The sequence below is a fragment of the Cinclus cinclus genome, chromosome 2 (genome assembly GCF_963662255.1).
Source record: "Cinclus cinclus chromosome 2, bCinCin1.1, whole genome shotgun sequence".
In the NCBI taxonomy this organism is placed as follows: Eukaryota; Metazoa; Chordata; class Aves; order Passeriformes; family Cinclidae; genus Cinclus; species Cinclus cinclus.
Window position 1 is genome coordinate 63199285 of NC_085047.1, and position 144179 is coordinate 63343463.

Consider the following 144179-nt stretch of genomic DNA (forward strand, 5'->3'; position numbering starts at 1 on the left):
AAGTAATTAGACATTAAATTGACAGATCTAAAGCCCATGAAATTACTGAGTTCTTTCATGTACTTTGGATCGAACTTTTAACTATATCTTGCCTTTTCTGCCTTAGTTTTTCCTTTTCTATTCATATACAATGTAGGAGGTCCGATCTAAGTGACATTGTATTGCAGAAATAAATCAAAAAGTTAAACTGTGAGAGTACTGTGAAGACTTATGTTAAGTATTCAGTTGCTTATTAACCAAATTTCCTTTGAATGGAGAAATAAAGAGTAGGATAAAAGGCAGAAGCATCTTAGCAGGTGGCAAACATTTATACTTCTAACACATCATTTGTTCTGATTTTAGAAAACAGCACTATGCAGTTTTCTAGTAAAAAATCAAAACTTTCAACTGGATCTGCTTATGCTAAGCTGACTACATAGCAGTGGTAAATAGATTTTAGCTAGCAAGGTTTTAGAACCATCTTATTTCACCTTCCAAGAGAATATCTCATATACCCAGATGCTGTTGTAGCCACAGGAATACTCAGATGGCAGAAAAAACTTCGGGTTTTGTCTCTCTCCTTATCCATTTGTATGTCCTAAAAAACATAAACTCCTGATAGAATCTCTCTTGGAAACACAGAGAACAGTTGCTGACTAAGTCAGGGTTCCAAACAAATATTTGCTTTCATTTTACGCAAGAAATAGTAATATTACTATTTGACCCATAGTTTAGCACCCTAGTGTTGTTTATGCTAATCTGACCACTTAACTATCCCCAGAAAACATACCTGCATAATCTGCTGTGTATGAGTTGCATGCCTACAGCCAGCTGACTTTTAAGCTTTTCATTTACAAACATTGTTATGCCTAAATTATTCTTTTTGGATTTTTGTGTTAGTTCCTACTTCTCAAAAAACCTGCTCCCTGACCAGTGAGAGCTGCTCTCAGGACATTTTAAAATTTCCGGGGTTTATTTTTATTTTTGATGGAGATAAATAAATGTTTTTGCCCATATCCATCTCGGAGCACAAAAGGTGTTAGGTGGTCCCACCTTCAAATTTCACCGAATTCATCCCACAGAAAGAAACCTGGTGTTGCTGACCAGTGGCAAGTTGAACGTGAGTCATCAGTGCCCTGGCAGCCAGGAGGGACAGCCCTGTCCTGGGGGGCATCAGGCACAACATCACAGCCGGGCAAGGGAGGGGATTGTCCTGCTCTGCTCTGAGCTGGGGCAGCCTCACCTCCAGTGCTGGGGGCACTTTGGGGTGCCACAATGTAAGAGAGACATTAAAGTGTTAGAGAGTGTCCAGAGGAGGGCAGTGAGGATGGTGAAGGGCTTTGAGGGGAAGCTGTAGGAGGAGCAGCTGAGGTCCCTTGGTCCGGAGAAGACTGAGGGGAGCCCTCATTGTAGTCTGTAATTTGAGGGGAAGAGGAGGTAAAGGCATTGATGTCTTTGTGGTAATCAGTGACAGGACCTGAGGAAATGGCGTGAAGCTATGTAGGGGAGGTTTAGTCTGAATTTTAAAAAATGATTCTTCACTCAGAGGGTGGTCAAGAACTGGAACAGGCTACCCATGGGAGTGGTCACAGCACCAACTCTGATGGAACTGAAGAGGTGTTTGGACAGTGTTCTCAAACACATGGTGTGATTCTTAGGGATGGTGCTGTGCAGGGACACAAACTGGGATTGATGATCTTTATGAGTTCCTTCCAAGTCATGATATTTTATGATGCTATGAAGGAAACATCCAATGTATTTACTTTTTGTTTTGGGTTTTTTGGTTTCTCTTTGGATTTTTGTTTTTGTTTTTTTTTTTTTTTTTAAAGAAGGAGCAGAGAAGAACTATATTTCAAGCTTCAAGATGTCTTTATAAGTAAGCACAAAGTAATGCACCACAAAAAAATAATTCCATATTTTTTGATTTTTACTCAATCTTTGTCACTCTTTCAATTGAATTCCAAATTATAAGAATACTTTCATAAAACTGTTTTTTTCTTCTTTTCCTGTTTAACAGTTCTCAATGATGGTATATCAGTTGAAGTAATAACCTGTATTGTGCCATTAAAGCCATTTACTTCTCTTGCAATTTGTACTGTTGTAAGTAGGTGATTATGACTAGCTGGGGATATAATATTTCAAGCAGGAAATCTCTTTAGAAATGAACTCTGTTTTCTCAAATATCTGTTGTACAAAAAGCCAATGATAGAAATAAATAGTCAAAATTGATTCTAAATATAATTCTTATCAAAGTCTTTTGTGGACCTGTAAGTAGTCTCTAGCAAGATTGTATACTGTGCTTTATGCATAGTTCTCCCATTGTATTATTTTGGAAGTTAGGAGTTTTAAAAATATAAACATGTTATTTCTATTGACATTTTCAAAGGAAAACAAAACAAAACAAACAAACAAAGAACTTCTTATTAAAAAAGGGGTGGGGCAAGCAACCTCCTTCTAAGAAATACAAAACAAATGTGAACAGTAACTACTGTATTTCAAAATTTCTACATCGTCCCTAAACACATGATAGTTTCTAGAAATCTTTTAAGGAAACTTAAATTAAATAGTAGGTCTTATTTCTTTAAGGGTTATTTTTGACAGTGTTAGATGCAAAAAAAAAAAAAAAGAAAGCATTTTTTGTGTTTACAGTAGTTTCCTTCATTTAATTTTCAATCAGTGTATTTTATCTATGATGCCAAGAAATTGAAACATTTAAGTGAACATGGTATTTTAGTTCCCTGTAAGAATAATATGCAGATTACAAGTGGCTGATGGTGATGATGGGTGATTTAAGTGAATGATATCTTGGAAACCCTGAATCACACTGGTGTAGAAAGAATTATGTAATGTATTAGTATTTCCACAATGTATAACTCTGTGTCCAGGAATATGGCAAAGAATGAAAATGGGAACCTTTGTCAAACAGGAATATATTTTTGGAACTCTAAACTATTTCCCAGGAAAATGTATAAGTATTTGTGAAAACCAAATAAAAAATAAACCCCAGTCCAAAAAAAAAAAAAAAACACCACCAAAAAAATCCAAAAACAAAGACAAAAACAAAACATCCATTTGTACACTTATTTTGCCAGGCTGCATATGGTTCACAAACCTTGGACTAAACAAATGCATTAAATATTTATGTAGCTATATATTTACTAATGTTCTATATTAGAGGGGGGAACCAAACCAGAAAACTTACTTCAATCACATTTTCAGTAATTTAGGTTTTTTTGATGCTTAAAAATGTATATTTCCAAAAAGTTTTGCAGAGGTACTAGTATCGGACATCAGTAACTATCATGGCAACAGATAGATAAAACAATTTTTATATGAGTACTGAATTGTTAAAACTGTGAGCAATAAATAACAAATCTTGTTAATTACTTTAATTCTACACTTCTAATTTCTTTTTTGTCCAGTTCTCATTTTTATTTCTACTTTTAAAATAATAAAAATTCATAGAAATTTTATTTTATGAAAGGGAAAAATAAGAAGCAAGTTTGTTTCAATTTTCCTCACTACTGAAAAAGACATAAGAAAGTGATTAAATAAAGGAAATTAAATCCTGTTTTCAGTCAGAAAAAAATGAATTTATCAAGGCTTGTACTTTGAATTTAAAGTTTAAATAGTTTGGTGTAAAACTGCACTTGAAAAATATTATAACTTCAATACAGTAAATATTGTTTTCCTTGACTGAAATCCTTTTAATTTACAATAAAAGAATGCATATAATTTCCAGTTACATTTTTTAAATGTAGACAAACTAATAGCTTAATTTAAACATATACAATAATGTTTAAAAATAATTAACTCACTGCTCTATGCAAAGAATAGGGGAAAAAAAAAACCCACCAATTTTACATTAAGAAGAGGTATTATTTGTTCCAGTCTAATTGACAGTACTGACATGTGTAAAATTTAATGATCACAAAAAAATATCTCTCTAACTAGCAAGGTACCGTCTCAAGACCTAATATTTTGACTTTGCTACAAAAACTGGAGTGTTCTATGCAATGCAATGTCTAATAAGAGGAAAACGGGGTTACCATATGCCAGGCTCAATCTTGTCATCCACATTTTGAGGGCCACTGGTTATTTATTTAATAATCAGGGTTCTAAAGAGTCCTAACTGTGCTTGACCAGTGTGTTGAGATACTTGAGTATGTTGTCTGGTATCCCTTTTTTTTGGTCTGGATCTCCTCTGTATCCCCAGTGTCACCTCAGCTGTCTCATTTTACGAGGCAGTTAAAATGTAAGTCAGTAACTCGCATTTGGGTAACACATCAGGTATTTACACAACAAGCTTATAATTCACTGTGTTCTAATGACAAGCACCACAACATTTCACTTTTATCTGCTCTTAGCAAGCAATATTATCTCAGTCAGTAATGAAAGCAATAGATGAATTAGCAGCTGTACATGCAATTCTTGGAAGAAACACTAATGTTATGTATAAAGATTCTTGGAAAAAGACACACATAAGTCAACAGGATTTCTATAATTACAGCAGAGAGTTTGAAAAAGAGCACTCTGAGAAAATAATAGTCTTTTTTCATCATTTTTATTCTTGGCCATGTTTTACAAGATATATGAAATGAAAATTCAGTTCTAGAGTTGTGAGTGTTCCGAATTTCAGTTCTGATACGACTCAAAGATCTGACAGAACCATTTATTGAAAGTAAAAGGGTGTCTATGAATTTTCATCTCTTCAGTCAGAGTAAAGGAAGTTCTGGCTAGAGTTACTCTAATTAAGGTGGTCAATATTGACACTGAGTAACAAGTTTCTAAAAAGGCAATAGGTCAACTTCCTTCTCTGCAATTTAAGCTTGCCTTATAACAAGAGTAAGAAAGATTTATTCTTTCTCTAAATGCAAACTCTTAATGTTTTCAGAACACAGTTTTCATTTAAGAATTTGAGAAGTACAGTAAGGAAAAGTTAATTCACAATGTAACTGAGAATCTGAATGTTAATAACCATCTTTACATAAGGTGAAAACTCCCTATAAAAGGATTATGCTGTATGGCCAAAAAGACAGTGCGCTTCCCATGTGGTAAAATCAAACTAAATTAAGCAAAAGATGGACTCCAATTCTGACACTGAAATTCCAGCACCAGGAATTAGAAATACTGTCCCATGTTTTTTCTATTCTCAATTGCCTTAGATCGCTTTCAAATATTAGCCCAAAGAGATTTTTTTTTTTTTTTGGTAATTGTTCTGATGGGATATCAGCCCTTTGAACTGAAAATATTTAACACGTGTTATGTTTATGTTTTATTTTCATTTTTGAAGGGGAATACCATCAGAATGAAATAGATAAAAGCACAAATGTCTCAAATTGAATAACCAGTGGTTACATTTCTTTTTTTTATGGAATTTATGTTGACCTTCAGGAACAATAGAACAATTTAATGGAGTCATATTTTTTCTTAAGGGATGCATCAACTGCAGAAGCTTTGATTTGGTGTCAACACTTGGAGATATAATGAAGACTAATGCTGACTGAATGTCAAACAGAAAACATTTAGAAAAATGGAAAATGATCAAAAAAAAAAGGGTCTTCCATTGCTCTTTGACATACTTGAGAGTTTTACAGGTTCTCTTGAGGATCTTTAGTGCTGAGCAGATTGCTCGTACTGGATATGACAAGTTCTGCTCTGAAACGCACACATGGATCTCTCAAATACCATAGACTACCTTAAATAACAACAAATAGATATGGTTAGGCTGCTGAATTGAACAGCTATTAGGTAAACTTTCAGAGCACAAGCACTTAGTATATATGATGGTACCTGCATTTGGACACTCATATTTTGTTGTTTGCTTTTTAGGTTTAAATATGACATATAAGACTTCATCAGATGTATTTTTATTCTTACTGTCTTATTAATTTCCAGTTATACTGGAAAAAAAATTACTTAGTAATTTTTGTTGGCCAATTCCTTTCTTAGAATAAATACTCAATTGCCTCTCTTTTCTATTTGTCTTAAGGCTTCTAAACCAAATTTTAAAATGCAATTTTAAAAAAAAATCCCCTGAAACTTAGATATATCAGGGAAGGTTATAGAATCATAGAACCACAAAATGTAATCATAAAATGGTTTAGGTTTGGAGGCACCTTTAAGATCATCTAGTTGCAACTCCCCTGCCAAGGTTAGGGACACCTTCCACTGGCACTGGTTTCCGAGAGCCTCAACAAACTTGACTTTGAAATCTTCTAATAATGGGACATCCACAGCTTTGCTGGGAGAGCTGTTTCAGTGTCTAACCAGCCTCAGAATAAAGAATTTCTTCCTTGGGCCCAGGGCAAATCTACACTTTCTCAATTTAAAACTGTTACCCCTTGTTCTCTCACTACAAGATCTGGAAAAGAAATATCCCTTTCCAGCCTTCTGATCAATTTGGTGGCCCTTTTCTGGATTCACTCCAACAGGTCCATGTTCTTATGTTGGGGCTTCATAGAACTGGACACAGCACTCCAGGTGACTTCTCATGAGAGCACAATAGAGAGGCAGAATCACCTTCCCCAGCCTGCTGGCCACACTTCTTTTGATGCAGCCAAGGGTTTGGCTGGCTCCAAGCACATATTACCAGCTCATGCCAAATTTTCACCTACTGGTTTTCCCAAGCCCTTCTAAGAAGATTCTTCTCAATCCATTCATCCAACAGCTTGTGTTGATTCTGGGGCTTGTCCCAGCACTGGTACAATACCTTGTACATCACCTTGTTGAACTTTAAGAGGTTCACCTGGGCATTAATGTGATATACAAACTAGAAGCTGCTCTTAAGAAGCCCTACCAGATTTTCAGTCTGCTAATAAACTTAAACATCTTTTCAGTGTCTGGACTTTGGCCAAATGAGAATGTATAAAAGCACAGCTGTGAGTGGGAAAGGTGCTCAGGAAGAACTGCTACTGCTCACTGACCATTATTTCAAAGTGACATTCCAAAAATTGTAAAAACATATTCTCACCACCATCATCTCTCATGGTTAGTGAATTCTAAGCTATTTGGGTAATTTTCTTAAATAAGACACCAATGATTTTTAGATGGATTTCTTTCAAGCTTTTAAAACATTTTCTGTGAGCTCTTACAAGTTGCATAAAGAACTTAGTGACTTCAATTTTCATTATGTTCTGTGTGCCTCCAGATTTTGCCATTGTTATACATCAGATTCTCTCTTTGCCCAATAAGAAATGCCTTGAGTAGGACCAGGTAACTCTTAGGTGGCATTTTCTTTACTAAATCTAGCATTTTATTTAACTTCCCAGGTAAAATTTGAACTCTAAATTGCTTCCTTTTGCTGTATGTTTAATCTATGCTTCATTCTATGTTTCCATAGCTCCCTGGTGATATCATTTTATTTAAAATGTAATCTGCCAGTACATACAATAGTATTGTCCCCAGAGACAGTCTGTCCTTTTCTCATTCTTTGAGTCTTCCTGGATCTCAGAGGAAATCCTCTCCAATGGTCTGGCTTCAGAAAGAAGAGAATTTTTTTCTTTTCCTATTCAGAGGAAATTGTTTTCAGATTTACAAGGTCAATTCAATTGTTTTGAACTTTCAGTTAATGTAATACATTAAAAAATCAGTAGAAAGATTGGTTCCTCATATCAAGATATAGAATCATTCCATCACTTTAAACAGCTGAAGAAACATGTCATTATCACCCACCATCGGATGTGCCAGTGATGATAGATATATCTGTCATATTTGTGTTGATTTCCTATAATCTTTTTGAGATAGATAAAGAAAGGAACAGAAAGATTTTTTTTTTTATCAAATCTGACTGTAAAAATCAGATTTTAAAAAAAACCTCCAACCCTCATCACTCAAAAACAGAAAGAGACAGAAAACCCCAAAAATCTAAATGGCAGGACTGTAAAAATTAGAAAATTATCATTAATATAATCTAGGTAGATATGGCTAATCTATTCAGCTCAAAGGTAAAACAAGGGATACTTACATGATTTCAGACTTAGGCGCTCTAAGCAGTCATTAAACATTCATTATTTTCATCATGAAAAAATAAAACAAACAAACAAACAAAAAAAACCCAGTCATAGCAAAGAGCAAACATCCATAGCTTTAACAGCTGACTGAAACACAAGTGACTACTTTTCTCTCAGTGTGTCTAACATCCACCTGAGACTTTGCAGTAATTGTTCCCATCTCCTTGTCATCCATTTTAGCCTTCTGTTTATTCTGTGCTGTAGGCAAGTTTAATAAAACAAGAATTTAGAGATTTTAATTAATTATATTATAAATACTTAAATATTTGGTTGCATATTAGGTCCATTTAGAATTCCCTACTGTTGCATTAGGAGTGCTCTAGTGTATTTCATTAAAATTAAAAATATAAAACAGCAACAAAACACACACACACAAAACTAAACAAAACATTACAAAAACACACCACCCAAACACAAAACAAACAAACAAACAAACAAATAAACAAACAAACAAACAAAAAAACCCCCTAAACCCCATCTTTCTTTTTGATTTCTTGCAAAGACTCAAACAATCCAACATGGATTAGAGGACTGTCTTAGTTAAGAAAAAAAATGCATAGTCTTTTTGCCAATGTCACCTCAATTATATAGTCATCAGTGTTTTCACAGTAGAACACAAAAGCTGGTGATAGGTTTGCTTTCCCTAAGGTCCATGTTTCATCTACAGGGTTGACATGGATACATCTAAAGTGATTGGACTAAGATGCCAGTTTCCTTTTGGGACGAGAATAAAAAAAATTACTGCTAACAAGTTATATACTCTCAGTCATAAAAAAGATCTTTCTTATGCAGTACAGAGAACCAAACTTTTTAAGTACATGCTTTACTTATCATGTGCATTTAAAAATATTCCAAACTGAAAATTCCATTTCACCATGATTTTCTGCAGTATATGTTGTTGTCACCACATATTTTCTAAATTATCCTGAGATAAACAACACTTGCAATGTGGATGTGGACGGGAAAGTGGCATTTAATTTCTTCCAAGTCTCAAGAACAGAACTAATTTCCTTCTCATTGTCCTCTGAGTTGAATGTATTCAGTATACAGGATATATGGGTCTTCTGGAAAAGAAGAGGAAACAATAATACCCTACCATAATCAACAGTCCAATCTGTTAAAAACACTAAAATACTTTCCTATGTTTCTAAGGTTATCTATGTGCAACACTAGCTTTGAAAAATCATAGAAAATAACTCGAATCCTTCAGGTCCCAAAATGTAACTTCTGGAAAATGTCTGCAGAGAAACTTAGTATGTAGACAAGACTAAATTCTGTTACCTAAACAGAGAAAATTTTATATGTAATCTTGTCTATGATATAGTAGAATACATCAAATATGTATTATCCCTTGGAAAACATAATACTGAACCCGTAGCTGATTTACATCCTTTCGACCTAAAACTGGAAGTTAAACAGAATGAATAAATACTGAGACATTTTATCAAATCAGAGAATGATTTGAGTTGGAAAGAACCTTAGAACATCATCTAGTCAATCCCTTTACCTCGAGGAGGAACATTGTCCAATTAAGTTAGGTAACTCAAAGCCCTGTCCAGCATTACTTTGAAGACTGCAATGATGAAGCACTCACAACTTCTCCGGGAAACCTGATTCAGGGGCTCATCATCCTTACTGTGAAAATTGTCTTCCTTGTGCACAATCCAAAACACTTCTAAGAGCATAAGAGAAGGAGAAACTTACCCATCTTTTGATGCATTCCAGAATATGGATTGGCTTTCTGGGCTCCATACGCACACTGCTAGCTCATGTTCAATTTTTGTCTGTCCATATTCCCAAATCCTTCTCCCTAGGGCTGCTTTCAATCCAACAGTCCCCAAGTTTATATTGATACTTGGAATTGCCTAAACCCAGGTGCATGACCTTACAGTGGATCTTGCTGAACTTCATGAGGTTCACAAGGATCACTCCTCTAGACAGTCAAGGTTCCCTTGGATGGCATCCCAGTCCTCTAGTCTGGCCACTGCACCACTCAGCTTGGTGTTATCTACAGACTTGCTGAGAGTGCACTCAATCCCACCTTATGCTGCCATTGATGATGATACTGAACACTGGACCAGCTTTGGACCCTTGAGAAGCACCATTTTTTTTCTGCTTTCTACCTAGTCATTGAGCAATTGACTGCAACTCTGCGTGTGACCATCCAACCACTTCCTTATCCATCTAACAGTCCATCCTTCAAATCCATGACTAATTCAGTTGCAAGAACGTTGTGTGGGATCATGTTGAAAGCCTTACTGTAGTCCAGCTATATTGCTGGTCAATATTTCTCATTGCAAATGGCATGAGAGTTTTCTATGTTTCAGGCAATTAAATCCTGCTGAGAGCCTTTATGTTTGTTCAACTAGTCTCAATTAATTTCCACTTACATCGAAAAATATTTCACTGTTTTTTCAAATATTTGGCCTGCCATTGTAACAAGAAAAAAGCTAGTGGACTTATAATTGATTTTTATCTTAAATGTTAAGAAGTTAGTAAGCTGAAACTCAAATAAAAGAAGTTTTGTTAGAACCCCAAGTAAACCCCCAAAGAACAGTAATGGATTTTTTAACGTGCTTTTATACTCTAAGGATATGCTAGAGCTCCAGATTATATATAGTATTTTATTTTTCCCTCTATTTCACTTTACATTTTAGAGTCATTCTAATATGCAGCTCTCTTTATTCTGCTTTATTTAATAACTAGAAAAAGAAGTAATAATGAGATTGGGGTTTTTTAATCCAAAGAATTAGAATAATTAATGTTAAAAAATGAAGGAATTCAAGTTCATTGGAACTTGTAGCAATTTCACAAACTTCAGCATGTTTTCTAGTGAAACTATTATTATTTAATGTATTTATTTAACTAATTTATTTTTCAGCTGTTTCATTGGAGGGTCCACAGGGCTACATTCAACCCTTCATGATCTATCTCATTACAATTTTTATTTCAAAATTTTCAAGGAACTTTGTTTTTTTGTTTTTTTTTTTTAAATCAGAAAGGACTACAAACCAATAACATAAGATAAATTACTGCATATTAGCTTTCTATCACTGTTCTTCTTCACATTACTCTGACCTTGAGCTTTACAAGCTGAAGAGATGAGCTAAATGTGACTTGGGGCTGTGGGGAAAAAAAAAGAATAAATTGTCAGAAAATAGATAACTTGCTAAGTTATCCATTTCACTTAATCTTCCAAGTATATTCAATGTCACATTGCTTGAATGGGTAAAAACCAGAAATATAGTAATGACAAATGCTTTATAGAGAGAAAAGGAACCAAGAATGATCTACTAATTTTGGAAGAAGCTGTAAGTAGCAAAAAAGAAAATTTAAAATTAATTATTACTTTAGAAGTCCAACCTCTTTCAAGATAAAGAGATAAAATGTGATCTTTATGCAGTCAGACAACCCATAGGGTATTTAGAACTATGTGCTAAATACCCAACCTATTAAAATATAAACAATTATGGAGAAGGCAAACAGTCCAAACACAGAAGTGCACGGATATCAGTTTAAAGTGAACACAGCTACTAGAGTTGATGATCTGAACCTTTTAAAAATTTATGAAGGAATTATATATTCACAAGCTTAATAAAACAGGTTGCCTTCTCCTTCAACCTGTCTAAGCAAAACCACACTGGCTTTCCAGCCTTATGTGATTAAATATATTTATCTTCTTTCCAACAAAGTTTAAAGGAAATTTTTACTATGCTGTTATTCATCTTCCCTCAAAGGTCCGTCCAGTAAGGAGGAAAAATTAAAGAAATAATTTCTCAGAGACACAAAGCAAATATAGATGCCTTGCAAAGGATAAAAATGTTTTATGGCTTCACCCTTTAGTAACAAACCACCTCAGGTTAATATGGGATACCTATGTAGCAGTTCTTCTCATAGTCTGGGTTTTATTCTTCCAGCAAAGGATTCTCCATATCTGTAGAGAAGACCAGGTGTAGTCTTTGATGCTTAAAATGTACTGGAATGGTTTATTGCAATCATTTATGCAGGTTTAGAAGGTTGTGGAATTGTCTGGGTGACTTTGATATGTTTGTATGTTGTAATGCATTAAGTGTACTCCGCAGAGAAACTACCCCCTCCTACTGAAACTTCAGAAGCGGAGAAACCACAAACAAGTAAATAAATAAATAAAAATAACTAAAGCAAATTTAAAAAAAAAATTAAAATATGGAATCAATTTGTTAAAAAACATGGTTATGGATTTTTTTTCTAAATTTTCTCTTGCTGCCTAGCCATCATTTTTCACATGGCTTTTATAGTAATGACACTGTCCTACTTTTCCCCCCCAAAATTTTCTTTTTTTGTAGGTTTTGAGTCATATCCATATGATTAATGGCATGTCTATTTATAAGGTTAAACTAAAATGAAAGAGAACCCTTAAAAATGGGTAAAATTAATCAGGAGTTGGTAAACTGTAAAATCTCTCTCAAGGCAATAGCTAAATGAGGAACGCTTAAAATTAAGAGCTGAATTCCTAGACATTCCATGAAGCTGAGGATTCTTTTTATAAAAAATGTTAGTAAATGATGGCTCAAAAATACTCTTGTACTTACTAGTACTCTTCTAAAACTCATGATTTGAATTATAGTTACAGTAAAAAATTTGCCTACAAATATATATACACATGGAAGGGTGAAATTAAGGGTGGGGGTGGCCCAGCCATGCTGCTTCCAGCCGTCTTCAGCTCACACACTTTGGGCACTTCTGTACCCTGGACTCCAAAGAGTGACACCTCAAGAAAGTGTATTTAAGAGTGGGAATAACACTGCACAAACAGTGAAGGGTAAGGAAAAAAGTGTGGGAAAAGGAACAGCTCTGCAGACACCAAGGTGAGAGATGATCAATGGGGAGGAGACGCTCCAGGTGTGATAGCAGAGGTTCCCCTGCAGCCTGTGGCGAAGTAGGTTGTCCCATGTCTGTGCAAGTCCAAGAGGGAGCAGACATCCATCTGCAGCCCATGTAGCATCCCACAGTGCAGTAAGTGGCTGTGCCCTGGAGGAGACTGTGAGCTCATGGAAAGCCTTCACTGCAGCAGACACTTGTCAGGAACTGTGACTCAAACAGAGGAGTCCAAGTAGGAGAAGGTTTTTTTGAATGCAATCATCACCTGATGACTTGATGCTCTTGGTGGATTAGATGGGTTTCTTTACCCTTTTCTTACAGTTATTTTGTAAATTTTGTGGCCAATTTATGAATTTCTCCCTTATTTCATCTTGAAACCATATAATAAAAAACCTACGAAGAATATATGAATGACAAGTAGATCCCTGACACTCACATTTTTTCCCATTATTTTTCAAATAGGAGAACAAAATTGTATGAAATATTAGTGCATAAAATACTCATCCATAACATCTCTAAAATACGGTTCTCCAAGAAACAGTTTCTAGTCCAGACAATAAATAAGGAGAAATAAGAAAAAAAATGAAAAAATCTTTAAATGTTGAAGGAAATAAGTATATAATCACCAAGCAGATAAAACAAATCTGTATACCTTAACAAGAAAAAGAAAAAGAAAAAGAAAAAGAAAAAGAAAAAGAAAAAGAAAAAGAAAAAGAAAAAGAAAAAGAAAAAGAAAAAGAGACAGGAGAAATAAAATTGGGTGAAAGAGGAATATTTTATCTGATTTAATGTCCTGGTCTTAATGTTTGTTCCACCAAAACCTGTATTAAAATACAAAATGAAAGCCTGTGAGTCGTATACACTCAGAATACTATAGAATAATACAGCTTCTTGTATGAGCTGAGATAATAGCATTCTTGCCTTGCCCTATGAAATCTGAATGTCATGAATTCCTGGTTTGAAACATAATTTAATAAAGGTCACTTACCAAGGTAGAAAACAGGGGAGATAAGGAAAAACCCTGCACAGCACATCTGTTTAGAATGAACTGATCTGACACAGTTATTAATTATCACAGATGCCTTAGGGTAGGAACAAAGCTGTCAACTCAGAAGCAAAATGTTTTCCCAAAGTCAGAGTCTCAAAAAGAAAAAAAAAAAAAAAGGCAATAAACCCAGAAATGTTCAATCTACTATGTCAAATATCTTTTCAGAAGCAGTGGTAATACTACGGTGAAAGACTAAAATGTGTTAGCAAGGTCTTAATCAAATGGAAGGATTTTGATCTGAGATAAAATGTGTTTGATTCAGATGGAATAGCATTGTATTAGATTTATGAAGGCAATGAAATGAAATATTTTAGCACACATTAAAGAAATCAGTTAATATAGGACTAGGGGCTTCAGCAGCTTTAGCACACACAGTGATTCAGCAAAGTTATACCTGTAGTATTTGCTCAAATATTATCACTCCTCATTTCAAATGATATGGACTGTTGTTATGACATCAAGATAAAATATTTGACAGGAACAGGCCATACTGCTTAGTTAGTTGTAAGGCTTAGCTTACAGTTTATTATTATTATTATTATTATTATTATTATTATTATTATTATTGACCATATAGATTTAGAAAATATATTAATGTAGTTGTTTTTACGTAGTAATAAAAAGCATTTAACATGTAGGCATCTTGTTGATTCTTAATGAAAAAGACATAGGTTAACAAAGTTGCCCTTACATTGATTCAGTTCTGTTTTTTTTGTTGTTGTTTTGGTTTTTTTTTAATGTATATCTTAGAATTTTACCTAAAAATATATTTAGACCTTATATGTCCACTTTTGGCCATGGACATTCTTAAACCCTGAGACCAAACTTTGCATCGTAGCTTACGTTTAAGTACATGAACTCTGTTTACCCCTAAAACAGGCAGGTCACACCCAGCTTTTGGAATGGTCCTCAATGTATATCATTCTTCAGACAATTTATCTGAAATAAACAGTGTCAGCTGATATAAGCCGTGGATATGCGTGGGCTCAAGCTAACAGTGAAGTGATATGGGCCAGTGCTTCGGTTAATGATCTGGCACTTTGTGGGGGACACAGGTCGGTGTCGTCTGTTTTTTGATTGGATAAGTGTGCAATAGCTAAAACTTACTGCATGCAATAGGAGTTACTTGGCTCAGATCAGGCAGCTTTTAAAAACTATGGTGCTGCAGTTGTGTTCAGTGCACGTTTAGAAAGCATGAGCTGTATAGCTTCATAGCAGAATGCCACCAGAAGGATGTATTGCTTCACACAACTGCTTGTCAAAAACAAACTGTTGATAACAAAACTGTTGGAGGTTCACAAAGGAACAAAGCAAACCCACGGAAGAAAAAACAAATCACAAAAAGCTTTACCATCTATTGTGAAAAAAGTGCCTAAACTACATACTAATGGGAATTATCCTGTTGCATTTTCCTGTTCTCTTACTCTGTGCTACTAATTAATGCTGGAGAAAAGTTACCAGGCTAAAGAGGTATTTTGTTGACCTCATATTTCCATTCTGGCTTTAATATTCACCTCCCAACTTTTGAAACTATGCATTTAAAATTTTCACTTACATCCAATCCTAAAGTATTCTGCTGCCTGAAAATTAACACTGTAACTATTATTTTGTGTGACTTTCTTTACATTTAAGACCTTAGAACAAAGAAGCATTTTGGATTAACAGAAGTATAAATTATGAAATTAAATGTGATCAACTTTGCAAAGATAAAACGCAAAAAACGTTACTGTGGACCATTATTGCAGACATAATTTAAAACACCAATTACATTAACAGAACAAAAGCATGTTCTGGTCTTTCAAGCAAATAAATAACTAAGAAGATATTCAATATTATAGGTGCTGCTGATTTGGTTGTTATTGTTATAATTCTTAGAGGAGTTTAATAGGTTTGTTTACCAAATGTTAAAGCCACTCTAAAATTAAAGGAGTGGTCACCATATGTGATAGGATGTATTTGTAAAGGTAATTTAATCATCTTGTCAACATTTTTGAGGCAGTTCTTTTTTTCATCAAGACCAGCTCACTAATTCAAACACAAAGGTATTTAATCAATATGATTTTAGTTGTGGTGTTATAAGTAATTCCATTAAAATTGCATTTATCACCTCAACAGGCTGTGAAAAGATAGTCTTCTTGTCTTTTGTGATCAAACTAGAGAAGATAATTCAAAGCATTTTTAGAAATACTGACAGCATGGGAATCTTCTGCCTGCTTTTATGCATATTAAAACTTCTGCCAAAAACTCCAAACTACATAAATGTGCATTTCCATGTCATGATAGAATATTAAAACTTCCTGCCTTTTCGTTTTGATTTGTTATTTGGTTTCTCTTTTGAATTTAGATGTCATGAAATCATATGAAAGGACATAAATAAAGGCAGAAGATGAAGAATACTTATTTTGAAATTCAGTTATGGCATTCTAAAAATAAATTTATAATGCTATTTTGAAAAACTGAGTTATTATCAATAGAAATATTTCTCACTCTTCATTCTTTTTGTTGCTGTGGGGTTTTTTTTGTTGGTTTTTTTTTTTTTTGGTCTGTTTTGTTTTGTTTTAAGAAAAAGATTCTGTCTCAATTACCTGTTAAGAGGCTCCAGCAGAATCTGAGGCAGGACATCTCCAAAAGAATGGACACAGTTTACTCTCAATGCAAGTGGGAACATGTTTCATTACACTGTAAGTAGAAGTGGAAAACTGCTTATGCTTCCTCTTCTTTAACTCATTCAAAACACTCAGCCTGGAGGTTACATCTGGAAAGCAATTTTTTTCCCAAAAGTCCTTTGTTGATGACAGTTAGATTCACAATTCTGGCATAAGGGCGCTTCTGCTTGATGAAGAGAAGTCATGCACAAGACAAAAGCATATGTCCATAGTTTCAACATTTGAACAGAAAGACAGCAGTTTTAAATTCCTTTGTTATTTATTCTTAAACATTATTACCCACATTCCACGTGCTAAACTGCAAAACTTAACTTTTTTTGATGGCACAGACTCATCACTAAAAGTGGAGAAGTCTGTGAAGTGACAATAGTGAGATTTAAGTTCTTTTGATCCAACAAACTTCAGGCATAAAGTAAAACACCACTGAAGTGCTCCAGCTGCAATGGTGGTGCTTTCAAAGCTTTTTCCATTCCTCCTGGGGCACACTGCCAATTCTTTTCTCCTTTTTGCAAGCTGTTGGAAAGTCATACAAGCATACAGTGTTTTATATTTACTACAAGGTAACATTTAAGCAGTTGAAACTCTTTGAACAGCATGTTCCATTGTTATTTATCACAATTAATTAAAGGGAAAGAACAGAGGGGAAACGTGTAACCTTCATCTGGTTCAAGTGAAGTACGGTGATGTTTTAAAGATTTTCTTGCTGTTCTGAAACCCAGATCACAGATAATTCAGAGAGAATTAAGGCTCTTAATAACAAATGAGAGATTTTGAAGCTGTCTTTCAGCTACCTGTCAAACCCCTGTTCCCCTCCCCAACCTTTTTCCTCGTAATGCTTAACACTTTTCATCTTCAAAGTACCTCAAAACACATTAATTAATTAATCCTTTGAGCATCCCTAAGAGATTAGTAGAAAACGATGTGATCTCTGACAACTATGCAAGAGCCTTGAGCAAGGCAATGAACACTGCATCCAATAAGGATTATTGTCAAGGTCTCCTGAATTCCAAAGCACCCTGAATACATATTCTGTTGAAAACTTTGAGAAAATGTAGAAGTATTTAATGAGCAAAGAGAAACATTTTAAAAGGGTAGGTGGAATTGAAGGACAATGTTCAAATCTAGGAAAAAAAAAAGGTATTAGTCCTTGAGTAGTATTTCTTAATCATTATAAAAAAATCCATATACTCATACAGTAATGTCTTTAAATATTTGTAACTATCTTGCTTGAAAAATATAACAGTTCTAACTTCTGTATAAGCCATGCTCTTTACATTTGCAATAGCAAATTAAACAGGACAAGACCACAGGATTCAGCACTGGCATATATTCTCTAACTGCTAAAATCTTGTGCAATGTTTGCTGGCACTTTTTCCTCAGGCCAAATTAAATTCTCACCAAAAAAACCCAAAACCATCTTTGTTAACAGTAATTCCATTTGAATACAATCATTATATTCTGAGAGGTAAGAAAATATAACTTTGTAGGAAAAAAGCATTTCTATGCTGCCAATACTATAGAATGAGCCCTGGTACAATTTAGTTATTAAGATGGATGTAGCCATAAGTTGCAAAAGCATAACATTGCCATAGAAATGGAAAAGATTTTGAATGTCTGATGCTTAGAATATTCTCAATGTACTTCAAGAGAGTTGCTTCATAAGAGGCTGTCATAGCTGAAGGAGTGGCAATTCACCTTATAATAGCCTGACCACTTGGTTTTGTGATAATGATTATCCCTACAAGATGTTATTTTACAGAAACTTCAATAGGAGGAAAGGACATCAGCAATTTCCCAGAATAATCAATAAACTCAGAATCTCTGTGTCTCTGTTCACAGAGCACTTGTAAAGTACATGAGCTTCAAACAAATCCAGGTTACAATTCCCAGATCTCTCATGAGTGTCCTGCCTTTAAAATATCATCCTTTCCTTTTTTTGGAATAATTTTGGCAATAATGAGCCTTGAACATGTCTTGCAGAACAAATTTGTTGAATTTTGTTCTGCAAGGGTTGCTTTTCAAAAGTGAATTGAGGAAGGAAAAACTAAACTTTTCTTGAAGTGTCATTTTTGGGGTGGTTCAAAGTTCTCAGAGAATGGCAGTAACTCAGACTTCCCTGTGTCCACAGTATTTCCTGTAGGTTTCCCCTAAAAGCCTCTCACAGTTAGCTCACCCCTCTGAAATTCCTAGCTCCTCTCTTGGGTGTTGAGCTCAGTGCAAAGGCTAAGATCTAAAATGTAAAATTGTGTAGCCTGATGTCTGTTGCTTGGCCCTCACACAGCTTCCCATGTGTGCAGCTGGACTAATGCTAATGCTTATTGTTCTTCAGATTGTTCAAGATACCAGAAACTGCTAATCAGGATGCTCCCTCACACTGCCATAGCTGTGATTTTAAGTTGAAGGAATACAAGTTCAGACCGCATTATATCCCAGTATTTGCTTTTATGTTTACACATGTATTTTTCGCATTATTTTCACTTTTCTTCCTGTCAAGTTATTGTGCTTATTTATTGGGTATAAACTATCATTCACTAAATGGTTTTACATTAACATCATTACCTTAATTCCTAACAAAAAAACCCCCATTTATACCGTCCTATCATAACTCATCATAATTTTTTTATGGTGGTAGTGGTCAGACACTGGAACAAGTTGTCTGCAGAGGGTGCAGAATTTCCACCATAAGGGATATTCAAATCCCAACTGAACACCACTCTGGCCAACCTGCTCCACCTGACCTACTTTATGTAGGACTACAATATTTCCTGAGATGTTTTTCAACATCAGCTGTTCTGTAATTCTCTTTAAAATTTAGAATTCAAACTGGATACTTTCTGAAGAAAAGGAGAGCCCAGGTCTGTAGCATATTTTGTCAAAAATTTTGGTTCTAAAGTTTGGAGCTGTTGTGTGGTTTGGTTTTTTGGGGGGGTTTTGTTTTTTCGGTTATTTTTAAAATAATGTACTCATTTTTGGTCAAGTATGTCTCCTTTCAAAACAGAAAAATTCTATTGACTGCAAATTTAATTCTTCACTGAGTATAATAAAAATTTAGACAAGAAGCACACACATAGAAATCTAAATTGATATCAGAAAACCTGGATACATAATCTGGAGCAGGGTTTCATATAAAATGTTGAATTAACCTTCTTTTCTGGAACCACAATAACTACTTCTACTGCATGAGACCATAAACATTACTTTTAGGGACAACAGGTTTTTATTTCAATTATTTTTGTTGTGCATCTAGGTTAATGAAGCTGTACCCTACTAGTTCAAATAAATGTAAGCTACATTTCAAAATTCCATTTCTGAGTTTCCACTGCTAATCTACACAATTTTGCAGCACAAGAGGGCAAAAAAATAATGGTTCAACTGATTACCAAAGATTTTTACTGAAGATTTCTCAAATGTAAAAAAAATAACCAATAATTTTACCTGTCCCTATGGTAGACTTCTTGAATTAAACAGAGTTACAAGTGAAAAGTTTGTCAACTTTGTTAACATTTATAGTCCTATACAGACTACAGTGTTGGAACAAGATTACTAGATTATATTGTCTTCATAATTCCACATAATATTTCTGTGTTATTTTTAATAAGGCTCTTTCACTTTTTTTCCCCCTCCTCATTCTTCTTCTGTTTGTTTTTTAAAAGGTATTATGTTATTGATTGCTAGGAAAATCCTGTTCCATTTCAAATTTAGATAATATTTTAAGGTTTGTTAATTTTTTAATGGAATAATTGTCCAGATCAGTCTCCAAAAGTTTTATACCAAAACGGAACAAAAGCCAGAAATACAGCTCAAACTAATGTGTGGTGTAAATTTTAGCTGTAACACTTTATCTTTTGTTAAAACTAGATTTAGGGTAATAAAACATTTGAAAGAAGATCATATGTACTTTTGAAATTCTTTTTTAATATCTTTTATTAATCAATTGGTGTTTTGAAACACTTTATTTGCCACATAAATTTAACAGGTAGATGTCCATCAGTTCAAACACTGAGTTAGAATCCAAGATACTCAGCTGCTAAATAATAAGATTACAGAAGTATAAGAGCTTCTAGATAAGTCTGAAAATTCCCCTCATCCTCTTGATGCAAATCTAATGGTTCTGACATGAAAGATGGTATTTCTAATCTTTACAGAAAGTTCATTCACTAGGGGAAGGTGAGTGACAGTAAACTGCCAGTGGTCATGACTTCTTACTTGGGCCTACCATTTAACATCTTGCTTTATTTCTTAATAAAAATAAAACTTCTTCTCAGTTTGTGATGGTTTTCCCTCCAAGGAAACATATTTAGCTTTTGTCTGTTTAATAAGGAAAATACAAAAATGAGCATAAAGTATGCTCCTCTTCTACTAACTTAATATAATTAATTTCTAGACCATCATTTATATTTATTCCTACTCTGATTTTTTTTTTTACTATGGTACTTTATCTTTCTCATGCTCATTCTGTGCACTTGTTGTCATGTACACATGGGTGTGTTTTAAAAACATCCATATATCACAGATTTCTGGGCATATCAAAATGGATTTGGAAGTAGGACAACCAAGAATAATAAAGACTAATTGGGAAATCTTATTTTATTCCCATCCATGAGAGCAGACATGAAATATTCGAGAATACTGGAAAGACTCATGGTTTGTGAAATATTCCATTGACCGTAAATCTGAAAAAAAAAAAAAAAAGAAAAAAAAAAGTCTGACATCTGCAAAAGATAAAAAAATATGAAATATGGTTCTTTTCAGACAGAGAGAGAGACCAGAAAACTGTAGATTGGTAAGTTATGGGTCAGTGTCTGAAAAGATAATGGCCATTTTTTAGAACCTATTGGAAAACACCTAAAGGAAATGTGCATATGAAAATCAATCCAGTCTCTAAGGTAGTCCCTGTTCAGCCAGGAAGTAAAACTGGATGATGTCCTCCAGACAAAATTTCTGTCACTGTATGACTTCAGGTTTACTTCTCTTCCACTAATAAATAAGTTTATTAACTAAAGCAGGCTAAGACAACTCATCCTAAAATAAAGAACATTAGGTGATCACTGTACTGGGTTAGAAACCTTGATTTCAACATATATTTCTATAGTGTTCATGAAAGCATAAATGTATTGATAAATGCATTCTCAGAACTTATGCCAAAATAAAAAAAATCCTGGCCTGCAATAATTATGTATCTAGATCTGCCTCTAAATATATAGATCTAGATCTAGATCCAGATTTAATCAGAGATAGAGACATCTTTTCCAGGTGAATATATTTTAAAAGACCATTTACTCCAGTGTTTCTTCTAATATTTTTCTTTTCTTTGCAACTGAAAACTCTGTTATGCCAGATAACTCACAGTGTACTGTGGTTCTTGTTTGGCTGGGCCTGTATGAGAATACAGCACGGGGACTGCATTCAGATGACTACAGGAGCAGAGATTGAGCTGTGTCTTTAGAAATTCAAGTATAGCAACACTCAGCTATTAGGTATGCATGATATTATGGAATTTTAGATAGAATGCTCGACTTCTAGCTTTATTGCAGGTTTAATGTTCCTTTTCTAATATCTTTGGCAGGACATAATGTCTTTGTTGTCTAGAAAGACTACACATTTTCAACTGCATTTTCTTTAACTTCACTGTAATAACAGAAACAACAAGCACAATGTTTTGATATTTTAAAGACCACTGGTTCAGGCCAGTGGGACTTGAGAATGATCTTAAGTCAGATGTCTGGGGTGGTGAATGCTAATGCCATCTTCTTATCCAGGCAGCCAGTAGAATTGTTGAACCCAGTTGACCACAGGAGTCATTAGTACAGAGATCTCTTATGAAGGGTGCTAACTTCTGCTAAATCTGTGAATGAGATCAGAAATTAGATTTATTCCTCTTTTCAGGCACTTCAAATATGTAATATTGAATAATTAAATGCCTTTTGTATTAATTTAAGAAAAGTTTAGTCACAGAACTTACTACCTAGAAAGCTGAGAAATGGTCAGAATAAGGAATTTAAACCTTGAGTGCTTAAAATTCAAAAACAGATTGATCTCTGAAATATTCTAAACCCACTGCTTATGAAAGCATCCTGTGGGATTTGCACTCAGCAGGTATAGACTAGTCATCTGCAGTAGTTACTATGAATTACACCAGCTATGAATTTTTCTCTATATTTTCAATTTGTGTACAAGCCAGCTAAACACACATCTGCTGGAACAGTAAGCTTTTAAATATCCCTGTACTCAAACAGACTGAGCAGGCCTTCCCAAGGCAAGTGTAAGACTCATACAGCTGATCAATGCCTTTCACTTTCCTACATATCCAGCTCATACAGACCAGCTGAGGGATTCTTTCTGCTTTCTGAATTTTTGCACCAGACAGCCTGTAAGGAAGTTTATATCTGACCAAAAACCAGGAAACCTAGAAATAGAGGAGCTGGGGCAGTCTACTTTGGCAAGGGGGTCCTGAACAGAAATAACAATCCCTCCTCCTCCCACCCTATTATTTTGTTCTATGCATCTCCTACTGCTCAGTCCCATTCTCTCAGAACTGATATCACCAGGTGTGCTTGCCATCACGGCGTCAGCGTGCCACTCAGGAAGCAGTCATCTGAAAAACTTCATTAAAACACTAAAAAAGTATAGCAACTAGATTAAAAAAAACTCTTACCTCACTTTTAAATGCTTATCTCTGAAGACTGAAATGTGAGTTCTAGTTATGCCTTCAATCCCTTTCCACACATAATGCTGAGGGCTTAGTGTATTGAGCATTTTTAAATTCCAAGTCTAGTTAAAGAAAAAAAATTTCATATGTGAGCCTGAGGGTCCTGCTCAAGGATATACAATAACTAGTACTCTGGAGATTATAAATTCACATAAGAGGCACTTGGGCAACTAGCTCCAGTTATCTACAGTCATAATTTTTAAAGTTAAACAAGTGTAACAATCAGCCAATTTCACAAAGTTGTGTCAGTTTGCAGTAGAGGAGACATCTAAAAGATTCAATCGTAACAAACAATCACTTGCAAACTGCACTGGTGTTAGAGGCTGGAACTTTCCTCTGATGTTTTATCTCTGGAACAGAAAGATTGATCGCAAAATTATAAGATCAGAAGCTCATCTTAGTGGAAAAAAAATCTTCTGAGATAATTCCAGCTATTATAGCTCTGGCTTAGGGAACTGGACCTCAAACTATCTAATAAAAAATTCTGGTTTGGGAGTTTTTGGTTTGGTTTGGTATTTTGTTTTTTTTTTTGTTTTTTTTTTTTTTTTTTTTTTTGTTTTTTTTTTTTTTTTGTTGATTGGTTGTTTTCTTGTTGTTGGTGATGGTGGTTTGGTTAATTTGGATTTTTTTGATTTTGTACTGTTCTGGGTTGTTTTCTGTTTTTTTAATTTTTTTTTTTATATTTTTTTTTTGTTAACAGCAGGAAGAAGATGAAGTTGCAGAAACCAAACTTGATAGTGGAAATTTTACTCTCTCTGCATATTTATCTTCACATAGAAGAACAGACAAAATTCTAAATAAAATTCAAAGCCTTTGTGAGTACAGGACAAGGGATAAGCAAACAGTGCAAACATTTTATTCCCTTGCTTTCTACCACTCACATCTTCCTTAGAAAACACAGAATTTTAAATTAATTATCAAGTAATGTAAAATTAATTTCTGATGATCTATTCATACCTTGCAGAAAATCAAAGTCTTCCTTTGGGGGAAACCTGACTGTTTTGTATGTTCCTTGGACAAGGAATAATACAACATATAGCCTATTTCTGTAACCCTTACTTGAACATGGCTTACACAAAGTGACTTAATGACAAATCTGATGCAACCATATAGGAACGTCTTTGGAAGTTCAAAGGAATAGGAACAGCAATCCTTAAGATGTAGTATATTAAGCCAGATAAATCATCTAAATTCCCAGTGCCTTATTAAAACTGACGATATTGTTACTCAGCTAGGCAAATTTTCACTTCAATAATCCTTATTTCCCTTATCAAAGCATTCTAAACTTGCAAAGCAGCAACACAACATCTGGTCTTACGCTGAATTTGTTATCTATCTACATTATTTTAATTAACTAATATTCATTTTCTTAGTTTTTAAATCTAAAAATTGATTATTATTTTTATTCACTATTTTATTTTATTTCACTACCTAGCTTGAACTCTTAGTAGCTACCAGTGCAATTGAAGTACATGAAAATGTCAAAAATATTATCTTACCAATACAAAATGAAATATATATCATGCTTTTAATGGCCATATATTTGAATTGTCCCTGTAGCTCAAAGGTAAAATACTGTGTTTGATTCTGAAGATTTCATTTCTCTTTCAGATGTATTATTATGTTTAGTCAGGATTTTTAAAGGAAAGTAGATATCATTTAAGAAGGTGCAGAGTACAATACATGTCAAAAATTACATTCCAGTTTGAATGAAAAGCTCAGCAAAAACTATAAAAAATTAACATTTTTAGCATCATTCTATCAGACTCCCCATTTTGCTCGATAAATTATTTCACAACTTAATTCTTTTCAATAAAGAATTATACCTTTAAAATATAGACATACGAAATGAGATTTCTTGTGACTAACATTAGCACATTGAAAGAATAAGGCACTAATATTCTAATAAAACCCACAGACATTTATTGGTGTATTCTCATCTGTTTTGTAGCCAGACTTTCCAAGAGGTATTTCACTGTGGTGGATATGTTACTATTTATTAAGGAATAAAACCTTGAAATTATAATATTCCAGATGCACAGAAATGTAAAATCAATGGATAAAATAACATCTAGAGATTTTTTTAGGGTTATTAATTTTATATATTTGTTAATTGTCACCTAGGGTCAAAAGACACTGGAAAGGGTTAGAGAACTCGAAAGACAGAGACAGATTTTCTCTCAGCCTGGACAACCTGGTGAATGTGGACAGTTACATTTGCAAATGTTAAAGGACATTTTTGAAGTGAAAAAATAATTGACAGCTTCTGATAGCATCAAAAATATCTAATAATCTAGTTGTTAGAAAGTTCCCTTGATACCTTTGGTGCTTGTAAAGAATTCCCTATTCTGCTTATCTCTGGGACTTATATCTATTCTTTCCATACTTTAAATCAATGCCTTGGGGTAGGTGTCCTTTGAAGCTGTTCCAGTTTGCTAAAGCAATTAAAATTTAGTGAAGTATAAAATATCATCATGCTTTAATAACATAAATTATTGGGAAACCTTGATAAAAGATGTGACTAGACTCACAACACCTAGGTGTGACTTCACTCACACTGAAGGCACAGCGTGCTTTCTTCACACGCTTGTGGTGTAGTCCGTTCTCTGGTTTCCTTGGAACACTCAAGCTGGAAACCAGTTCAGGCCACAGACCTCCCAGGTCAGAGTTTGACTCCATTGCCTTGAGTGTCTGAGACAGCAGAGGCAAGCACACAGGTCTAGCAGGTACAGCACAGGAGCTACAGAAAGCCTGTATGGAGACACAGCTGCTTGTCAGTGAAACCCTTTCATTATTTGAAAATTAAATCTGTTCCAGGTAATTGGCACAGTTACAGCAATTGCATTGAACCCCTTTTTTTTTTAACAAATACCTGTATTAGATATTTCCAAAGTTAAGCATCTGCAATTTTGAGAAGAACATTAAATGTTGTGTGCATGCTGCGCAGAAAATATTGTCTTAAGAGGATGGGTGGCAAAATACTTAATGCAAAGGCAGAATCATATGACATTATCATTTATAGTTATTTTTTAAAATTATTCTTCTTTTCACCAGTATGCAGCAGGAAGTACATACTAGAATATCTGTAGAAACTTAAAAAAATAAAGCAGCAAAATTCCTTTCAGTCAGGAATCAGAGGTACAAAAATGCAGGGTACCTTATGCAAGATTAAAAAGTAATTACAGATAGCTGCAAAAAAACCTCAGAAATTAATTCAGAAGTAACTTCTGAAAAAGTAAATAAAAAAATTATCATGCTTTTCAAAAATGATAAAAAGTGTTGCCAAACATGAGCTTCAGAAAACAGTATCAATTTGAATGCAAGGGGAAAGGATAAGGTGGTGGACTCAGGGTTTCAAGCTTCTACTAATTTGTATAAGTCCTCAACAAGTCATAATGTAAGATAAATAGAAAAATGTGCTTAACAGTCCCTTGAGATTTCAGAATTTTGTATTCATGGATATCCTATTAATTTCTTAAAATGGGATTTTAGAGAGTCTCAGAAACATTTTTCCAGTAATTGAAAAAAAGGAAAATAGTGACACAATGGATGAAAAAAACAATTATCAATGCAGGCAATACTTTTCCAATTTTCTACTTAGTTTTGGGGTCAGAGTTCTTCCTGGACCAATATCCTCTAGAAAAAGACATTTTAGGAGAAAAACAAATATCATTCTTTCTCTTAAACTATGTTTCTAGTTGACATTATATTAGCTACTACACCACAGATTATTTAAATCAAGAAATTCTTCAATAATAGATGCTGAAAATTTCAGGCATTAGCTAACCAGTCCAGAGACAAAAGAAGAAAATTATAGCTCTTTCTATTCCTTATTAAAAATTAATTTTAGCTCTTCTGAAAGCAAAATATGTTTCCTGTTATAGTCAGTCTCTGATATAGACAGAAAAAGTCTAGTCAAAAACCAGTACTATTTTCATAAAAATTCAGCCAAGTCCAGGTGCATTAAGCTCAGAAGCATCTTTAACATTGTATTTCAATGTGTTTGTGTCTGCGTATTTCTGTACCAAGAGTCATATGAAAAAATCCAGTGAGGTTCTGATTAATAACAGCCATCTAAAATAAGCTTGCTTGAGAAAATGTTTTTGTATCTGACTTGCCTTCATTTTTAAAAAGATGCTAAAAGCCTTTATACACCAAATATATTGAGCTGACAGAGCAACAGCAGCATGCAAAACATTTAGAAATACATAATTTCCCTTGTAATTTTCTCAGATTTCTTGGGGGTTTTGTTGGCCTTTATTTTTTTTTTTCTGCTGTAGTCCAATACATCAAACAATTTCCCAATGAAATTTTAAATTCAGTGTTATTATAAATACATTATTGCTTGCTGTTGCCTACACAGTGCAAACAAGGTCCTTCTATTGAAGCAAACACATTTTCTACACATAATTGGTACAACATCACAGTGCAATGGATATTTACATTGAAGAAAAGTATTCATCCTCTACCTTCAGAAAACAGTGAAGTAGAATGCTGTCTGGTTTTGCTGAGGTTATATTACATATCCTTAACCCAGTAAAGAAAAGTGGTTTTGTTCAATCAATATATATTTCTAAAATAATTAGGTTGAGGATCCCATTTTGATCTGAGTTTCGTAAGGAAAACACAATATCCATACCTTGTTTTCATAGTTTTAATGTCTGGTGGAGTGAAACAATATGGAAATTGCAGAGTCACCTGATCCATAACACAGGGGTGTATCAAGGACACTGTGGTATCTCCCATACTTGCAAGTATATCTGTCATCCACTGATGTAGCAAGCAGTTGAGATGTGACAGCTGTGGCACTTTGTTAGAGTAATCCATCAATTTCTCTGTGTTAGTAGGCCCTTCTTTCTTCTTACCTGGAACTAAGGAAGTTAAAGAAGAAAAAATGCTACATTGTGTTGTCATACACTTCCAAAGAAGAAAACATTCCTTTATTTTGGTCTTCATTAAAAACAAATAAATAAATTAAAGTTTCATTACCATAGGATATTTGAACACAGCTCTTCAGTAACTTCAAACAGCAAACAGGATTCAAGCTACATTGAAAATAATTTTTTATGTGGTTTTTTTTTCTTTTTTTTTTCAATTTCTAGCATTATCTTTTCTTGAAGGTATTGGTCTTGGACCCTGGAAAACTGCAATTTCATCAGGATCTATTAACCTATACAAGCAATGCTCAATGAGGCTGTGTAAGAATCATTATATTCTCAAGGCTCCAGCAGTTTCATGGAATTAAGAAAGTGGTAATGCATTGGATAGGAATCTTCTACTCATGATGGAATGTATCTTTACATTATTTACATTTTATTTACTCTTACATAGTTATATATTTGAAAGTCAAGATGAATCAATGTATTAGACAGATAAATGTCAGACTATAATTGGCAAATGTTTCATAACAAAATAGATATAAGTTCTTAATTTTCAATTACACTGAGTATTCCACAAGAACCGTCTTCCACATTAGAATCCTGCACCGTCCTGTATCAGTACACTATTAATATTTGCCAATAATTCACTAAAACTATCCCCAAAGTACTTTTCCTCTATAAAATACCCTGCACAAAGAATAGCATTTTGAATTTATAAAACTATAGGATGCCATAAGCATCTGAGATAATAAAATACAGATTTTCAGTGGGAAGAATGACAGGTCCATATGTGATTTTCTTGTTTGGTACTGTAACAAGAACAGAAAAAAAATATATCATAGGAAAGAATGCGACAAAACTAGAATATAGCTTTAGATAGTACTGAACTATCATGATTTTGTTTTTCAACACTGGACAAATTTCAGGGAGACCTTCCTTCTAGGATCTGCAAATAGACAGTGAATATTTATTTAATGAGTTACTTGAGTTCAGGGTGAAAGTGGTGTTAATGATGCCATATCTATAGATAGATTCTATCTTTTCCAAAACATACTTTCCCAAATATAAAGTGCTTCTTCTAGTATTTCACCCTATTTTTCAATTTTAAGTTCTATTGACATAAGCATATGTTTAATTTTCTGAGTTCAATGTAATTTCCTACCCTTGTTATACAGTAGCAGTATTAATGCAATCTGGTTTGTGCAAGCATCCTTACTTCTTGGTATGCTGTCTCCACAGATTTTTCCCAACCTCTTGATTATTAAAAAAAAATGAATTTATGTTAAACTCACAGACTGTCTCTCAGCTCCAGAAGATAGTTTAATGGGAGAGTGCTTGCTTTTCTTTATTGCTGACAACCTGTCTCAAAAACTGGAAAAATAATGCTTTGGATATTCTTTTTCCTCTGTTACCAGGGTTTTTCTAAAATTACATAAAGAGAGAGATAAAAACCCCCAAAACAATAAGGATAAGGGCTTAGGAGAACAGGAAAGTGACATTGTTTTCATTATGAGGTTCTGTACTTGCACACCAAAAAATTCTGGATGTGTTTTTAGCTCCATGTTTCTGATACTAATTTCAGGTTTGAGCTACTTAATTTTTATTAAATCCTGATTACATTTTTACTGCATGACTGGTAGCAGCTGAAGTACAACTAAGTTATACTTTTCTTGTGTTAATAATCTCTAGATACTTACTAGAGTATCTTCCTTGAAAGGAAACCTCATCTTCAACATTTATAGTATTAGTTGGCATGGAAAGATGACTGGGGGTGAAATTAGAAACAAAGAAGTTATAGTCACATCCTAACAGAAGTTATACTGGTACAGAAATTATAGGGTAAAATGCAGCTGCTACTCCCTGGATGGAATGCAGTCATCATGCTTAAAACTTATTCCACCAAGATTCCCCACAGACAATCAGCAACCATAAGCAGCTGCTGAGGGAGTTGGAGTGGAGGGTGGAGCAGAGTGGAAACCTGTGGGCAAGGCTCTGTTGAAACCCTTGCAGGGGAGGGACCCTGATGGTACTTTACAGCTGATAAACCCCATAGCAGCTGTCACTCAGGGGAGATAGGAGAAGGTGTCTTGCTGCCAATCCAGCAACTCCGCAGAAATCGCTTTCTTCGGATTAACTTGGTTCATTACAGCCTAATTATAATACAACCCACACCTCCACCCCAAGGTTACCTGTCCCTGAGGTATGACCACTCCTCACTGAGCAAGTGTCTACATTTTATTGGCTATACCTTTAAGAGCAAAGCGAGAGAATTTTGCACCAGAAAGTAACAAAGTTGTGTACTAATTTAGTAATTTATGCTCCTCCTAAACATAAAGAAATACTAAAAAGGCAAGTTGGGAATGGAGGGGAATTTAGGAAATTCCATTGTAACTTCATGAAACAATCATAGGGCTGAACCTGTCTTCTCCCCTGCAGGTACGCCTATTGGGTTAGAACACTTTTATTGGGGATTAGAGTTTGTCTGTGCATTACTTTGAATGTATTTTTGAAGTCAAATACCATCATAGGCAATCCTTGAACCTTAACCTGACATAATTTTATATCAACAAAGAGTGTTATTCTGAAAACTGTTGGTGAGAATCCTTAAGGGGTGCTGGCAATCACTGGCAGAGGGGAAATACTGGAATAGAGTGGAAGACTGAAGAGTCTCCGTTACAGTGTCCATGTGTGTCCCTGAAAAAGTCAGTCAAACCACCCTCCAGTCCTGCAGGATTGCTCAATGAAGGGTCCCCATAACAGGACGATGACAAAATGGATTGGCACAATGGTCTTGGTTTTCCTGGAGCACTGACAGACAAATCAAACACTAAGGGTCAAGGAAATCTCCCTTTCTCACATGATAATTGGTCACTGAAATAATATTATATGAAAAAGTCACTAATGACTTTCTTATCTCACTCTCCCTGCACTGATACTTTTGTTGAACTTCATTATAACGTAAATAGGAATTTCTGTGTGTGATCCAGGTTATAGAGAAAAATACAGCTCTGTTACAATAATTACCCCTAGAGAAAAAAACCCTAACACACTTTCTTTGGCGTTGTGGTCATTTCGAAGACAAACACAAGGCACTTTGTGACAGTACTGATTAAGTCAGTCTTAATTGTTGACTTGTGGTGACTTGGAAGGACAAAAAAAGGGTAGGGGCTTTTTTTTCTTCCTGGACATATTTAGTCCAAAATTTAGTGCCATTTCAAACGCAATAGGCTATACAAGTCATCTATACAGATCTGAGATGTTTGTGTGTATTTACATAAGTAGTTGTTAGATCAATGCTAACTGCATAATAAGTCAGTATTTCACTTGATATTCTGGCCTCTGGTAGGAACCAATTCTTCAGTATAATAGAAAAACATGAAGGTCCAATGTCTTTCCTATGCTTGTCCATTAGCACATAATTTTTAGAATGAACAGTAAAGCATGATTTAGAAAATATTTTTGAACACTCTTTTATTTCTGATTAGCAAAAACTCTCAATATTTGTTTATACTGAAGTGTCTGAGGGTCAGTATGTCTGCTTCAAACTCTATGCTTATGTGCAAAAGAGAAAAAAATTGAGTTTTTTCCATGTGCATAAAAGTTTATTGTAAAAAAAAATAATTTATTGAATTACACACAGAAAATATATAAGCCTTGAAATCCATCTTTAGAATACATTTTGAAATTATAAAAGTCACCTCTAGCATCGTTCCACACTTGAAATGCAATCAAAGCAAGCTTTACTTAATAAGATATTTCTACTACAGTACACAGTCAGTTTAATGGGTGGTAATTTGAAGTAACTTTGATAAGGTTAGGTCATAGTTTGAGTGGGTTAATCTAAGTTCAATGATAAATGAACATGCTGTGTTAACTGGTAGGAGCATGGGAGAGTCAGAGCTTATAGACATTATTTTAACAAATTGCCGTTTTAAATCGCCTTCCTCAGGGTCTTTAAGCAGGATTTCATCAATTACGTGTTTACAGCTAACATTAGTGATACACATTAAAAAATTTCCCACATGAATAATTTAGAAAAAAAATTGACTATCAAACCCCTGTGTGAGTTAGCTCTTGTCTATTTAAGCAAAGTTTTACTTAAGTGATGCATGACGTGCAATATTTCAAAAATGTTCCTTCTGATATCTTGAAGACAAGATACAGAGGAAAAAAGCTGTTCTTGCAATTGTTCTATATTCTCTCATGTGCCTTTTAGCTTTTCTGATGTGTGACATCTTTGCTGGCTCTGTTATTTACTTTTCAGGACTGACTCACTTTAAAAAACTTACTCTTAAGTTGTATTTCTTTTCTTTGATATTTTCTGCTAAGAGATAGGAGACACGATTTATCTATTAAATCAATTTCATAAGAATATTAAGTGATAATTTCTTTTGACAAATAATTTGCAACAGACAAAGTGTCCTTTTTAAAAGCCCCACACTTGTCTTCCCTTTAATAGCAGCAAATTTCAAAAGCTAGCTGAAAGAGGGTGTAGAATACATTTGACACCACGAGAAGACATTTTTGTCTGTTTCTCTTCAGAAATAAAAGTTGTGGGTTTTTTTCACAATTTTACTTGGGGGGAAAAAGGGGGGGGGGGGGGGTAACTACTGGGTTTGGTTGGGATATAGGGTTTATATTACTGTTTACACACCATAGCTGGTGTGGAGCCATGTTTTGTATTTCTGCTGGAAACGGTGTTGATTACAAAGGTTACCAGAAAGGCAAAAATAATGTCACCTGAACTAAAAGAAGGGACAGATGCTGACAAGAAAAGCCATTCTGCAGGAGTAACATGATGAGAGAATACAAAGTTCCATGGGATATTTGCACAATCTGCAATAAATTAGAAGTTCGAATTTCATCATGTTTTATTTTAAGCACTTAGCTTAGTTATTACTGTAAGGGGAATCACGCCTTTAGCTAGGTTATGTGATAAAAGGGAATCTTGATGCAAGGAAAAGGAGTACAGAGGAACAATGGCAGGCGGGGTAGCTGAATAATGCCCTCATCTGGCTGCTATGAAACCCACAACAGGAGCAGCCCTGTGCATTAAGTCATCAACCCATAAAAGTCACACCTCCATGCACAAGAAAAAAGGGCCTTACTCATCCTCCTTGAACTTCATGTAGTTTTCATGGGAGAGGGTGAATTTAGAAAGATGGGGTAGGGAGTGGGGGGGTTAGGGAGGAAGAGAGGGAGGGGGCAGTGGAACTGCAGCTGTTGGGGGGGATCTTATGCCCAGTTGTCAAAAAGTGGGAAGATGGGGAGAAGGCAGACTACTAAGCATACTGAAGATTCTGAGCTGGAGAAACCCACACCTTTCGCATGCACACGTATACCTATGTGTATGTTTATATATTTCCCAGTAATACAGCTACATCCTGCTCAGCTAGAGAGAGGAGCATGATGTGGCCACTGATGTAATTTTGTTTGTGCAAGTGACAAGTGTGTCTGTGCAGCTGGCCATCTATTTGTACCTACAAACAGGCATGGGGATGCACCAACCTCATTTCCCTCATGCTTCTGAATTTCGTAGTCCACAAACACTTTCCTTTCTAATTGTAAAAGACTGGGCTCTGGAACTACTCCTAACTTAGACACATCCATTCATCACCTAAAATTGCATTTGATGAATTTTAGCATAAAACTCATTTGACAAGATGATGTATGTAAAATCAAAATCCAATTTATTGTATATGATGTTAAGAGAAGACATTTAAAGCAGCAGGAATGGATATTCCCTGACACTGTGAAGCAAAATTCTTGAACCTCTTTTAGTACTCTTATATATATTGCATTAATATCATTAGTTATTGACTCTTCAGTCCTTAAATGGCTTTTTATTCATCAAACTAAGGAAGTGATACTTATCCTCTTTTTTGAATGTAGTGAGGTATAATTGATTTTCTATAGCATCCACTTTGCTAGTATAACAAATTATATTAGTGGAAACCATTACTATTAAATTAAAATTAATTTGTCATTGCTTTTATGTGTCTAAATCAAATGTGCAGTATTATTAGAGTTTAGTGTTTTATGCATTACACTAAAAGTGTTCAGATCAGATTCTCTTAAGTTTTAAAAATTATCTAACATATCATAGAAACACAGAATTGTAGAACAGTTTGATCCAGAAGGGACCTTTAAAGGTCATCTAGTATGTGTCTGTAGCAGATAACTGATGCTCTAGGGGAAGTAGGTATTTGCACCTTGATTGCAGTGTGTCACCTTTCTGCTTCAGTGAATTGCATAGCTTTAAATCTTTTAGATTGCATCATCTTGTGTAATGTCAACTCACATTGTCTTGTCTGCATGACACAATGCAACGTGATGGGAGGTGACGCAGAAAATGTAATGCAGTATGACATATCAGAAATGCAAAGAGTGCTGCAATTGGGTAGTTGGTGTCAATTTGGATAGGAGACTTCAAATCCAAAATTAATCTGGCAGACACTAATGGAGTGAATGTTACAGTAACTACTGTATATGTGAAACTGTGAATTCTGCAGTTCATAGTGTATTGAAGAGGTTCAGAAGTAAAGTCTGAAATATTTGGAAGAATAAGTATTTTTTAGTTGACTGAGGCCTACAGGTTAGAAGTATGAAAAAAAATTATATATTGCAATTTTTTAAAAAAAAAATCAGTTGTCATTACTTGTATATTTTAATTCCTTTTCTAAGGTATGGACTCTCAAACCCAAAATTATTTAAAAAGTACATGTACTTGTTTTGTAACATTATGCCAAATTTAATTAGTATCAGATAGTCACATCCAACAAGTATGGATATAAAACTAGCACCCAATTATCCAAAAAACAGTTTTAAATACTGAAATCCTTCTGAGTTAATTTTTTGAACATTCCAATGGACTTTCCACCAGATAAATCTGCTGCACAAGTCAGATGTTCAAAGATTTTTTTCAAAAGAGAATCTGTGCCCTTTAGACTGGGGTCTAATTTTGCATAAACAATATGTAATAGTAATATATTAGCTCAGATAATTTTTAGAATTTAAAATCTTAGGTCCAAATAACAAAAGGACAGAGTAAACAGAAGACTACAAAATAGTAGTTGCATATATCAGATGACTGTGAAGTGGAATGAGAATTTTCTAAAAGACTGGTTTGTTTTGTTTCCCAGGGAAAATGTGGATGGTCTATCCCGGAAATATTCATGGCCCAGTTTAATTAACCTGGTCTACTTGAATAAATCTCTGCCAATGGTAGTTGTTTGGAACTAGAGAGTCTCTAAGGCTTCTTCTATCATTCCATGATTCTGTGATTCCTGCCTTGTCAAATCATTTATACATGTGAGACTCATTGTCTCTTCATTGTCTAATTTCCCCCTTGGAAGTTCACTTTCTTTTTCTGGTTGTTTTTTTTTTTTTGTTGGTTTTTTTTTCGTTTGTTTGTTTGCTTTTTTTTTTTTTTGGTCTGGTTTTACTTTACTTCTTTTAATGTGCTGTGCAGTCAGCGCCAGAGGAAAGCCATGGAGACACAGCCTTGGCACCCATTTCTCCTCTGCATGGACTCTGCAGTTTTTGTCCTGCCCCTCCAGCGTGGCCTGGGCACCCTGAGATCCTGACACAGCTCCAGCATGGCCTGGCACAGCCCCTGCAACTTCTGGGTGAGATCTTAACTTTTTTACCAATGCTCAGATAAGACTTACAGACTCTCCATCCTTCCTAGGCTGAGAGGGAGAAGAACAGAAAGGATACACCAAAGTCAATAAAGCAAAAGCTAAGTTTCTAGATGGAGGGAGAATGAGGAGATGCCATGAAGGTTGGCTGAAAAATCTTTCTGTAAGTTATAGGGCTGGACTGTACTTCACGAAAAATTCCTTTAAATCATGGAAGAAAAAAAGACATGGGGGGAGGAGCAAGGTGTAAAGTGTTTGAAGAATCCTTTGCCCCGAGGAAAAGAGGGGGATCTCTGCTCCTGAGAATGAAGTATGAAGAGAGATAAGTGAGTTGAAGAGAACTTTTGCCTTTGAGCATCTCATCCTTAAAAGTAATACCCCATGACTTTTTAACATGGCCCAACAACTCAGTTCTGAGAAGACTGTGAAGTGGGAGGAAATTCATGATAGCAGATCCCAGGCAGCTGTTAATCATGAAAAAGTGGAGTCAAGAGAGAACTGGTGATTTCCTCTCTTGGTAAAAGATCCTTGTAGCTAAACAAAAAGAAACTCCTCTCCCTAAAGTGAACTGAAAAAGATTATTTAAGTAAGGAATTGACTGAAGTGTCCCTGTATGTTGTTAAGATGTAACAAAGGGGGAAAGAGGAACTGGTCTGAAAATCTGTTCTGAATTTATTATCATTATTCTTTGTGTTGCTAATAAAGTTTTCTTTTTTTTCTTTATTCCCTTTTTAAGTTTTAGGCCTGCTTTACTTTTACTCCTAATCCTATTTCACAACAAAAGGTAAATATATTACAATTGGCAAACCTTAAACCATTACATTTTTGGTGCATTGGCTGGAAAATCAAACCCACTAAACCATTACATGTGCCAACATGATTTCTACCATGTGCTAGCATTCCTATCATTCTGTTCTTTTACAGGGGAGAAAGTCATTAATTATCCTTAAATATGGAAACTATTTTAATCTTTTATAGAATTCTCATTTCTTCTCATAACTGTGCTCTAGGAGAACATTTATAAATGTCTATACATATTAATTTTCTTCACTGAAAGAAAAATCATCTATTTTTAGATTGTATAAAAAGACTAAGTCGGAAATGGAATGTTTTTAAAAATCTGAAGTATGGAAGAGGAAAGGTTGGCATGTGGGACAGGAATTCTTGAGGACCATACATATTATTTGAAATTAGATAAACACCCATAGACTCAGCAAGTCTCTTGTGCAGGACAGCAGCTCATGGGATATCACAATATCTACTTTTATGTTAGGAAAATGGGAAGGAAAAAAGGAAAAAACCCAAAAAAGTGCTGTGCTGCAGAATGGAGCTAAAAAGCAGGGTGCAACAGACAGGGGTGATGCACTGTAGCTGATAAGGCACAGAGAACTTTAATTTCTTTTTTTTACTATGTCGTTTTAGCCCTTCAGCAAAAGATCTTTTTAGTGATAACTGCCACCCTCCTCTTATGATTCTCTCTTTGCTGAGACACAATTTTTTTTGGTGCTTTTGCCCAGCAGTGGAGCAGGATAACGTAAAGAGGCTTTTTTTTTTATTTTTTCCTTTTAGCTGTTAAAGTTTTTTGACAATATTTCAGTGGCAAAGAGAAGTGCATCAATATTTGGGAGGAAGAAGAAAATCAACTTTACTGCCAGATTCACCAGCAGTGATTTATTCCCCTGTGCAGTTTTTGCAGTTCCCATTGTTTCCCATTAAGTTAGAGTAACATGTAATTTTTGCAAAATCACGTGCAATGTTTCCTGGCGAATGCTATTTGCCATCATCATTTTGACAGAATCAATACAATGAGTTTTTATAGATGAGATCAAACAAAATGTGAAAGATAAATTGTAGGGCACAATCTCACTCAGCAGCAGACTCTCTGGAGATGGTGATGGTCAGTCAACAGTTTAACATCACTCACCCGAAGAACGACATTAACAAGCTCATGGTTCCCTGCAAGTGCTGCTTCTGGCGTGCCATCAGCTTATTGCCTAAGGCTCTATATTGAATATTTTTGATTCATAACTGCATTAGAGGCCCAATTCTTTCTTCTGCAAAGTAGTGACTCAGCAATCACGTCTTACCTATTTGTAGAATCAAGTTGAAAGAGAGAAGGTGGTTGTGTGATTTCATGTGCACCTCAGGTAGTATCTTACCCTAAGGGCATTGATTATCTAAGACATTACCCACAATTATCTATTAAATTTCTTCTGTAGTGGCAATTGGCTATTCTTTACAGTAGGTAGGATAAGAAGATGATTCCGTAATCTTTTAGCTGTTCTTACATGCTGACTTTTTAAACTTGTTAGTTTATTAACTTAGGTCTCAGTTCTGTAAGTGTTTATTCATACATTGCATAATTTTGCTTTTTTGGCTGTGCTACAGTTCTTTGTAACCATTTAAGCACAAAATCAAACATGATGTTCTGCACACTGTGGCCACATTTTATGACGTTTTTGTGGGACTTTTTTCTCTATTTGTATATTATCTATTCTTGTGGTTTCTGGCTGTGAAACTTAGACTTGATCTGCCTTTCATGTCCAGCTATTATGTCCATTCATCTCTTTCAAACAGTATTTCTGACTATGGAAACTGGTTTAGCAGAGTAGAGCAAAGTACAAGATCCCTTTGTTAGTGTTTCTAGCCAATTTCCCAATTCAGATAGCTTTTGTTACAAGAAAGACTGATTTAAACACATCAGGCTCCTAGTAAAAGGGGAAGAAGTTATTTTAGGAAACAAGGAAAAATTGCCATCCACAGTGTGGTTTTTGATATCCATAGCATAATGTGCCTATTCTCCAATATCTGTAAACTTTCCAAGCAGTGGGGTCAAAGAGTGTCAGTATGTGATTTGGCACTTCAGGAGCCATAGCACTGTGGGACTTCATTTCTGTCTAAACTTGTTATTTACATGCAAAAGTCCCACATCTTAAAATAAACTCTACTTTTGTTAAGATGAAAGAAAATTATCTTGAACCCAGCATTAAAAAAATCATGATTTGTTGCCTTTACAAATTCTTTACTCCTGCAACAGAAATTCCTTTCTGTAAGGTGCAAGGATCTTGGACCAGTGACTGTTGTTTGATTGCCCAAGCTTTGTGGTCAATGTTTTTGATATTTTAGCTCCTCCCACCCAGCATTTCTCTCTTCAAAGCACTTTTGTCTTTTCAGACTCTAATTCACCTATTATATATCTGTGCTCTGATATCACTCAAATATCCTATTTCCTGTGAGAGTACTATGCCTCTGCCTCTGAAAGTCATTTGAAGGTAGATTTTGGTTATTGGCATACTTTTGGCATTGTGTTCCCTAATACCAACTCAGTATTTCCTAAGAATTCTGTAGCCTAAACTTTTTTATTCCAAAAGCCCATGAAATAGAGGTGAAAAAGTATGATAGATGAGCTTATTTGGATGCAACTGTTCCTCTTAGCAGCTCATGTAAAAGATTCACTATTAAAAATAATTACCATTAAAAATTATTTATTTCAGGAAAAAGAAAGACAGAGTTGGGTTATATTAATCATGTAGCAAATACAGTAAAATTACTACATTTTCCATTAAGTGATCCTTCTGTACCATTATCAGCATAGTTTTCCTTGGAACCAAAGTAAGAAAGAGGTAAAATAGAATCATATGTATCACATTAAAGCTATTAAACCAGATATCTTCACATGGATCTGCATACAGAACTAATCATTGAAGAACAAATCTCCATCTCTTCTATGCCAAGATTGAGAGATGATAAGATGGAGAACTATATCAGCTGGAGTATTATTTCTTTCACTTCCAAACTTTCAGTGGACACTCTCCAAGGTCATGGACCTGTTGCATGAGATGGCAAAAGTCAGCTGTCCACCAGTACAATTGACAAAAAAAAAAAAGTTTATATTTTATAAATCTGTATTTTTTTGCAATGGCTCTCATTTCAGATAATTATGACAACTGAGTCAATGAACAACAAATACTTATTGTAAGAAAATGTTGATCATAGCAATGGACAATGTTGTCTTTTAAATAAGGAATAACTGTAATGTGACTAAGACTAGGTGTTCCACTTGAAAAATGAAAGATATTTTAAGGGTCAAGAAGAATCATAATTAATCTCATCAGTATTCCTTCCACTCTTAAACATTTGAAGAATTATAAGATATTTTCTTTAGTATATTTTGCTAAAAGCAATCATACTGAAAAATAAAAGAAATTTCTTATTTAATTAGATTGCGTATATTTAACATAGGCTGAAATCTGCATGAAAATTTCAGCATTCTTATGAAATGAAATAAAGGTCACAGAAAGCCATTTCAATTAATGTACAATTCTTGGCAAATTAGCGTTTTCTTTCATTCATGTATTTTCACGTTGATAGAAACTTCAAAACAGAAAGCAATTTGAAAGTACTGTTTTGGAAATCATATATATAATGTTATGCAAATGACTGGTCTGGTAGATTTATCTTCATTTTTTGAGCCTGCTTTTGAGAGCCACACCTTTCAATCTAAAATCTCAATCTGCTATGTCTGAGATGATTTGACATCAGTAATGAATTACCAGTGCTAATTAGAAAGACAAAGACTATTATGAATAGAGTCTATTTAATTCCCAGAAGATTGTCTCTGCACAACCTGCCTATAAAATAAAATGAGTGTGTTTTTCTTTCTCTAGAATTTGGTGTGGACATAGCCTTAGGTTTGGCACAGCCACTGGAGATTTCATATAACCCAATCTATGAAAGGTAACAAATTTATTTCTGGTTCTCTTACTTCCAGTGGAATTTCATGTTGAGAATATAATTTAATTCTTCCTTTGCAACCTTAGAAAAGGTAAAAATGCTGATCGACTAAAGAAGTCTGAGCGTCATAGTTTTATTCTAGTATTCTTCATAGGTTTATTTTAGTGAAAGTAGCAACATTACCACTATCCCACATTTGAAATGAAAAAAATTCTAAAAAATGAAAATACATTATAAAATCTTTCCTACAAGAATATAATTCTATTCCCAGTAGTTAAAATATAATTATCAAATAAAGCTTGGATTGTTGTTACATTTGGGAATGATATTTGCTGTATTTTTATTACCTCTATAATTTTCAAAATGTCAATGTATGCATACAGTTGCAGAGGAAATTTATTAAGTTAATTATCTTTCCAGCTATTTTCCTGCAAAATTTGCATTTTACTTTTTTGGTTGGATTTTTCAGTGGTATTTAATTATTCCCTCGGTAGATGTGACCTTGTTCCTTAGCACAGAGGGGACTATACATTTATTCACAGAAAAAGGCTTATATCCTAAATTAGATAATAAAAGTCTTGTTGCATTCTGACAGTATGCACTACTACATTTCATCTTAGAGAAGTGGCATTATCTCGGTAATATCATGCAAATGCCAAACAAATTAAATAGTGCTGTAAAGCAGGAGAAAAAATGGAAGAACCCCAGGATAATGTGAAAGAATTTCAGACCCTACATTGTTCAGCGACTGTTTGATAAATTGTCTCAAAGAAACTAGATGCAAATACCATTTCAAAAGCTGGCAGTGCAGCATAATAGTAATATTGCTATTTTCAATATATAAACTGTTTTAACTCAAGCATCCACAAAAAGTTGTGTTTGGCTAATGCCTGCTTTTGTAATTTCGTTCTTTAACAATTAGTGAAGACATTCTAACTGAGTTTTTCTTTTCTTACATATGAGTGATGAAATTGTGAAAGTATGTTTAGACTGTATGTGATGACAGCTAAACTAGTTTTAAAATAAATAAGTAGTATTGCAGATGTAAAAAAAAATGGAATCATCATTGTTTAAATGCATTACTGAGCTATAATTAGTACATTAATTGGGAATAGTTTCAGATTACTTCAATTTTTTTGTCACAGGATAATTGTTACACAAAAGTAGCTTTATCTGTCATTAAGAACTCAGAAAAGAGAAACACAGAATGATGTAGATTGGAAAAAGCTTCTAAGATCATCAAGTCCAAACTTTGAACATCACTTTGTCAGCTAAACTATAGCACCATGTCCAGCTGTATCTTCAGTGCTTCCAGGGATGGTGACTCCACCACCTCTCTGGGCAGCCCGTTCCAATGCCTGACCGCCCTTTTAGTGAAAAATTCTTGCTGATGTCTAACCTGAACCTTCCCTGGTGCAGCTTGGAGTAGCAGTCTATGTCCTCATGACCTGTCATTGCTTGCTTGGGACAAGAGGCCAACACCACCTGGCTACAGCCTCCTTTTAGGTAGAGAGTGGTACAGTCCCCCCGGCCCCCCACAGCCTCCTGTTCTCCAGACTAAACAGCCCCAGCTTCTTCAGCCACTCCTCATAGGCCCTTACTCCCAAGACTCTTCACCAGCTTCATTGACTTTCTCTGCAAACTCTTCATCATTTCACGTGATGCTTTTTTTTGAAGTGATGGGACCGGAACTGGACACAGGACTCAAGGTGCAGCCTCACCAGTGCAAATAACAAACAATGAAAGCACGAAAGCCTAATAATAAATAAATAAATAAATAAATAAATAAATAAATAAATAAATAAAAAAACAGGCATCAGCCACTTTTTACAAACCGTATATCGACCATTCTCTGGTTTTGGTCCATCGGTCTCTCCAGTCTTTCCATAAGAGAAGTCTGACTTCTTATGAGCATTTTCTACTCTGAAAACTCTAACCTCTCTTACACATTGCCAGGAACCAGAACCATTTACCTCACTGTATTAATTGACATGTAAAGAGATTATCTACATATGGAAACAATGGATTATGTACGGATGCACTATCAGCAATTTGCTAAACTCCCCCATATCTTCCAAAATAAACTTCATTCAAATTGTTTTTAATTTTGTTCAGCCTTTCTTTTATTCTGCAAAAAACTATGCTTGTTGGATAGATAAGGTAGCAGTGGAAAAATACTCCATGACAACTAGGAGAGATTAAAAGCACTGGAAAGATGGCAGAGACAGATAGGCTTCTAGAAGCAACCCACTAGGGTTCTATATATTCAAATAAGTTTGTTCCCTGTCAGTTCACAAATTCTGCTGCTTAGTTTCCATGTTTATCACATTTCCAAGTATTATTCTGAAATAAACCTTCCAGTTTCCTTTGAAACAAAATTCAAGTGAAGTCCTAAATATTATTTACCCCAAATAGTTCTTTTCAGCAGTAAGGAGTCTGTACCAGTTTTTCTGTGGTGAACCAAAATGGTTCTCTACAAAATCTCAGCTATAAATGTATCTCAAATCTCTCTTTGGGTTAAGAACATGTGCTGTCATACAGATTCCAAAAAATATATATTCTTAAGGTCTGCACCAAAATATGTCTCTGAAAGTTGAGTCTTTCTCTCATTTTTAGAAACTATGAAGTTTGAAAATAATAAACAGTATAGCATGAGTCAAGGCAATTTCAAATTTGGTTCTTGGTTTGACTTCTTCACAAACTCACAGAAGAAGTTATCTCATCTATGCCTGATCACATTTTCCAGTACAAACTAAACAAAACAGGTGGAAACTCCTAAGAACTGAAGTACAGGTGCTGCAATTTATAGTGATGACAGGTAGACACCCTGAAAAAGGGAAAAAACACAGCTTTACCACTGTGGAAGAATAATACCATCAAGAGGATATCCAAACGAAACATAAATGTTTCTAATTTTAATAAACTAGTTTGTTCTGTTCTCAGGTCCTTCAGGATCAGTTGTTATAGTCCTTCACATGGAAATAAATATTTTGGGGAAATTAGCAAAATGACAGTGCAAAAATTTGTACTTTATGTACTTTTTAATTCTAAAGGACTGCACTTGATTTCTCTCTCTCTCTCTCTTTTTTTTTTTTTGGTTAAATTTACATATCAAAAAGTGGTTTTGAAAGAAAAAAATTATTCCAGGGAAAAGAAGTAACTTATCTGAGATTGTGAAAATAGCATGCCAGTTATTGTGATGTTAACTGACAGGTAAAAACATCTTTAATCAGGATTCAAGAGAAATTGTCAACTTATTCCCATTTTACATCCTTTTGAAGTTAATTTTAAAACATAATCTATTTTATTATATAAGATAGATTTGGTATTTATATGTGTTTTAGATTTTATTGGACATAAAATGAGAGCTTTTCATATTATTTGACTTCATCATGAACTACACCTATAGCTGAGGCCAGTGTCTATTTTAGACATTTGTTCTACCATAAAATGAATTGTACCTAGCAATTATGTTTCGATACAATATAAAGTTATGTATTCATCAATAAATATACTTAATTTAGCATTCAAGAATCTTACCCAGAAAGTCTAAACTTCTAAAAGAGTGTGTTTTAGATAGTCAGGATTCTACTTCCAATTAGGAGTTTATTGTTGTGGACAAGACTGGGACTACAAGTTCTGTTCATAGGGAAAGGAAGAAAAAGAAAAGGAAAAATAAGGAAAGAGCAAATAAAAGAGCAAGAAGAAGAAAAAGATAAAGAAATAAAAGAGAAAGAAGAAAGAGAAAGGAGGAGAAGGAAGGAAGGAGGGAAAAAGAAAAGAAAGAAAAGAAAAAAGAAAAGAGGAAAAAAAGGAAAAGAAAAAAGCTGTGAAGTGCTGTCTTATGTCTCTCTTAAAGTTTTAAAATGTCACAAAAATATAAAAGCTTTTGATGGTCCTACATAGGGTATCAGCTCATCCTCAAAAATATCAGCATATCTTCTTAAGGGCCATTAGGAAAATTAAAACAAAAATTCATTTACAGTTTGATCATAAATACTTATTACATAAAATAATTGCTATATGCAATAGTATTATTAAATTTTCATTTCATGAAATGACTTACAAACATATTAAGAGCCTTTAAGGGAATGGTTATATGAAGCACTGTGCTAAAGCAATATACATGTTTTCTTAAAAGAGTGTGTGCCTGCTAGACTTAATATATGACTTTAAGTTACGATGTGTACTATAGAGTGCTATGTAATTTGATAAATATAAAGAATTATGTACACAAAACTGCACACACAGTATAAGTAATTTCCCTGAGGATACTTGTGACATAATGATAAACTTCAAGAACTCTGCTCAAATGATTTGTTAATGTCACAAGTAGTCCCAAATAGAATTACAGTTTCTAATGTACATACAAGTGCATGCAATTTTTATAAAATAAAGTAAAAGAAATCATTCTTTCTGATCAACACTACTAGTTTAAAATTAAATGTGAGCAATATTTTCTCCTTACCATTCCCTCACACTGCACTCCTTTCTCCCATTCTCCAGTCAACTTTTGTGACTTTCTCATTTCACTGTTTCTTCTGCTTTTTGTTCTCTTATTCTCTATCCATGCTTCTCAATCCTCTTCAGCAAATAAATATTTTCAATCAAGTCCACTTATTGCCATGAATTTCCCTAGGGGAGGATATGAATCAGTATCAGATTAATCTTATTCAAAATGTTCAATGCACTAGTAATAAAACTATTTAATTCTCACGAAAGGGAGATAATTCTTTGCAGAAGGAAGCACATTTAACAATATTTTCTAGAGACCTACCTGGATAACTCCCACCCAATACAAAAAATTGAGTGAATCTCTCTGGCATTGCTTTCCTTTTCATCAATTATTTCTTTTATAAGGCCTTATATATGAGAACAGGTATCTTCTCTCTATCTCCCAGAACCTGCAGTTTAATATTTTCTTTCCTAACAGAACACCAGCCACTACTTTTGATTTTTAAGGGAATAAGCTCAGAATTCACTTTATACAGGTTATTTTCCTCTCTTATGATCTATAATATGATGAAGCACCATACCTGAAATGAGTGTTCAATATTTGATTATTTGCTCTAGATTAGAAAGCAAATACACTGCACAGTGTTTGCAATGAGATGCTATTTGCTACCGGAAAAGTTTTAATGTGTACAATTTTTTTCTTTAAATCTCAATCATCTGTCGTAATCAGAAAGCAATTTAGAACACTACCCATGATATATACATTCGTCTTTGTGATGCCTTTGCATGGCCTGTTTTTTTTTGGCAGCAGGGGAGCCACAAAGACAGCTTCTGTGAGAAGTTGCTGGAAGCTTCCACCATGTCCAGCAGAGCCAATCCTTGATGGCTCTGAAGATGGATGTGCCATTGGCCAAGGATGGGTCAATTAAAGATTATGGTGATTCCTCTGTGATAACATATTTAAGAAAAAAATCCAAAGTGCGCACAGTTTTTCCTAGTCAGAGAAGAAAGGGAGGTGAGAACATGAGGGGAACAGCACACAGACACCAAGGTCAGTGCAGAAGGAGGGACAGGAGGTGCTCCAGGCACCAGAGCTGAGATTCCTCTGCAGGCTGTGGTGAAATTGTGGTGAAGCATCTGTAGCCCATGGGATGTGTGGGGGATGCAGAGATCCACCCACAGCCCTTGGGGATCCATGGGGGATTCAGAGATCCAACCACAGGGAATGCAGAGATCTTCAGTCCTTCATGGAGGTGCCCACGCTGGAGCAGCTAGATGCCTGGAGGAGGAGGCTGTGATTCAGTGGGAGACCCCATGGGGAGAGGAGCCCTGCTTCCAGGCTAGAGCAGCCTGTCCTTGGAGGACTGCACCATATGGAAGAGTGACCCGTGCCACAGCAGTTTTGGCAGGACTGCAGCTCATGAGATTTGGAGACACACAGGAGGAGTTCACAGAGAACTGTCTCCTGTGGAAGGGACCCCATGGCCTCCCAGGGGAATGACTCCTCTCTAATGAGCAGTGAAAGAAAATCTTAGTGAAGAAGTGACCAAAACCTCCATGCCTTGTCTCCTTGTGCTGTTGGTGGGAGGAAGGGAGGGGTTGGGGGAACAAAAAGTGTTTTTAAGGCCTTATTTTATTTCTGATTTTCCTCCTCTAATTTGGTTAGTAATAAATTCACTTTGTATCTCTAAAATGAGCCCATTTTGCCATTTGAGTGTTTTCCCATTGTCCTTATCTCAAGTCCTGAGTCCTTCATTATTTTTTTTTTTCTCTCTTCTGCCCAGCTGTGGCAGGAGAGGTTAGGTTGAACAAGTGGCTTTCATGGATACCTGATGTTTGGCCAGTGTCACACCATGACAGTCTTCTAAAAGGGTAAAATATCCTGATGCAACAAACCTAAACTCTTACTTTGCTAATCATGTAATAAAAAAAATATGATGGGTAGGTTCTACTTACAGTTCTTTTCCCTTAAATCTTACACATTTTTTTGGATCTTGGGTAAATTGTTTTGACTTTTTTCAAAGATGAAACCTAGAACTTATGTTTCATATATGTCCTGTCCTGCTTAGCTGAACTAGTCTTATACTGGAGATGGGTTGTTGAAGACAAAATATTAGAAAACCATATAATGAAAAGCTCTAACTGAGCTCTGACTGAGAATTATTTTTTGTTTCAATCACATACCTTAACTTATCTGGAAATGCTGCATATCTTTAGTTATTTGGAAGGCAGTTCATCTTGGACAGTTGTATTTTCTGAAATCTCTGACAATTGCTTTTTACTAAAACAAGATACATCTTTGGAATTAAAAGTTTGAGTTGCAATTACTATTGTCCCAAAATAGTTTTAAGGTATAGAAAATGGGATTCTATAGTGAGGACTGCTAACCAAATATTTTTTCATGCAACGCCAGATTCTTTAAAAGATTTGTGAATACTGTAAAGAGTCTTAAAGGCTTTTATTACAGGCTTTTCACCATAAGCAAAACTTTATTTAACAAAACTGAAATAATAAGATTGTCTCACAATATATTAAAAATAAGGAATTTTGAATTAATACCATTAAGACAAATGAAACATATATATGAATATTCAAAAAATTTAAAGAACTGCAGGTAGATGTTAAAGACAAAAAAGTAAAATCATGCAGGAGAAGTAATTGTGATCTAGGATTGAAAATGAAGATCTGAACTAGATCCTCTTTAATGAATTCCAAGAACTTCACCTTATTCTACATCAGATAGACAGAAAGTGAAATAATCACTTACTTCAGATAATAAAAAACTTAATTGTTCCAGAAATATACATACTTTCCTAGTATAGAAGTTATAAAGAATTTGTATTTTACACAATATTCATGATTAGCTAAAATATAAATTCAAAATTGTAATAAATTATAATCAAATTTACTTGTAAGCACACACCAAATTTTGTATCATATTTAAAACAAAAACAAAGCAAATTTGGTACATAAATATAATATGAAGATTTTCTATTCTTTTAATATTAGATATTAGATATTAGAAGGTTGTATTTTGTCAGAAAATTAACCCCATGGGCAAGATGTTTTTCTTTAACTATTTTTTTTGTTCCTGTCTTCAAAATAATAGAGTCCTTTATTTACCAATATTTTCAGTAGCCATATGAAGCCAAACATCAAAGTTTTTCCCACCCAATATATTATTTATTTTTGAAGGGATTATTGCGAGTGGTCTCCCTGGTATTTTAATTTATGTTGTTGTCCTGATGGAGGCCTGCTTTCTAAGAAGACCAAGAACTAGATTAAAAAAAAAAAAAAGTTGCATATTGAAAAATAAAGTTAATGGTAATATATCTTGCAAAATATTCCATGCCATCTTGTGTAGTAGACAAATTACTGTCAATTTGAACATTTTTTTAAACAGTTGAGTTTCTTTGTTTGTTTATATTTTTCTTCCAAATCATAATAAAATGGCAGGAAAACATGGATATATTTTAATTTTTTCTTTCTGATTTGTAGTAATTTAATTTCTCTGAATAAACCTTCAGGAAAAAATGCTTACACCAAAACAAACTCCGATTAATTAATTCATTAATGAGCAGAATCACATTTTTATGTTTTGTTTTATTATACTCTTCTAGATTACAGGGTTGCAAACTCCCATCAACTATCTACATTTATGTGAGAAATTAGTATTCTTTTAACTTTTAAACAAATGTAGCTCTTTCAAATTACCTATTAGCCCAATGAAATCTCATAAAACTCATAATTTTATAGTGTTTTCCTCATGGGTTGTTGATACTTAGATATTCTTTCTGGATCTAAGAATAGAAGCACAGCGCATCTACATGCTTCTTTATTTTTGCTTCTTCTCATTCAGTTGTTTAGAGTATGCAAAGTAATTTTCCATCTTCTACTTGCTCTATTCATGCAGCTAATACACATGGGAGGGACTCATTCAATTTCACATAAACATCTGTTCTGACAAAACTGGCTAAATGAAAATATTAGTCATTCTGTGATTTGAAGGCACAAATTAGTGAGCCAGCAGTAGACAAATCACACACAAAAAACTTTTGAAAGAAAAGACATTTTGAAACTTTTAGAAACTGAAATTAATAAAAAAAAAAAGGAGAAGGAAAAAAAAAAACAAAGCTTAGTCTTATGTTTGTTTTTTTCATGCTAGATACCTTCAGACTGGGAGTACTGAGGAAGCAGAATAATTTAAATTGCTCTGGAGGCAAATGCATGAGTATTAAAAATCCACCAGGGAATATCCTCTTCAAAATACAATTCATCTTCTTGAGTGTTATTGTTTGCTTTGGGAGCTCTACATTATTGGATTGCATGATATATGTTTGGAGCTATATATTTCCCCATCTCCCTAGCGTATTCATATCTGAAGAGTCCGTGCATGAGCTATTGTACCTAAAGGCACATAGAACATTTCCCTCAACTGATCTTTTAAATAGAGTAGAGGAATCTGATTCAGGGATGCACAGAACTAAGAACACTTTTTCTTATTACCTCCTAGCCATTTTGACAGAGCTGAATGGGAACATTTTAAATTAAAAAAAAAAAAAGCCCTATCTTTAGACAATGAAAATAAAAATTTGACTACTTGAATCCTGACCAAGGAGGTATAAGGTCATACATAAAGAACTAAGTTTAATTGAGCTATCAAGTTTCTTTATTTAACTCCTTTGGGAAAGATGTGCAACTATTTTGTATAATACAGGTAATTATTTTGTCTAAAATTATTTGGTGATAAGTCTAAATAGCCCGATCCACTGATGAATAAATTTTATTCTTTGTTATAAATATTTTTGTATATAAATTTATATGGACAAATTTTACAAAATCCACAGAATGATAAAATTAAGCAGTGATATGTAATCATTGAGAAAATGCTATCTTTCTATTCATGCAACATGGGGAGGGTCAAGCTCATATTCTGCAAATCTGAGGATGCAGGTCATTTAATTTCAGCTGTTTGCAATTTGATCATATTTTCCTTGTCTGGTCACCCTATAAGGTTTTCCATTCCTTGTACAAGACTGGTAACTTCTGCTTATTGCTCTTGAATGACTCAGTGTGAAATAGGACAGTATTTTACAGCAATGGTTTCTGTCAGTTTGTTGGTTAATTTTACTATTTTTTTAAACAAAAAAGAATATATTTATCTGGATGAAGTGAGAATCTTTATTGTATTAAAATAACATGAAAGTTAATATTGTCATCAAATTAGGTAACATCTTCTGAAAATATTCTTAGTTAATTTGTTTATATTTTATTACATGGAAATTCAGATAGATTTCAATCCAATTATTTTGGTTTTGGGGTTTTTGTTTTTAGTTTGGTTTTGGTTTGTTTGTTGTTTGTTTCTTTGCAATAATATGTAGCAGGCATTCAATTAATGTTTTTTTGGTTTTTTTTTTTTAGTTTGAAGTAATTTCCAAAATTCTTTTCATTTGTAGAAATGTGTTTATACATTAGAGTCAAGAATAGATTAATCTATGCAATGAATTAAGTTGTGTGAACTTAGAAACTCCTGACCTACTCAGCACAGATAGGGAAGGTGAAAGAAATCACTATGCCTAAAGCACTCTGAGAAGTGAATCAATCTTCTGAAATCCCCAAGCAGACTAGCAGAGTCACTATGTCTAACCAGAAAATTGATCTTATGAGAAGATGAAATGAGTGTCTGATTGACAGGAAAGGGTTTATACAGCTTCACAAATGTCCTCAGGAAAAAAGGGCTAATGTGCAGATCTTTTTTCAAGGCTGCCTTTCCGAAATGCTAGCAGGGGAAGAAAATTGCATAAAAGCACCAATATGCTCAGTACAATTCTAAACATTCATAACTTCATCTGTTATAGAAGCCTCAATGCCAGATACTGTTTTATTATGGAGGAGCACTAGCTTTATCTAGTATGTATTTTAATTTGAAAAACCTGTTCTAAGTTCCTCTCTGCAGCTGACTTTTGCAAGACTCATCACAGACTAAGTTCATAATGAGCAATAGTAAAAAAAGAGAATATTAGCATCAGAGATTTTTGTGCCTAAATATGATTCAATTTTATAACCATTTGGACCCTCAACCAATTTTGAATATGAAAAATGAATATATTAATATCAGTTGTGGTTGGCAACTTTCAGAGAGAATACTAGAACTTTATAAATTAATATCTATTTTTTATGAGACTGTCCAGCTTCCATGTGATTCTTCAACTGTGTCAAGATTTCTTCCATATGATTTCTTGTGTTGAGAATAGAACATTTGAGTTATTTTTGTGACATTCTTCTCTCAGTACTTAGGTCTGAAGACCGTAATCAAAACCAGACATTTTAGACTCTAGCCTGAAGTATTCTCAGGTAAATGAATGTGCCTGTCTGTGATGTTTGGACCAAAGTGTATATTTCACTTTCCCATGACTAAAACAACACCTGATCTATGCAGTACAGAACAATTCTCTATCTGGAATTAAAAACAATGTATCCAGAAAAAATGGCATGCTTTCTATCACCATTAAAGAGGTTAAAACTGCATCTTCCTTCTGTAGTAACAGATGTTTTGTACATATTGAGCTGCAGTAATCCCATGATATTTGAATAATTACATTGAACAATTTTTTCATTGTAGCAGACATAATAATGGGGCCTATAACCAGAAATACTATGAAGATTTTCCACTTGCTAACTTAAAAATTTAAAACTTAAAAATCGCATAAACACAGATGTTGTCTCTTTAGGTCAGTGTTACAGTATGAACAGTAACAGAAACTAAATATGTTCTTCAAGTCGTTTAATGAGTCAGGACAGAATTTAAGCCTATCTTGTGCTAGACTGGAGCCAGTTTTCTCCATGATGAATTGGAAGATGCAAGATGTATCACTGAAAATGTCTGAAATGCATTTTTTAATGTTTAAATTAATTAGTCTATCTGGATAAATTTGCCATGGTTATTAGTTACCGTTATTTTGCATGCAGTATTAGTACCCATGAGATCTGAAGATACTGGCCAGTCTTTTTCTGTTGTTAGAATGTTAATGTTAGAAGTACTATCTTATACAAGCCCTGGTGGTATGGCTAGAAAGTAGCTTAGACATCAGAAAATCTTCTTCAGGATCTTTTAAATGAACTATGTTTGTAAGGCCTTCAAAAATATATTAACGTTTATGTACAGACTTGCTTTTACATAGTCTAGCAGGCAGCAGTTTTCAGCTATATTTTTAGTCTGCAGTCCAGTAACAACCATTCTGTTTCTTGAGTCACGAAATGTCCCATACAGACTGTGCTTTCATTTATTTCTCATAAAAGAATATATTGTACACAATCTTCTTCCTACTGGTGGCTTTGTTGTATTAGCTAGGGTTCTTCACTGCCTATATCTCTCAATGGCCTAAGGAATGCAACTTCCTGGGGTTTCGGCTTGGTTTCTTTTTAATTGGTTAAGAGTTAGGTCAAGAAGCTTATCTCATCCATAGTTAAAAAAAATTAAATGCTGTGGAATTCTGTCCTTCAAGTAAGAATTTATAACTACGTTATTTATATATGGCCCTGAACTTCTGTATTTTGAAATATAGAAAACATTATCATTATTTTAAAAAAATTAAAGCACTTTACCAAGTTAAATTACTATTTAGATTTTTAAAAATTAATTATAAGCATAGGCCTGCTTAGAGTCTTGGTTTGGGTTTCCTTTTCCTTGTTTGACTATTCCTATGTGGTGGTGGGGTTCTTTTGTTTTGGTTTGGTTTAGTTTTTTGTAGGTTTTTTTAGTTGTTTTTGTGGGGTTTTTTTTGCTGTTGTGTTTTTTTTTGTTGTTGTTGTTGTTGCTTCATGGGTGTGTTTGTTTGTTTTACTTTTTATTTCATTTTTTCTGTATGTGTTTTGACTGCTTTGGTATTCTCAGCACAATATTCCAAAGACATATTTGAGTTCAGTGGCTATTGCTGAAACTCCTACAGACAAATCCAGATTTGAATGCAGCTCTCTGGGCACTGAAGGCATAATTTAGAAATCATATTTTATATTTGCTGTAGCATGACCTTGACATCTGTGTGTATAGAGTTTGTTATATTTTGCACATATTTTAATATCTAGCAGTAGATACTTATGAATTAATGTAATTCTGAAATCTATGTAAACCTGTATTATTTGATCATAAGTGTATTAAAAATGATTCACTAGAGCACTTTTTTATGGTCAAAAAATTAGATGTCTGTCTAACATAGATTTTTTTCATCTCAGTAGAATTTGTTTCTGTTTATTATCACTTTTTCTCTTACTCAGGTATGCTTTCTATAAGGTTTTCTTTTAAAATGGAGGGAGTATGTGCAGGTTAAACATCTGTGTGTAGCTTCTTTTTCTTTTATATTTCTCCTTTCACCTGAAGAACTTGCCACAAGATGCACATGACTTTAGGATGACAGTGTGCAGTTTGTCCTAAGATAGGCTAAAACCCAAGATTCACAAGAAGTGAGGACAGAACAGAGACCAAGGTCTTAATCTACAAAGGAGAAATACAGCTCACTTGACATGCAGTATCCTAGTCAGATGTCAACAGATGGTTTCAAACTGTAGCAAAGGTTGATTTACTTTGGCATTTGAAATACAGTGGTCTTTAACATCTGCTGTCCCCTGATGTGTGCTTGACAGCTCAGTTCAGCAGGGGATACATAACATCATATTGGTATTTTTTTACAGCTTGTACAGCTGGACATAACCTGGCCCGCAAAGGATGACACCTTTTAAAGGATTGTGATACACCATTACATTTTCTATATTTTTTCCATCTGTTTCAGCAACTTCTAATATTTTAAATTAGAGGTCTACTCTGACATAGAAAGCAGCTTGTTTACTCAATAACATGTTAATTTCCATTGCTCCAAAATAGTTAGACTAAATACTGATTTTCTTGTATAAATGTCAATCATTATATAGAAAAGTGCTTCATCAGTAATATTGATGGAAGTAAATAATTCTGTTAGGAAATATTGTTAATATACCATTTGATGAACCTTACACTTAATTCTGTTCTACTGTTGCAGTAAATGTACACTTTTTTTCTTATTTTCAAAGAAGTGACAATCCAAGTTAAAAGGTTTCCCAAAGGAGAGGCTAGGTTGTTGAAAGAATCATTATCAAAGGTATTGGCAAAAAAGCAGGTTTTAAAATGAATTTGTGAAAATGAAACTTTAACAGAGTTTGATGGCTAAAATCACTCTATTACTTACTATGTAGGTGAAGAATAATAGGAAAATTGTATAAGAATCAATTTGGAATGTTAAGAGACTGAGGCTGCAAAATAGCAAGACACCAAAGGTTATTGATTCTAAAATATAAAGAGTTTAGCAGCACTTAATCATTGAATAATTTAACATTTGTAAGGTGGTAAATGTTGCAGCATCATAAAATTCCTTTCATTAGCTTTCCTGTTCTGAAAAATAACTGTTTTTCACTTTGGCTAAATTTACTGGGTTTTATGACTACTTTTATTTATACTTTCAGGAATCCTTCCCTAAAGTAATCTGTGACTTTTTAAAGAAGAAGCTGTACAAAGACAATTGACATAGAAACCCTTAACAAATGATGACAAATTTCTGGATTTTTAGATATAAAATAAAAAAGCATCACTTCTTTAAAAATAGGTATAGTCTCTTTGTTCAGCTCAAGAATTAACACCTAGTGCATTAAAATTATCTGTTTCAAGGCAAATTCATTGAAGAATTTTCATAAGAAATTGGCCATGGCAGAAAACATGTCCCCTGTAGGTCTTTTGTCCTACCTCTGACTCCTGTATCATTTGTCTTAGTCACCCTGGGTCATTTCCCATGGCACTAAACATTAGTGTAAGTCAATTAAGCCAAAGGAACAACAAAAGGAGGATAAAAGTTAAAGAATCCTTCTGATAAGTGATTAAATTCACCTATCAAATCTAAGGGATATCTAGTAACACAAGATGCATGAACAACCTTCCATCTTTAACCATTACTTAATTTTTCAAAACACACCAGTAACTGCTGTATTAAAATATACTGTGCCCTGAAATGTGCAACCTTACAACTCTGAATTCTGCTGCTGGTAAAGTTCCCCAGGTCTGCTTGATTTATTAGAGACACAGCTCAAAGGACCCATATGTTCAATCTGTAAAATTTTGTCTTAATGTATGTGTACAGACTAACTGCATTAGGTACACTACATGAAATCTCTTCTGTATCTATTGCTTCTTGATGGTGGATACCCATTCACTGCCAAGAGTTGCCAGTCACTGCCATGGGCAGTGCAGGCCCATGCATTAAGATAAAACTGCTATTCATGTTCACTATCATGCATGAGCATTTTGTTAGTGCATGAAATTAGAAAAGAAATCTGATCTCAGAAAGTCTTTTTCGTAAGAGAAACTTTTGCTTTTGCCTGTGTGTGTGATAAAAAACGTCATTCAAACAATGTCATCTTCAATCCATGACTTTTTACTGGCTGCTATTGAACACACTGAATAGTTATCTAGCTCCTATGCAGATACCTTGGAAAATATAAAATATCAGCTCTTACATTCCCTCAGAAAGATTTTTGGAAGTTAAATCAAGACACTTATTTAGTCATATCAGGCTTGTTTATCTTTATGACTATCACATGTAATCTTCAGGCATGCAATAAATCCGTTGTGCTGTCTTTGAGCTCATTTCATCTGCATCAGAGTTTCTACCCTCAGGCTTTGAGTCCTAGTTTATGTTCTTTACAGGGATGAAAAAGGTTCATGAACTGATGTACAGTGTGTACCTCAATTTTCAAAAAATTCCTTTTCTAGAAATTGTGTTTATAATGGTCAGGGGTTTAAAATGTGGACATCACAGAACTGTAAGTAAAAGTTTGAGTCCAATTTATTAATTCCTAATTGATTCAGCACAATACACCTTCAAATTGCAGCAACATTTGCTTTAGATGGTAAGTGCCTTAGAAAGAAGAAACAGCACCCAAGTTAATAAAATATTTAAATGATGAGGCAGGACTACTTATTTCATATAAAGTATTTTAAAGGGGTTTTTTTTTCTGTAAAGAGATAGAAAACAAGTGATTAACTACAAGATCAACTTAAAGAATGTAAAACCCCCTAAAACCTATATATCAAAGAACTTAAGACCGTTGAATGCAAAATGAAACTACTGGTTTGGAAACATATATATTTTGCGTACATCATCTGTTTCTGCTGAAGAGCTGAAGACCAGTGTATTTTACATATATATATATATGTATGTGTATCATAATAGGGAAATATTTATATGTGGATCAACTGTTCATGCCTCAGCTCTCTTCCTTGTTAAATCACCTCACATCATTGAGCATATTCAGGGAATAAATGTCTAATCTGCAAAATTAAAAAAAAAATAAATTCCAATGTCTCTTTAGTAAAGAACTACTTCAACCGCACACTGCTTTCTGAGCATCTGTGAGGCTAAACTTTCTCCTTAATGCAATCCTTTCCACTCTAGTGTCAGAGTACTAGAATGCTCCTTTATTTTAAGAAGAATGTGGTCAATTCATAGTAAATGTCACTTCATCAAAATAGTGTGCTGTCTGACTCATGCAATTTATTGAAGAGACAGGAACCTTTAATATTTCCAAATGTGATTTTAAAAATGCCATCATTATAGGTACCAGGGACTTAATACAATGAGTCACATCACACATCTGGTAGATACACTTAGAGTTTGAAATTGCCAAATGATTTTGATCACAGACTTAATAGCTCTCTCCTGTGACAGGACTTTAGACAATTTAAATTTATATGTCTTGCCATTATCTCCGAGTACCTAACACTTGAATGTGAGAATAGGGATGAAGGAAATTCTTCTAATGCACATTTGTAACATTACAGGATGTGATTTCTCTGACATATATATGTCTTTATCCAAGTAGATTTCTCAGAAATGGTGACATGACTTAATGAATTATTCTACTTAAGTATTTTCTGAATTATTATATTTTATGGAGTATTTTATTATCAAAACAAATTTCCTGTTTGCTCTTGTGTTTTTTAACTTAAAAAATAAAAGTAGCTTTTTTCTTTTTACACTTGATTTCCTGAACAACTTTTTAGGTTTTCTTAGATGCTATGAATTAAAAGTTTTGAATGTCATCTTCCTACTCTGTAGATTACCATTTATATGGAAGTAATAACTCTTCTCTGTCAACATAAAATTTCTTTATATCTGAAAAGAAAAATTACCCGTAAGAACTTCTTTTCCTTAAAAAGAAAGGGGGAAATTATACTCCACTAAATCAGCCTGGACTATACTAATTACAGTAAAAACTACCCTCTATCTCTAATAAGTAAATGATGGACAAAAATACCTGAGCTCAAAAATAGGCACAAAACTAAAATAAAAACAGAAATTAATCTGACTGTATGTTAGTTGTTCAGGAAGAGCTCATCTGTATTGCACACAGGATGGATGAGTAACATTGGTCTAATGGACTGTGCAGTCTAAGATCAGATAAAGTTTGGCTACCTGAAGTTAGGTGATGTGGTCTTTTCTTAGTGTACAGACTGCTAGTTTTGTGTTGTAGTTTGCTCATCAAGTTAGTTATGATGGAAGAAACAAAGTATCTGCAATAACTAATGCCAAGCCCTGTAGAACAAAAAACTTTTAAATTAAAATCTGACCAGGACTGAAGTGCAAGTATTAAAGAAAAGAAACATCAAAGACAAAGCAGACAGAACCAAAAATACCTCTGATACGTAACTGACAAAAACATATTCTGCATGTAATAAATTGTCCTTTTCCACTTTTATTATTTATATTTACAACTTCAAGGAATGAATTAGACAAGACAGAATAAAACTTGAGGACCAAAAATGGTAACATTGGCTGGAACTCCACTGCAGCTGTTATTCTCAATCATTGACCTATATTCCAGCTTCTTTTTCACTGCTCAAGCCCTGCACAGTAGTCACTGAAACAAAGTTGAAGCATCCATGACACTACAGCCAGTAGCTCTAGTGGTATCACTGGGTCCTTCCACAGAATTTTGAACTGCTCTTTAGATATAGATTGACTGCAGGAGTTACTAAAAGGTTACATTTTTACTGCCAAAATGGAGTACATCTGTAGATGAGGCATTTGGCAGCCACTGGTCTTCTGTTATCTTGTGAGGGAGGGTAGTGTTTAGAACTACCACATCAGACAGCTAGCATGTCAGTACTATCTTAAATTTCCAGAATAACAAAAATGAAATTGTTACAGGAATTAGTTTTAAAAAACTGTAAATATAACTAATATATATTTAACATATCTAAAATATGGCTTAGAAATGTACTCCTGTAGTGTTAAGTAGCTTAAATCTATTTGATTATCTCCATGATGTTTTTTATATAAAAATAAATTATTATGTTTTTTGTTTTTCTCTCTGATTCCATGACAGAATTGAAGCAACATTAAAATTCTGAGTAAAAGAAATGAAGGTTTGGCATCTCAAGTTTATCCAAACATAGCACAACAAAAATTACATTATCTGACTCTATAATTAGCCAACAGCATGAATTCCACTTAAGATTGAAGGCAAACTTTAGACAAAGTTGCAAAATTATTTAGCATGCAAGAGTTTAAGTTTGTCTGTTGAAACTCATTCTACCTCACTCTGTTATCTTTTTCTTACTGGGGAATTCTGAGAGTTGTACAAGTTAGACAAGTGAAAATTACAGAAATGCAATGTGATTTAATATTTACTGGAATTTGAGCCTGCATTTGGAAATGTAAAATGAGATTGCATTTGATAAGGTTTGAAGATACAAGACAAGGCTGTGAAACATTTTTGTTCTCTGAAATGTAATTTCAGATAATTTCTACTTTTTTCATTTTCAGTAAAGACTAATTTTGTTTTGTTTTGTTTTGTTTTGTTTGTGACATGCTAATCTAGAAGTGAATTTATGAAAAATACAAACATTTCCCCAACAGAGTGTGTTTCCGAAGCCAGTAGTGAAGGCACAAGCACTTCCTCCTTCAGCCCTCTTCCTCTTCTGCTGGAATGATCTCTCAGGGAGAAGTAAACTTTGAGGAAATTACTCCACAGTGGTTTTAATCACAAAGAGAAAAAGTTCCAAGGGTAGATTGTTCAGGGATATAATAACTCTAGTTTAAGTCATTGCATTTAGTTATTCTTCATGAAAAACTCTTCCAAATATCTCCAGCAAAGAATGACCTCTAGCTACCTCAGCAGGACTTCAATTCAGCAATGAAAAAATATGCTACAGGATTTTTTTATATCATTCAGATATTTCATAAAGCAATGTGAGGTGGTGGATTTAAAAAAAAAAATAAAGTGCAATAAGCAGCACGTATTCCCTTCAGTTTATTTTACTATTCTGGTGATGTGCCTTTCAGCACAGATACTGGTTTCATAGTTCACTTTTCACTTCTATTTTATGTAGTCTTCTCCTCAGCTTAGAGTATTTTCATTTGAGTTTTGACCTGACCTGACCCTTTTGAACTTGTATGATCTCACTACCAGAGCATAAGAAAAAAATAATTTGAAACTCTAATAAGGAATACAGTTTCATTTATGCACTATAGATTTTTTGTTTAGCTTCCATTTCCTTTTCTGCTCCTTGCTTGAATGCCACATAGTGATAAAAATGCAGCCATAAGTCAAAATCAGACCTTAAAAAATGCACTTGAAAGTCAAAACCAGGCCATAAGCTCCTAGAGCATTAGAAGATTATGTATTATGAAAACTTTATGCTGTTTATGTCAGTAGAGAAAGTAGGACTATCATAATTCATACATATTGTACGTTCCATCTGTTTGTTATTTAGTATTGTTTAATTGATGAGTCTAAGGGGTTAACTCAAGCAGAAGCTGACAACGTATTCTGGGAGACAATGAGTTGACAGCAGCTGTTCCAGCAAATACCTGAGACAATGCAGAAAGTTAAATGCTTTGAAGTCTATCCCTACCCTCCTGCTGAGCTGTCAAACTTTTTTGATCAAGCTCCAGTCACAGGTGCAAACAGAAAGATTTTCATTAACTTTGTAAAGGGACACACTTCCTAAAGCTGGACTTAAACCTCAACTGAAAACAAACTTCCACACCTGAAATCTTCAGATAATGTTGACCTGTGTAAGTGTTCAAGTAAGACGGACATGCAATAAATCTTTTATTGCTTTCCCTTTTATTATATTGGCACTTCATTTTTAGTTATTATTTCCACTTTAAATTCAAACTATATTTTATTTGGCAAAGGCTGTTTCATATCATTGTATTAACCGAGTCATTACTGCATTTCTCATTACTGAGAAAGATTATAGGCCTGAAATCCATTTAGATCTATTCATTAATCACACAAAGTTCAGTAAAATGATTGCAGATAAAAGATAAAAGTACAGATATATATAAAAGAGTAACATGCAGTACTCCTGTCATGCAGATCTTAATTCAGAGGTCAAAACTACAAGTAGATCTGATGTCCTAACGAGGATGACCTACATGTGAATAATGAGACAGGGAATTATGGCAGTGAATAGAGGAATATTGTTCTAGCTAGTGTGTAAAGTCAGAACAGAGATACTTGCATATCAAGTGCACATTCAGAGAAAGAAAATTTCAAGCACTAGGCAGCCCCTACTATTAAGATTTCTCACCATATCAAAACATAGTTAAAATGTTATGAGTAGTTTTATTCTAGAATATAAAAATCTCTGCTGTTGAAGAGTTTTTAAAATATGCCTGTAGTTCTCAGAGAGCTGCTTGCTTAACAATTTTTAGTGTTTAATAGTGTAACTAAGAGCTTGCCAATATGTGGTTTTGGTGTGGTTTTCTTCCCTCATTTAACCTTGAGAGGGCTACAAGGGCAGCATCTACTTGGTGACAGTGGGATTCATCTAATCAAAACCAGACATCTAAAGTTTATGTCTGAAGTAGTCATTCCAGACTCCTTTTATAGTTAATAGTGAAAAAAAAAAACAGAAAAAAAGATCCCGCTTGTACAGAGGGATTTATACTTGTATTATGTATGTAGGGTATATTTTATTTTATTCTTACATAGGTATGTAAAATAGGAGCTTCCAGTTACTGTGGAGTTTAATGACACTTAGAAAAACAGTTAACATGTTAAAGTCAAGAGAGCTGCAGACCACCAAAATCTGTGAAATAGATTTTAAATGCATTTTAAGGTCCTGAAAGGCTCTGTCTGTGAAGGGAAGTTATAAAACCACTATGTACCAGCCTACTGCAGTCAGAGACCTGGGATCTCCATCAGATCTCTCAAATACCATCATTCTTCAGACTGATTCAAAGCAATTCCTGGACCCAGGGCACCCTTAATTAGTCACATCTTCAGTCTTACCAGAAACAAGCTTTCCTCCTACTTGTTTGCTAGCCCAACTTGAAATTTGCTACTGACACACATTTGCACATACATTGGGTTAAAAAGAGTAGGGGCAAAATATATGCTCTAATCCCTCCGGTAGCTAGCCCATAAACTTTGCAGCTCTCACAAAAGAGATAAATTACACAGAAAGATATTTAAGAAAAAGGATTTAAGGAGAATTTAGAATAGATCACAGTTATCAGGTCCAAGGCTCAGTCATGCAAGCATGCTGACTGGTGTTTGCTCACTTTTGATTTTATGCTTACATCCTTCCTTCTCCCACGCTTTCTCCCTGGATCTGCCCTTATTCACCCTTTTACCCAGCTCTGGTCCTCCCAGTAATAGGTTTTGCACAGACTCTTTTGGCTGCTGTTTTTGAAATGGAAAACAAAGATGGACAAGGAGTAAGTTCTGTCATAAACTTCTGCATATTTACCTCTTTCAGACCTCGTATTCTGGTTTTGGTTCATTCTCAGACATCATGCCCACATGCAATTTAGAACTGTGACAAAGTCCACACAATCAGCAAGCAGCACATAGGTCAGGTAAGCAGTCTGGTGCTGGCAGGCAGCCCAAGGGGGATCACTGTAAAAGAGGTGTCATCAACAAGAAAACAAGCTGTAATTGGAATGGAATTATTGTTTCTAAAATAAAATCAGCTTTTGCTATTACTCTTGAAGTGGCTGGACACATCTTTTGGATGTTGCATCCATTATTTTTTTTAGTAACCTTAGCCAAATAATTTCTAGAAAACTGCTTCTTTTGTTTGAACTCCTATTTTATTCAGTTGGGCATTGTATTTAGATGATCTTACATGTTAGAGGGGTTTTTTGAGTTCATGACAAAATAATGAGTTATTTAGAAGGTAAGTGGAAGGAATTTGTGTGCCATCATTTAAAAAACACAGTTCTTACATTTTCTCATTCTTACTAGCCAGTCTGGACCAGAATGCTTAATTCAGACTTTGTTTTCAGATTGCTTCAGCTTGCTAGTAACCTTTGGGTTTGGGGCAAAATTTGATTGAGTTCTAAAGGCCTATTTGATGAGAATCTTGATTTTGGACTAAAGCAATATGAACATAAGACTGAATGACAGAAACACAGTCACAGAAAAGTATAGGTTGAAAGGAAGCAGATGATTCCACAAAAAGGAGAGAAGAAAAGAAAGCATCTCATGAAAACTAGGAAAATTTCTGGAGAGTTTGTCCTGTTATTCTCACTACTGCTGACAAAGTAAATTAGATTGATAACATAAAATTCTTCGCACCCTTGAAGTATTCTGTATTTATCTAAACTTCTGATTTGATGACAATATCAGAAAACCAATCTGTTTCCATAAATCTGTCACATGTTTTATTTTTGCAGGAAACATAAAAGGCTGTTGCCTCAAGCAACTCCTATTTTAGTGACACAAAATATTCTTTCTTGTCCTTTTCTTAAATCTACCTTTCCACAATGATGTCCACAATACATTCCTGTACCCACGGACTATGTGCTCAGATAAGAATTAAAGTATTTGCAGAATGAAATGTCTCTCTGTCTTGTACTAGCATACAAGTTATCTCAGCAATTTTCTTTGCTATCTAGAAGTTCACAGTCTACATTCCAGTTAATCTTAGAAAAATGTTGGAAATTTGGGGTTGGAGAAGAAAGTCTTGATTTTTGAGCAACTGGTACAGAACTCCTTAATAATTAGCTGATTTTCTAAGCTAAGGTTAACATAAATTAAGAAAAAATATCACCAGAAATCTATTAGAGGGCTTTCCAGGAACCACACTAATAGAGTTCAGAAAACATTCAAATTACAGGGCCCAAAATTATTCACAGTTAATTTATGATCATTCCTTCTGAATAAACATTACATTTAAATAAATCTGGATTCCCCCACTTCATTTTTTATTTTTTCCCTTTTAATATATGAAAACAATTAATATTCCCTTTTTTATGTGTTTTGTTCTTTTAGGTCAGTACAGGCCTATGACATGTTCTTCATTCTTTTTCATAAAATATCCCTTACCTCCATTATTCTCAAAAACTTTCTCTACCTCTGCCACCCTCGTAGCCTCTTGCATCTGTGTGCTGCTCACTCGCCATATAGAAATCTCATATTGGTTACTGAGACAACTACATTAAAACTTCCTTGTCTGTATCAGGAATGCATTACTTTAAGAACATATTTTCATACTAAAAATTAGCTACATCTTATTTATGGTTCATAAAATTAATAAAAATATGCATAACTAATGTCTTCTGTTCTTGTCACTGCTGATGGATCCATGTTTAATGTCTTGTTGTTCTTTGCATTTATTTTCACCCCATAAACCCCTAATATATAATTGTTGGCATCTCTACAGCCATTATCTTGCCTGCTTCGAGTGCAAGTTGCAAATCCAATAAGTTATGAGGAATAAGGATGGAAGACAAGGCTTCATATATGCCGGGTTTGAAAAGACCAAAGGGTCATGTGGATTCTCTGAATTTGTTCATCCACAGGAGAAGGGTTTTCCCAACTACCTGTCGCTTTTCTTGCCAAAAATGTAAAAAATCTTGAGGAAAGAAATGAAATAAAGAAGTACTTTATGACATGCAAACTGACTTTGTCTATAAAAACTGTGTGACACATCACACTGTAGTGTTAAAGAGCTGTGTTGGTTACCAAGAGTTTTGCTCACATGACATTGTATGTTCAGTATCTGAATCAGGGCACACTAAAGTAGAAAATTAAATCAAGCCTTCCCTGATGTTTCATATTCAAAAGTCCTTTAATTATTTTTTTTTTTTTTTGAGAAAATATCACAGTCCAATAAAATTTGTGTTGCCCAAGAGCACAGGTTCACAATTTTGCATATGAAATATTGTACATGGTTTCATTTGCAAGCCAAATAAATTACATTCTTTCTTCACTTAAAATCTTCTACTAAAGAACCAGAAAAGATGCAGTAAGTAAAAGCAAACTTCCTATGCTTGGTCAGGATACTGATATACTTATTTTTTTCTTTTTCAGTCATATGGTATGTACCTGCTGGGGAAAAAAAAAAAAATCAGACATTTTGCTGTTAAAGGATACAAAATTAATATTGGTAATTCTAGAAATTATATTTCAAATCTGTTGGTGCAGTAGAATATCAAAATATTGTTCGTCAAGATCAAGCAATATACAAGGAGATTGATATACAAACAGTGAAACTGGAATTGCTATATTAGCAATATAATCAACTATATATTATGAGAGATTCTCCCATCATATGTTCATAGATTTAAGAAGGAGTCAGGCAGAAAATAATTTCTGAATTATAGAGGATGTTAATTAATTTTAAAGTATTTTTTTATTAAGCAGGATGGGAATAAAATCACTAAGCATACTGGATAGCTTTTCATTTTTGTCTCAAAAACTTATTTTCTTAACCAGGACCTACTAAGGTATATAAGAAATGAGCACCTAAGTTTTAAAACTAAGTTATATTAAGGAAACCCTTACAAAAGAAATCTAAATGCATTATTTTTTTACAGAAATAATGTGGTTTAGTTTAGTCTTTTTCACTCTTAGATTTAAAATTACTATTAAAATAATTCTTTAAAATCATAAAGAATATTGCAAGTATTTTTCATCTGTAAAATGAACTCAATAAACAATAATTTGGAAATAATCAAATCACCTCGTAACAAAATAAAAATACAAAAAATTAAAGGAGATGGTAGTTGGTGGGAGGCCCGTAGATGCTCATTTAAATAAAGATTAAATAGTGTCTAATATAGTATTTCAAACATTATTTTCATGCTTTTGCATATCTTTTCAAATGACAAAATAATTTTTCTCAAGAGTTTTCATTACAATATCAAATATAATTCCTAACACTTATATTCCACAAAATAAAATATAGCTAGTAACTCACTTTGCAAGCAAAAATGTCTAATATATGGCCAGAAACTAATTAGGAATATGACATTTCTTCCAGTAGTAGCTTTCCATTGTAGTGATTCAGCTTCCTTTTTATTCTGTGTGCTAAATTAAGAAGCCTTTAAAATATTTCATAGTGAGGTGCCACTACATAGTTTATGTTAATGTAAAAATAAAAATGATTTGCAAGGAAATGGTTTCAAAAGCTTAATAACCTGTATTTAAATGGATAGTCATTTTTATTGCTTACATCAATTTTGGAGTTAAGGCACCTACTGCAATTATTTCTATGGTGCATATCAGTGATACTTCAAATACTGTCACCCAGGTCCCTAAAACATTAAAAAATATTTTGTTTGTACAGTCAGGATCAAGAGTTTTATAGTCCTAGTACTCTAAGGCAAATGGATAAAGAAATACCCTACTTATATCTCCTTCAAACAGGAAATGACCAAGTGATGAATAATTCCTTACGAAGCCGTTCTGACACAAAATAAAACCAACTTTGGGTGCCAGAGCACAGATACCCCTGCAGCCCCTGATGAAGACCATGGTGAGACATTCTGTGCCCCTGGAGCCTGTGGAGGTCCACGGGAGAGCAGAGATCTACCTGAACCCATGGAGGACCCCACACCAGAGCAGGTGGATATTCAGGGGAGGTGCTGAGCCCTTGAGGAGCCTCTCAGTAGCAGGCTCCTGGCAGGACCTGTGAACCCATGGGGAGAAGAGCCCATGCTGAAGCAGGCTTGCTAGCAGGACTTATAAGCACATGTTGGAGCAGCCTGTTCCTGAAGGACTGTACCCCATGGAAGGTATCCACACTGGAGCAGTTTGTGAAGAACTACTTACTCTGTATGGGAATAATGTGCTGGAGAAGTTCATGGAGCACTGTCTCCTATGGGAAGGACCCCACACTGGAGTGGGGAGTAGGCAAAGTGTGAGGAGACGTGAGGAGGGAGTGGCAGAGACAAGGTATGATGAACAGACCACAGACCCCACTCCATGTTCCCATGAGCAGCTGGAGGGTAAAACACACAGAAAAAAGGGACTTAAGCTGAGCACAGGAAGGTGGTGGTGTTCTCAAGACTTGTTTCATTTCTTATTATCAGGCTCTAATTTTATTGGTAATAAATAAAACTTTTTTTTTCCACAAGCCTTTTTGCTTGTGATGGTAATGAGTGAGTGATCTCCCCTTCTCTTTATCTCAACCGGTGAGCTTTTTTGTTATATTTCTCACTGCATGTTTTGCTGAGGAGGGAAAAGATAGAGTAACTTGGTGGTTACCTGGGTCCCAGACAGGGTCAACTCACCACAGACTTCATGGAACTGCTCATATTCAGCTTGAAAGATGTAAAGGCATCTCCACAGTTTACACCAAACGTTCCTTCTGTAAAATGTGTGGCTATTTAAAAAAATTGGAGAAAAGCATTAAATGCTGACTTTGTTGCCTTCATCTGATATAAACTGCCCATGTTGCATTTTATGACAATTTCTGTATCCATGTCCTTAATAAGTTGTAAAAAGGGAACGAATCATGCTTTTTTTCTGTACCAAAAATCACTGTGCATTGCATCATTACCTCTTATGATTACCTTTCTTGACTTACAGTTCCTGATCAATTTCAGCACACTGCCAACTGAGTTTTCCATGATCATGGTATACCTTCATAAACAGAATACAGATACCCTATATCCCAACTAAGCATTAGAAGTCCTTCAGCATCTCTATTCAAATATTTAGCAGCAGAAAGTTTGTGCTAAGTCAAAGTGTATCTAAAGACCTCTGTCTCACTGTTTCTACCTTGGCTATTTCTTGCCTAATGGAATTCAGCATATTAGAAATATGCAAGTTAACTAATTTTTTCCCCCAGTTCCCAAATTTTCAACTCAATTACTTGATTTTTGATTAGAATTCTCACAAGAAAACCAAACAAATTAACAAACAAAACCCATGAGAAACCATACAACCCAACTTACAAAAAAGTAAAGGGAAACTGCAGAATATCTAGCCTTTTAGGCCTTGGGATGCATTTTGGGAAGAAAAATATAACATTTCAGAACTCCTAAGAACAGGTTTGAATGTAGAGACATAGAGCAGGCAATAACAATGAAATGCACATTTCTTTTCGTAGATATAAAGGATAATATCTTTGAAATTACCAGAAATAATAAAAATCTCATTGCTTTTGTCTTCGCATTCTCTCATCTTGGCATGTTCTTCCCTTAAATGGTTTGTACCTTTCAGAGTAGCTTTCAAGTAAATCTATGATAGATATCTTTGTCAGAAAAAGCAGCTTGATTTCATGTTCCAGTTATACAGGTCAGCATCTATGGTCCCTGGATGCCTGGGACCATAAGGGCTCTCTCAGCAGTCCCAGGGAACAGATTGGTTATATAAACAGCACCAAAGCAGCACATGCAGAAAAAAAGAAGCCCCGCTGCTTCATTATTTTTCCTGCAGCTGTATGGGCTGTCTTGTGTCTCGCTTATAGTTTTGCAGGGAGTAATCATATTGAGAACACCTGGGGTGACATGTAATTACAGCATGATTGTGTGGAAAAATGTGGGTCTATTCAAATTTCTCAGGGGCTATAGACAGCTGGTTCCTTTTAATTCTTACAACAGCATGTGCTCTGTAACAGCTGGAGATGCGTTTTTCTATTCAGCCTCACTTGATGGATTGATCATGAGGCAGGTGATCAGCAATTTCTAAACTGTAATCCAAACTCTGCCACTAACTTGCTGTTAGCCTTGGGCAAACCACTTAGTGTCAGATCCAGATGAACTATTTAAACACTTAAAGAATAACCTGGGTAGAATATGGACATTTTTTGTCCAGAACAGCAGTTTTGAAATCCAAGTTAATCCTGAGCAGCTTCAGAAGCATCCCTGTACAGAAACTACAAGGGATTTCAGTTTTGTTATAATACTGTCTTAAAGTACAAGAGATAGTTATTCTTAGTTTATCTGCAATCTTCAATTCATTCCTCATATTGAGGGATGACAAAAAAAAATTGCTGCACTTGCTGAGATATCAATCTCATTGAACTCACATATTCTTACACTCCAAGAGAAAAAAATTGCTTGAACAATGCAATGATAAAATTGGTGACTTTTGAAATATTACTACAGGAGAAAACTATTTGGAACCATTTTTATCCTCGGTCGTCTGTCTTTTTTTTTTGCCTGGGGGAACAGAGTTGCATATCTTCCTTTCCCTTGCCTTCCTTTCCCTCCCATGTCCAGTAAAGCAAAGTCATGCCCTATCCATCAGATTATAGGCTTACTGAAGGTAATTCTAGATTTTCCAACCCACAGAGCAAGAAGAATTGAATATGATTAGAATTTAATAGTTTTTTTCTTTTAAATGACAACCCCATATTCTCTTCTTTGACATCAAAAATTGCATATTTATCTCATTCAATGACTATTTAATATCAAAAGCCTGAATACAGTCCTCAAAACCCAATATCTCTTCTTCCTGGTGCATGCTTGAATCACTTCAGCTACTAAATCACATCTTAGGTCTAATAAAATATTGATTTGTTTCTAATTTTTGTATGGTGAACAGATTTTTATAGAAAGGGAAAATATTGTCTTCCTGCTCTTCTTCCATTAGGGAAAATGGGAGCTTGAACTTTTATTGGATAAAGAAGAAAATGATTGGATATTTTTCACCAGGTATTGTAAAGTCCAGGAACTGATCAACACAGCACATAGCTGCTGGTTTATAAGCCTAGCAATACAATCCAGACACCTGTTCCACAGGCATAAATTTGCATATTGTATTCTTTATTTGCTAAAGAGCAAAGTCATTATTCCATATAAACATGCAAAGTGCCATTTAGTTTGCACTTACATGCACAGTGAAAAAAAAAAAAAAAAGAAAAGAAAAAGGGTTCAGAAAATAGTTTAGAAAATGAAGGGGGAAAAAAATGAACAAAAGAAAACAGTTTCTGCAAAGAGCAGATTCCTTCCAAAGGTCTAAAGTTTTCAGAGAATCAGGTGTCTATATCTTTTTTATAATGCTATCCTACAAATGTAGTCATTTCAGCAGGGCTCAATATGTTGATTCCTATTTTATTCCTCAGTAAGTTAGGATTTTAAAAAATTAAGTATCATTATATTTATATTCTCCTGAGACCATAATCTGCTTTCTGAGCTCATTGAATAAGGTAGACCTAAATCACAGAAAGAAACAAATCAATTATATGTTATAATTCCAAAGACATGTTCAGCACACAGTTCAGCTCCAGAGGAGCAGGTGACACTGCTCCCAAAATGTACTGTTTTCTTTAGTGACTTCAGACAGAAGGCTCAAGTTAAATGGTTATTTTAGTGGAAAGGATTTCAAATATAGAAGAAGGCAGCAAAGATATGAGATTTGACTACTTTTTCCACTGAAGCAGTAGAAGATCTCAAAATCTTAAAGGAAGATGAATCTTCCCTAAAGACCAGGGCAACAAGGTCTGTGGAAAAGTGGTCTTTGTCCTTGCCACAGCACTGCTCTTTTACATTCCAAGGAGAATACTTACTACTACTGAGTGGTACATGACATATTACCGAATTTACCTGGTATTTATTCAGGCCTTTTTTTTTCCTTCCTGCACGTAAAACATTTTAAAACTTCAGCCTGATATGGTAAAGTCACAAAGTAAATGTTCTACCTTGAATCCCAAAGGTTTGTTAGGAGATGAATTGTAATGATCAGGATGCTTGTGAAGTTCTGTACCAACACAGATATCCTTGGATGTGATAAACACAGTTGCATTTCAGAAAGCAAAATAACTACCTATATATACCTTTACCTATCTACTTCTAAATATAGCATGATAGCCTTAGTACGCTCTATAGAGTTGGCTTTTTGGTCTTTACATCTTTCCAGTTCTTTGATGACCAGAAAAAGTTTTCCCTTGTACACACTCTCGAGTATCTAGGCTGATGTGTTTATGTGTGAACAGAATGCTCATTTTGGTGAAAATTCGGTAAGGACCATGGTATTTTTCCTGAAAACGTCCTCTAAAGGAAATGGTTTTGATGTAGTCTTCTAAAATAAACAAATGAAATGCAGAATACCCCCACTATTACCTCTTCAAATGAAGATGGGTCTTGATTGTAAGAGAATAGAGATTGTGCTGCAAGGACTCCTATCCCCGATAAATTGCAGCTGTATAAGACAGGTGAACAGCGTTGAAGGAAGAGAAGCCTGAAGTGCTGGTGTACACAGACCAATCCCAAAAGAGTAAAAGGGCACACGGGTGTTATGCGTGTAAGAACAAAGATGTAAAATGTTGCTCTGGGGAAGGATAAAGTGCTGATGTTTGAAAGCATTCATGGTGTTGGTTGTGTGTCCTCTGTGATTAGAGCTTTGACTCCATTTATTTGCATTGCACGCTTATTCAGCAGGCTACAGCACTGCGTTTATCAGGTCTCAGCTTCCCTTCCCTGCAGGAAGGCTGCTCTGTACAGATTGTACAGTGCTACTTGTCACACTGGCCAAGGTCCCTGAGAACACCCTGACTTTCATGTCCATACAAATCTCTTATTTCTGGGATCTTTCCTCTGAGTTTACTTCCTAGTTTGACCTCAAACACCAGGTTTTTCCTATTCTAATAGTCAATGTACAGAAGCATTACATGTGATCACCTCCTTAACCAGTGGTTCATGACATAATATCGTTGTTTAATCCAAGTGTATACACAACACAGGCAGCTTCTACCCATTTCAGCTAGCAAGTTTGTGGTTTCTACTCTAAAATTCAGAGTTTCAGTTCTGGACAATCACACATGCATATACATAATTACTTGCCATGTGTTAATACTCACAATTTAACTTATTTCATTTCCCCCTAGAGGGAGAACTTCTGTCATGTCTTTCAATAAAAGCATCAAATAGAATACTCCTGTAGCAAAGGTTTTTATCTCATTCTTATATGACAATTTAATTTCATTTTTATTAATATTTGCTGTAATACATACTGTTCACTTTTTGACAACGCTGTACTTCTTTAAAACTTTTTATAATAAAAATATTCATGTCATCTATGAATGCAGAAACTGGACATCTAGAAAGTTATATTTGAATTTGATGTCTGGGGATTTTTTTTAGATTAAACAGAAAGTCTAAGTCTTACCCTACTCTGCTGTCTAGTGTTGCCAAATAAACAGCAGGGAGCTCTCTTATTGCCAAGACGAAAAAGGAGAAGATATTCAAATTTTTTATCAAATGTCTGATTTTCCAATGTCTATTCAAAGTAAACAGATTCACTAACCTCTTCACATTGTACATAGCTATAAAGATTATTCTGTGCAAGAATAACTGATACATTTATTTAGTTATTGAAGAAGAAATTAAACAAAATAATAGTTTTATTTATATAACACCATTTTCTATTCAGCATAAATTAGGTTACTTCTTGGGCTTGAAATCTTGGAGTAGTGTAATTCAAGTTTAGAAGGGACATCTTTAGTACAACTTTCTGCTCCAAAGCAGAATCAGTTATGAAATCTGTTATCATGTTACTCAGGGGTGTATCTAGTTAGGTCTTGAAAACTTCCCAGGACGGGTAATGCAAAACTGTGGTCTCTAGTGCTTGACTGGTCCCATAGCTAAAAGGTTATTTTTATATTTAGCTCTCTTTTTTATGTCTGCCATCACTCACCCTTTTTCTCAGATCTGCTATGGAAAGCCTGACTCTTTTCTAGAGAACATCCTCATGAGCAGTGGATGATGCAGGGTCCCCTGCTGGTACCATTTCTGCAGGCTGAATGGACCCAAACTCTCTGCTGGCAGGGCAAGTGCTCCAGCTCTGGTCATCTTGGGGTTTCTGCTGAACCCACTCCAGTTTGCAGATGTCCCTCTCATATTGGCCAGCCCAAAACAAGGTACAGCATTTAGAATGGATCTGACAAGTGCTGAGTGGAAAGGTGGATGTGACTTGCCTTGATCTGCTGGCTGTGTTTCCGTTCATACGGGCTGGGAGGCTCTTGGTGCTTTGCTGCTGCCAGACTACACTGGGGGCCATTCAGCCACTGTCTCACAGGTCCTTTTCTTCAGGAGAGCTCCCTAACCAAGCCGTCTCCTGCCTACTTCCTGCAAGGACTTCCTTCCCTCAGACCGGGCTTCGCTTCTGACTCAGTTGATGTTTGCAAGGTTCCTGGCAGTGCAAATGAGATCTGACTTCAGGGTATTGGTATCTAATTTTCCTTAAATCCACATATGCAGTGAGCTTCTTTATTTTATCTCTCTTGGATTAAGGAGAATGAAATTAATATCACAAAGCCTTTCTAATGATTTTTGTGCTAATTATTTTTTACTCAATAAATGATCTGATTAAGTTTGGGCTACCTTGTAGTATAATCCTTCTTACCCTTTATGTAATTTCATTCAAAGGATCTAAAGCTTTCAGAAATATCTGTGCTATCCAGTGATTATTTCTAACATTAGGGGGGCAAAATATAAATTTTCTATCAAATATTTATTTTTGTCATTAATGTTTCTGTCTTGGACAATATCATAATATCTTCTCTTCCCAAATGTGTTTGCTAATGTTTGGATATAATCTAACACTCAATGAGCTACTTACTGGTTGTCATTATTTCCACAGACAAGATGCTAAATTCATCAGTATGAAAGAAGTAATTTTCATGGGCCTGAAGTTTTATATATAAATAGTCACAAAAGCACACCCAAGTGAATTTGTCTTTCAAATTCACTGCAGGTTGTCTTGCTATTATCTGATATATAATCTGAATTCAGTTTCAAGTGTTCACAGAAGTTCAAGACAACATTTAGATAATGCTCTTCCAAACATGCAAGTAAAATGTAATGAAACCGTACTTCAAATTAAATACACACTTAAATTTGAAGCAAAGTTAAGTTTTGCATGATCCACTGGAGGTAACTTTGAGTCAAAATGAGAAAAGCAAAGTGTAAGCTAAATACTATCTTAATTCTACAAATCACTTTAACTCTTCAACCATGCTAATATAACATTTGTGGTTTTTAAAAAAAATGTAATTGTAAATTTCCTAATTTTAGAATTATTTTAGTTTCATTATTGCCAGAAGGATATATTTCATAGAGATAAGGAAAGATATTTGTATGACAATATAAATATTAGTGGTGGCATGCTTGCCACAAACTTTGAAAAAAAAAAAACAAACCCAGAAACTATTTAAATTATTCTTTCAGATTTTCTAAATGCTTCAATGATTATAAAGTTTTAAAATTAAAATATTTGAAAGATTTTCATAGTTTTCAACTTTCCTATGATTTTAGCTCTTCTTATTAAAAGCTCTTTTCTAATAATATAACATACTTCAATTGAAGCTCTCTGTATGAATTTATTGGTATTTTATAGACACTTATGTTTCAGTGTTCAAGATTAAAAGGCCATAAAAGAGAAATTGGGGTTGAAGAATAGAAATTACATTCTAATATATTCAGATTAAAATGATTACAAATGTAGAACTATATTCCTTAAAAATAAATTGACTGAAATAAGCACACTGCAAAAGTATTAGACTTTTAATCAGATTATCAATTCAGTTTCATTGCAGGTAAGACTGAGATGGATTTATAGAGGAAGATAAGGGCTAGAATGTATTTTGTAAAAAAAATCATTTATATGTGGGGTTTGCTTGCCTGTATTTTAGCAGAAAACTTTGAGGCTAAAAGCCTCAAAAGTTTAGTTTCTGACCCATAAACTCATGGAGTTTCTGTGTTAAACATCTTATAAGAAATCTAGGGAATACCTGGTACCAAAATTTCACTCTTCTGAGCATGGACTACTTTATCTAAAATATTTATTGTACTGTGTTAATTATTTCACAGTTGCTTTGGGTGTTCAGCTTGAAATCAGCCATTCTGTGTGCAGGAAACTGAAGATTCTCAGAAAGAAACAGTGCAAGCCAATCAACACCACATCTTCTCACTCATCTATTGATGCCCTATCTGTTGTTTCTGCCTTCAGACTTGACTGTTGCCATTTGCTATGTGTATACTGAATTTTTTCTTCCCTTTGTTAAAAAAACCAGTTATATTCCTAGAAACGATTTCCATTTTTTTTCTTTTTTTTTTTTTCTGATCATTGACACTGAACCAATGCAAACCAACATTAGAATAGATTAATGGTTAAACTCTATCAGTGACCATGTTTAGAAAACTTTCTTTGATCAGTATATCCAAGAGATGTCAAATCAAATGCAGATGAAACTTTGCCCGCTGTGTCTCAGTTTTCCAGATACAATGTAACAAAGCATCTTATGGATTTCAAGCACTCAGTGAGAGAACCCCAAATTCAGAGATGTTAAGTGCAAAATCTTTGTTCACATGCAAAATGTATACTCACAACTGTGCTTCAACTGATATATGCAAAAAATAGATTTACTTCGTCTCCTATGGATCTAACACATATTCACATAACAATATAGTAATTATTTAACTAATAGAAAAAATCAAATAAAGTGAAATGCTCTTTAATTGAATACAAAATAATATTAAATCTGAATTAAAAAAAAAAAAAAAAAACAACTTGTATCAGGTGAATTTGCCCCGAAGTGGTTAAAGAACTCAATGAGGAATATTGAGCAATTCAGTAATACAATAAATTAGGGGTCTGATAAGGTTACATTGAGAATTCATTCACTCCGTAACTATGTCATCGTGGAGTTAGCATGGGAAAGTATTCATAGCTCACGGGTTGTTTTTGCTTAGTGGGTGATTTAAATATTTAAACATTAAAATCTACTGCCATTTTTTCTTCAGAAAGAGTTAATAAAACAAGTGCAAACTTATAGAAGAGTTTGACACAGTTTAACATGAAGACAAAAATCAATCTGGAATGAAGGCTGCTTCTCATACATTATGAAATATTTACAGTCTCAGAGATTATTATTCTGATTCTAACCTCATTTTATCACTAAGGTTCTTCTAATCAGAAACAGACACACATTTGTCACAATGAGACTCAATTACATTTAGTGCTTAAAAAAAGTCAGTTTGAAAGGAAAAAACTAAAATGAGACAAGACAGAAAAGAAGTAATGACCTGTGCAAAGTGCTGGTGGAAATATGGATTGACATTGTAATACAAAAGGCCCAGTATATTTCAAATGAATGTTCAGATGGGCTTCATTCATCTTTGGAAAGGAGATCAACACAGAAACCTCTGATCTCTTGAACAGTGGTTTTAGTTAGAGTAACCATTTAATTTTTTTTTTTTTTTTAAGTTAAGAAAAGTATTCAGTTCCACAAATATTCATCTTTGTACTTTTGCTCTCTATATACCTCCAAATGTACTTCTTACAGAGGCATTTTTAAAGTTGTACTTATATTTAGAGGAATGTTTCTACTGCTAAAGTGTGACCGGGTTTCTTATTTTGCATAAAATGGAAGGTCAACCAATAAAAGAAAAAAATCCATCTTATATTTCATTCTAAATATATATATTTGTATTTATTATGGAAATTTTGTAATACATTTTTGCTGTAAATTTTAGATGCACTATTACTGTTCTTGATCCTAAGACTGAAAGACTTTTGAGGACTCAGTGACCAGAGTGGGGCCGGTTCTATCTGTATCAGAGTGCACACACAGTCTAGCTTTCAGGTGTGTGTTGTGTTGCAAAAATCGGTTGGCCCCAGGATAAATTCAGCTAGTGGACTGTAACATAGGGTTAGGGAAGGTGCTTTCACTTGGTAGCTACCAAACAGAAGCAATTATACTTTTTTCATGTCTTATCATTTGTCTGAAAGAAGTTCACATGTGGAATCATATGGAAGAGACTTTAAAGGTCATGGATTTCCAAACATCCTGGCATAGGGAGGGACACCATACACTACAGCAAGTTACTCAAAGCTCCATCCTAACTGATCTTAAACAATTGCAGGAATGGAACATCCACAGTGGCTATCTTTGGGGAATCTGTTTCATTACATCATCTCCCTAAAGAATTCTTCCTAATATCTAAACCTACCAGTTTTCAGTTTGAAGCCATTCCTCCTTTTCCTGCAGAATCTTGAACTTGTCCTTGTAGAACTTCATGGGGTTCACACAGGCCCACTGGATGACAGGGTCTCTCCGGATGGCGTCCTTTCCCTCTCGTGTGCCGATTGTGCCACACAGTTGTGTGTTGTTGACAAACTTGCTGAGGGTGCACTCAGTGCCACTCTCCACGTTGCTGACAAAGATGTTAAACGTCAGCAGTCCCAATATCAACCTCTGATGAACACGGCTCGTCACCAAGCTGTTGATCACAACTCCTTGAGTGCAACCATCCAACCAGTTCTTTAAATGCTTACTAACTGATCCATCTGTCAAATCCATGCCTTCAGCTTAGAGAAAAAGATGTCTTGTGGGAGACTGTCCATTTTTTCTACAAATTTAAGTAGATGACATCAAGTGCTTTTCCCTTATTCAACATTGCTGTAATCCCATTGTAGAAGGACATCAAATTTTTCATTTGTCAGGCACAGTTTACCCTTAATGATGCCATGCTTTTTCTAGCACAATTTTCAGGATAATCTGCTACATGATCTAGTCAGGCATGGAGGTGAAACTGACAGTCCTGGACTTCCCTTTGTCTTCCTTCTTTACTTTGCAAAAATTGGGGTTGTATTTCCCCTTCACCGGTCAGTGACAACTTCATTGGTCTACCATGATTTCTCAAATATGATGGATAGTGCTTTAACCACATTATTCACCATTTCCCTCAGGATCCATCCATTAATCTCATTAGGTCTCATTCTCTTGTGTCCCTTCTGGTTCCTATGATGGTCTTAAACCTGATTTTCTCCTACATATGAATATCGTTTTGGTTGGATAGAATAAATAACATTCAGAGCAGTTTTCTTCTAAGATTGTATGAGAATTTAAATTACCAAAAAAGGCAAAGCTCCATATGGGCAGGATCTGCTTGGCATGCTGTACCCTGATCATAAACCCACTTGATACAGTACAGCTCAGGGTTTCCAGCATCTTAAGGGTCATAAGATTATCTACACTATCCTCTCTTTACAGAGCTAGATCTGATATACAGCATTTTAAATGGTGCTTTACAGAGTCTGAGCACTTTTCTTACCAAGATAATAGCAAGTCAGCTCCTCCTGATACGGAATAGCAATGCAGGTAAACTAATAATTTTGCATCAAAGGTAATAGACTGCCAGTGGTTTCAGAGTGAGACAGTTCATAGAGTTCATAACAAGAGTAATCATCTATATTTTAAAATCTACCACAAACACATGCTTTCATTCTGATTTACATACTACAGTAAATTTAAAATTATATAATTACTTATTTCTGTTGGTGCCAAGTGTCTTTTTTTTTAGGTTTGTAATTATGCACAAAACTTTAAAGTTATTTAGAGAACTGAAAGTTATAAAAACTATAAATCTGCAAATGTTACTTGTAACATTTAAACTTTCTTAGTAATGTAAAAGAAGCAATTAGTAAAGGAATTACCTTCAGAGGGAAACAATAAGAATGTTCACTGAAAATGTCAGCATTATCTAACAATTATTTTAAATACTTTCCCAGTAACATTTAGAACAACTGAACTGTGGGACAGTCTTGCTGTTAGGTCTCCGAGGCTGGTTAGCCAGTGGCAGTTACACATGTACAGAATATCCTCTGTGGGTGTCTCAGAAAATTGGTTTTCTCCAGCTGAAACTACCTTACTACAAACTGGATGTCAGGTACACATGGATGGTTTCCAATGTCTTCCTGTCTGGTGACTTTCATCTGCAGCTTCTAAGGCTACAAATCCACTTAATCTATGGAAATCTCTACCTGTGAGGACCTGTATGCAATTTGAGTTTTTTTCTGGTATGGGAAAATGTGTCATGGATCTGATGTATTTGATTTTTTTTTTTCTATCATACTCAATTCAATCTGCATGGGAACCAGATCTTGAGTTATGCCTACAATGCCTAGTAATGTGATTGAATGCATCTACCAGATTGCAGGTAGGCCTGAAACTACACCTTCCAACACTAACACTATTTCTAGATGAAATCAGCATTCTATGATAAGATACTTTCTTAATTTCAAATTCAGGGTATGTGCATGCAAACATCTCATTAGAACTACCCCTGGAATTCCTAACTCTCAATGCACTGGTTCTGATCATTTGAGACTGCAGTATTTAGCATTGGTGAAAAGTATATTCTAAGAGTTGAAAAACACAGAGGATCACGAACCAGACCCCAAAAACTGTCAGTGGTACTGCTGTTTTAGTGTTTAGTGTTCGGGTTGCTGTTTTCAGTGTTGGCATAGCCCATGCAGCCATGTGCAGATTAGCTTTGACCTAAAAGCCAAGCAAAATAAGCGCATTCTAGTGGGACACTGTACTTCAAGTGTAGGCATTCCAGAATTTAAGGAGCTGTTTGGTCAGTTGTGTGAATACTTTCTTTATCTAGTCAGTTTTCTTATTTGTTTCTTCTCTGCACTTTTTTATTTAAGTATCATATTGACTTGCAAAGGTCTTCCTTCCCTTAATACATTCCTGCAATAATAAAAGATTTCTGGGATTTAACCTTAATATCAGTGATGTTCTGATGCAAAGAGATTAGACTTGTTTCTAATTGTTGCCACACAAGCATGGTTTCTATATGCTTTTCTTTACATCACTCACTTTAAACTTGGCTTTCCCAACACTCTCTTACATTTTTCCCTGTTTAGTACTAATTGCTATGTTTTTTTTTTTTATTTCGAGCTTACATTTTTAGTATGTACTGGCAATGAGTATTCTGCCATTTTGCTGTAGTTATATCCTACATGGTTGTATGCATACCCATAGCTTTTAAACCTAGGAAGCTGGAAGCAGCAGGTGGCGTAAGGGGGCCCACCCATTTATTCATTAAAAATATTCCTTTTTTTTTTTCTTGAGTGATTAATTGAAGGTTCTTTTTCAACAAAATTTACCAACATCTAGCAAAGGCAGCAGGGAGAAATAAGGAAGAAAAAGGGAGAAGCTTAACAGTTTTAAAAATTGAGAGCAAAGCACTTGTAGATGCAGACAGCTGTTTCAACAGAACACAACCAAGCTGTGGTTTCCACAGTATTTAGATATTCAGAGGATTCTGTCCCTTTGTAAAACACTTGAAAATCTCCAAATGAACACTGCTATATATTTGACCTTGCTGTATATTCTTCTCCTGTTGCTATCAATATTGACATGTCAAACTAGGAAAAACCTTCATATATTTCCAATCTGACTATACTACAGGATATAAATGTAATACGCAAAATGCTGTGGTTGTCATAATTAACAGAAAAAGCAACAGGCTGATTTCTTAAAAATGTTAAGCAACTTCATAGCTTTTACCAGCCTCAGTGGGAGTTGAACCTTTTGGAAAACAGGTCACATATTCAGGCACTTTATATTTAGGCCTTTCTTCTCTAACCCCTCAGGATATCTGTTTTTGTACTTGTATCTACAGTACTTAGTCTTTTGCAATTCCCATCTCAGTGACTTAGAGAAATTAAGCTGGTTTCCTTTTTTTTTTCTCTTTCTTTCTTTCTTTTTTTCTTTCTTTCTTTCTTTCTTTCTTTCTTTCTTTCTTTCTTTCTTTCTTTCTTTCTTTCTTTCTTTCTTTCTTTCTTTCTTTCTTTCTTTCTTTCTTTCTTTCTTTCTTTCTTTCTTTCTTTCTTTCTTTCTTTCTTTCTTTTCCCCCTCGTGTTCCCTCTTGCTTCTTATGAGAGTAATTGCATTGTAGGAGGTTTGACTGCCTAAATTTATTTTTACCCTAGGTGACCTTCTACCATTATTTCAGCCACAACACAATTGTTTCTTTTTCAAATCTGTATGGCACTGATAGAAATGGAAATAGTTACAACTCAATTCTACAGTAGAATAAGAAGCCAAGATAGGAGAACAGTATTACTCAGCAAATCTCAGTTCCATGAAAAGGCTTATTGAACGGCTAGTGAAGCAGAGACTAGGTAAAATAACTCACTGTCAGGTACCAGCTGTCATAAAAGATTAGACACAGACATTGAGCACATAGAACTGTTAATTTGATTCAGCATTTGTATTCCTTCCTGGTATAAGACTCAAAGGTTTCCACCTCAGCTGTCAGTGAATGGACAGATTTCTCTCTGTGGCCCTCTCTATAATCATTAGGAGGAACAGAGCAAAAGAGAGCATTACCTTATAGCAAAGGGGAGGAAATAAGCTCCAAAAGGTTTCTTTCTGATTTAAGATATTAGTTATTTTGCTTGTTAGGTAATATTTCCTACATTATTGTACAAAATTCCAGTTTCATGTACAGGTAAGAATATGCCATAAACCTTCTATTATGAGGTCTTAGACTACATTCAGAGGATTTTAGTGTAAGTGTTAATGGACTATAACTCAAAAGGTGATTACAGCTCATAAATCTTAAAGCCAAAATCACTTATGCTGAAGAATTATTTCTTTTTTTTTACATTAAAGTGTTTGTTTTTTTGAAAACATGTATGCTAGCTGTTGAAAGCAACTATTCAAATAGAAACAGAGAATGGATAAAAATAAGGCTTTCTAATATATATTATCATCTGAGAGATCAGTGGGAATTCCTTGTCCTGCATTCAGTGGAATTGCTCAATACAATCAGTTTTCTAAAAACTATTGGTTTGCAAAGTCTCAGGTCCTATGTGACAGAGGTAAATTTCAGGGTTTATTTTCTCTCTGGAACTATATATAATGAGAGTTTAAGCAATATGAGTATTTGAATCTTCCTGTGAAGTAGAGAATCCCAAAGAATACAGACAACCTCCAGTATCCACCTTAGTGGGTTTACATATAAAGTTGCTTGTTTACTTATTTATGTTTAAGAAATATATTAAAAATATCTTAAAATAAATACTGATTTATTGCTTCCAAATTAATCATCAAAAGGGAACCAGGGAATCACTTTTGACCCAGGCCCTGATATCTCACCAGATATCTGACACGGGTAAGATTCCTCTTTCACAGAATTTTTTAAACTTAAGAGCTTTATTCAATTTCTTAGAGAAACTGAGAACAAAATATTGGTCTTTTGCATTTGCAAGTTGAAAACCATCTTATTTTTGTAACTTGTCTGTCAGATTATTCCTTTCATATGGTGTTCATATTTCCTTCATGAAAACGGAGGAAGAAAAGAGAAGGCAAGAAAATTCTTATGTAAGCTTTAAAATGCTGCCAGTAAATTGTTTAAGATAATTACAAGGTAATAGGAAAAGTTAAACCTCAAAGTGCATAGATCCAAGGAACTGAGAGCTAATTTATTTTTTCAGTGAACGTGTATGAAATTATTTGAGTTTTTCCTTAGATTAAAAAAATACACAAATAAATATACAGCACATAACTGAAATGAGCATGTTAGTTCAGTAATTGTATAACCTCAAATGAAATTGACCCTGCAGTCAGAATGGCAGTGTTAACATGAATAACCAAATGTGGAACTATCAGTCTACTAAAGGAAATGTAGTAAAAGAAAAGTAGTAAATTAAAACAAAAGGAGGAAATAAAATTAAAGATACACTAGAGGCATCAGTGGGTCAGAGTGTTGTCATATCAGCCGACATTCTTCAGTAATGAAGTTTCTGTAGAGGCTGCTGTGATTGATTACAAGCATTGCTATTTCAGCTGAGCTTCTGTGTCCTGTAGAGGGATCAGAGTAAAGTGAGTATTCCATAGTTTGCTAATTCCAAATATATTTGTTTGCATGTCTTCTCCAGTTCTTCTGTTGATCTACCTCACCAGAAAACCAACTGGTTTTTTCCATCATTATGATGGTAAATAGAAATAATTTTCACATTCTTTGTAGATTAAAGAAAGGGTACCTTTTCCATTATTTGAATTTCAAAACAAAGAAATTGACAAAAATAGTTTTTTTTATGTAATGAAACTGAAATCTGTGAAGATTTCTGTTACTGTAGGGTAGCTCAGGTACTGGTTACCCACATACCATCATAGAAGTATCTTTGAAGCTAATGTTTCATTTCCTTTGCTTAAAATTAATATCATTAACTATATGTAATTTTTCTTATTACTCATCTGCATCTAATTTTTTATATCTTTTTTATCTTTCCCCTGCGTAATACATAGCCACATGAAGTTGGCTTTGCTTGTCCATAAGGTAGGTTTACAGAACCTTTTTTCTTTTACTATTTTTTGTTCCTTTTTACAAGTCTGTATTCTTCCAATAAACACAGAGGAAACTCCTTTACAAAAAGAGTTCTTGCTATTTTTTTTCTCCTCTGTGTGTTGTTTAAAGTGATGGGTTGGGGAGGATTAATATCATCCTCCAACTATAATGCAACTCAACCATATCACTTCCTAATTAAGCTAAGCATCTTAGAATTAAGGCAACACTACATTTTTTGAAGTAAAAGAATTACAGTAGAAGAGGCTAGAGGATAAAAATAGAACACAGCCTTTTATTGCTTTGAAATTCAATGGTATATTTTCTTTCAGTTGTGCCGCATATTGCTAAAAGTGGAGTCATCACTAATGATTTAGTCATGTTGTACAACTCCCACAGTCTGTTTTGACAAACACATTTCTTGACTGTTTTTAGTAAAACAAACGGGTCCATTGTCCTGAGTTACATGTCACATGCCCTTTTTTAAGATTTGCAACTGAAGCAAAGCAGTGTCAACAGCAATATCCTTTTGTATTAATGTTCTTTCCTCCTCTTCAGAATAGCAGGTGAAACTTTTCTTCCTTGTTTCTCATTATCTTTGTATAGAAACTGGCTCAACTTCTTTAATGTCTTCAGTGAAGCAAAGTTGCATCTCAAATTTGTTTTTATCTTTAGCTTAATTTTATTTATGATAATATTTATCTTTCCAGAGACTATTATCTGTGAGTGAACAGAAAAACCCTTTTAAAAGTTCTGCCATAGTAGTCCTTCCCATCCGCAGTAACAGCTAACAACAGAAAACCTTGGTTTGTGAAAATCTTGATATTTAAAAATAAGCTATCAAATAGAGAAATTTTTTACCATTTCAAATAGAACAAGCTGCAGACATGTTAAAAAAAAGAATTTCAGAATTAACTTTGTATTTAGCATCATGAAAAAAAAAATCCAGGAGGTAAGAAGAGGATTAATAAGTCAATGCACCTCAGTAGGTAGTTTAGAACTTAGTGAATATTTCCAGACACATGCCAACTGCATCAGGCACTAATAAACTAACTAGTTTCTAACTAAGCACATTAGAAATGTCATCAAATACAATAAGGCAATCAGTAAAATTCTCATTACAATGCATAAAGCTTAAATATATATATTTTCTATTTTATTTTTCTTTATAAAGTACTCTTTAGAATATTGGGTGTGTGACAGATAGACATGATTCTTGCAGATTCTGTATATTTTCATACAGTCTAGAAGTTCATAGGATTGTTTATCCCAGCTTAAAAGGGATTAGGGTAAAGGGACATACCAGGAAGCAGAACTGACCATTATGTTAGTCCCTTGTCAAATTTTTCTTGTAGGTAATTTTCTTTCAGGAAGAATTAAGATTTCAGATATATATTTACCAATCTGACCAAGTAGACACTGAACTGAATAAACACATTACAATTTCACTGACTAAACTGAATTCTGAACCAGGAATATAAATAATTTTTGCTATTTCTGATATCCAAATTCCAATATCCGGATTATCTCACCTGGATAATATACCCAGAAATGTCTTTTTTAGACCTTAGTTTCAATGCAACCTCGACACAAGGTAACCTGAGATTCAATAGAACTTGAATCATCCAGAATGTACCCAAAGAATGCCCAGCCACTTCCACATATTTTATTACTTTATTACTTTAATCACATGGGAAAAACTTTATGAATTAAAGCAGGAGCTCCAAAATGAGAGTTGTCGCTGTCTGTCATCTCAATCTTAAGCATTTGCTTCTGCTTGAGAATCCCAAAGAAGAAGCTGCCAGACAAAGGTTCAAAAGAAACAAGATTTCTCAGTTCTTCCATCAAACAGAACCAATTATCTTGAATTAGCAAGTGGAATATAGATGATTATATGCATAAATTATACTTTTCATATGAGGAGAGCAGACACAATAACAACTTATTAATTTATCCAGACATATTACTGCACTGTAAGGAAGGATGGTTTCATCATTTTTCATTACTCTGATGCCTTGAACTTGCTTTATTAGCTTAATTATTTCACACCTGCTAATAACACTTGACTGGAAAAACAAATTATAGGATATAGGATTTATATTATGACAGAAAACATGTGATAAAATAAACAAGCAATTCATTTCAGAAATACCTTTGGTGAAAACTGCTTTGGAGAATTAAGTGGTGTATTTTAATTGGAGACTGAAGCCATTAAGTGGTAATCTCTACTATTTACTGTTTATGGTGGTGTCTTTATTATGGTGGTGTCTTAACTTATGGCAATTTCAACTAAATGATCCAAATAATATAAATGTTGGATTCCAAGTAAATTTAGCCCATGAAAATCCCATTTACAATATATTCTTCTGAATTTCAGAGGAATTGTCTTCATTCAAATATAATTACTGTCTGATATATTATTTCAGCCAGCACCATGATTTCAAAAGTTTGTTTGTAAAGGCATTTGATCAATACTACTAATGGAGAAAAACAGGATTTGAGACAAAGAGTTTTGAATGTAGAGATGCTTTCTACTTACCTGTTAAGTCTAAAAGAAAGAATAATTAAAATTAATAAATTTCCAAATATATCTATCTCATTTGTTCAATGCAAAATTTACTGTTAGTTACTTTGAAAAGAAAAAGAAAAGAGCAGTTGGACCTTCTTTTAATGTATATTTGTCATGTTAAACTCAAAGATAGGAAACTAGGAATAGTAAAAAGAAAAGGAATGCAAGTATGCATCCAATATCTATACTAAAACAATGCATAATGAGCTTTGTGTTTTAAGAGAAAAAGAAAAGAAAAAATAAAAAGACTGAATTTATTTCATAAAACCTCAATTGTCTGGAAACCCAGATATTTCATTAAGGCAATGTTATCCCAAGTATAGAGCGAGTCAAATCTTTACAGATTTAAATAATCAATGTAATCAGAAAACTGACACTTAGCAGCAAAGTGCTTTTCCTTTCACTTGATTTCTTCAGTTTTTGTTCTTTGTCTATCCTTTCTTTACATTTTAAATTATCTCTGTCTTAGTATTTGATATTCGCTATCTTTAAATTATGGAATTAACCCACTATGTAAAAATACACTTCCCCTAATTTTTCTTTATTTTATAATAAAAACGTGCATATCCAGTAACATATCTGCAAAATTGTTTCTGCCATTCCCTTCCTTACTTTTAATTCCGTAGTATGATGAAAAAGTTTGTCGGTACATTCCTGACACAGGGTTAATACATTAAAATTTTCACTTGATTTAATCAAGTACATTGCTACTTTAGAAAATGATTCTGTGAAAAGAAATAAAGAGAAAAACTACCCTGGGAAAACTCTTATTGTCTGTGGAAGTTTTTTTTTTTTTATCCTACCATCTCCCATTTAAGTAAACATTTGGATATTCTTCTCTGCCTTACACACTCGGTCTGTGATTTGAGAACCAAGTTGGCTCCTTTCCATCTCATCTATTATCACCAATAATACAAGTTTTGCAGGCCAAATTAGTCCCTTGTTTGCACCTGCGCCCCTTAATGCCCTCACTGGGTTTGCACAGCTGTAATTGCCTCGAGTACAGTAAACAGCTCAGATGATGCACAAGCTGGAATTGGATCCACATGTGAATCTCTTTTAGCTGTGACGACTGTAAGGTCAAACAGAATAAGAAGCAGGAAAATTTACCCTTATGACTAGAGTTGGGAGATGTAATTTTTCAGGAGCAATTCTGCTCTGCTTGGAGAAGGAATGCATTTTGTTACACTGCTGGGATGGATAGAAAACAAAAGAAATATGATTTTGGCTTTCTGCAGAAACCAGATTTTGAATCTACTCTCTGAGTCATGCTTTGTAGTTAAAATAAAGGATAAAATTTATGTTCAGTTTTTTCAAATGTGGAGAGTTAAAAAAGGTAATAAAGAAAATTATTAGTCAATGATTAGTCAATAAAGTCAATGATTAGTCTAAGATTTCAAAAAAGTTCCTAATTTAAAAGGATTATATTAAGGGGTAAAGTTTTATCCTTTAATGACTGGGATTAAAATGGGATTAAAAGTGCTTTTAAACTCTGTAATCTACCAAGGTAACCTCTTATGTTATGTATAATTTATTTAAAAAAATAAATTGAAGCCACAATCCCCACACTAAATCAAGCAATAGAAGGCCTGGGTAAAATATTATTTTTTAATTTCTGACTATTTATTAATTGTAATCTTGTCCACTTTTGCTCTACAGTGATGATAAACAGAGCATGAAGAGCAGCATGATATTATTCCTACTGTAAAACAGAGAGCATAAATATATAAAGTTAAAAGCCCTCAATCTCTTCAGCAAACCTGGCCAGTTTGCAGATAAGGAAGTCTCAAATATTTCTGACGTCCCCAAACACAGTTATTTTCAATCTGGCAAATGAATATGTAAATTAGCTTTTGCAATTGCATCCCCTTGCACAACAGGAAAAGTAGATTCTGATCCCAGCCTTCTATGTCAAATAGAAGCATTCCTATTTATTTCAGCAGAAATAGGTCCAAAAGTTTAAAGAACTTATGATATTTGAATGCCAGTTATGCAAAGTCATATTTGAAGAGTCTGATGTTTTCTTTCTCTCTGGGCAAAAAAAAAATTACACTTTTTTAACAGACTTTTATTCCTTTGAACATGTTTTCCCTTGATATCACATTGCAAAATGCTATGCACCAAGGCATCTCTTCAATCATTAAAGAAAGACCTTTTGTGATGTTTCTAATTAATTTTAACCTTCTTCACATCTTCAAGCATGGCTATGGACACTCATTGATTTTAATTACCATACTGATAGCTTACTTCTTTGCACTTCTTATTAAAATGACCCTCTAGCCTTTCTTTTGAAAAAGTCCTCTGTATATTTTTTTAATACCGTTAAAAAAAAAAAAAGAATTTGTTTGGATTTTCTGTGTTAAAATGTTGAGTATTGTGAAGAATTTTACATCTTATCAATTTGCATAAATGTGTTTTGAAGATAGAAAATAACTTTATAAAATATTTATTTTGACTACTTAGAGGGTTTTTAGGAGGAGGAGAGTGTTTGCATGCTTGTCACATGATGTGAAGTTTGTAAATTCATTACATCCATGAACAGAAGCAAAAATCTCTAACCAACCAACATCAGTGTCCAATATCAATTCTCATTTGCTCAGCTTCTAGCTAATCTCACCAGGGTGTTTATGGCCTAGAAACCACATTTGTACACAGTAATATCCTATATAAAGCACTACTCATTAAAGAGGAATGCACCTTCTGTTTCAAAGAGAAGGAACCTTTCAACTGTCTGCCAGAACTAAACAATATATTTTCCCACTTTGAAAATACACATATTTCAGCTTCATAATCCCTCAGTCTCTTCTGCTATGTTTTTTACATAAATATGCACAGTACTCAGTACCAGTTTAAATACAGTGTGTTATTCTTGCTTCCTTCTCTCTTTTATGTCTAGGTTATACAAACTGTAAATTCCCTAGGTTATTATATTTAAGGCCTGTTGATGCAAAATCTTTCGCTACATGAGAGAAGAATGTGGAGAAAAAATCATACAAGTATTTCCCTATTTGGTAATTAGTTTTAACAAAATCTTGTACACTCTAAGGATTATGAAAAAGTAGCAAAAATTAAAGGTGAAAGTCTTTCTAAAGAGAACAGAAAGATTATAAGGTGTTGGTGCTGGTTTTTTTGGTTTTTTGGTTAATCAGTCAACACTTTTGAATGAAACATAAAGAAATTTTGGCATTGTCACTTCTTTAATTTTGTTTTTTTTTTTTTCACCAGAGTAGCACAGCGTGAGTAGTTCCATCTGAAGTATGCTCTGTGTGTTTGAGCAGTGTGTGCTCCTACTAAGGTCACCTGTACTACTACTACTGTAGATTTGTGGAGTACCTAGCTTCCCGTTCAGAGCTCTAGGATGTTTACATGGCCTAAAAAGCTTCAGTTGTTCTCTAACTAATAAGCTACAAGCATGCCTCTTTTACTTTGCCTTTGATTTAGTGAATATTTAATTTATTTGTGAATAATTTTAATTGTAGACCTGGGTCCAATTTTAGGTTATTACTTGGGTTTCACCTTTCTTCTTCAATGGACAGGTACTTAAATTTTATTACTGGTCTTATGTTTTCATTGATCTTTGTCTTACGAACTATTCAGAAGAATTTATTAGGGAACAAATACAATATAAATACAGGTATGTATTTACAAAAGCAAAACAAGTCCTTTTAATTAAAGAGGAAAGAATCGTTTTTAAGAAAAATAACCAATAAGGTAACAAGTACAGTGGTATCATGAAGTGTCAGAATGTGATAATTGTCATTAGTAAAACTCTTGAAAACTTTTAAGTTCTAGTAAAGAAAAAAAATCTTGCCTTTTTTGCTTTCCAATAACAGGCGTAAATATTTGTATTAATGTATTTATATTTTTTAGAACCATTGTTCAGTAGAAAGGTGGCTGGACTATGATTTATAGAGAACATTATTTTTTCCAGCTTTAGTTAATTTGCATGTGGTCATTGCAGCAAGCTGGCTATGAAGGAACTTTTGAGCAGGTTTTCTTACCATGCACTTCAATAAAAATTTTTCATAGGCAGAATTTTGAAGAATTTTCATAGGAAGAACTTAGCAATGGTAAACTCTTTCAATTACTATAAACCCTGGTAAAGAGACTTTTGGCCACAGCTAGGGCATGACTCAGAATAGTATCAAAACAGAGAAGCATTTCATAGTTTCAGTCTTATTTCAGTATACATTTTCTTCACCTAATGACACATATTTTTTTCAATATCCTGAAAAATATGACACACATACAGAGACAAATTTTGTCCTCCTGCAGCCTTTTATTTCCATGTTCTCTTTATAATGCTTTATCCACCACTAGCATTTGCTGCGCCTCAAAATGCTGAACTGAGGAAGGCAACATGCTATTTGTATCAAGTGAAAAAGTGATTCCTGGAATGCCCTTCACTGAAATGAAATAAACAAAGTCCTTTAAAGTTCATACTGGAATTTGAACTAGCACATGGCAAGAAGATAAATCTCTTTTATGCAAATGCAACTTTCATTAAAATATGAAATTCTGCACGAAGCTGAACAGCTGACTCTGAATTATTTGACACGAGAGAAAAAAAGGAATAATTGAACCCAGAGATTATTATTTTTGTAGAATGAGGAACATACAGCATGTATTCTAAATTGCAGTGATACAGACAATTCAACAGATATCTGGCTCTCAATCCACCAAGTATCTGAACTACTTTTCTAAACCATTTCCCTCCTGAAAAGTAGATTAAAGTTTCTAACTCCTCACACAGTGCCTACATTTATGACATTAAATATTTTTAGAATTAATTTTAAGTGTTTATTTTCATTATATCTATGTCTGTCTATCTTGTACTAATCTGCTTTTTATTCAAAATGTAAATGTGAATCCAAAACTTCAATATTTGGTAAAGACAATGTTTTATGCTTTCTGATCTCCCTAGATGATTTTGGAATTACCCATTTTTATGTGTGAATATTTCCAGATACATGCCAACTGCTCCAGGCATAAATGAAGTGCAAATCCTGTGCAATTTAGATTAAAAGAATTCATAAATAAATCATCTGAACACTGCAATATCTCTGCACTTCACTAATAGAAGAACTCCAGGACACAGATAACTTTCCAGCTTGTTCTATCCATCAGATTGTCCAATATTAAAGAGTTCAAGGCCAGAAAAGACATCATTTAATTTTACTTCATATATATCTCAGTCAATTAGTTTCCATAAAAGAAATTTCTAGCTGGTGTAAAATATTTCGAGAAGCAAGCAACTCTTCTCTGTGCCTCAGATGAGAAAGGATGAGTATAATATGATACCCAGCAGTCCTACAGTGTCAGAAAAATGATCGGATAAGTACAACAAAATACGTGTGGGATACAATAGCATCCCACATAGAAAGAAAAGAAAAGGAAAAAAAAAAAAAATAATCTGTGTTTCTGCAGTCCCAGGACAGCCTCTCAGGGGAATTCACTACAGTAAATACTTCAGTGGATACAAAGAGCCTCAATTAAGGATTATACTCTTCCCAATTTCTCAGTCTAGAATTATTATAGAATACTTTCACTTCTAAACCAAAGAAATGAACAGACTGTTTAATGAGTAGTTATTAAACAAATACGAATCAGAATTAGTCCAACTAAGGTAAAACCTACTAAAGTATTATTCAGGTGTCAAAACCTTAATACAGATTAGGTGTGTTTGGAGCTTGTTAAATTGAGAAGTAAATATACAAATAATACCAAGACTAGACCTTTGTCATTTGCTGGTCTACAGTCTCCACCAAGATTTCTTTTTTTTTCTGTGTCTGTATTACAATAAACAGGCTTATGAACATTTAAATTATAGCCCATCTAGAGAAATAAGTTGTTCAAGAACTTTGAATCGTTCACAGATTGTTCCCCTCTGTCATCTAAATTTACTTTATCTAAGGGTAAGAGTATGCTAAGGCAAAGAACTGTGTTTTTCAGGTGAAGATCTAAGGAGTATTGTGTGTCCCATAAATGAAAATAATTAACCATTAAACATAGTGTATAATCAGCTCTAATCTTTCAATTCATCAGAAAACCAAACAATAAGAATAATTTGTTTTGAACATGAGTATATGCAATAATTATCTCTATAGATGTAATAATTACATTTAGACATTTACCTGCCCTTTCATTAAATCCTTATTTATTTTTACAATATAGTTAATAGATACTATACTAGTTATCATAAGGCAATCAGGACAGTAGTTTAAGATATCAAAACACAAGTATATTTTTACATTACAAAAAATTTCTAAAATTAAGTATATTTCTTGTTCTATGTGTTGTTGCAGAGTGGATGTTGTGCAATTATATTTGCCACTTCATTGCACCTTCTGTGAACAAAAACAAGTTAGTTCACAGATTAGTAAATCTTACTGAATGTTCCCTTTCCTTGGCCCTTCTTCTCACTATATTCTTTTGATCTGTAACATAATGTCTCACATCTACATGAAAACTATAATATAGTCAAAGTGAAAGTAATACTTTCTTGATCCTAGAGTAACAAATCCTACCATAAAAAGGAGGTTATTACAGTGAAATCTCTGACCGTAAGCAATAAAACTGGTCTTCTTGCCCGAGAGAAGTACTATTCAAAGAGGTTTGAGGAATGATACTAAATAAAAAAAAAAAAAACAGTGCCAGAAAGTTTAAAGCATATTGATGGAAAAATATTTGTATTTGAGCAGTATTGTACCATAAATGAATCTTAACTTGCACATTTAGAAAATCACAACTAGGAGCAGAATATTTGTTGAAATGTATATATGTGATTTGAGCTAAACAAATGCAGTGCTATTATTGAACTGTTTACATATATAACAAAATAAAATATTTCTAACCTAAAAACTTCTCTGTAAAAGTGGAATGAATCAAAATAGCCACATTATGCTAAAGGCAGAATCTTTGCTTCCTTCAACACAAGCTAAATTCCTTGCTGATTGTAGCTACTGCACTGGATTCAATAGCTGCATTGACATAAAACTGTGAAGAGTGGGGCCAACAATCAAGACTTGGTGTGAAACTCCTTTACATTACATAGCTCACAATTTATCACTAGATAAAGATGTTGGGATTCACTAATGGATAAAAATGTTATTTTCATTGCAAGAGTTCAAATTAAAGACACTGAATGAATGGAAAATTTTGAATTTTCTTAATCTTCAGATTGTGGAACACTGTGCAAAGACTAAAACTATTTTCGACATGTACCAAAGAGTTGTCCTTTCTTGTGCAAGAATGAAATATTATGTGGAGTAGAACTGTTCTTGTCTTCAGTATATTCTATTGTTTCACTAAAATTACAGTATAGCATAGCCTAAATGCATGGTGAAGAAGTTTTATTAAAGCTGCAAAAAGAGGTGATTCAGAAAGTAAAGCCTGCTGCATAGACAAGTATTCATGAAACAGCCACTATCATAAAGCCAAAACTTATAATTGCTCTTCTGAAGAAATTCTAGAATCTTTGTTATACCCAAAAAGTGCCTTTTCTATACTATATAATGGGCTGCTTTGACTATATTTAATTTCTAATAATCTGTTCAGAGGCATCTGGACATCTGGATCAATGTGCCAAGTAGCCAAAAGGTGTGAGGTTTGATAAGTGAAGTGCTGGGTCTTGCACTTGGGCCCCAGGCAGCTCCACGGGCTGGGGGGCAGAGTGGCTGGAAAGCTGCCCAGTGGAAAAGGTCCTGGGGGTGCTGGTTGACAGCAACTGAACATGACCCAGCGTGTGCCCAGGTGGCCAAGAAGGCCAAGGACATCCTGGACTGCATCAGCAACGGTGATCAGCAGGAGCAGGGCAGTGACTGTCCCCCTGTACTCAGCACTGGTGAGGACACACCTTGAGTGCCTTGTCCAGTTCTGGGCCCCTCAATGCAAGAACAACAATTTGGGGGGTTTTGATCTTTCTTTACTACACATGGAGTTTTCTAAACTATGCCTACTTTGAACTGAATTGGACATTGTTTAGTGTGTAGATTTAAGCTCATTTCTTCAAAATCTGTGGGGTGGAAATATGGAAAGTTATGAAATTTGATTAGAAAGTATTTAACACAGACTATGTAAATAAAGTCTGGGTAATTTCACACATTTTGATACATGAAACCCAACTGCAAGATCATGAACTTCTTATTTTAAATTACCAGGGATGAAAAAATGGTTTTTATCATCTATACCCACCTCTTCACAAATTTCAAATTATGCCTTTAAGTTGCAGAAATCCTGGGTACCCCAATCCACAAAGGAAGATAGGAACCAAGCAGTAACATTAAAGTCTTCTCATTACAGCTTTCCTCGTATTGCACCTTATGTGTAAGCTGTCTGAAGATCTTTACATCAGGCTCGACATGCCTGTGGTTGAGGTGGTATAGAATAACCCTGGAATCCTGCTAATTCCAGGAGCTTAGATAATTATTTTTGAGTTAAATCCTAGCAGGATTTTTAAATTGAACATTTCTAGTCCCAGCTGACAAGGAAAAGCACCAAATTCACTGCAAAAATAGCCCAAAATAGTGATGATGTTTCTGTCAGGACCTTTTTTTTTTTTTCAATACCTTTCCCTACTCTCTTTCCAACTAACTTATACTTGGAGAATTTGATTTGTCTAGATTTTTTTTTTTTTGCTAGGAATTCTCCATCTTCCTTCTAAGCTGCTTGTCATTTCACATATTACTAAGTCAGAGAGAAAGAAGATGAAAATGATTCCTCAGTTAGTGATGAGGATATTTATTAGAAAATATGGGCATAATAATTCATCTTCCTATCCCAATTAATATATGCTGAAACCATATAGATTCTGCACATCTCCATGCAGGGCCAAAATATTATGTCTTCAACTTTCTTTCTGTGCAATGCTGGGATGTGCTCTGGGCTTATTTGCGCACATATACAAGCATAAGTTGCTAAAGTAATTTAGCTTGTACTTTCCCAGTGTAAGAACACACAAACAGGATGATGTTTTTACCTTATTCTTACCTTTACATTACCTTACTGTTCCTTCCTTTTGCCCCAAACAGGGTGATGTCACTTTGTATGCAAATTCACATAAGTGTTTCTCAGAGACTACACTCAGAGAAACTTTGATTAGAAATTCAACCCAACTTTGTATACAGCGAGCAATAAAGGGCATCTAGATGTTTGTTTGCTTCCTGGATTTTACACTGAAGTAGGCATTAGATGTTTTTCCTTTGTCCCATAGTAGAGCAATACCTCTTTAATGAGCTGGTCAGATCACTGAAGTACCAAGATTCATTATGTATATGGATGCAGAAAACTATTACTAGACCTGGCAGTGAGTTGGAAATTAAGAAACAGAATGGAGAAAAAAAGTCAAATAATGAACAATATTTAGGTAAAATCTACTTGAATCCCACCCCTTTATTTTCTTAAATAGTCCTGATCACTAGTGTCTTATCACATAATGGAGCCAAAACTGACATCAGAAAGACAAAGAAAAAAACTTAGGTGATAAGTCATCCTTGAAGAATTATTTGGTCTTCCAGTATTTTCCTTTCTTTCTGCTTTGCTATCTAAACTAAGAAAGAATTGTTCTCCTCAAGCCCAAAGAAAGTTTATTTTCATACGTTTCATAGTCCAATTTAAAAATATAAGCAAAAAAACAAAGCAAAGCAAAAAAAAAGAAAAATAAAAACCTACAAGAAAAAAAGAGTTGTATACTGATTCATCTCTTCATAAAATACTTTGGGAAAACTTGTGGGGTTTTAAGTGCTTTTATCAAGCATGCATTTTTAACTTATTTTATGATAATTTCTGTCAAGAGATTAAAGTTTAAAGTAATATGTCAGTAAAATACAGAATTAGTTTCCAAATGTGTCATTTGAATTTTAAAAGAAATTGAAACACTTCCTCACTTGAAGCAAATCAACATAGTTCCTTGTATGAGTTCTTTGGAAATTAGCCCTTTGATACTGATAGAAAAAGAAGAATACAAAATATCAAGATCAGTTTCTTTCTAGGTTGACTGTATGCTTCTGTGCCTATGTGAATACCAAATTTATAGAAATGGTGTGACATACTTTTAGACATGGAAAAGGTTACCGACAATTATTTGTATTATGCTGACAACATTGAAAAATTATTTTCAGCAGAGATTCAAAATAATCTGTGAAACAGTAATTGATAATATTTGTCAAATTACATGTTAAATTAACGATTGACATTAGAAGGATTGGCAGATATTTGCCTTAGCAGCGAAGTTATATTAACAATATTTGCTGTGAACTTTCTGAGTCTCTTACATTTATCTTTGGGGAAAAGCAATGAGGCATATGAGTGCTGTTAATTTTATCCATGTGCCATCAATGTATTTCTTATGATTCCTGTGTCTGCCCAAGTAACCATACAATAATAAAGATCCGTAAGTGTCTGACAGAGGTCTACAAATGTTAATGTAAATGACTGAGTCAGACTGAAATTTGTCATATTGTCTTATGTTTAACAATGAAAGTAACTTGAGGACAATTGCATTCTGCACAAGTTCTGCATCATTTCAACAGCTTAAAGCCACAAGGGCAGATTTTAATTGTTTATGTGATATATCATTTGATTGTCTCTTTCACATTGTACCAAACAAAGAACACTGTCAATTAATAATAAACTCGGGCACAGCTGCAAAGTAGCTGATACAGGATAAGATTGATTTATATCTAAGGTGATGATGCCTGGACTCCAGATAACTAAATACAGAATATAAATTTCCTGCAATATCTCAGATCAGGATCACAGGTTTGGTATTCCAAATTTCTGTTGATACAACAGACTTTGATATATGGCACTATGCTTGTTTGAATTAACTTTGAAAGTATGAGAGTAGATAGGGCTTGAATGACTTTCCAGAGTATGCTCTTTAGCTCTGTCACATATTTATATGGAGCAGCAGGTACTGAGCTTCTACACGATGTAGTAATAATGAAAAGTAATGCAGACAGAAATAGCTTGCCTCTAGAAAGACTAATGGCAAGGTCAGATCACATCAATTAAATGAGAAAGCCTTCAAGATAAATTTCATTCTACACATTATGAACACTTTCTCTCCTTCCAAACAAGTGCCTGGTTTTACAATTACAAGGCTGCTTAACTGTAAATTCAGAGCTACACTAAAAAGCAGCTGTGAAAACAAAAGTTTCTAAATAGTAAACAAGAATGCTAGACAATTTAAATTTCAAAATACAACAATAAATCAAAACAAAACAACAAAACTGAACAAAACAAAATAAAATTAAAAATCCCCACCAAAATACAACAAAAGCCCCCGCAACTGGTAAAGTACAGAAAGTGTATTTTTTAAATATTCCGAAATATACCACAAATATTGTCAATGAGTTCTTAACTGCTAAACACTTTTAAAAATTCAGCATTGCCATTCCTTTTATATTTTGTTAAAATTTTAAACAACGTTTAAAAACAATGGTCAACAAATAAAAATACATAGAACCAGCAAGGTGATTAATGTGTTCTCTCTTGAAGCATGATTACTTTGCAGTTGTCTGTGGGAAAAGTCTTCTTGCTGAGTTTTGGTCCTCAAAGCTGATTACAGATATCATTACACATCCCTCTCAGGCAAGAACTTGACATTTCAAGTCTCTGCTTGTTCAATTTAAGTTCTAGTCTTAGTTTCATCCCTTCTTAAGTACAAAATTAGATGTAAATGAACCGCTGTCTCACTAAACACTAATGTGCAATTTGAACCAACACCAGTTTCAACTAATCCTGAATTCAGCCTAAGTGTGATGCAGGCTAAAAATTGCCTGTTCATTTTTCTCCCTTTTGGGCTGCTGCCCTATGGCTGATGCTTGACTGTGGATGAAATAAGCAACCCTCAAAATTTTGCAGAAATTTTGTAAATAAGTAAAACCACGATCAAAGAAATTGCAGTTTGCAGAGAGCTCTGTGAAATACCATCATCTGGAAAAAATGTTGCTTTTTGGTACTCTTCTGAACACTAAACAAGGTACATGGATGAAAACATAAGGAACTTTGAGGTTACTCAAAACAGAAAAAAAGAAAGGCTAAAACCACTAACATGTCTTCAATCCAAAGGTTTTTGGATAAATATTCCATATTTTTTATTTATCATCTCAAGATGGGAATAACAAATAGCTTTATAATTGAAATAGTATAAATAAAAATGATAACAATAACAAATAATACTTTATATTAAGAGTGCTAACACTCTTTTGGAATAGTGAATCTTAGGAAAATTGCACTATTTTGAGAGTCCATTTCAAAAGCTTGGAAGGAATAAGATGAATATTGAAGCTTAATAATAACCATGACCTTAGAGGTCAGAAATAGAGAATATTTGCAAAAAAAAAAAAAAATGAACACAGCCATCCAAAAGAATAAAAAATTTTCACCCAACCTTTTTTTCTCCCTCTGAATAATTTTTAGTAGAATGCAGTGGAGGAAATCAGAAATTCTTGATGGACAGTTTTTAAACTCAGAGAAATAAAACCTGTCAAAATATGACCAGAAATTATACATAAAATAGTGTTGATGAAAGTAATTATTCTGATATGATGAAAGGAGGGTTCATGCAGAATTACATAGGAGTTCTATTTAAAGTATTAATGGAAATTAATATACCAAGAAAATTCCAGATAGGTTCTTCTTTGACTACCTTGAGGTAACGATGTACATTTGTAGTAAACAACAAAAAGTTTACAAAAGTTTAAATCTTTTTTACTGCTTTTGATAGGACAGAAACAATTCTTGGTATTATGCTAATTTTTATTTTTTTATTGGCTTCAATGGGTTTTACACCAATGTTTGTTGAATATACCTCTGTCCTAATCAAAAGACAGCATGAGAAGTCTGAATTTCAGAAGTATGATGGAAGAGAGGGGTTTTATTTAGATGTTTAAATGGTATCACTTCATTACAGAGAACACAAATTCAAGTTAATTGCAAAAAAACCACAAATTCATTATTTATATGCATTGCCTAAATAGGGGAATTTCAGAAAGTATGCTCCCTTTCTTGCAGCAGGCTTTGTGAGAATGGTGGTAAGAGTTCAGCTTAATGTGTGACATGCTCTGTTCTGACAAATAGTAATTCTCTGGTCTTGGTTGGACAAGTCACTGTGCAGAAATAATTTTTCAGAGTGTTATGGTTTTATGGTTTTTATGATTTTATGACTTGTATTTTTTCATTTCACAGAGGATAATTTTTTATTGATTAGTTTGTTGCCTATGGGTATAAAAGAGAACTAAGTATATAAGAAATAAGTTATCTGTATTTGCAGCCAGAATGAGGGTAAATATGCACACATACGCAGATGCCACCTACATGCAAATGTGTTTTGTAAAGACAGGAGATGTCTTTATCTAAGAATGCACATATTTTAAATATAATTTTCAATGAGAAATAATGCCATAAATTGCTAAATATTTAATTGCCTGTGAGCTAAGTTAGGAATTTCTCTCATCTTCTCCTTTGAAAGCCTGAGCTGTTAACTTATTTAGGGCCTAGATAGAGAATCCCAATTCCTTATGTACATGTGCTGGTGTTAAGGACTCCCATTTTTCTTTGTATTTTGTCCAGCTTTAATTTCTAAGTGATAAAACTGTATGCAAATGGTGTGATATCCTTATTTAGCAGTAAATACACAGATGCAAATTTAGCTCCCCTATCTGCAAGGTTTAGAGTAAGGACTTCAGGGCAGGTTTTCTATATACATGTACATATACATGCACATATACATATACATGCACATATACATATACATGCACATATACATATACATATACATATACATATACATATACATACACATATATTCTACATGTGTATGCATAGATACTTCTGTGTGTGTGTGTGTGTACTAAAGATGTGCACAGTCCCACTGTGAGTGGATTGCAGAGGCATTATGTCTTGAACCAATGATCATTCATTTACAACTTGAAGAGGAGAAGCTCAGTAAAAACTGTCAAAACAGGCAACAAGTACTATGCTCATTAGCTCTCAATTAGAAAAAAACAGTGGTTTGAATTTAGATGTTTTATTTCCCTTTAATGTGGCAAATCAGATATTTCAAAAATCCTTCTCTCTTCTTTTCATCTTTTATTGTTTTTCTTTGTTTAAAACCTTGGATGAAGAAAAAATTGAATTATTGACCTACATAATTGAAATCTCAGCAAGCTTTATGGGGCAGTAAAATAATTCCACATGCAGTTCTTTTTCCCTGTGATGAAAACAAGAGGAACTGAAGGATTTGTCTGCCTTTCAAAATAGAATGTAAATTATTTTAATAGTTTTTCATCCAAACAGCTAATCTTTTCAAACAAAATGGAAATGCTGTCTATGTAAAAGGAGCCACTCCACCACTTTATAATAAATATTTAATTCTTTGTTTTATCTAAAGAAGTTTTAGAGAGAAAAAGATAATTTCTACATTTATACAGTAAGATTATACTCCAGGTCAAGCTATAAAAGAAAATAAAAATCTCTCTAATATTAAATTTAAACAGTTCTTTGACACATGATTGTGATGATGCATTTATAATTTAAACAAAAGTACCTAAAAGTCTGACAGGCAAAAGGAGATTTAGGGCACATTGAATGTTCAGAACAGAAGAGATAAGAGTGATGAATTACCAGTGATAACAAGTAAAGACTATCAAGGTACAATTTTCTTCAAACATTCATTATTTTTATTGTATATACTGAATCATTGAGTCTTCTGTAACATGACTATATTCATTTTCTTCTTGAAATTCTCAGTGAATCTAGAACAGAATAAATTCTAAGCTTTCAATCAATTTCCTTATTGTCTTTGATGCATAGCAGTCAGGAAATAATCCTGTAACAGCCAGTGCATATCTTAGAAAGTAATATGAAGTATCAAAATTAAATAGAATTTAGATTTCTTTCTAAGGGACTCTGAAAACCCAAAACTCTCAGAAAAGAACAAAACCCCACACTCTAAAGCCAAATTCTTGAAAGGGTTTTTTAATTATTAATCAAGTTGCTGGAGAATCATCTTAAAAATGAAGTCAAATTATAAAAGTTTATTTGTATTACTGGGATGAAGAAGTATTCCAATTATTCTTTCCTATTTTCTTACTTTGCACTTCTTACAGAAGATATTCGGATGGTATAATTTTCTTGTTAATGAGGGAAAAAAAAATCACCACAAAATAACATCAGTAAACCAATCAACCAACTAACAAATAAACCAATAACTTTTTCATAAAAATCAAGAATACCAGAATATATTCAAGGATACTGTTTAAGACTTTCCATTTCTCTATGTTTTTGTTAACATCTATTTAATAATGCCAGTTTAAAATTCCACAGAATTATTTTTTTATTGATACTATTTGATTTTCAATTTCTTGTTCTTATGTCTCTCCTAATCTCATAATTTAATCTCTGGATTCTTTAGGATTTTAGGGTTACTCACTATATCAAATGAGATTTATTGTTGTTGAAGATACCTACATTAACTTTTAGTGTTTCACCTTTTAAGATGTCAAAATATCATGTAAATAGAAAGATTTTTTTTTTTTTACATACTACTAATATGTATAGATATTCGGTAGGATCTATCATTTGTAAGGATTAAATGTAAGGATCTAATGTTTATTTAAGGATCTTTCTTCATTTTCCATCCTTGAGAAAAGTCAGAATGAAAATGTCTCTCTTGTCTTAAAGACAGACAAAACTCTATTTTATGATAAGTTTTCACTCTGGGAATTCTGCCATTGAAACACTGAAACTTTGACAATCAATTGAATTAAATTTACTTTTAAATTATGGAGATTAAAATTGTCCCAGGTATCTGTGTGCGTGTGTGTATCTGTGTGTGTGTATGTATATTTGTATATTTACTTTTTAACAACTTTCTCAAGAACAAATCCTAAACTAATTTATTGAAAATATGTTGTTATTTTTAACATCTGAAATATTTATCCCTTATGCCAAGTCATATGAGTGTAATAGAGATCAGAATTGTAAAAACCATCTTGCTCTCTATCATTGATCTTGCAATGATCATCTTAGAACTGGAATGGAATACCTTGAAGCTTACTTCAAATTTTACACTTTTATTCCGTTTGCATGGCAAGGTTTTGGTAGCAGAGGGGCTGCAGGGTTGGTTTCCATTAGGAGACACAAGATGTTATCCCCACGTTAGACACAATTCCAGACAAATCTAAGATGGACTTGCTACTAGCCAAAATTGAGTCTACCACTAATGCTGGGGTCACCTGTGGATTAACATATTAAAGAACAGGTAAAAAAAAACTGTGCAAGAGCAGCAAGAAGAGGGAGTGAGAAACAAGTGTGAATGAAGGAGAGGAAGGACGTGCTACTGCTGCCAGAGCACAGATTCCCCTGCAGACAGCCCATGCTGGTTGTCTCACTGCAGCCCAAGGAGGTCCATGGTGGAGCAGATATCCCCCCTGCAGGGCATGCATGAGCAGATGGATATGCTCTGAAGGAAACTGAAGTTCACGGAAACCCCATGCTCAAGGAGGATTCCGGTGAGAGCTGTGGCCTGCAGAAAGGGAAGCCCATGGTAAGGCATGACTCCTGGCTGGACCGGTGATGCTACAGGGAGTCCATGCTGGAGTAGCATGTTCCTAAAGGACTGCACGTCATAGAAAGACCTACACTGGAGCAGTTTGTCAGTGGGAGGGGCTCCATGCTGAAGCAGGAGTAAAACATCATGAAGAAGTAACAGCAGTCACAAAACATTATTAATTGATCACAACACCCATTTCCCATCTGTTCAGGGGGTCGGAGGTAAGATGAGCCTCAGAAGAAGGACAGGAAGGGGGACTAGGAAGTTAGTTATTTTTTCTCACTTGGTTACTCTATTTTTAATAGGCAATAATTTCCTGACTCTAGTTGGTAAGGGATCCCTGTGTCTTTGTCTCAACACAAGAGCTGCTTCAATGCAAGAGCTGTTTCACTGTATTTCTTCCCCATGTCCTGCTGTGGAGAGACAGCAAAAGAGCAACACGATGGAGACTGCTGCCAGCCAAAGTTAAACCACGCCATGTTAAAGTTAAAAACCAAAAGATACCAATGGTTCTTTTTAGCCTAACATAGAGGAAAAGGTCTCTCTCCCAAGTCTCATGTCTAGGAGTCTGTTAATATCATGAAGACTGAATGCTGAAAACTTTATATCTCTCTACAGTTCCTATTATTCTGACTTGATCCCAAAATGTTTTCAATTGTTTACAAAAGCAATTCAAAACAACAAAAACAACATGTGAATTTTAATTGAAGCATCTTTCTGTTACACACTCAACACCAGCTTTCTTTCACTCAATTCTTATGGATTTAAGCCACTACTTAATGACTTTTCCAATAACGTTGCTTTCCATTCAGAAGTTTTTCCTCAAACCCATTTTGTTCTGTTGAATAAGCTCTACCTAACCTTGATGATTTATTGGCTCTCAGTTGCCCCACCTAAATTATCACTTGTGGTGTGCTGACCCTGAAGCAGTCCAAGATAAGAAATACACAGCCAATAATAGATGACATTATTTAATGTCTTTTGTGAGCTAGGCATTTTCCTTCCCTTTCTCTCTTTTGAATGATTCCTCAACACTTTAATTGAGCTTAAAATTTTCTTGTATTGGTCCTCAAACTTCTGCTTTCCTTTGATTAAATTCCACTTGTTTTTAGTATATTATTTTTTACTTACTCATCATATATGTCTCTATTGATTAAATGAAAATATAGAGTGCTTTGTCATGTTACGAAGATTGTATTGACATGCATCTGTGATTGCAATGCTGACACTATTATTGAATTTTGATTTTTTATGTTAACTATTATTGAATTTTTTATGTTAACATAAAGATGTCAAAAACTTGTATCAATTCCTAATATTACTTTCTCCTGCTTATTAAACAAATTAAAAGAAACCAGCAAACTCCTCTTAAAAAAAAACAACCAATACAAAAGCCCTTTAAAGATATCAGTAAAAAATTTAAAAAAAAGAAAATGAGCTGATAGAAGCCTCATGTAATTAGGAAAAGAAAATGCAAAATCTTACATCTTTCATATGAGGAAAGGCTGAGAGAGCTCAGATTCTTTAGCCTGGAGAAGAGAAGGCTCATGAGAATCTCATCAATATCCAAAAAGAAAGTGTAAAGTAGATCAAAAGGACCTCTTTCCAGTGGCAGCCATTGATAAGACAGAAACGAATGGACACAATCAGAAAATCAGGAAACTCTGCTTGAATATAAGGAAATACTTCTATCACAGTGAGAGTAAACAAAGGCATGGTGGAGTGTCCATGGTTGGAGATACTCTGAAGCTGTCTGGGTATGATCTCAGGCAACCAGGTCTTGGCAACTGTGCTTGAGCCAGGGGACTGGACCAGATGGGTTCTAGAGATCGTTTAACCTCAGCAGTTCTGTGATTCTGTTATTATACTTTGTGCTGAGAAATAATTGCCACTTTTCCCTATGGAACACATAGAAACATTTTGCCTCACATGAAGATGCCAGATACTAAATCCACCATTATAGAGCTCTATCTAATTTTTCTGGATTTTCTTTTTATTAGTGCCTACAGTAAAAATGGCAAGTGATGGATTGCATCTCTTGCAAGATGCTTAAAACAAACAGGATCAAGGTGATAAACTTTAAATCTATTAGATGTGGGACGAAGTCTGTAAGAAATAAATGAGTAAGCAAAATATGGATGCTAAAATAAAATCAAATAAAATATAACATATGTATTTTTATAACCTTGTATTTGCTTTTAAATATAAATTATATAGACATGGACATATAAATTATGTATACTCTTAAGTAATGGCATTTAAAAAATTTCACTGAAAGAATCTAAATTTAGATTCCTATATTTATAGATATTTAAAGCCTGAAGTTAGACTTCTAAATACTCTGCATGTTTATTTAAGTGCTGTCTTCAAACAGACTTTCTTGAAGCATCTGTACACCATGTAAGTTGCTGTAGAGAACTAGCAGACAAATATCGACAGTATTTGCAAACAACTTTTTATTTCTTTTTTACACTCTGAATACTGAATTTAGTCTCTGAATGTGACAAACATATAAATTTTAGGAAAATTGAGTTGCTTGTAATTGTTCTAAATTTTGAGAATGTAATTGAGTCTTATTTCTCCGTTGATTTTAACCATAAATTCGATACTTTAAACTAAGTTCAGTTAATAGTCTGAGTACGATTTGGAGACATTTAAGGTTTCTGAAATGTTGCCTTTGGGCTGGCAAATATGATTCATTACTAATATGCAGTGATATTTCAGGTTGCAGTATTTCCAAGCTGGGATTCAGTTCCTACAACAAAAAACCAAAGTGATTCTCTAATAGATTCAGTGTCACCTCTGAAGCAAAAGACATTTTTGCAGCCATATATAAATATTTGCATACTCTCCCATGTAAACTACTGTTCATTTGGTCAGCATTTCTTCTACTTATTGAACATATGTCTAAGCTGGTCTACATATGTGTAACCTAAGCTGATTTTGTAGGGTATGAGAAATTGTGTGCTCCATGTTGCCATTTCATAGGACAAAATGAATTCTGAAATGTATGCTTTAAGACTTCACTACATTACTCTAATAAGTTCTTTCTGGATTTTTTTTTTTTTTTTTTTTTTTTTTGCTTATGGGAACTCTAATTAAAATGAATGAAAGCAGACATTTTCAATTACCATTGCAGAATAAGTGGTTTGGTTTCAGATCTAACAGCTTGGTGCTTACTTTTCCCCAGCTGAGTCTTCCTGTTGATAATAATTGGATGGTATTTCCTTGAAGAGCAGAGGTATAAATTACCAATGTGTTGCATGCTGACAGAACAGAAGTCATTTAATGTGAATGAAAACTAAGAGATTCTCTTCATGTAACCTAGTAGAAAAAGGATTACAAGGAAACTCTGAACTTGTTAATATCCAGAAAGGATATGTACAGAAGATGCATTCATTCAATTCATAAAGTTAATTCATTTTAGTACCATAGATTAGTGATTTTTCTCACAAGAAATTTAAAAAATACTCTTTTAAATATACTGAGATTTGTAGAATTCTCAACAGTTATTGTGTAGATTGTTCTCATAATAGCTCTCAAAACCCATTCTCTTTCAGCTGAGATCTTGCTCTTTGAACAGACCAGATGTCAGTCATCAAGAAAAATATTCTCTCAGAGGCACAAGGATGTCTGAGACTGCCAGCATAAATTGAATGAGTAGGCTGAAATTCAAAGGAGTCTGATGTGTTAAAAAATTATGGAAAATCTTTACCAACTGTCATAGACTGATCCATTTTCTTTTCAAGGCTCTCATTGACAGAAAAGTAGAGTGTAGATAAACACAAGAGTATTCTTCAAACATCATTTAGTTGGCAGTTCATTCTACCCACATTCTATAATATCAAAAAACTCCATATTGATTTAAGGCCCAGTTGCTGAGAGCAGTTAGATTCAAAGACGTTTTAGACTTTAATATAGCCTTTATCTTACAATCAAAAGCCTTTCCTACAACAGTTTGAGACATCAAGTATCTAAAATACTTTCCATGATATAATTGGTTGATCTTTTTCCAATTGTCAGAACGCTTCTGCAAACTTAGTTAAAATTACTGGGGGGTTTTGTAGTTTGTTTATTTCCTTTTGTAAACACACTGGACTCCCTCTGTAAATGGCTTTGAGAATTATTCAGTGTATTTACAAAGCTGGTCTGAAAAAATGCATGACATAATTTCTGTTAGCTGCTATTAAAGCTAAGCAGTGAATGTCTAGGCAATAGAGATAAGACAGAAGAATTTGAGGAGAAGACTTAATAGGATAGAAGCAGTATTAAACTATTCAATATCGATCTAAATATTTTTATTCATCATTTTATCATGCAACAAACAACTTTTCAGACACCAGTATGGTTAAGTTTTGTTCATGATATTTTAAGAAGATAAGGCAGCACTGTTTTCCCCCTTTTGCAAATAGAGAATTTAAGCAAAAATTAAGTAAATCTTAGTGCAATAAGGGTCTTGATTACTAAAATGGTTATTGAGTGTGTAATTTTAGCTAGGCCACAGTTTAAAACCTGAAATAAAATTCTTGGTCATTATTGAATGTTGGAAACATTAAAAATACATAGGTGGAACGGAATGGAATGGAATTGAATGGAATGGTTTTATTTTTGAGATGCTTCTCTGGACCAGCATTGAGGTTGTGCTCAATATCTTGTACTGGGGACCCCAGCTCTAAACCTAGTATCCAGGTGGGGTCTCACAAATTTTGAGTAGCAGGGAAGAATCACTTTCCTCAATCTGCTGACCACGTTTTTTTTAAATGAAACCCAGGATGTGGTGAGCTAATTGGGCTGCAAACACACATTTGCATCTTGTGACCATGTTTTTGTTCATCCCAAGTTCACCTCTGTAAGAATACTCTGAATCCATTAATTCACTCACTCTGTACTTATACTGGAGTTTTCCTCATTCCAGGTGCTTGTACTTGGCCTTGTTGAATGCTATGATTTTCATTTGGGACCATTCCTGAAGCCTGACAAGTACCTTCTGGATGACATCCCTTTCCTGTATTGAACCACCTACACCACTCATTTTGGTGCCATTTGAAGACCTGCTGAGGATTCACTGAATCCCTTCTATTGTCACTGATGAATCTATTAAATAATATTGGTCCCTGCAGGAAATCTTGAGGGACACCACTCATTAATGGTTTCAACTTGGATACCGAGCCACAACTACAACCTTTTAGACATGAACATTCCTTATTCATTCAAAAATCTCCCTATCAAACTCAAATCTCTCTAATTCAGATGGCAGCATGCTGTGTGAGAGTGTGTGAAAAGCCTTACATAAGTCCAGGTAGATAACAACTGTAGCCCTTCCCTTGCCATATGATGCAGCCAATGCATTGTAGAAGGTCACAAAATTAGACAAGTACAGTTTGGGCTTGGTGAATACAGCTTCTATAGTTACAAATATTCTAACACTATGCTATTAGCTTTATATATGAGGTGTGCTTTTCCTCTGTCCACAAATAAGATTTTGAGAATAGTTTTGCAGTAATTTGGGAACTATTTATTTTTTCTCTGCTGAGCATTATCAGTATGGCCTTATAAAAAAATCTTTCAAAGATCCATAAGGCAATGACAGCCTGTAGATACTCCAATAAGGTCATTTGACCCGACATTGCAAAGAAGAAATGCATGGATTTATTTCATAAGCACCAAATATTCCAATCAATGTCGGGCATGTAAGGATTAGAAAGCCAAAGCATAAGACACGGTGGACTGGAAGTACATGCCTCCTCCAAGTAGAAGATTTTTTTTCTTTCTTTCTTTTTTGAAATGAAGAATATTTTAAAAAGAGAAAACAGGTGAAATGGCAGAAAATCTGCTTCAAGTAAGATCAGTAAAACAGAAAAAAACTTCTATCCTGAATTAAATAAATTAAATTTTGTGCTGCTGTTGCTGTTTCTGCTGTTGTTCTAGGCCCAATCTGGGCTCAGCCATTAAGAAATGCTAATTTTGAGGCAGGCATTTTTCTGCATTCTCAAATTCACATACAAGTTTTAGCTATATATAGAGGAAAAAAAAAAAAAAACCCACAAACAAACAAACAAACCAACCACAAAGCACCCTATCACCTGTTTCAGAAAACAAAATCGGTTGCCTGAATTTCTGTGGTAAAGTGAGGGGAAGCTATACATTAATAATTGTTTTTAAGGATGAACAATCTAACAAAAATATTTGAAAATATGTTTTCCTTTCTTTAGCTACACTATTGCATTTTTCTCTTTTCAAGAAGTCAGATGTTTGAACAGTACCCATATATCCATAAAGATACAGAATATGATTACACTCATAAAAGAGGATTTTTGAAAATTTGTCTCATTTTAAAGGTAGTTAAGTTTTCTGTAGTCAAGGATAGAGGAAAGGAAAATTTCCTCTAAGGAAATTGCAAGTTTATGAGAGAATTAATTTCTTAGTATTTAATCTCATTATTCAAAATGTCCCTGTGTCAATCCAGTAATAAATAAATGTGAATTAATTGAGTAAAAATAAATCAATTATGTATTATTAGATTTACACATAATTAAATAATATAATTTTGGATACTTGTCAACTTAGCACTGTGTTTATTATAAATACACTGAACTAATTTCCTGACGCACTTGAAGCTGTGCAGCAATCTTAAAAATTGTAACAAAGGTCTTCTCTTGGAAGTGTTTACTATGCTAACTGGTAACCAAAAGTGAGAAGAATTTTAGTTTAAAAGCAGCAGTAATTAATTAATTGTGATGTTTGCAACTTTTTGCTCTTTCTCTTAAGTGTGCTTCAGTGGAACAATACAAAGGAATCACCATTAAAAGACTAAACAGTGAAAACTTCCCCATCTATTAGGTCTTGATTATTTTTTACACAAAAATGAATCAAAGTAAATTATACAAGTTTTGGAATTTAGAAGGTCAAAACCTCTTGTTCATAAATTCTTGTTTCCCATAGTCTTTTGATATATGCTTTATATTCCTTTATATTTATATGCTTTATATTGCACAATACAACATATTGTGTATGTTCATGGTATTTATACAGCAAATCCACACTCAGTATATTTACAGTTCACATTTAGGACTTTGTCAATTAAATCATGTGAGCATCAGACTAAATCAAAAGGTTAAATTGTGCAAAATATGTGTCTGCTATTTGCCATACTACAATTGTCACGAAGCACCATCTCAAGTTAGAGAGAAGTGATACTTAACTGTCAAGAACCTGGCTAGGTTGACAGGATAAATCCATAAAGAGCTTCTGAAGGGCATTAATTTCCCTTGCTTACAGAAAGGCTACAGAGGTTTATCTTAATGGCCAGGTGATTCAGATTTGGGCCTGGTTTAGATATCTTCTGTAGCCACACTGAGTAGAGGGTATCATATAAGCCATGAGTTAAACCTGATCATCTGAGAGTTTCCACCTAGTTCCGCCAATTCAAAATCACTCACCATTCTAGTGCAGGAAATGAGAAACACAGCATGAGTACTTTAGTTCTCTACTATTATTCTAGTACTTTGGTTTGGCTCAGGAGTGCACTTCTGAGGCAAATCTTGCAATCATTCCCACTATGCATGCATTTGTACACCTTGTGGGGTGGTCTTGGGTGGCCGAACTGGATTCCTTCCTAGAGTGAAATGTGGTGCGTATTAATTAGCAGTCAGCTCCAGAAATCATTCTGGGGCCAGTTAGAATAAACTCCCTTGAAAAACATACACTGTTCACATTAGGTCCCCATCACTACCTGTTTCACCACAATTATCTTAATTTCACTTAATTATTTACTGATATTGATATGACTACGCCAGCACAGTATCTGTTGTTCTAAGGTTAGATAAATTATGGTTATGTAAATTACCTAATTTCTGATTCCAACGTAGTTGCCTAAAAATTTAAAGACAAATATAATTTTCATTCTCTGTGATTTTCATTATGGTTTTCTAGATAATGGGTTTGAATAATGTGTCAGTACAGTATTAGTGTCAGAGCTTGTGCCATTGTAAATTCTCATGGCTATCCCAAGTTGAAGGGGATACAGGAGATCCTTTTAATTGTGCTAGAGAGAGGAACTGAGGCTCTGTGGTGTGGAGATCAAAATTCTCTAGGCGAACAAAGGCCCAGAATAATAGTAAATAAGGGAGTAAATTCTAACTGAAAACTTTACAGTTGGAACAATATCTGGATATCGGACAACCTCTCCATCTTTTCTAAAGTCTGGCAACAAGTTATTGTCCATCAAATGTCGAAAGAAAGAAAATTAAGTAAATTAAGTAAGATTACATGCCAGTAGCCCTAATCCTGTCTTCCTCACTCCAGGAAAACTGTTCTTCCCCATTCTTTGTGAGATTTAATTGAACTGTATAGATCCACTTCTTCCATATTGATTCACATGTCATTAATGTATGATTTTTTTTTCACGTGCTTTTAGCTTTGTTTCAACTAATTTTTTTTCCTCTTCTCAAACTACTTTTCTCAGTAGGAATTGTGTGCATAATGTGACGGTACACAGCAAAGCATCATAACAGGCTAATTCTTTTATCAACCTTGAAGCACTGTAGGCCAACTGAAACATTTTAAATGTTATGATCAGACCATCTTATCTGGAATTTGAGAATAGATGGTTTTGTGGCTGTGAGTCTGAGGTAAACTGTATGCAATGTCAATAAAATCTCAAAAACCTTTCTGTGTTTACCCTATTGCAAGGTGAATGTGAAAACCATTGTGCTTAATTCTTGCTGACAAATACATTCACATGTATTGGCAAACAGTCAGCTACAGTTGAATAGAACAAAGCAGCTGCTTGCAAAGCTCAGCTAAGAGCCAATAACTTTTAGTCTTCTTTCTCCTCTGTTGCTCACTAAAGGATTGTGTCAAAAAGTCAGACACATATTTCAGATACCCAAAAGAGATATTCTTGCCTTACCATTCCTTTGTCTGTATACACTCATGGAAGAACATCAGTTATTCTGCAGACACAGACTGATTATGTGATCTGTTCACTGAAAAGTCGAGGAACTCCTAGTAGGATCCTGCTCTGAAATTTACCTCTTTTGTATGATCATAATAAACTTGTTTTTGGGCCTTTGACTTTTCTCTTGACAGTCAGAGATTGTCCTTTCATCCTGACTATCTCTTGTGCCAAAAAAAACCTCTCAGCAGAGGTGTAGTACACCAAATACCGTAAGTGCATCCCTTGCTCCCTATCAATTCTCTGAGAAAAATCTAATTGTGTGTACTCATGTAAAGAGCTAGTTTCAGAATTGGCCCTTAGTGATTTTGTGAAAGATGGCCAACAAGTAGAAACCATGCTTGAACCTTCATAAAACAATGAGAAACAAAGTCTGCCTTTAATTGCAGGTGAAGTGTGCCTCACTGCTTAAATTGCGAGTCTATATATGTTCATTGCTTTGTAAGCATGGAATGCTAGCAAAATTCTCTGCTGAAAGGGACTAAAAATAAATCAAAATTATCTTAATTTTTGAAAATTACTGAGATTATGCCTATGTTCTTTGACAAAGATTCCTGCATATGAAAGAAATGGGATTAGGTATTGAAAAGTATCATGAAGCTTCTTGTGGTGTAAGTCCTTTCTCTAACTAATGGCTTGTGATTGTGCCATTTAGGATGTATCTCCTTGTAACTTTGATGAGAAACACAGGTAGCAGATTCTAAGTAAGAAATCACAGGGTGGCTTTTGCACAGCAATGCTACCTATTCAGATGGTGTTTATATTTGGATTGAAGTTGCCTTATCTGTAGAGCTGGGCTTGTTTTCTTCATGGAAATTATTAAAAGACATCGTTTTTATTGTTACATGAAGGCACAAAACCTGAATCTCAAACATAAATAAGTTTTCTTAAAGATCTTTGTCATACAGAGAAGACTTCAAATTCTGTACAACTGTTTTTATTTTCAGTTATTAAGGAAGAAAATGAGATAAATTAAGTACTGTAACTTTTAGTAGAATGCAAAAAAAAAAATCACAGCCATGCACTAAATGTTCTTAGGTTTGAAATGACGGACATATGTTTAAAACAAATTAAACACTTAATAGTCACTCTCGGTATTTTCTGAAAAGCAGGTCTCAAAAGGAGGGACCAAAATCTTGAATCTTATCTTTTTTGCTAGCCACTCATCAACCTTTTCCTGCTTTCAGAAATTCATTGTGAAGAACTGTTTCTTACCTTTCTTCAAAAAACCTCAAGTTGTGTCCAGCTGATATGTCTGAATTCCAGTAGTGTATCTTTATTCAGGTACTGTTTTATCTCTCCACAGTCAGCTGTGTTCTGTTTACCAACAAATGATAAGCATTGTAACAGCAGATAAGTTCTAGATTTTCTTTAGATATAAGGGCAATAGCAAATTTCTCATGCAGGACTTGATTTCACTTAAACACACACATACGGAGTTCATTTCCTGACTTGAAATACAGGAAAACTGAATAAATATCCACTTCCATTTGACCTATTTTACATTTGACAGTTAATAGATTTAGATCCCAGCACATAGAAAGTCCACAAGGATTAAAATAGGAAGGGGGAACAGGTGAGAAAAAGTACGTCTAACAATAAGAAAGATTGCAAAATTAAAAAAAAAAAAATCCAAACAAGCAAAAAAAACCCCAAACCACAACACCCAAACCAACACAAAACTAAAGTAAGTTTTCCCTAAAAATATTGAGAAGATTGATTTCATAGAAATTATTCTAATGTTTCCCAATTTCTTTAATTTTCCTTTCCTTTTTTCCCATCTCAGATACCTTATTGCCCTTTCAGTAATAGTTTAAGATCCATTTCAATCCATTTCATTTCTTCTGTATGACATTTATTTCTGAAAGGTATGTAACTCTTAAAATGGGGTGAGTTTTAAAGTTTCCAGAAAGTTAGCAAAAGCTAGTGGAGATATAATTCTTGTCCTTCATCCTTTTTTTTCCCCAAGGCCAGTACTGGGCTTTGCTCAGATTTTCCTCTAACTGAAAATAGTGACTCGAGATTCCTCATAGTCTTTAATAAGATCTCTATGATCAGTCAGTCAGAATCCATCTCCTGTACTTTCACTAAACATTAAAGATGGACTAGTAAGCAGAAATAGATTCAGAGGAATGTTTACAGCTGTTAATAAATAAGGAAATATAGCAACTTTTTGATTTACAATGTTTTTTGTTAGGATTGAAGTAATGTTTTTTTTAACAGGTTTGATGGTCTGGAAAGCAGGAGTAAGAAGGTGAATGGCATAAGAAGAACAAAATTACCTTGTTTCTGTATTTAGATGTTGACATACAATTATGCACCAGTCAGTTTAGACCGCTGCAAATTGCTGTCCAAAATATTTTTGGATATTCACTGAACAAAGCCTAATTCATAAGTTTTCTGATGGGCTAATTAATTTTTTTTAAAGCAATCATATGCTTTGCCTTTGTGATCAAATGAATTTTTCACATTGGCTTACTTCAATTGTTTGTTAGCAATGTGTCCATGTGGGCTGCAGTGCCTTTCGTTTCTTTCTGTGTAGTCTCAAGAAAGCGGTGCCGGACATTTCCCAATATCTGTGCGTGGATTCCTCCCAGGGTGCTGGGTGCACAGCCGGCAGGGGTCAGCGTGAGACCGCGCTGGCTCCTCTGCAGCCCCTTTGAAGTATCCCTGGAATTCAAACAGTCTCCTCTGGCTGCACAGAACACATGGAACTCACCCTCTTGTAAAACCCTGGAAGCAATTTTTCAGTTTTTAATATTTTTTTTTTCTATACAAAAGCACAAAAATAGATCTCCTATGAATAATACTCAAACTTCACTTTGAGAAAATCCTGCAGCAAACTTCTCCTAATTCAGACTGTAAGTCCACCAAAGTTGAGATGTTTATTTCCAGTTTCCAAGTTCACCTTTCTTCACAAGCCTTAAAGGGACTGATGAATCATCGAAGCAGCCTAAAATCCTTTACATAAACTCTCACAACTATGCCTGTGGAATATTAAAACACGATAAGCAGTATAATCACAAATAGATCAAACAGTTACAGAATAAAAGAAAGCCATTAATCCAAACTCAATTCCAGTATATTAAAAACAAAGGGGTAAAAAAAAAAAAAAAAAAAAAAAAAAGGCTTTTTATTACTTTATACAAAATGGTTCTAAAGAAGGCACTTCAAAGAATTGTATAATCAAGACAAAGCTGTAATCAGACTAATAACTTCTTCAAAGAGGGATTGGACTAGGAAATGTAGTGATAAAGTCCAAATAGAATGTTTTAAAGGTAATTGCTGTCTCCTCACATATACATAGAAAGGTCAAGTGTAACTAGAGAGAGCAGATTTGATTTCCTACATGTTATGTTAGCTAAATAAGCAGATCTGCTTTTTTAAGACCCGCTTATATATTTAAGACACTGAGGAAAGGACTCTGAATCTCAATGCTAAAACCCACTGAGCAGATTTGAAAAGCAAGTGTTTTTCACTGAAACAAAGGTAACAAAGACATAATTAAGCCCACTGCCCATCTGAAATGTGCTGCTGCGTTTGTCCTCCATTCTGAAATTTACTTGAAGAAAAATGGAAAATCACCTTTAAAAATGAAAGCAAATGAATGTTCTTTCCTTGCATGGGTTTTTCTAACCAAAACCAAAGCTTATCTATGAAACAACTGAAAAGGTAGATGGATTTGAAAAAAAAAAAAAACAAAAAACTATTGCTGATGACAAAAACAAATATTTAGTGTTGGTGTTTTAACTTTTTGAGCCTTTCAACTTATACATATTCCTAGTGTTAAATCCTGGAGGCAAACAGAACAATATCCTTGAAGCACCTACTAGCCCACTACTTTTCGCATCTCAAGCCTTATGATTGTCTGATTATTTTTTCATTATTTTTCTGAAGAAATCTATATGTCATGTTTTTTAAATTTAATGCACTGATTTTTCTTTATTTAGACCATTAGAGATCCATATAGGTTGTTGAAAGAGGATGAGAACATAGGAGAAAGTAGTAGGAGAAGAAGTTTGTTTTTAAAAGTTTTGTCTCATTGAAGAAAATTGTATAATCTAAGAATATACATAAGCAATTTTTAATGACATAATTCCTCTTTCCCATTTGAAACCATACAGATTTATGGGAACACAATTTGTGAGCAGGTCTGCTTATTCTGAGCTTTTTTATTTTAACAATTTCTGGTTTTGTTTGTGTTTTCAATACTATAAAATGTAGGAAATAACTTGAATTCTGCAAAATTTATTATGGAAAAATTGTCTTCCATTATATAGTGATTTTTAATTGAAATTGTTACAGAAAATTATTTAATTTCCAGAAGAAGTGCTTCAGGATCATTTTGGAGGCATAAATTAATAAATAAATATAATAATTTTGAATTCTTTCAGTGAAAGGCAATTACAGGTAAAGATTAGCCACCTCCTTTCAATACAATCCCTAAAGAAGCTTATAAAATTTTAGTGCATGGCAACATTATTTTTCTCATATATGATGATAAAGAATAACAGAAATACTTCAACAGACCAAAGTGTGTTGAGTGGAAGAGTATATTTCTATATCTTGAGAGACAGAGATTTATAATGCTATGTAATCATTGTAATTTTTGACAGTTTCAAAATACTGCCAGACCAGATGTGAGAGGGAATTTGAATGGTTGAGGGCTGCTTCTGTTGTTGCTTCCATTTCTCCATTTTATGGGCTAATGCCAACATGGGAGCTCTAAATTAGGAAGCTTTAATAGGAATGTATATGACAGTACTTTGGTTAGCCAGTCATACCAGTAAATATCATAAGTAGGAGAGAGCAGGATTATGTCACAGCTGGAGATACAATTACTGTATAAATTACTCTTTAATAGCTTCTGTGCTATGTATTAGGGAACATGTCTCTCAGTTTTACCAATTAACCTACTGAAAATACCTCCCAATAAATTCAGCTGTGTAACTGAAGAAGTAAAATATTGCTCAGGCTATTTTTACATTGTTCTATCCAAACACATAATTTTCTTTAATTAAGTTGCATAAATTTCTAGTTTAATAAACAATTGAATCTTGTATGAGTATAAAATTTTCTGACACACAAAATGAGAACATATAGTATCCTCATTGCCTTCTACTTTTCAAAATTTTTTGGCATGAAAGCTGTATGTACCCCAAAATTCTTCCGGCTAACAGCAGTAAAGTCACCTTATTCAATATTTTGTTCAGATTCTGTAAGCATTATTGTCTTAAAAGTGTTGGGCTGAATTACGAGTCAGATGAAACCAAATGTGAGTCCTAGTAAAGCATTAAATGTGTAACATGCTCTATTCTTTTTTTAATTTGATTAATAAAATAAACAGTGTCCTCCTGTCCTTTCCCGGTTTCTATTTTTTCCCCACTGTCTTTGATGAAATCCTGGTTTTAGCTTCTCTTGAAGCCTTAATCCTGTAAGCCATTCAGTCTATTCATGATCCAGTAAATGTCCTCGAGCAATTGTTTAACTTCATTTAAATCATTATGAGCTTAAAAATTAGGTACTTGTATACATGTTTTCTAGGTCTAATACTTAGCCCTTCAAAGGATCAACAAGATTTTGGTGCCACTAAGCAGCTCTTAGCCAGGGGTGTGACTTCTCTAATGAAGACATCTAAAATAGACCCCATTAACTTTGATGTGACGCTGGGTATTTCCTCCTCTGAGCATAAAACTGGCTGGAGAGGACTAGCTTGCATATCTCAAGACAGTTCAGATCCCCACATAGAGATGTCTAATGTAATTTATAAACTTTGGGGTCATCCTGGTAATTTCTAAATAAAAAATTTAGAACAATTGTGAACAACTGAACTCTGCTTTGGCGTCTCATGAAGAAAGTTCTCTGGCTGCATTGTAACCTCTTTTGGATTACATTTTGAAATAGCTTTAGTTATCTGAGATGGGAAGACCCCAGTGTTCCATTTTTATTTTTTATAGAAGAAGAACAAATGGTTTCTGATGTAATCATTTACCTTAGAGGCATTTGTTTTGGCTTTGAAATGCTTAAAGATGTATATCTAGTGTTACTTCAGATGTTCTAGAGAATTTTAGCCGATCTCTACCTGCCTCTCCAGAGATACAGTCACTCATAGATCCTAGGTCATAACCTAAGAGAGATATCACAGATATCCTAAGTAATATCAAATGACAATGAACACCTGTATTTCATAAACTACATTCCCATCCTAAAGGCAGGTGAGCAGGAATCTACCACAGAGCCAAAAAAAAGAACTACAGTAATCGCAGTTTTTCTTCTTTCTTTCTTTCTTTCTTCTCTTTCTTTCTTTTCTTTCTTTCTTTTCTTTCTTTCTTTCTTTCTTTCTTTCTTTCTTTCTTTCTTTCTTTCTTTCTTTCTTTCTTTCTTTCTTTCTTTCTTTCTTTCTTTCTTTCTTTCTTTCTTTCTTTCCTCTCTTCCCGGAGTAATTTGGAATAAATACTGGTATATCTAGTATCAAGGTCTAGAGAAAATATAAATATGTATTCCAAAATAAAAACAATGGAGAACAAAAGATGCAAAAGCATTACAGAACCTCACAGACCACTACAGGGAAATCTCTGTACTTTAATGGGAAAAATAAATGAGCCTCAAGCTAACAGCATTTAACTTGCTGTGTACATGATGGTATCAGAGGAGAAACTCAGAAAAGCTGTGCTGGGGCAACCAAGTAGATCTTGTTATTTCCAGGAACTGATGAGTTGCATGGATTCTCCGAAGTAGGAAGAATTGCAGGCTGGGATCACTGAAGAAATAATATGGAGAATTACAAAAGGCCGAGGAGAAAGCTTAATCTTACTTTATTCTTTGTTGCTGTTATTAGAGCACCTAGTGAAGTTTTAGGGAACATAACTTTCAAGATTCATGTGCAGACTCAAATAAGCTTACAAACAGTTTTCAGCTTGCCACTTTCTCCTAGAATAAGAATAATAAAAATAAATCATTTGACATTAAATATTTCATTTGCAGCCTACAATCAAAGTTGGTCGAACTGTCTCCTCTAATGTCAATAATCACAATTAATGACCATACTGCAATCTTTAAAATCCTCACCTTTGATAAGAAGGAGTTGTTCAAAGATGTCTAGAATTTACTTTAGAAATTTTCCACAGTTTTCTTGAAATAGAAAGAACTTGAATAAGCAAAATCTAGATTACTAAATCAGTTGATGAGTACCAAAATTAAATTCTAAGCATATTCATCTTTGCATCAGTACAAAACCAATAAACTGAAGCAAAGCACTTTCTTTTTGGGGTGGGGGATGTGGGGGGTGAATAATCTTTTTTATTTTTTTATTTTCTTTTTTATTTATTTCTACATCAGTGCTTTCTTTGAGGAGTTTATGAATGAAATACTAATTATCATTATTGTTGCTATTTTTTTTCTTTAAGAAATGCAGATCACCTTTAAACAATTATAGGAATGGATGGAATGCTGAAATCTTTTTTACACATATTGAAGTTGTTGCGTGGAGCATTCAGTAGAAGACTGACACAAAAAATGTACAAAAAGTAGACAAAAAAGTGTACAAAAAGTAGACTGCAACTTTGGCTGTCAGTGATAAAATCTGATCATTGGAATATAGAATAGTCATAGAGATAGTCATACATAGAGATAAGGGTGTTGTGTTTTCTTCTTTCCTTTCCTCTTTTTTCAGTAACATATTGAATACCCTGTCAAAAAAGACACGTCTTTACTTATAAAATGTCAAGATTTTTGTAGTTTTTTTCCTGAAAACATTAGTTTCATTACAAGGATGTGCAGCACAATATCAGATCACTTGATGGTTTCTAAACTCTGTTAATACTTCTTTCTAGGTAGAACTTACCCAGGAAACAGTATCTTGAAGAGCTGAAAAAAATATAAAATTATATATAGTTGCAGTATTAACACTGTTATTAGCATTGGTCTTCTATTTTAATAAATCTGCTTAGAAATACTAAATGCTTTAAAAGTATACTGTAATAATACAAAATTTGAATGGGGTGATTTTCTTTTGTTCTGCTTCCTTCTCTCCCTCTCAATGTTTGCAATTGAAGTGAGAAGAATTTGTGATTTGTGGGGGAAAACAACCAACTTCGTTCTGGGGAAGGTCATTTACAACAGTTGTAAATTTCCTGAAAGCTCTTGTTTAGTTGTTGCAAAAATTTTCTCTTTGTTGAGGTTTACATTACAGAAGGAAGTTATTTGATGTAATTGCTGTGCAAGGAACCCCTGATATGTAGAATCACAGATATATAGATAGATAAAATGAGCAGATGCAGAAAAAAATAATTTGCAGACATGCATATGAATATTACATTTATATAGATATGCTTTACATATATGAAGAGAGGATGGAGCCAGGTTCTTCTCTGTGGTGAGCAATGGGCAGAAACTGAAGTACAAGAAGTCCCACCTTAACATGAAGAGGAACTTTCCTGTGCAGGTGACCATACACTGCAATATATGTCCAGAGAGGGTGTGGAGTCTCCCTCACTGCAGATATTCAAGAGCCATCTGGAACAGTCCTGTGCCATGTGCTTTGGGATTACTATGATTGAGCAGGGAGGCTGGACCGGATGATCCACTACTATTCCTTCCAACCTGATCCATTCTGTGATTCTGTGACATAGATAGATGATAGATAGATAGATAGATAGGGAAATGATCTCCAAATATAAAGTTATTTATACAGAAACATACAGTTTTTCTTGTGCTAGTCTATGCTGCTAGTGGATTTCAAACATGTAAACAAGACAATGAAAAAATCTTTAGTATAATTAATGAGGTTAGTGAAATGATCACTATTAATTAAGCAATGTCATGGAGAAAGAATTTAAATTGATTATCACCATGTGTCTGTGTAGTATCTGTGAAGATCAGCTTGGCTCAGTAGGAGACCACCTTATTTCAGCACACTGATCTGGGTATTTTCTGCTCTGAGTGAATTCTTTCTTACAGAAAAAATAGTCATTTGCTTTATGATCAGCTTGGGTTTATAGGACAATCTTTTTTCCTCCTTCTCGTTGTACTAATTCAAAATCAAACCTAAGTTGCAAAGTCATTTTTATGAAGTCATCATATTTTGTGACTATGTCTTTTGCTGCTCTTTCTAACTACAAATGGCTTTACTCATAATCACAATTAACACAAGTGTTTGTATAGTAATTTGATTCTTGCCTATGACAAGACTGCAAGTGTGAGAAGGAATTAGAAATGTACCTGAAACAGCTACATACTCGTGTAAAAGTTTACATTTAAACAATGGACAAAGCCGTAAGTTAAAACTATATTTGAAAACTGTGTGAGGATTCATCTATCGCCAAAACTAAAACATATGCTGATTCTATTAACCTGAAGTGATACACATAATTATACTAGCATGTTTTAATGCAAATTCATTCACACTCTAAAAAAACCCACAAAAATCTAAATAAAAGATTTTTTCTTATAAAACACATATTTTAAAATATGATTACATTTTTCAAATTGTTCAACCTTGTAGTAATATTATCGTAGACCTATGACCTTTATCTGTACTAAGAAAAGCAGTAATACCTTAATATACTTATCCTTGCTTAGAACAAATATGGTGGGTTTTCTATAATAATTAGATTTCACATCACTGGAAGAGGAAGAGTAGAAGAGCAAGCAAATTTTGCCCTACCTTTCTGCATATCTAAATTCTTTATGTTTTCTTGAGCAAGCTTTGATTCAGTTTCCTGAAACTTTATTATAGTATTTTGCTTTATTCAGTCACTCATATATTCACATATTTCTTTCAAGCCATCATTTCTTAGCTTCCTGGAATATCCACAGTCTTTCCTAGGTGACTAGGAAGTTCCTGTGACTTTGAAGTTTTCAGAAATGTGAATAATATTATGTTTAGATCATTGAAATAAATAAATTCAAACCAAGTGGATGACTAAGGTAGAGGTAAGATTTCATTGCAAACCTTTTCAAATATTTTCAATTGTTTGGGGTTTGATTGTTTCTCATAGAAAAGTGATCAAAATGATTTTTTTTGTATTTGTTCAGATTCAACAAATCATGGCTATAGGTAACTTTGTAATAGAGTGGGGAAACTTTAATAATCATAAATCAGCTCCTGAAGATAATTATATGCCATTTTCTTCCAAAAAAAAAAAATCAGAATTTCTCCATCTCACAAAAGATAAGGTCAGCTCAGATTTTTCTTTGCAGAGACTTAAATCACTTGGTTTGCCTTTGTCTTCAAGGAAGGACAGGATAATATTTATGGAATCACATTAATTTTTTGGATTACTAAATTCCTGCATCATATAGCTGATTTGTTTTTTCTTGAGACAACAGTCACCAGCTTCAGAATAATTTATATGTATTTGAACATCTTCGGTTAAGCTCTTAGTGTTCACTACCAGCAAATGTGAGCTTTAGTAATGGAACACACTCAGATCATTAGATCCCTATTTTGCCTTCCCTGGTGGTAAAAATGGCTTCGGGTAGTAAATTGTGTATTTTTATTTTGTAAAATAACAGGTGATGCAAATATGACTGAGAAATCTTGGTTATTTTGTAGTCTGTTTCACTGTAGTTTGTTTCACTTAGAAGATTACATCAGATTTGTTGGGTTTCTTTTCCCCAAAGGGTTTCCCGCAACAGAACTGTAACTTTGTCCTTGCCAAGAAAAGTCAAATGGAATATTAAAAAGGCAGCAGAGCATATACCTGAACAACTGCAAATGAGAGAGACAAAATGGAAACTCACCATGCAAGTGATAAAGATTTAGCAGCCTTCCTAGACTTAAGGAAGACTATGAGGTAGGTAAAAGTCAACACACACCCCCCTTCCCTAGTCACTTCCCTGAGGGAAGAAATCAACCCCAACAACCCATCATCCTAAGTGAACTCAGAGGTAAATAACTGTTGGAAAGGTAGTAATCTTTTTCAACATTCATCTCCAAAGTCTTTTGAAGTAAAGATATTTTACAAGTCTTTATATATCCCTCTGCTAATACTTACAGAGGATGAGTTCTGGTCCAGCAGAAATGATATTGCCATACATAGGTAAACAGAGATATAATTATAGATATTCAACATGTATAATTTTTGCATAAAATATATTTCCAAAGCTAATCCATATTTCTGTGACTTTCTTCTGAAATTATGGAAGGAATTGAGGGCAATAGTGAGATCAATTTGAGCTGTGCTCCTGCATAATTTAAATCCTGGTCCTAGGTGCAATAATTACACATTTTGCAAATAGCTTTGCATTGGTATGTGAAATGAGACATTGTTAAAGTCAAATAATTTCTTTTAACATTCTATGAATTGATTGCATGTAACATTTTCTTAAGATTTTTCCTTTTCCAAATTGTGGTACTGCAATCCAAATAAGGTTTTCTTTCCCCAAAGATATAATTATCACTTTCCACATGTCTAATCCAGTAGTTTCCCCATTCATTCATTTGCTTTTTCACTTTGTATTAACATCTCGTGGTTTTCTTTCTAAGGCTAATAAACTGCGTAGAAGCAGGAATCTAGATCTACAGAATTATTTGACCACTAAAGTGGAAATTAAATGCCAAAACAGAAGTAAGTGTCAGTGTTGAAAACATTTTAAAGATACCAGTTTACAGATATATAATTTTTTTTCAGAAAGTCTTGGGCACACACACAAAAAAAATTATAGGACCTCTTTCCATTTGAACATATTTTTTTTCCAGGGGTTAAAAATTATATCAGCATACATAAAATACTATAAGGGCAGGAAAACGTTCTGGGATTTATATTAGACAAAAATGTTTCAAATAAATTCAAGTGTCTCAGGTGAACTCAGCTGTTATCAAGATCAAAAAGGTCAGGAAGTTTGTTCTGGCTTCTAGTGGCACATGGGTTGCAAACATGGTATCTGTAGTGGTTCAACAGGTACAGTCTGAGCTACAGTAATAGCAAGGTAAGGCTGCAAGGTGGGAAAAGACAACACTATTTCCAAACACAACAGCTTTGCCCAAAGTCACTTCATGTTCTACAAACTGTATTTTTAAGTCAAGAATGCTCCATTTCACCAATGCACAATTCAATATTAGCTTGGAATTGGAAACAGAAAATCAAAATTAGCACAGACGCCAAGCATCGTTCCATCACATACTTCCAGTGAATGTGTGATTTACTGCATACAGCTGGAAGGATGAATGTGATTAACCAAACAGACTATGCACATCATTCAAATGTACCTACAAAAATTAACGCATGCAGGTAAATAAGATAGTTTATCTATGATTGAGGCATGCACAGATTTAAAAAGTAACACATAATTTTGGAAATGCTGCAATTTTCTGCTTGAGTGCATGAATGTATGGTTTAATTCCTACCCATTGGAATTTTATGAATGCCTTTAAAAACTCTTTTAAAACAATATGTTACCTTTGGGAAATGTTTAAGGCTTAATAATACACTATTCAGCAAAATGCATGCTGCTATATTAGGTCTCTTAATCCCCTCCTTGTTGTTACAGTCTCACATTTCCTTGCATAGCATGTATGCTTTAGCCATTAAAACTCATAAATATGAAAAAGATCAGTTTAGCCTTTCATATTATTGACTTTACTCATGTAAAATGAGCATGATATTGCTCTGTCATAGTAGAAATTTTGTGCAGTGATAGGAACAGAGAGTACAAAACCACAGTATTTATTTTAAAATCTGGGTAGAATGCTAAATTGCGCAGATTATACTCGTATAAACAGAAAAATTCCCAAGTATTTATAGTAATGGCACAATATAAATGTGATAAAGAATAAATCTGAACCTTGAAAGAATCTCCTTTGAAAATACAATCAGTAGAAACCAATTTTATCCTCTTAACCTGACTGTTACTCCATCCAAACATAATTTCTATTCAAATTGTTACCCTGTTTTAAATTTTTTCTTTTTAAAAAATCTGTAAATCATGTAATAAGAATTAGGATTATAGAAAGCCTCACTATTCATTATTAGATTAAGGTTAAAAAAAGAAAAAAAATCTAGCTTAATAATGAAAATTGCAACATTTCCTTGTGTTTCACCACGAGGAGAGTACATAAACAAACTTCTTGTTTTCTAAGAGTTTTTTAAGCTTTATCTTTAAAACACAACCTTTTTTCAGTGCCATGCTAATATATAGTACATCATACCTATCTGCCTTGGTGTCATCTGATATACTAAATAATTAAAGCATTTGTCTTTCTTCCTTTCTACTCATAGAACCTTATTATTTCAACTAATCTTTCATTTGGTGCTCATCAGTGAACCCGTAGTAGCAGGTTCCCCTTGAACTTTAAGAATTCTTCTGTGGGTGGTTGCCTTGAGATGAACAGCCACACATTTCAGGAGAATCTACACAACTTTCAGTGCATTATTAGTCTTTTAAACCCCATTGTAAATCTGGCAATGAGCCCTTTGAACAGACTCTCTTTTATACAAATATTATTTAACTTTCTGGAAGTATAAAATTAATTTATAAAATTATTATGGTAATTTATTAATATTACCATTATATGTAATATAGCAGAATGCTAGAATATTGTGCTATTATAAACATATTGTTTTCTTTAGAAAATAAAATCTGATTAACTGCATCACTTAACAGTTAAAAAAAAAGTGATTAAAAAAACCCCAAACTTAAATTAATTGGTATTTTCTAACCCTGCTCTGAAACAGTCTGTACATGCACTGCTGTTATTTACCCTAGCAGAGGAAGACTGTGAATAGCACCAATAAAGCCACAAATTAGTTCAAAACCTTAGCTGTGTATATCAAATTTCCACTCTGGGTTATATACAATTAAAACACAAGTTATTTCAGAAACAATGGCATGATCCTCTCTGTTTAATTTAGTACCACCATAAAGATTCAATCCTATTAAAATAATATGGTGTTTTCCTGACATTCAATTCCAGCAAATTTGTAGATGAAAGAGGTATGGTGGACCAGCCTGCTTTGTGGAAAGGTCAGCCTAGTACAAAAGACCAAAGAAAAATACAAAAGCTATGAACCACGAAGCTGCCAAACTATTACATGTGCAACATCTCACAAAAACTAACTAGATGTTTAAAGCTAGGGTAACTTTCCCCTGAAGTGATAATAATTTAACCTGAACATTTTTTAAACAATGAAGCAACATGCATATTTTATATCAACATCATCATTTAGACTTTCTTTTTTGAATACATGCCCTCAAATGTAGGCACTCTGACTGCAAAATTTACCAAGCCACAGCTGACAGTTTTTAAGCAAGAGAGAGTAAAATGCCATTATCTTCAGAGTGTGAGAATCAGAAAGATACTCTACACCTTTCTATGCCCAGACTTGGCTGGTTTTGCTATGTGAACATATCTTAGCAACAGTTTATACTCAGCAGAATTTATAATTACTAAAACTGAGAAAAGCAATGAAGCATGCATCTTAATTGTGGAGAAATGTAACCCTTGAGAAAAGTCATATGTGAGAAAATGTAAGACAAATGGATTAATTTTAAAATGGGTAGTTGCATGTTTTGGTCATACTCAGGAGAGAGTAAACTTGCAAAACACAGAAATTAAGATTTTCATGAGTATAAAATCCAAACAATTAGTGAAAAGTGTCAGTGAATATGTCAGAAAATACAGGAAATGGAGTCTGAAAGTGAAATACAGCCCATATAAATTAGAGAATGCAAAGAAAGCAGGCTACTGGAATAAGTTCTAATTCTGCCTCTTTGGCACTAATTTTTTCCATTAATTAATTCATTTATTCATTCATTTCATCTGTCTTTCATCTCATTTTCAATATTTAAAATTGAAGTCTAATAATTTATTTCATTATTTCACAGGGTACCCTGGTGATTAATAAATTATCACCTTTAGAATTGTATGACATTTACATTCTTGAAATATTGCACACTACACTGATTGTTAGTTGTGGCATTTGCAGAGATGTCATAGAAGACTTTTGGAACTTCTGCTTAATATTTATGTTGTGCATATACTTAGAACAGAGACAAGCTGTGCAAGAAACCCAGTCATAATGACTTCTTGGCTTTGTAGATCAAAGACAAGAAGTAGATGAGAGTGCAAAAGTAAGTATCTAATGCATATCTCTTTCTGCAACAGGAAAGTAAAATAAAATTTGGATTCTTGAGTTCATGTAAGGAAGATAACGGCTTTAAAGGCTGCTCATTTAACACATAGCTACCTCTAAGAAAAGGGCAAGTGTTTTAAGGATATCTTCTTTTATGATAAAGTGCAGAATTTAATTTACAGAGGACTGACTTAATTTGAGGAAGCTCCCATTGACGTGAACACACTATACAAGCAAACTGAAACCTGAAAACATTGCCTGTTTGCTCAGTCTGTTAGGCAGGATGTGATTTAAATACTAAACAAAATTAAAAACAAGATAAATCTCAGTTACAGACTTCAAGAGAAATAGAAAACCTGATAATGTTGACCAGTCAGATGGAAATGCTACTTTTACTGAATTATATTTTAGAAAAGGAAAGGAAAAAAAAAATAAAAGAGAGAGAAAAAAGATAATTCTAACACTTCTACTTAGCCAGTTTATACTTAGGTCTTATGTCTTCACTAATGTCTTAGCACTAGCACTCATCACAGTGGAGACCTGGAGCAGTCTCTCAGCTCACATCAGACTTCCAAACATCTTTCATCTCACAACTTGTGAGAAACACAAGTTGCTCTTCATCTTTTCTCTTTCTTTTAAATAGTAGCTTTTGGCTTTTTACAGGTCTGGACCCTATTTTCTTATCAAAGATTAATCACACACTCATGTTTAAGTGTCGTTTATTAGTTCAGACATTTGTATTTTATTGCAATTAGGTCTTCTTATTTTACGTTTCACATTTGGAATATTTTTCAAGCACACGAAATAAAATCATTTAAGAAAAATGTGCTTAATTATTAATTTAATATAAGTAGTCTTCTCTACACCAGATGCTCACAGAAAGCTCTTTCCCTGAGTTCCTCTGGAATCTGCTCTGCATTTTTGTCCTGCAGGGCTATGAGATGCAGAGTGGCTGGTTTTTCCTAGTGCCAATCTCACAACAGAAAGAAAACCACAATGCATATGGGCCTAATGTATTCACCTCCATGAAAACATCAAGAGGAAGAATATGGCTGTACTTCTGCCATATGACAGCAACTTTCATGGACTCTAGAACAGCTAAATGAGGTTAAGCTGCAGTGTCTTTTATCTGCATTACAATTAACCTCTCTGTTGCAGATGCAGAGCTTTGAGAGTTTTTTTGGATTCCTCTGCCAATAAAATCTATAAAAGTCAGTAAGTAAGGTTATCACCAGAGCTAAGATATTGGCATAATTTTGTTGCTAGAAAAATCCTAAAAAAGAAAACACCTAAGAAAAAAGAAATACAAATAAATACCCATTCCTTCCTTACCAGAATTCAGTCAAAAAAGGAACAGAAAGGATGGTAAACTATAACCTCTCTCTATTTTGATTTAAAAAAAAAATATTCTCAGCAGGTTAACAAGCAGCCTTTTTGGTGCTCTTTGCAGCTAAAAGCAGATTTACCTCTTGGCTTGCTGAATGCACTTTAACAATGTTCTATTTGCACTTCAGGAGTAACTCCAGAAGCCCCAAAGGAAAAAAGACAAAGAACTTTTCTAGCAGTTTTCAAAAGCAACAGCAAGAATTGAGCTATATATGAGGCTTGGGATATTGTTAAAAGGGGTGAAGAGGGAAACTGGGGAAGAGGGCAGTAACTGGAGAGCAGAAGGTTACAGGTTGGCTGCTCATTTGGGGGATTTGTATTGAGAAAGAGATCAGGCTTGTTTAGCTGGTTGACTGATTTCTTCTGAGAGATGTGATTTTCTGCCTGTACTGGGTAGAAGGAAAATCAGGAATAATTATTTTTGGCAGTGTTAGGTAATTCCCAGTCCCAGCCATCTTAATTTGGTCACCAGCTGTTACTGCTGAAAAGTATTTTGTGTTATACAGTATTAATTCTCCATTTGTGTTAGTCTTCCTGATTACTACTGTTTTCTCTGTTGCAGAAATTCTAAAAGAAATTCTAAATTTCTTAGGGTTTTTTAGAAATCCTGCACTGCAAACTACTGCTGCAGTTCTAGAATATTTACAGCCCTTAATTTATTAATAAGTTTACTCACAGCTATAACCTTTTCTGAATATATTTTTGGCCTTAAAAAAATTGAGTTTTTTTCAGTTCATGTAATTAATGTGTTGCATGTTGGGCATATTGCCTGAAGTTCATCCTGCTGCCGAAAGCCAGTCTAAAGTACCTGAATAGGGAAAATCAGTAAGAAAAGTTTAAAAATTTACAGTGTCCCTAATAATGTGGTCACATTTTATCTGGGAAACTTGCAAGAAAACCCAGAACCATAAAATATTCAAACTTTTCAATTAATAAAAAAAAAAAAAAATTGTGCACTTAAAATCTTTTATGCAGCAAAAGATCTGCTAGCCCAGTGGCGAAGGTCATGTGATAAAATAAAAGGGAAACTAAGTCTTGGAGTCTTCCAGGCTAGGGCTAAACTATACTTTTTATTCTGTTTTAAATACAAATTCAAGTTTGGCCCTCAATTATCCATATTGACAATGTACTGGTTTGGTTTCTGATTGAACTTGGCACATGTGTACTGTTTCTCCAATTGGGAAAATGATTTTGGAGGTGAGCAGTACAGAGCAACAAAGATAGTCGTGCCAAAAGTACACTCAGCTGTTTTTTCCAAGGGTTTCTCAGTAAAATCTCCTTATGTGCTCTAATCCAGTATTTAGCCAGTTTAATAATGAAAAGCTGCTTTGAATCTTTATGTCAAAATATCTGACACCAGATTGATTCCTAATGGCTGGATGGGGGCATTCCAGTATCAGAAAACCACGTAGTTTGGCCCTGAGGATAAAAAAGCCAAACACACAGTGATGCAGCACATCTTCTGGAACACCTTTCAGGTTGTTACAGAACAGTATACTAATTCAAGGTTAAAATACAGGTATAGCCAAGTGTATCTGATTTTTGACATTACTGTTGAAGGATTGCAGTGTAAAATGAGGTTTTAGAGTACAGTCACTGGCACTTTTCTCTTTTTGCTTTGGCATCAGTACTTTTAGCCTGCAACAGTCCCCTAGTGATCAAGTGGCTATTGACAATTTGTTGTAGTTGAAATCCTGAGAATATCGTATGCAGTGAAGGTTTACCACCATTTGGCTACACTCAAACCATGACCTTAGCTTTTTTTTTGTTTCCAGCTGAGGCTTTCAAACTTTACAATTTTCAGACTTTATCTGGGAGCCAACTAGAAGAAAACAGTCTAATACAAAACATAGCAAAAGGCCTCTACATGGATTGAAGACTGAGAAGAAAAAAGTCCTACCGTGAAAACTGGTCTTAGTGAGAACCTTGGGAAACTACCCATTAGTCATAATCCTTCATTCCTTCCTTTAATTCTTGCTGTAGAAGGTGTGAACTCCAAAGCAAAGCAAGGATATGCAAGGCAAGGTATATTTTCCAAAACATGGTCAGCAACATACTATGGCAGCTGATGGTGTTTAAAGTGAGGAAGTGAATGGGTGAACTGTGTCTTTAATTCTGGGTAGGTTTTATCATTCCTGATAAAATGATGCTGAACTGGCAGAGCAAATCAAACATGTATCTTCCATTTCTTGTAAAGGATGCTTAAAGCAGATCTTCCTGTCACCCAAGAATGTAAGATACATAAGAACCCAATACCAGTTCAACATCTTCATTCAGTTTCTTCTTAAGAAGCAGGGGCATGATATGGGGTTTAGAGAACAAGTGCTGGGTCCTGCACTTTGGCGATGATAACCCCACGCAGCACTGTGGGCTGTGGACAGAGAGGCTGGACAGTGGAAAGGAAGAAAAGGACCTGGGGGTACTGCAGGCTCAGGAACATGAGCCAGCATGTGTTCACATGGTCAAGAAGACCATTGGCAACTGGGCCTGTATGAGGAACACTGTGGCCTGCAGGAGCGGGGAAGTAATTCTTCCCCTGTACTTGGCACTAGTGATGCCACACCTTGAGTACCGTGTCCAGTTCTGGGTCCTGCAGTTTAGGAAATATGCTGAGATGCTGGAGCATGTCCAAAGAAGGGCAACAAGGCTGGTGAAGGGTCTGGAACACAACTTCTGTGAGAAGTTCCTGAGGGAGCTGGGGTTGTTTAGTCTGGAGAGAATGAGTTTCAGGAGCGCTCCCTACATCTGCCTGAAAAGAGGGTGTAGCCAGGTGGGGGTCAGTCTCTTCTCCCAGGCAAGCAGTATCCGGTAAGAGGAGACAATCTCAAGCTGTGTCAGTGAAGGTTTATGTTGTACATTAGGAAGAAGCTCTTCACAGAAAGGGTTTTGGGCTTTGCAATGGGAGGAATCACCATCCCTGGAGGTGTTTAAGAAAAGACTGGATGTGACATTCAGTGCCATGGTAGTGTTGGCAAGGTGGTGTTAGGTAGGACTTAATTATCTCAAAGATCCTTTTTAACCTAGCTGATTCTGTAATTCTTTGATTCTGTAATATTCTCTCTTAATATTGCTTCCTGCTTCATTAATACCTTCACACACACTCAAAAAAAAAAAAAAAAAACAACAAATAAACAAACAAACAAACAAAAGCCAAACAAAAAAACAAACAAAAAAAATAGAAGAATCAATGACAGATTTGGCTTTGAGTATCTGAAGAAGAGTCCTTAGGAAACAGACAATCTCTGTTTCAAAGGGGAATGGGCAAACAGGACATGCATAGTCACACAAAAATAGTAGTCTATGAGTGGAGCAAAACAAAAAGATCTATGTGTAGGGTTGCATGTAAATGCCTTTAGTTGTGGAGGCTTTTATGTTAATGACTTTGGTAGATGGGATCTGCCTCCCTCCAGTTCCCTTCAAAAACAGTTATCCATCTCTGTTGTCCTCTCAGAATAAATTAAATAAATTGTACTGAGAGTTCTGTCTCTCTCAATACATGCAATTTAAGCACATACTAAGTGCTTGCGTTGTCAATCTAAATTACCTTTGCACAAGGTTTATTTTGGGAGTGGATGAATCAAAGGAAGGCAAGGGGACATATCTAGGGCATTTTGGGGGAAACAAGCATGAGGAAATGGAGAGATAAGTTAATAAAGGGGGACCTGTAAACAATTGGGCAGTGGGTAAAATCGGATATGCCTGCACCTGATCTGAACAAGCTGCTGTATCCTCTTATTAAAATCCATTACGAACTCTTTTCCCGAGTGACGGAGCCTCTGTTTGGCAAACTGAGCCTATATGAGGGTTTCAGTGCCAGCAGCTGGAGTCCAGACCTGGGGGCAGAGCCATGTGTTAGTGATATCAGTGACTGGAGCAGGAGGAGCTGTGCAGGTGAGGGTGAGTGCTAGTGAAGGGCAACCCAGGCTAGCCAGAATGTAAATAAACTGACCTGGGAGATAGGGAGGGGAAAGTAAATCTCTGAAGGTGAGGCCGTGAAAAGAGCTGATTGTCAGAGGGACCAGGGAGCCTTGGGCAGTTGCTGGAGTGATTATGGGTGTGGGAGTTTCAAGGGAGACTTGCTGCTGTGTGCTTGAAAATTAAAACAACCAGCCTGTGCAATGTGAACAGCAAGGGCACTGGTTTAGAAGAACCATCTAAATTAAACAATAAATAGCAAAATCAAGAAACCCCCTTGGGAGAAATAGTGATACACAGAGGCCTGGCACTGTGGAGAGGTCAGGTCTGGAGTGGAACCATTGCCTGTGGGTCTAAGCTGCGTGCCAGTATTAGAGCACAGTGGGTGTGTTGGAACTGGTATCTCTGGTGGGAGGACAGTTAGACAGGACCTTGGAAGAGACCTGCACTACTGTGAGAATATCATGTTCAGAATGTGCAAGTATGACCTAAAATATAACTTAAGGAATAGAAATTGCTTACCCCTTCTAATGCTGATAATGACTGAGAAAAGTATTTAAAACACAGAGGAAATTAGTTCAGCATATGAACAAAGAAATCTTCCTCTGTTCAAATATTGTTAGTAAGTCTGACTATGCTGCTAAAAATATTTTAAGCAACTTCTATCAACAAATTCCCATCCTTTTTTCACATGTATCACAGTAAGTTTGTATTTCACTTTGTCTTCCTCTGTGACAAGACCAATGCAGATTTAATATTATCTTCTCCCTCTTTAAAATTTGAATCTAAGTACTGGCACACATAAAGATAGCAGTTTGATTGCTTTTTGGATATTTTTCTACTGTCATACACTGGTGGATTGCAATGCTGATTTGATTTTACAATCAAAGTCTGTGGATATGTTGAACAAATCAACTTCTAAAATACAGTGTACAGCTATAGTTTTGAATATGACATCAGGAAAGAAAAATGAAGAAAAAAGTTTTACTTAAAGTCTTGTTTCAGTAGTTGTTTATGCACAGTGATTCTAACTGCATTGCAACCATGTGCTATTTGCCAAGCATCAACTTCCAGCTAAGACATAGTGATCATCAGACGAAAATTTAAAAAAACCCAAAACTGTTATGCAGTGGATGTACTGCAATTGCTGCAGTTTTCATCAGCTAAAATCCTTTTCCCTACACAGTATCTTAAATGAGCTAAAACTCCAGTAAAACCACAGTGATACCAAAAACACATTATGATTTTGAAACCTGTCACCATTCTACATTTTTGGTTGAAAATAAATAATATTCTGTGTGAAACATCTGTGACTGACCTTCTATTTTCTTTGGTTTTTTTTTAAAGAGCATTACAAAGCCTATTGCTATTTGTTTATATTTTGTTTTTTAAAAAGTAAAGATCCTTTGATAATCTATTCCACATACTGTATTTACAGTAAGCACTAAAAGTGTCACCCAAATACTTTCAAGACACAATGAGTACAGGATAGACCTGAGAAAAGTTGCATTTTTGAGATGACAGAAAAATTTCTCAGAAATTATATCCTTGCACTTTCTAGTTTCCAGTATGGATATGATAGTTCAATGCAAGTAGTATGGAAATAAGTGTCACTGAAACTAGACTGGAAACGATACCACTGTGCTTATTGAGGCATGCACCCACCATGGACAAGATTTCAAAGTGTGTTGACTTACAGATGAGATGTCCCAGTGTAGTGCACTGGTGTAGCACGAAGAGCAATCATTTAACGAGAACATATACCTATCAGTTTGGGTACAAGACAAATTATTCAAACATTCCTGTTAATTGACAGACAGTTTAATAATTTTAATTTGAGGTCTCCCTTGGTGGTAGGTGAAATTAAGGATGAAATTAAAAAGTTATATTGAGTTGAATGATAAACCAGACTTTACCACCCATGAGTGCCCACAATGGGAATTTTCTAAAGGGATTATTAGGGGAAGGTTAATTAGCATTACACCTGGGAAATGGTAACAGATGAGCTAAGGCAAACCTACATAAAATATTGAAGCAATTAGAGAAAATGTTCTGACAAACCCACCCACCCTCCCAAAAAACCCACAAAAAGATAAATTCAGTAAGTAGATAATGTGGATGAAAAGTCATTTATATTACCATCCTATTACATGAAAAAGAGGTCTTTTCTTTTACATAATTCAAGTAAATTTTTGCATTAGAGACTTTAGGGGGGAAAAAACACATTTATGTATATATTTCCAAGTGGAAACCATGGAGTTAAGCTATTGTGAAGTATCCAAGAGGGAGGCTCCACAACCAATCCTCAGAATTATAATTATAAAAAATTAACTTAATTTTTTTCAATAAGTCTTAATATGTAATTATCAGAGCTTCATAAAACTAGATGCATTAGTCATCTGTTTAAAATTAGAATTATCAGCAGAGACATTAAAATTTAAGTGTTCAAACTGTGCATTTAAAATATATATGATTACATAAGCAAGTAAGTCCTCATTTTCCTTTCATTTAAGAAAATAATATATTTTTAGACTTAAAGTCTCATCCACTAAATAGATCCAATCTACTTCTAGCAGATTGCCAAGATTAAAAGCAGTACAACATAAATGTCTTAATAGGATTATTCAGAAGGATATCACTGAACAGAGCACGGCAGATCAGCAAATGAGTAACCAAGGCAGCTAGAATGTTACCCAATTCATTCTAGATGAAGAATCCTTTTAAAATATTTAATAGCAGGCTGTCACAGGTCCTTTTTTCCTCCCTCTCCAGTTATGAAACTCAAGCTCAAATATGTTTTACAAAGAAGTTCAAGGACCAGATAAAGGTGCCTTGTCCTGAGTGGAGGGAATACTACCTATTCCCCACTGTAAACTCTTCTGAACCTTGCCCATAGACTCAGGAGCAGCAAATGGCCTCCACTCTTACGGCACAGACGCAAATCAACTGAAGTAGCAAACTCCCTCAAATAAATACGTACAGCAAGGTCTTCAAACAAGAACATCTGTTCCAAGTACTTTGGGAAAACAGCCAAGAGGCAAAGATATCCAAGAGAATAAGTGCTGAAAATAGGTTGTCAATGTCAATTTTTTAAGAAGCAGGGTTGTCCCTTTCTTGCTCATATCTTCCTGAAGAATGGAATAATGTTAGGATTTATAATTATTTCAAAATAAAGACAGAACAAAAAAAAAAAAAGAAAAAAAATATAAAATGAACAAGGACCTTCTAGATTGTAAACCAGGTTGAATGTTTTTCAGAACTTTGGTAAATAAAATAATCTGTAGGTTCCTAGGAATAATTTAAAATTCCACTGTACTATTTCCCCCTGCCTTTTTTTCCTCTGCTATTTCCAAGTAAAGCTCTATGAAAGTCATATTTGAACCAGTCTGCCCAAAATTCTAAAGAATAAATTTAGTTCCACACTTCATTACTGCCTTGGCCTTCTTGATTTAGGATTTTCCTTTTAAATTTTTCTTTCTATTTATTCTTTTTCATATTATGCATTTAGAATATGACTGAAGTGGTGACGGACCATGTTGGGGCCTCCAAGTGATATTAAAAGTCAGCTAACTAACTAACATGAAGGAATGCTTACCAGCATTAGATCAAGTTTCCATTGCTTTAGGGTCTACCAGGAAAACAACAAAATGTAGGTGTCTCAGGAATGCATGTATGATACCACTTTGCATAACTGATGTTGAGAAAGTGACTCAATGCTAAAGGACTGAGAAAGAGTAGATTTTTCATTTTCTGTCCAAGTGAAGAAATATTTTTACATTTTGAGACTTCAGATATTCCACTCTCAAGAGATGGGGAGAGGCCAAATTTTCACCCCTGAACCTACAGTAAAAGAGCACATCCCTATGCGTGTACCCTCTGTGTTTATTAATCTATCTATACCAGAGAGTCAGTAGGAATGTATATAGCTGTTCTTGTGTTAAGCTATTAGAATGGATATTAAATCTTTTTCTTGCAAGTGATATTTGGAATGAACAATGATATGTTTCTACATGAGAGTTAATAGACCTTTCAGTTTGGAAAACATTGTTTTAGGAATCAGAATTCTGACCCCCAGATCCCTTCCCCCGAGTGCTGCTTTCCAGCATCTCATTTCCCAGTCTGTCCATACAACCAGGGTTGCCCCATCCTGGGTTCAGGATCCGGCACTTTCCCTTGTGGGACTTCATATGGTTGGTGATTGCCCAGCCCTGTAATTTGTTGGTGTCTCTCTGCAGGGCCTCACTGTCCTCGAGGGAGTCAAGAGCTCCTCTCAGTTTTGTATTGTCTGGGAACTTGCTCAGTGTCCCTAAACTGGAGCCCTGCAGAACCCTCAAGTGGCAGGTCCTCAATCTGATATCACCCCATTCAGTACAATCCTTTGTGCCCTGCCTGTGAGCCACTTGCTCGCCCATCTGATGATGTGTTTATCCAGCTAATGCTGGACATTTTATCTGGAAGGAAAATGGGAGAGACAGCACTGAAGCTTTACTGAAATCCAGAAAGATTGAATCAAGTGGCTGGGTTGCCTTCTCATAAAAAGAAATCAGGTTTGATGAGCAGGACTTTCACAAAGTCATGCTGGCTGTGACAGATGACTGTACAAATGCAGTGAATGCCATTGTTCATAGCACATCACTCTAGGCCCCTGAAGACAAATAGACTACCAAAGACATGCGCTCCAATTTCTAGTATGGCATCCTAAAAGCTAAAAACCTAGATATTATGCTTGCTACATAAGCTTAGCCCATCTTGTCTATGCAAAGCCTTAGTGTGCCTGATTTTTCACTGTATGGTTCATTTTCTGTACAGTGATATGTATATGGCATTTATTTCAGTTGAGTGTATGTGGCTTATTGTAATCTACTGATTGAGACTAAATTACTTAGTAGATACTATGATGGAATTAAAATTAGTTGGGTGTGACAAATTCCCAGTTTCCAACATTTTCTTTTTTTATTAAAGTTCTGCATCAGCTGGTCAAAAGGGAGATGACAGAAGTTTGAAATCATATTCAGTATGAAAATGAGGCATTTTTGTTGCAGGGAATTCCTCCCTCTGAAGTTCTGAGCTTTACAACAGGAGAGTCTGAAAGCAGTTTCATTTTTAATGAAACTATAGTCTCCTCCCTTTAGCATTTAGACTCAGTGAACAGAGCACTCAGCTAGAATACAGGAGACTTTCTGCTACTTTTATTCACTACCTAAAGGGAATTAAACTACAGATATGAGACAGACTAATTTCAGTGTACTGTACAAGGACCTGATTTGTTCACTGCCTGTTTTCTTGAAAAAGACTGTCATGAGGCAGCAGAGTAGAACAGGGAATGCCTGCCTTGCCCCAGCTGCTGCAGTCCGCTGGGACTTTCTGGAGAAGGGAAAACTGGTTCCTTTTACAAACATGGCTGAAAATGGCCATCTGGGAAAAAAAGAAAAAAAAAAGAGTGGTGTAACAATTGGGAACAAGAAGGGAATGAGAAAAACACTGAGCATAGAGCCAGCAAGAAGAAATGAAAAATGGGAGGCTCCTGAGAGGTAAAAAGCATTTACCTGAAACTGAGCTGACTCAAAAGTTGAGCTGCTGAAGTGCCAACAAAGGGGTCAACAGAGATTTTTGAGTTGGCCAAGGAAGTTATTTAAATCTCCATCTGTAAAGCAAGACTGAGAGAAAACATTTATGGGTGCTTAATATTTCTGCTACAGATATGCTGAAAGCTCTTGCTAAGTGTCTTCTGATGAGATTTCAGTCCTTTTCTAAAATTTATAGTAAAGGTTTTCCTTTTCCCCATCAAAATCCACATGTATCTAAGTTCTTAAACCTGCATCTGATGATATGAGATAGCTATGTGCCTTTAAAAGTTTTGATGATAAATATATTAATCTCAAACCATTCCTTCTATAGGTACTTGAGATTGTTTGGTTTCATTGTAATAATCGATGAAATAACAGTAATCAATGAATTTATGGTGCCATAATGCTCTAGAAAGAGTTTTATTCTGTGAATCTAGGAAAGCTTTTGTTTTCCAGAACTAAGGTGATTTTTTCCTTTTTTGAAATGCAGGTTTTTTTCTAATGAATATTCAATTTTATAAGAGAATCTAAATTCTTAAACTATTTATAAAAGCATCTTTTCTTAACTTTGACAATGCAGACAAATTATGGACAAACTAGAACAAACTGTACAGAGGTCTGAGCTATGAAAGACATGACTTTTTTTTTTTTTCCTGCTCACATATCCTGGTTTTATGGTACTTTTTAAGATTAAATAACTTCCTGATGAAGCATATACATTACAACATATGCTGACACTTAGTTTTGACCTAGCAGTTCAACTTAATTAATTCCTTATTACTCTCTCCTTACAAATGATTAAACATTGCTTATAAACATTTTCGATAACAGCCATTGTAGAGAATGTAGGGAATTTTTTGTAATGTAGAGGAAACAGTGAAAAAAACCTGGACCTTATTTTGCTTTCTTTATAAAAATATTAGGCTTGCTTCGTGGTTGAAAGATGACCATTACTGACATTGTTTTTTATTTAATTTTTCTCTTCAGCTCTTCAATTATCTTTTACCATTCTGAAAGAAAAAAAAATCAGTCCCTGATAAACAAATCATCTTTTGTTTCCTCACCCTGACCCTTCTCCTGAATAGTCCAATCCAAAATGATATCTGAAATTCTAACATTCAGCTATAGCAATGTCCTATTTTCAACTCATCTACTCCTTTCATCCGTCTCCTAGCCATGGTGGATAAGAGGAATGCTGATTCTTGTATGCCTAGGCCTTAGCAACATATTTGATATACTCTCCCATAGTCTTTTCATCAAACTGGTGAGATATGGGAGATAAAATGACTGACAAAGACTACCGAGCAAGCAAAGATTATATTCAAATCATGAAGCGGGCAAGTCTGAGCTTTCTTTTGTATTCACTCTATCATCCTCTTTTCAGCAAGTTAAGTAGAGTTTCAATAAAACTTCAATGTGCCTTTCATGGGGCTGTCAATTTAGTGGGCTGCGGAAAGACTGTTCAAACTTACTGTTGTCCACTCTTGTCCACTGTTATCTATGGTCTCAGATCTCTATTACACTTATCAGAATAGTATAAAACCTTCATTTCATTATCCAACAGCTTTGGTACTGTTTCATTAAGTGAAACTGCATAGCAGAATATACTATATAAATAACAAAAGTTAAGCAATCTGCTTCCTCTCTTGCAATTTTAATTAGACCTAATCAAAACAAGAAATTTTGCATGATAAACTAAACAAATGATGGAAAAACAAATTGCAGTGATTACTGATAAAATACCTCTATTATTATCAACTACTTCACTTTGATAGTATACCCATGAATATGTAATTGATTGTTCTAAATTGTTTTAGAGAGTTCATTACTATTTTGTCTAGTGGGCATTATTTTGTGCTAGTACTTTGAATGTGGGTCTATTTTCTGCGCACAAAGAAATGCATTATATTTGTCATTTATATTACATCATCTATAAAACCCAAGCAGCTTACTAAGTTTTAATCATGCACTTCAGTATTCTAAAACGGCTGTGATTTTATGTGTTCTTGTATTTTAATTAACTAGATTCAGTAATAGAAGTTCAAATTTTCAGACTTAATTAGGTTTAAAATTTTATTCCCAAAAGTTTTCCATTTGTCAACACCAGAAAATTTGCTCCTTAGGCATTATCTCAGGGTATGTGGGTAAATATAATGAAATATTGTGAAGTTAGTTCAGAAGGGTGTCTTAGCTTTTTACTTATTAACGGTTGCAGTTTGTGATAAATCACTATCATTTCATCTCCAAAATGAGAAGACTTTTGAATGAGCAAAATAGATGGAGACAGAAAGATATATTTTTGTCCTGGAATCTGCTAAGTACAGCTGTGTTGGCAGTTCAAAAAATATAACAGATTCCTATGGGCTGAATTCAAAGCAGTTCAAAGATCTTAACTTTTCCTTTTGAAATTAGCTTTGAGGGATGTAAAGGAAGAGGGGGGGAAGTGCCAACAAAAGCATCAGCATCTCAGAACTAGGACTTCTAAAGTCCTAACTGCGTGTTCATTTCTTTCAAAGTTGGGTGATATAACAAACTGGAACTTGTAAGTCTGCGGATGCTTTTCTCTCTGAATTTTGCCTTACTATGTAGTGCTTGATTTATTTAATTAATAATGCAACAACACGAAAACAAAAGGTGCCAAGAACAGTGATTAAAATAATAACACCTCCATTTTAATGAAATTTGATTCTGGATTAATAGCCAGTGTTAAAATGTTTATTTCGATGCAGAAAGCATTAAGTACCAGTAGCAGGTACGTATCCAAACACCTCCATTTTTATTGAATCTTTCCCAGAAGATCTGTGTTTTTTCCTGGTGGAAATTGTAGCTTACATTGTCAATGAAAATTAAACTCTAAGGATTAGTTTTATTCAGAATTCTTTTTTCTGTTCATACAAGAACTCAGTCCATCAAAGAGGGTTGTGTTGGGACATTTATGAATGATCTATTAAATCCATACATTACCTTGTCCCTTCTGTAAAGTCCAATTCCTAATGTTTCTAGGCAGTGTGGTAAAATACCTTTGTATTTTTAGAGTTTTTATAAAAGTAGCTTTTATCAGTAAATAATGAAAATTAAAAAGAAAAAATAAAGTCTTATTTTTAAAAGTGAAAGCTTATAATATTGCTTAAAGTTCAATAAGATAGGAATCTAAAAACAATTTTTATATATCCAGTATCTCTTCATGAGGTACATGAGATGAGATGAGATGTGATGTGATGTGATGAGATGAGATGAGATGAGATGAGAATTCTTAGGAAAGATCATTATTTTTTAATTAAATCTCCAGGTCTACTCAATCTTTTTTCTTTTATTACTTAAAACAAATAAGTTAGAAAGTTTGACTCTTAAAAAGCAAAATATTTTTTTAACCCATCCTGTACAACTCAGTGAGAGGTGTGAAATAAAAATGTGATAACTGTCAGATTTTTGCAAGTGGTCTCTGACTAAATAAATATGTAGAAAAACTAGATAAATATGTAAAAAACCACTGTATACAGTGTGGCTAAAATGAGACATTATTTTAGTGTAGAATACATTCAAATACTGTTTTACTGTTTCTAGTTGTTAAATCCCACTCTTGTAGAAAATATTTTTCAATAGTACTGCTTAGCTGTAGTCTCCTAAAGTTTTCCTGTATTTCTTATGTGTTAAGTAGAATTGCAATTATTATATCTTTTCTCTACCACCAGTATAGAGTGAGGCATCTCTAGACAGTTACTCAGTTGACTGAGTTCACAAGATTGGAACTGGATCCTTCTGATGCCAGGATACAGGTGAAACAGACTAAAATACTTATTAAACCTGCAGTCAAAGTTGAGTATCCAGAACTGAAATGAATCTGAGCATTGAGCCAGGAAGAACTTTGGAATTCAGTGCTAAATGAATGATCTGTATTACATTAACAAGTGGAGGATCTTTGTTTCTTGTAGGATATTGTACATGTACGTATCATATTCATGTAGCAGGCAGCTGCTAGTTGAGTAATACTTATACTATTTGAACGAGATTTAAAAGGTATCTGCTGCTTAATTCATAGGTTTTACAGCCAGATGTGACTGTCAGAATCTGCTATTCTGTTCTTTTTATAACACAGACAAAACAGTAAATATAATCTCTGAAATGAATCTTTACTTCTACTTCATCTCAAACATTTCTGTTAATATGTAGTCTTGATTTTAAATTAATAGCTACCATGTTCCTAGGTTTTGATAATGGATGTGTATTTCAGACTTCAAACAACTCAACCTGTTTGTGAATAATTTAAGTTTTTAGGTATTCTTTTTGTGAATACATCGGATTTGCATAGTGTTTTATGAATGTCCTGCTAATATTATAAATTAAATAAAAATAATAAAAGGAGAAGGATAACACCATTTGCCTGCCCCTACTTGCTATAGTTTTTCATGTGAGATTATTTTTTTTACAGATGTTCTTTCTGTCACTGAAAAATGACACATTCTAAGTCTGCCTTTTACAATGTACTGTAGGAAAATAATACAAAATTTGTGCCTATAAACTATATAATATAGAGTTATAACAAGTAAAAAAAACCCACAGAACAGATTCAGTGATGCAAACAGATAAAATTGAAGGAAACACTGCAGTACCATTCAGTGATAGAGAAGTTCAGTAGTGATTTGTTTCCTGAGCTGCTGGTTTCAAAAGAGTATTTTTAGCTACGAGCCAAACGTGAACATATCAATATTTATTCATAATTTTTATCTGTATCTTCAAAGAACATTTTTACTTCTCTGTTGGAAAATATTTGTCAATATGTAAGAGCTAATGCAGAGTCAGCTGAAATACTCTATGACACAGACTTGCAAGATATTAGGTCTGGAAGATATTTATTTAATAAATATTCAAATTGAAGGAGAAGAATTGAAGGTATAATTATAGTCAAATTAAATATCTAATTCCAATAAACATTTGAAGTATTTTTGCTTACCTTTGGTTTCTGGGCGGGGTTTATTAGGGAATAAGGGAAGAAAGGGAAATGTCAGAAGTGCAAAGCAGGGGAGAGAAAATTATGTAGGCTGAGGTTACATTTTTTAAATTATCTCTTGAAAAGAAACTTACACTCACCAGGAGATTAAATCGTTGTAGTCAGCTGTTTTCATTAATTGAAGATATTTGTAACCACACATTTAATTTCACTAGCATTTCCTACCAGCAGATATTTCCTAAGTCTTACTTTTTGACAACCACTCTGCTTAAACTGACATTCAGTGAAACAAAGGCTAAACTCAGCTCTTCCAGATCCTGGATGCACTGCAGCTTCCCATGCTGTGTTACCAGGAGTATATTTTAAACTTAAAGAAAATATCCTAAGGAAAAAGAAAACACGGTACTCTTACAATACTACTCCCTCTGATACTTTGTCATGTGCTCTTCTGAAGCAGTTGTAGAACATCTCTCAGTTATTGAATAAAAAGGTGTGCTGCTTTCATCTGGGGTAAAGTTAACTTTCTTCACTGTGGCTGGTATGAGGCAGTGTTTTGGATTTGTGCTGAACACAGGGTTGATAATACAGAGATGTTTTTGTTTCTGCCAGCAGTGTTTGCACAGAGCGAAGGCCTTTCCTTTCCTTTTTTTTTTTTTTTCTTTTTTTTTTTCTTTTTTTTTTTTTTTTTGAACTGCCATACTGGCAAGGAACATAGGTGTGTTGGGAGGGGACACAGCCAGGACAGGACAGGTGACCCAAACTGACCAAAGAAATATATCAGACTGTATGGTGCCATGCTCAGTATATAAAGGAGAAGAAGGAGGCAGCAGGGGATGTTTGGAGTGATGGTGTCTGTCTTCCTAAGTCTTTGTTACACATGATGGGGCCCTGCTCTTTTGGGGATGGCTGAACCCCTGCCTGCCCATGGGAAGTAGTGAATAAATTCCTTTATTTGCTTTGCTTGTGCACACAACTTTTGCTTTCCCTATTGAGCTGACATTACCTCAACCCATGAGTTTTCTGGCTTCTACTGACCTGATTTTGCCCCCAAACCCCCAGGTGGGGCATTGGCTTTGTGCTTCTTGGTCAGCTGGGGTTAAACCATGAAAGATGTCCAGACATCTGACTAAGACATTCTCCTTAGTTTCTTTATTTCAAAAACCAGCACCCACACATTGCTTTTCTTGCCTTTGTTTTTCAAAATGAGAGGTCACATATTTATCTTAGCAGCAGATTTAGCTTGAGGTGATTAAAGACATCATGTTAAATTTAAAATGGTTCCCTATACTTTGTTGTTCTTCCACTACAACAATTATTTTCTCCCTGATCCCACTGGTGGGAGAATGAGTGAGCAGATCATATCTGGACTCCACTGCTGTTACAGGAACATGCAGATTTTCTGTAAATCTGGTGTCTTGTTGGTAGAAGATAACCTAATACACTTTACTTGGCACTATGTACTTCTAATTAGAACACTAAATCCTAAAAAAAACACCAAAACAAAAACCACATCTCCAAACAAACAAAAGAAAAAACACAAACACAAACCAACCAACCAACCAACCAACCAACCAATATTTTTAGCAAGATCTGATATTAAGTTGAAATATTTTCTTCCCCATTTGATAAATTTCAATCCAAAAAAATTACTGAAAAGAGAAGTGAAACAGTATTCCAATTTTTATGTGAAATAAAAAAACACCAATTTTTTTTAAGACTATGCATCATTGCTTACATCAAACAATGTTACTCAGGAAATTAGTAAATAAATCCCATTTATGCTGTGAAAATACAGTAGTGAACCCCACTTATATGAGCTAGCAATTTCTGATCTTAAAAGCTTCAAATATTTCAGTATAATTTTCAATTGTTTTCATTAGCTAAAGTCTTAATTATATTTAAATATACTTATTTCTATATATTTATATAAAGTATATATATTTATATATTATATTTTATATTTATATATAACATATATATACTATACATGTATTTATTAATTGCAATTGTAATTGCATTTATCACATGGTCTTTTAAAAAAAAATCTTGCACTGAGCTGCTGTAATTTATTTTATTATTTCTGCCAATCCCAATGTGACTATAAACACAAATATATGACACCAAGAAAGCTTTAAGCTTCAAAGATATTTTTATAGCTGATGAATTAAAAGCTTGATTTTGCTTCCTATTAAACTGTTTATTTAGTTTAATTTATTTTATTTATTTCTTACATTAGAAATATGCATATGACTGTTTTGGAGAGTAGACTTTCTTTTGAACCCTAAACTTTTCTCTGGGGTCAAAGATGGTTAGAAGAGAGAATAAATAATATCTTTATGATAATTTGATCAGTTACACAACATACATACATAAAAGGAAAACTTACAGCAGTCACAGTGGGGAGTTTCTACCTCTAAGTAAAGGCTTTAATGATATATGATGAGTTTTTTAGAAGTTTCTAAATTAAAAAAAAAAAAAAAGTTAAAAGACAAGTAGAGCTGTTTAGATGTACAAAAGAGCCAAATAGCTTCTAAATATTTTCTGTGAGTCTACAAATATGTTTTTGACATAGCATAAGATATTAAATTCCCACTCTAGTAAACTAAGCTGATTGACTGCAAAATATACATGTCCTACAAAAGCAAGAATTAGAAGAAATTAATTCAAGCTCTTCCATCTTGACCATCCTCACTGTTTAAATATTACTGAATTCCATAACTCTGGTTTGGATTCCTTATGATGGCTTTCTCTAAAACAAATCTGATTTGTATACCATTGCTGAGGTACAATTAATGTTTAGATGAGGTAGAACATGTCATGGCTTCAACTTTGTGACAAGCAGTGTATACAGCAGGGTCTGTGTTA